The 144,179-nt window shown below is 35.8% G+C and overlaps 8 protein-coding genes, 4 long non-coding RNA genes and 1 pseudogene across 13 annotated transcripts; 8 read left to right on the top strand and 5 right to left on the bottom strand.

Moving 5' to 3' along the window:
* Positions 1-10,508: 10,508 nt before the first annotated feature.
* Positions 10,509-15,729, bottom strand: LOC139432349 (uncharacterized). The gene is made up of 4 exons (XM_071200830.1): positions 15,165-15,729; positions 12,856-15,057; positions 11,442-12,491; positions 10,509-11,317 (listed from the first exon to the last, which is right to left on the bottom strand). The coding sequence occupies exons 1-4, from the start codon at positions 15,727-15,729 to the stop codon at positions 10,509-10,511; spliced, it is 4,626 nt and encodes a 1,541-aa protein (XP_071056931.1).
* Positions 15,730-47,447: 31,718 nt separating this feature from the next.
* On the bottom strand, positions 47,448-48,959 carry LOC111418752 (RNA-binding protein 45-like; annotated as a pseudogene).
* Positions 48,960-78,543: 29,584 nt separating this feature from the next.
* Positions 78,544-79,896, top strand: LOC111419516 (uncharacterized). Its single transcript, XR_002706960.2, has 4 exons — positions 78,544-79,168; positions 79,228-79,382; positions 79,450-79,573; positions 79,623-79,896. It is a non-coding gene; the product is annotated as an uncharacterized lncRNA (long non-coding RNA).
* Positions 79,897-83,119: 3,223 nt separating this feature from the next.
* Positions 83,120-84,583, top strand: LOC139432348 (uncharacterized). The gene has a single exon (XM_071200829.1). The coding sequence runs from the start codon at positions 83,120-83,122 to the stop codon at positions 84,581-84,583; it is 1,464 nt and encodes a 487-aa protein (XP_071056930.1).
* On the top strand, positions 84,583-85,563 carry LOC139432347 (uncharacterized). The gene has a single exon (XM_071200828.1). The coding sequence runs from the start codon at positions 84,583-84,585 to the stop codon at positions 85,561-85,563; it is 981 nt and encodes a 326-aa protein (XP_071056929.1).
* Positions 85,564-87,100: 1,537 nt separating this feature from the next.
* LOC139432346 (uncharacterized) lies at positions 87,101-92,272 on the bottom strand. The gene has a single exon (XM_071200827.1). It carries the CDS (start codon positions 92,270-92,272, stop codon positions 87,101-87,103), a length of 5,172 nt encoding a protein of 1,723 aa, XP_071056928.1.
* Positions 92,273-93,057: 785 nt separating this feature from the next.
* Positions 93,058-94,056, top strand: LOC111420153 (uncharacterized). Its single transcript, XM_071200826.1, has one exon. The coding sequence runs from the start codon at positions 93,058-93,060 to the stop codon at positions 94,054-94,056; it is 999 nt and encodes a 332-aa protein (XP_071056927.1).
* Positions 94,057-95,419: 1,363 nt separating this feature from the next.
* LOC139432345 (uncharacterized) lies at positions 95,420-96,028 on the bottom strand. The gene has a single exon (XM_071200825.1). It carries the CDS (start codon positions 96,026-96,028, stop codon positions 95,420-95,422), a length of 609 nt encoding a protein of 202 aa, XP_071056926.1.
* Positions 96,029-112,352: 16,324 nt separating this feature from the next.
* LOC139432367 (uncharacterized) lies at positions 112,353-113,852 on the top strand. Its single transcript, XR_011642176.1, has 2 exons — positions 112,353-112,765; positions 112,832-113,852. It is a non-coding gene; the product is annotated as an uncharacterized lncRNA (long non-coding RNA).
* A 4,807-nt stretch (positions 113,853-118,659) lies between these two features.
* LOC139432344 (uncharacterized) lies at positions 118,660-119,181 on the top strand. Its single transcript, XM_071200824.1, has one exon. It carries the CDS (start codon positions 118,660-118,662, stop codon positions 119,179-119,181), a length of 522 nt encoding a protein of 173 aa, XP_071056925.1.
* A 1,780-nt stretch (positions 119,182-120,961) lies between these two features.
* On the top strand, positions 120,962-123,067 carry LOC139432393 (uncharacterized). The gene is made up of 6 exons (XR_011642205.1): positions 120,962-121,390; positions 121,453-121,484; positions 121,539-121,604; positions 121,664-121,967; positions 122,639-122,736; positions 122,791-123,067. It is a non-coding gene; the product is annotated as an uncharacterized lncRNA (long non-coding RNA).
* A 3,509-nt stretch (positions 123,068-126,576) lies between these two features.
* Positions 126,577-129,841, bottom strand: LOC139432343 (uncharacterized). Its single transcript, XM_071200823.1, has 2 exons — positions 129,814-129,841; positions 126,577-129,749 (listed from the first exon to the last, which is right to left on the bottom strand). The coding sequence occupies exons 1-2, from the start codon at positions 129,839-129,841 to the stop codon at positions 126,577-126,579; spliced, it is 3,201 nt and encodes a 1,066-aa protein (XP_071056924.1).
* Positions 129,842-131,214: 1,373 nt separating this feature from the next.
* Positions 131,215-132,560, top strand: LOC139432368 (uncharacterized). 2 transcript variants are annotated; one of them, XR_011642178.1, is made up of 5 exons: positions 131,215-131,305; positions 131,389-131,666; positions 131,756-131,973; positions 132,046-132,294; positions 132,423-132,560. It is a non-coding gene; the product is annotated as an uncharacterized lncRNA (long non-coding RNA). The 2 variants fall into 2 exon arrangements; XR_011642177.1 differs by having other exon boundaries at positions 132,046-132,560.
* The last annotated feature ends 11,619 nt before the right edge of the window (positions 132,561-144,179 follow it).

Here is a 144,179-nt window from a genome sequence, read left to right as displayed (position 1 = left end):
ATCGCGGTTTAGTAGGATGCGGTTATTTCGAAAACGACCTCGCGGATTTCAACTCCGCTATTAGTTTTTCAAAATTAAAGCTGCCTAATTTTTTTAAGAGCGATTTATAGCTTATTTCTGTTTCTCTTTAATTTGTAATTGCATTAAATCGCTCTTAAAAAATTAGGGAGCCCTAATTTTGAAAAACTGATAACGGAATCTGACAACTGACATTATTTGATATATTTTGGTAAAAACCGCGTTGAAATCCGTGAGGTTGTTTTCGAAATAACCGCATCCTACTAAACCGCGATTTTCCGCGAAGCTATATGGAATATCGAAAAAATAAAATATGTCCCACATTAAGAACACATCGGTTTACCACCAGTTCAAATTTGAAATTTTTTTTTGCACGGATAAGTAATCTGAATTTTCTGCCAGCGCCAAGCGAATAAATTTTTGCGAAACGTGCGGACGGCAAAGTGTTAAGTAGTTAAATGCATACATTTTCTTTAATTTGCATTTTTTTATTATGGCAATAAATTTATTATTATTATTATTGGAATTTCACAGCATTATTTTTAGTTGATGCTTTTTAAACATTTTGATTTCTTTTTTGAACCGCTCCTTGGTTTTGAACGGCAAGCATATTAATTTACGGTAAGATTCGCTCACTTGAAGAAGGAAGATTCCAAAGAATGTAATTTTGCTGTTATTATTATTAATTAATCCTTTGAACAAAAAATAAACAATTTGTATCCCAAGAACTGATTGAGATATCAAAATAAGATTAATAGTAAATTTAATCTATTTTTTATGTGTTATATATGTTTGGGATTCATGTTGCAAGTTTTAAATTTTAAATTGAAACTATATAAAAAAACTTCTTACTTGCTTAATATCAATTTATTCGGAACCGGTTTCGAGCTTAGCCCATCATCAGCCGAATCTACGTAAAAATAATTACATTACGATCAATTAAATATAATGAGGAACATAATAAAAATATTACAATCATAAACTTACTGTCAAATAGTTAAAAAGAAACCCACGACATCATTAAAACAAAAATTATGAAAAGAATACATATTGAAATATATCAAACAATAATGATGTATATTATTGTGAACAATTAAAGTTAAAAACACAATGTATAAATAAAATTGTATAGATAAAATATTGTAAAACACTTTAAAAAGAACGAAACGCACGAACAAAACTTGACATGAGCACGAGAAAAACGACTATGAAACAGAAAAATAAAACCGAATACAAGAGCCTAAACGAAAAACGATATGAATTTTTAAGAAAAATTACAGACAATAAAAAATATAACCAATAAATAACATAATTCGTATCACACTATATAGGAGAATCTTTTAAATATTTAAATAAAGGGTTATATTCAATGTCGATTTGATCATTCAATAATGTGTATTCTTTTTTTCTCTTGAATATAAATTTATAAATTTCATATTGTTCTAGTAAGTTTATTTTTGAGCCTTTACTACATTGATGAATGATTTTAACATTATTATAATTTATTATGTGTCCAGTGTCAGAGTGATATATGTAGACATTTGAATTACATTTATTCTTGTGTTCTTGTATTCGTATGCCTAATCTTCTTCCTGTTTGTCCTATGTATATTCCATCACAGTTAGAACATTCTATAGAATAAACACCGCATTTGTCAACAGTGTCTATCTTCTCCATATGACAATTTGAGAGTAATTTCAGAATAGAGTTATTATTGGAAAAAGCCAATTATTAATTTAATTCAATTATTGGTTATATTTTTATTGTCTGTAATTTTTCTTAAAAATGTATATCGTTTTTCGTTTAGGCTCTTGTATTCGGTTGTATTTTTCTGTTTCATAGTCGTTTCTTTCGAGCTCATGTCAAGTTTTGTTCTTGCGTTTCGTTCTTTTTAAAGTGTTTTACAATATTTTATCTATACAATTTTATTTATACATTGTGTTTTTAACTTTAATTGTTCACAATAATATACATCATTATTGTTTGATATATTTCAATATGTATTCTTTTCATAATTTTTGTTTTAATGATGTCGTGGGTTTCTTTTTAACTATTTGACAGTAAGTTTATGATTGTAATATTTTTATTATGTTCCTCATTATATTTAATTGATCGTAATGTAATTATTTTTACGTAGATTCGGCTAATGATGGGCTAAGTTCGAAACCGGTTCCAAATAAATTGATGTTAAGCAAGTAAGAAGCTTTTTTATATAGTTTAAATTTTAATCTATTTTTACTTTTGCAATGTAGTAATTTTTTTGATTGCACTCTGTTAATTAATGGTTATACGTATATTAAATTTCTTTTTATTTCAAATCATTAAAGTGTACCTCATAAAAATCGATGTAAAAACGATATAATTGTTCTTAATTTCTCATTTGCCATCATCAAATTACATTTCATTACGGATAATTTCTTTAAAAACAACTCGATCGATTTTATGCTAGTTGATTCACATTCATTTTGCTTTTAAGCAAAGTTTAAACAAGATGTGGGTTAAAACCTTAGGTTTTTTAAAGATAGAGCATTTTTTTGATCAAATCCACGCATCACTACTTCAACCAGTTTATAAAAACAGGATCATATTAAGTGTTATTTTCACTTTAATCTGGATTATTTATCCCATCATACAAAAAGTTACGGGTAAGTCTACAATAAAAAAATCTAGACTTAAATGTAATAATATTTTTTGTAGATACTCAAACAGATCTTTATTCATGTTTGTTCGACATCCTCGTCTTTATAATGTACACAAATTTAATAGTGACAGCTTTATTAATAAGTGACGAAAGAGACAAAATGATAAACGTAATGAATAACTTAAGCGATTTTAATCGTTTTGGAGTTCCAACCGAGCTTCGTTTTATCGATAATTTCGTTAAATACGGATTCAAATATCTTTATTATCTCACACCGTACTCATTTACAATTTTATGGAATGTAATGTTGTTAAGGAAGAAATGTTTTAATAACACTCCAAACACCTGTTATTTATATTTGGGTTATTATATGCCGTATAAACTCCAACCGTGGTTTGAAGGATTTTTGGTTGTACGCGAAATCTTTTTCTTTGTTGCACTTTCGAATTTGATTATAGGGGCGATAGCTTCGTTTGCGTACACGTTTGAATTGATTATAATTCGTTTAAGACATATTACTTTGTTAATAAATCAAATTAAGTTTAAAATTGGGGATAAAGAAAACGTACAACTTCGCCGAGTTATGCGGTATCATCAAGACATTTTTGGATTGTTTAATTGTGTTTATAAGGTTTATGGAAAACTAATTGTGCTACAACGACTTTGTAGTGTTGGGTCCATTATTTTACTTGCTTCAACTTGTGCTTTGGTTAGTATTTAATTGTGTTATTTAAAACTTTTATCATTTGTGTCATATTTTTAAGCGATTCGATATATTTGTTTGGTTTCTCTTGGTCTCATGCTTATTATCTTTGATGATATTTAATTCAATTGGACAACGTATTATTGATGCGGTAATTAAATAAATATACTATAAGATAAGAAATTAATCTTTTTAATTTTAGAACGTTTCTTTAACTGATGCTATTTATGATATGAATTGGTACGATGCGGATGTTAAACTTAAAAAGGACGTTTTGATTTTCTTGTGTTTAAGTCAACACACTTTTAACATTAAATTCGGGATGTTGGGTGTTCTGTCTTACCGTTCAATGACTGGGGTAAAATAATATAAAAAATATTTGGAGAAAAATTAACACAATTTTTTTGCAGGATCTTAGAAAATGTTATGCTTGGTTTAGAACAATTTCAACTTTGATTTCAAAAAAAAATTTTTAATCATGATTTAAAATAGTAATAATAAAAGAATTGTTGGCTATAAACTTAAATTAATAAATGTTTAACTTAAAACTCATCTTCTTCTTCTCCTTCATTGGCGCTACAGCTCAAATCGAGCCTTCAATGTCTCCTCAATGTTGTTTAATATAAGATCAAATGCTGTAGGTGCTGATGGTATTGCTATTCAATTTATAAAAATGGCTTGTCCTGTAATCTTACCTCATATAACAAATATTATTAATACTTGTCTATTAGAAGGTGTTTTCCCTTCAATATGGAAACAGTCCATTGTGATACCGGTACCGAAGGTACCAAGTCCAAACGAATACTCATGCCTAAGACCCATAAGCATTTTGTGTTCCTTATCAAAAGTATTGGAAAAGATAGTTAACAGACAATTGACGGAGTTTCTGAAGGCTGAACGCATTCTTCCAGTGCGCAGTCAGTGTGGTTTCAGGGAGGACATAGCTGTGAAACTGCTCTGAAGAATATAGTGGATGATATTGTTACTGCAACTGACTCCAATAAATTGACTCTTCTGGGGAAGTTGCATTTCTCCAAAGCATTCGATACTCTAGGTCAAGATTTGTTAATATCAATTCTTGACCATATCGGGCTTGATTCTGTCTCATTAGCTTTTTTCAAAAATTACCTTAAAGGCAGGATTCAATCAGTATTGATCAGATGAAGTCGAGTACTTTGGAGATGTCTGGCGTTCCGCAGGGATCGATTCTCGGCTCTACACTATTTAAAATGTACACGATAAATTTCAATAGCTTCGTTAATTTCTGTAGCATCCATTATTATGCTGATGGACACTTTGATGAAAGCTTCAGTAAGTTCAAGCGTGACTTGCATGGCATTATCGATGGGGCTCGGGAGTATTGCTTAAAGATAAACACTAATAAGACCAAAATCATTCTGTTGGGCCCCCGAGGTTAAAAGAGAAATTTATTAATGGGTTTTATCACCTGTCGATAGGAGACACTCCTATTCCATTGAGTAAGTCTGTCAAAAACTTCGGACTGGTCATGGATGAGGCGTTGAGCTTAAGGGAACACACTAATCAGTTGATTGGTCGAGCTTATGGCTTGTTAAAATTTATTTACTCTAATCGTTATAGTCTCGACTGGCACAAAAAACTTTTATGCAACTCTCTGGTATTGTCACACTTCAATTACTGTGACAGTATATGCAGGGCTTTCTTGGATTCCAGGCATCAGGGAAAAATTCAAAAGCTTCAAAACTCGTGCATCCGTTTAATTTTCGGTCTGAGGAAATATGATCATGTGTCCTTTGGGTTTAAGCAGTTAAAATGGCTGAACATGAAATCTCGCTGATACATTCAAAAGGCTTGCTTGTATTACAGGGTCATCACTGATGGTACCCGTCCATACCTGCACGATAGGATTAAATTCAGAACGGACGTACATAATGTTAATGTTCGCTTCAGGGGTAGACTAACACCTCCTTCCCACCGGACAGAATTTTTCAAACGGTGTTTTTCTAATCAGATATACACCATATACAATAATTTACCTCGCCACCTGATTGGACTGCTCCTGAAGCGATTTAAAAGAGCATTGAAATGTTGGGTGATGGGTGGGTGACGGAGGGCTTCTGTATGTAGCTAGCTGTCTATGTGTGCCTTTAACTTTTATCTCTCATTCTTCAATGAGTTTTCATTATTTCCTTGCAATTGGTATTGGGATCCTTTTTTCCTTTTTTTTTCTAGTTTTTTTTTTATGAACTCCGCCTATATGTTCGGGATTTTTTCTCAATAACTAAATTAAATTTCTTGTATAATATTTTGTCTTATTTTTTGTATTTTTATTATTTCTTTTTTTTTGAAAATCCTACGATCACTACCCAAAGTAGGCTTTTGCACACTCAAATCTAACCGCAAAGTTGATGTTTTCCGTGATCTGTTATAATTTGACATTATTTCCGCTCTAGAGCGTACTTTTCCGCTCGCCTGTTTTCATTTACAATAAACTAAAGAAAAGTAGTAAATAATAGGTATATTAAAACAAAATGTAGGGCAGTCTGAATATTTTAGTTGAAATATTAATATTTGAAGATATTTCGAACGAAATTAAACCTTACTTTATAAAATTTACCTAGTAAAAATATAACAGTCAGAAGGTAGGCAATACATTATACACCTAGATGTAATAGTGTTTGCATATTTAAGTACCTACCCAAGGTTTATATATAAAAGGTTGTCTAGGTACGCAACCATACTGCGCATTACATCACATGTGGAAAATAATACCGCCAAGCAATTCAAATTAAACAAATGCATGGAGCACCACATGGCCATGAAACACTCCTGCTCTTGCCCCTCGCCCACAAACTAAAATCAAAGTATTGCAGCATAGGAACCTAGACAACCTTTAATATATAAACCTTGGTACCTACCTACTATTTTGTGCACATAGTAGACTTTGAAATTAATGAAACGTCATTATTTCATTTTTAGTTTATAAAAAAGTTGTCTGTTTATAAATAGCTATTTGAAAAATGAATAGTGACAGTGAATATTCAAGCACACCTCCAAATATAGCAGATTTTGCTAAAAATATTACTCTTAATCTTCTGCCAACTAAATCCAGAGGTAAATACGAAAAACAATACAATATTTTTCGTGTTTTTTTTTTAATTATTTGTCTAAAAATAATGTAATCGTAGAAAAAATCTTGTGTGCAATTCGAGCAGAAAGTGCGTTACCGCTTTAGGCAGATTGCCCGCGCGACGGCAAAGTACCACTTTCCGCTCTTAATACACAAATAGCTATTATATATTATATTACTTCACAAGATTGTAATTATAAAATTGCCCGAATAAAGTAATTATTATTATATTGCTTGGATATCTGAAATACAGTCGCCACCAGGCGAAGACTTTAAAAAAGCAGGATGTAACTGCTTATTAATATAAGCTTATTAGCTAACGTTATCAAAGATATTTGAGAAGATTTATTAAAAATTATTAAAGGAAATTGACGATTTAAGGATTATTCCACATACGTTTGAGGTTATTAATTCGTGCTCTCTTTCTGGTTACGTTTTGGACTTTCCGGAGAACCGGTTTGATTAGACAGCTTTTGGTGGTGTTGTGAAGGTGTTGAAAGGTGTATTTGTTGAAATTGGAAATGATTCTAAAGACCATAGGAGACTGCGTAACGATGTTTCCAATATCTGTTCCATCTTAAATGTGTATCTACAAATGGCTCTACAAAGTGACGTTTAAGTAGTATGCGGGTTTCCTGATATGTTGCGATACTTCATTCTGAATATCTCCAAAACTTGATCGTTCAACTCTTCCTTATGAAGAAGTTTTTGTTCGTGAGTACTTCTAAATTTCTTCTTACACTGCAGCTAACCCAAGAGCTTTGTATAGTCTCTTAAAACCTTAATATGAAACCATTGTATAATAATGATATTACTTTCTTTAGTGCAACCTCGTTAAGGTCTATCGATTAGAAAGACCGTCTTTCAAAAAATCAATAATCTAAATTAAATTAGACAGATTAGTAACGTTTTTACGTTCGAAAATTGTTTAATTTTTGCAATAATTAATGTAAAGGCTTAAAATTCTCTACCAACGACTTCAGATGACGTTTTAAGTAAGAAGAAAGAAATCACAGACGTAATGTTCTCGTTTTCTTCTGTTTTCTTCTAGCGAATAAGATTCGTAGCATTGTCTCTCTCCAGGAATTTTATTGATTTTTATACGCTCCAATCGTACGCTCAAATCTGAGCGACGTACTTTGGAGTTCGCGCCCTGTAGTTTCAAACTTTATTATTATTTTTTTTTTTAAACTAAGCCTAAGAATCAAAAATTTTAAAAATATAGGGTCCATCAATTTTAAAAAGCTTTCGAATAAGCCAATAAAAAAAAAACTTAACGGTCCTATTGTATAGACCCACATTGGTTTAATGTCCTATATTTTACTTCTAGTTTTGTCTTCTTTTTCTCATTCCATCGTCATTTAGTATCCAAGGTCATGCCTAAATGCTTGGCATAATTTATTTTTTTGGTCCATAAGTTTATTTGATCTAACGCGATCTAAAGATTATTGTAGATTAATATTGAAAAGTTGATGGTAAAGTAGAGGATTTGGACGCCTTGGATTTTTGAATGTGGGAGGAGAAGGTTAATCTTTGGTATTGGATGACGCCTGAGTATTTAATTTCTGCTTTAAGTGATATTGTAGAATTGGAGATTTTTAGATGGACTGGGATTCTGATGGGGCAACAGTTCTTCAGGATCAACAGTTCTCCAAGGATGAGGATTTTGTTACAGGAAGTTAACATGTTTTTTAGATCATTGTTGGTTATGTGGTTTTGAGACTGCTATAGAGACTGGAGATGTAGAGGTTACCCCAATAAGGTTTTTAGGGTAATGATATTGAGATGACTCAGGATGGAAAATTTTAACATGGGAGATATTCTTTTTGATTGCTATAGTGTTACATTCCGAAATTTTTATGTTATGTGTGGGTGACTTGTTTATGTGTAATGGGTTATGAGTTGCATACATTTGGAAACTAATTATTTTTATTTATATTATTCCTTTTTTTAAATCCCTTTTAACTCCTATTATATAAAACATTATTATATAAAAATTCTTTCGTTTTTGAGAACTGCTATCTTGCACAGACGCAATATTTTGGATATTATCGATTTTTGGTATAAAAGACCATTCAAATTTCCAAATTTCGGACTCTCTTCCTTATTATATTAGCAGAGGTAATACGTGTTTTCGGGTGATAAAGAAATGTTTGGTTGGTTCGCCATTTTTGATTTTGGCGTAAAATTTTTCTAATCCATTTTTGTGGCATTCATCACTCGAAATAAAATTTTGGAAAAGTGTTTTCCTTTTACCAAATTGTACGGAGATTGCGGATTGCAACGTATTTTATAAAAATGTCTTCTATCTTCTGGTTAAACATCGAACATCAGAGGTAAGCATTTTTGTAAGGTCTTTATTAAATATTTTTGGCATTTTCTTCCACCCTTTCATACTTTTCTTTCAATTTTAAAACAAACAATCTAGTAAATCTATTTTTTCAAAAAAAAAAATTAAATACTTTTAAAAAAGAAATTTCTACTTAAAAAAAAAATTTCTAACTAAGTACTTCAAAAAAAAACTATCCTTAGAAAAAAATTCTTAAATCTAATATTTCCACGTTTCATTATTTTTTTAGTTTCAAAAAAATTTTGTTACTGATTTTTCAAACTTATCTCAGCATAAATAATGCGTCGGATATGTTCAAACTACTAAATCGCATGAATTTTATACTCTAACCATAAAAGTTAACTTAATTATTCCAATTTTTATGTAAATATTGAACTTTTTTCTAATTTAAAAATTTTTCAAGTTCTATTTATGATATGTAACCATAGAAACCATAAAAGTTACAACTTATGTTGGTGAGATTAAGTCTTTTCATGTGATGTTAACCGTGAAAGAGAGAATTTATTTAGTACTGTGCTATGGTACTAGTGAATCATGTTTTCGCGTAGTTATACAAAAATTCCAACAAAAATGTCTCATGATGGGGCTCGCAATCTTATGAAAAAATTTTTGGATACGGGTTCTGTATTATCCATAAAGAGGCAGACAAAGAGACTAAATGAGGAAGACGCTGCTTTTCAGATAGCTTTTCAACAAATGACATTGTTTCTTCCCAGCATTGTCGTTATTGTAAATCCAATTACCCTTAAATTTTATACGGTCAATGTACTTTCAGCAAGACAGTTGCCCAGCTTACCATTCACACATTATGTCAAATGGTTAAATTTACAATTTCGTCAAAAATGGATTGAACGAAATGGTCCTATTTGATGGCCAGCACGTAGTCCAGATCTTACAATTATGGATTTTTATTTTTGGGGACGATTGAAACAAATTGTTTACAGTGAACCATTACAAGATGATGCAGAACTATTAAAACTAAGAATAAGTAAAGCGATAGAATCTCTACCACTGGCGGAAATTCGTACTTCTTATAAAGAATTTAGAACTCGTCTTCAAATGTGTGCCGAATTGGGGGGGAATTTGTTTGAATGAGGATTTGTTCACTTACAAATAAATAATATTTATTACTTAAATAGTGTGTGTTAAGAAATAGTCGAGATCGGCGCGGGAAAAATCTGAGACGCTTATAGAAAGTTACTTAAAAACGCGGGTGTTAGAAAAAAACTGTCAAAAAGGAAAAATCTTACTGTTCTTGTAGAATAAGTAGAAGTATCTCTTCGAATAGCAAATAAAAGCCGAAGTGCTTCTATCGAACGTGTGTATTAACACGATTGAAACTACTTTCTAACGAAAATTACACGGAACGATTTATTACGCTTTTTGATGTCAACTACAACAACTCGTGAGAACAACTGAATAACAATAACGAATAAAATACGGAACGGCCGACTAATATATAAATTATAAAAACTTTGAACATTACCGCCCGCCTTGCCGAATGGCAACAGAAAATTAAAAAAAAATATACAATAATTTGAAAATTGACCCTAACTGAAATAAAGACTGAAACAAACTTTTACATTAAATAAAGTAATGAAATAATTAGAAAGAAATTAACAATAAAAGACTGAATTAAATGAAACTGAATGAAATGTGAAAAAATAACTAGAATTGAATATCATTACTAATTTGTACAATCTGGCAAAATGCTTAACTTAGCGAACGGACGAACAAGCGTTGAATTTGCGGTTTTGAGCGTTGCGACGCGAGCGTGGCCATCGGCACCGGAATGAATTTGAAGAATTCTTGCTAGAGACCATTTCGCCGGAGGTAATCTTTCATCTCGAATGAGTACAAGCTGTCCAATTTGAGGAAGATTTTGTTGATTGAACCATTTCGTAGCGTTCTGCATGGATTGTAAGTAAAACTTTTCCCAAATCTTCCAGAAATCTTCGACCATACGACGAAGAAGCTGCCATCGAGAGCGTCTCGATATCTTTTCATCGAAGACGGACGGCTCCGGAACAACGGTGAGAGCGTTACCGATGAAAAAGTGAGCCGGAGTCAGAACATCAAAATTGTTCGGATCGTCAGATATTGAACATAGAGGTCTTGAATTTATCACGGCCTCAATTTGAATCAAAACGGTGTTGAATTCTTCATACGTAAGAAGTGTCGATCCGACAATTTTTCGAAGATGGCCTTTAACGGATTTTACTCCGGCCTCCCACTTTCCACCGAAATGTGGTGCTCCGGGAGGATTGAACTTCCATCTGGTGCCGTCGCCGCTCAAGAGACTAGCCATTTCTTTCCATTCTTTGGACGCTGCAGAAAACATGGAACGCAGCTCACGATCAGCTCCAACAAGATTCGTGCCACAGTCGCTGTAGAGGCATTCACTGATACCTCTTCTTCCGGAAAATCGCTTGTACGCAGCAAGAAATCCTGAAGTTGAATAATCTGTGGCCACTTCTAAATGGACGGCTGAAGTGGCTAAACAAACAAACAGAATAAGATAACCCTTATACGTCTTACTACCACGTCCTCGAAGATGCTTCAGATGAAAAGGTCCGGCGTAATCAACACCGGTGTGTAGAAACGGGCGGGATGATATGACTCTTGAAGGCGGAAGTTGGCCCATCAACTGCTGGCTGATGACTGCTCGTTGTTTCGCACAAATCATACATCGATGAATGAACGAACGGACAGGTACTCGCCCTCCAACGATCCAGAAATGGCGTCGGATTGAAGATAAAGTTAGTTGAGTTCCTCCATGCAACGTAGCTCGATGATGTTTGTCGATCAGAAGAATCGTAATTGGCGAATCTTTTGGAAGGATGCTTCTCATTCCAATCCAAATTTGAAAATCGAAGGCGCCCGGTCACTCGTAGAAAACCTTTATCGTCTATGAACGGAGAAAGTCGGAAAAGAGAACTTGAACGCGGCACTACACGGCCGTCCGTTAGAATTTGAATTTCGTCCGAGAAATGAAGTTGTTGACACTCGCGCACCCAGAACATTAAAGAGTCGTTCAGTTCATCAGGAGAAAGTATGTCTGAAAACTTTGAATTAGTCTTTACTTTATGAAAAAATCTCTTATACCAAGCAGTGACTCGCAGAAGCTTGTTCAACGACGAATATTTCAACTTTAAATCCCATCCTTTTTTCATAGCAGTTGTGGTGTTGGATGTATGAATAGAACGTGCTTCTGGAATTTCTTTGGCATCCGAATTGGGCCGAAGAGATGGCCATTCTGATGGTGGTGAGCGAAGCCAAGACGGTCCATTCCACCATAACGTTTCGGCTTCAAGTTTCGTCACTGAAACTCCACGGGAAGACAAATCGGCCGGGTTTTCTTTCGTCGGAACGTAGCACCAATGAACATGAGAAAGCTCCTGAATTTCTGTTACTCTATTCCGGACGAAATCTTTCCATCTTGAAGGATGACTGCCGATCCAAGAAAGTGCCACCGTAGAATCACTCCATAGAAAAATTGGAACTTCGTTGAAATCCAGTGTTGCTCGAACGCGTTTTATCACCCGAACTAACAACACGGCGGCGCACAATTCAAGTCGCGGAATGGTTACGCGTTTAAGAGGTGCCACTTTCGTTTTAGAAAAAAGAAGAGAAACGCGAACATCATCAGCTTTTGAAACGCGAAGATATACTACCGCACCAAAGGCACTAGTCGGAGACATCCGCGAACCCGTGCAATTCAATCGAAGAACAATCGCGAGTAATTCCAAGCCATCTCGGAATGCGAATTACCGGACACGTTTGAAATGAGTTAGTGTATTCGTTCCATTGAAGAGAAAGGTCATGCGGAAGGATTTCGTCCCATTCGAGATTGCAAGTCCACAAATTTTGCATAAAAATCTTCGCAGTTACAATGATTGGAGAAAGCCACCCGAGGGGGTCGAATAAACGCGCAATGAATGATAGAACTTTACGCTTAGTAAGTTCTCGGAAGTCAAAATCGTCATTATTGAAACAAAATAGAAAGTCATCGGTCGAATTGTTCCAAAGAATACCCAATGGGCGAGGGGAATTGTCATCTTGAACACGCAACGTTTCTGTATCGGATAGAAGGTCTGAAGGAACATATGCGAGCGCTTTTGAAACATTTGAAATCCACTTTCGCGCAAGGAAACCGCCCGCCGTTAAAACTCGATTTAATTGAAAGATCAATTCTTGAACTTCATGAATGTCATTAGCACCGGAAATGATATCGTCCACGTAAGTGTCGCGAAAAAGAGCAGAAGAACCGAGAGGCTGCTCTTCAACATGTTCTTCCGCTAACTGTCGAATACAACGAATTGCGAGATACGGCGCGCATGAAAGTCCGTACGTTACCGTTGTCAGGTCGTAACTTTGAAGAGGTTCCGAAGGATTTTCACGCCAGACGATTCGTTGAAACTGCCAATCATCTTGATGAACGTCAATCTGACGATACATTTTCTCTAAGTCACACGCGAACGCGACGGGATGGCGTCTCCACCTTAGAAGAACATCAACAAGTTCACTTTGAAGTTTCGGACCAGTATGAAGACAATCGTTTAACGATAATCCAGATGATGTTTTTTGTGATCCGTTGAACACGACACGAAGCTTAGTAGTCGTACTAGATTCGCGAATCACCCCGTGATGCGGAAGATAGAAGTTGGGTGATTCGACTGGCACTGTAACGGGACGCATATGATCTAAATCGAGATATTCGCGCATAAATTTGCTATACGCGGTCTTGAAGCTTTCATCCCGCGCGAATCTTAACTCGGAACGAGAAAAAGTCTTAACAGCGATCATATAAGAATTTCCCAATTCACGCGGAGACTTTCGAAATGGTAAACGAACAATAAAACGTCCAGAGCTGTCACGCGAATGTGAATTGACGAAATGTTTCTCACAATCAATTTCGTCGGTAGATAAACACGGCTTAGAACTTGATTCTTCTTCTATCGTCCAGAACTTTTGCATTAAATCTGCGAATTCACGATCTATCGAACACTGAAAACCATACGGGTTGAAGTTTGATTGTGATTGATTCGACAGTACGCCGGAAAGAATCCATCCAAACGCGGTTTGCTGAGCAATCAAAGAACCATCACTGCTTCGTTTAACACCATTTTGAAGAATTTTAGAATATAAACTCACACCAAGAATCAAATCAATTCTTTTTGATGATGAGATATCTGAATCGGCTAACGGTAAATTCAGTAGCTCAATCGGTAACTGAGCAGAATATTTTTGAGGTAAATAAGCGGTTAATTTCGGCAATATTAACGCTTCTTCGTTGAATGAAAGAAATGGATTGAATTGCGAACTTAATTGAACTGTAACAATTCCGTTTGAAATACTTGTACGTTGCGAACCAATTCCTGAAATAGGAATACTTGCTGGTTTTCGCGGAAGTTGAAGCTGTTGTACAAGTGACTCGGTGATGAAAGAAACTTCGGATCCTTGATCAATAAGGGCTCGAACGATGACGGAATGTCCACGCGATGATTCAATCCGTACTAAAGCTGTAGCCAACAGTACCGGAGCATGAATGTGGTGCGAATGTAAAAGATGATTCGATACGGTTAAGTCATTAGCGGTGATGCTCGGTTGTTCTTGTATGGGCGCGAAAACTGTTCCTGACTTTGAAGGTTCAACTGAAGATTGTATTCTAGTTGAAGTTGAGCGTCGTGGCGCGTCGTGTAGAGACGTATGGTGAGATTTGCGACAAACGCGACATCGTTTAGAAACGCGACATTTGTTGACGGTATGTGAACCAAGACAATTGAAGCATAATTTTCGGGATATCACAAAATCCTGCCGTTCTGCCGGGCTTTTTGAAAGGTAAGCCGGACATGAAGAAATGTAATGCGCTGAGTTGCACATAACACAACCATTTACAGGAGAATAAGCATTATGAGCTTTCACACTAGAGACCTTTGAACCCGTTGAAATGGAATACACTTTACGGCTAGATTGAAGATTTTCGACAGCTTCCAAGGTGTGAATACGGTTCATCAGAAAGTCCTCAAGCTCATCGAACGTTGACGGATCGCGATGATTTCCAATCGATCTCTCCCATTCTTTAACGGCGTCTGTATCTAATTTTCGTACGATTACATATACGAGAATATAGTCCCAATGCTGAATCGGACATTTCAATACTTTTAAGGCACCGAAAGCTTCTTTAATTTCCCCGGCAAGACGTTTAAGTTCGCTAGACTTAAACGGACTTCGTTCTTTACGGCACGCGCGGAAAATAAAATCGATAATTGAGTCTCAATTAATAACCGTCGATTTTCATACCGGTCAATCAATATTTGCCACGATCTTGAAAAGTTATCACCGGTAACAGAAATGTTTTTTAATAACTGAGAGGGTTCACCGGTTAAACTCACTTTTAAATATTGAAGACGTTCGACATCGGTAAGGTCTTCATTGTCATTGACCATCGTAGAAAACAAGTCCTGGAATTGAGCCCAATTGGCGTATTTACCGTCGAAAGTTGGAAGATCAATTTTCGGTAAATGACGCGAACGCGATGACGAATAACTGACGTTTGAAACTGGTTTTGTATCAACTTCCGGGGTCGGAGACAGCGGAAGAGGATTTAACAAATCAAGCAATGTCCCCTTAGCATCGAAATAAGCTTCCTCACATTCAGAAAAAATGTCCTCGGTGAAATATATCGTATCCGAATACTTGTCGCGATACTGAATTAATTGTTTATGAGCATTGTTAAACTCATCCCAATTAATCTCAAGTCGTTCCAAACGACTTTGAAAGTTCCCGCGAGTACGTTTAGCGATCGCGAGCTTTTTCAAATTATCTATTGTCCGAGAAATTAACCCGTGAATGTCATTTTGCCGTTCGAAAATCGGGTTTAAGTCAATTTCACGAGCGGTCGCCATGGTAACGTAAACACACAATAACGAAAATGAAAAATCGAAAAATACTCAAAACGTCTCAAAAAAATCTCGGCCTTCTCTCCGCACTTCCGGTTATATCCGGCTCGAAGGACCAAAAAATGTTAAGAAATAGTCGAGACCGGCGCGGGAAAAATCTGAGACGCTTATAGAAAGTTACTTAAAAACGCGGGTGTTAGAAAAAAACTGTCAAAAAGGAAAAATCTTACTGTTCTTGTAGAATAAGTAGAAGTATCTCTTCGAATAGCAAATAAAAGCCGAAGTGCTTCTATCGAACGTGTGTATTAACACAATTGAAACTACTTTTTAACGAAAATTACACGGAACTATTTATTACGCTTTTTGATGTCAACTACAACAATTCGTGAGAACAACTGAATAACAATAACGAATAAAATACGGAACGGCCGACTAATATATAAATTATAAAAACTTTGAACAGTGTGTTATTACAAAAATTTACATTTAAAATATTTTATTCAATTAGCCATATTTTAATTTGATTTGTCCGTATATTTTTCACTAACATAAGTTGTAGCTTTTATTTTATTTTATTGGTTTCTATGGTTACATATCGTAAATTAAACTTGAAAAATTTTTAATTTAGGAAAAGTATAATTTTTACATAAAAATGGGAATGATTAGTTAACTTCTATAGTTAGAATATAAAGTTCTTGCTTATTCCGACGCATTATTTATGCTGAGATAAGTTAGAAAAATCAGTAATAAATATTTTTTTCCTCTTTGTAACTCGATCCGGGGACATACTGTATAAAAATGAATGGTTGTCTGTATGTCCTTTATAGAATCGTAAACTATGCATGTGATCATGTGATGATCTTTAGCAAAATTGTTGTGCATGAGCCCACGAAGGTTGCCAAGTTGGTACGACTAATTTTCGACAATTCTCGAATGCTGATTTTTAAAATGACTCAAAATGAATTGAATATTTGCGTAATGTCTTTCCTTCAAATTTATTTTAGTTGTTGGCGTAGCAACGCGCGCGGGGTACAGCTAGTAGGTTATAAAACCTTGTCATCAAATAACTTTATAACCTATTTGTTAAGTTTGACGTACAATTTCATAGCCGACTGAAATTTCGCCTATTTTAAGTAACATTACGAAATACGTGTCTTTAGTTATTTAAGTATTTTATGAAAACGACAAAGTTTTTAAAAAAATAATAAGAGTAAGAAAAGTTTTAGAATTAAATTCCACATGAAATTAAGTAAAAATGTATTAAATCCGCCAAAAGGTTAAAAAATCTGTCAAAATTTATGGTACCATCACCCTTAATCAACCCTTTGAAATGCCTCAATAGAATTCAATTTGCTACCAATTAATACCCTTGGTATACTCGTAAGGTATACCAAATTTAGTTTTTCTAGCTTAATGTATTACGAAGATATTTAGGTTTTTAAAAATTTAAGAGTCAATTTTGAAGGCCTATAACTTCTCAGGTGTACAACTTAGTATACAGGTAAGTTACGTTAAATCATCTTAATTGTTGGGAATGAGTGGGCTGATGGTCTGGCGGCGGGGGAGACTGGTCCATGGTATCAGATACGCAAAGACGTTGGTGACATTGTCTACGAACTGAAGAGGGATGTATTGGATTTATTGTAGCGGGATTGGGATGATAGTAGCAGATTCAAGGGCAGAGCCTTATGGTTGATTAAGAGAGATGTCAGAGAAGGAGCATGATATAAGCTACTGCCTTCAGAATCTAAACACATGATATCTACAATTAATCGCATGAGAGTGGGACATGGCATATTTCCTGCGCATCTGTATAGGATTGGCATGGCGGATTCTCCAAGCTGCAGTTGCGGAGAATTTTGTGATCTTAACCACATTATTTTGGCCTGTGAAACGTATGAGTTGGATAGAAGTAGAATGTTTGTTAAGTTGAGAAGGGAGGGTATTTTTCCTCCATATAATGTTAGTTTACTTTTGGCGACCAATAACGCTTTTTGAAAAAGATTCAAGCTTTCAAGTGGTGCATTTAGTTTTTCGCTATCTCTAATAATAAGGAAGATATCAGCTAAGAAAGTAAATAGGAAATTACGGGTAAAAGTTTGTTGCTGGGAGGTTTGTTGCTATCGTCGCACGGGTTATTACGTACAAAGGTGTTGATATAAAAAGTGTGTGACATTGAATTCGGATGGTTAAATGACTTAAATTTAAAAATTTTGTTTTTAAAAACTTTCTATAAATTGGTGTTGGGTTTGTGATGAGTTGTGATGGGAAGTTTGGGAGTTTTGTGGATAGATGCTGCAGAGAAATAAAATGGAAGATGAATGGAGAAGAAAGAATAAGAAACTGGAACAACTGCGGAAAGAGAAAAAGAAAAGAGAAGACTGAGATGAAGAATCGAAATATAAAATACATCATATTTTCCATGACAGACTGACCAACTTATCAAAGGTACATTTCAACGAAAATGAAATGAAAATTCTCAACAAAAGTAACAAATATGCCCCCAAAAAAGAACCAAGCTTACGAAGAACTGCATTGGAAATTGAGGCCACAATTAAAGGTAAACCTAATGAAAGAGACATTTCAAGAGAAATACAACAGTTATTGATCGGGGAAGAAATTAAAAGAGATAGAGAAAAACTCCAGAACGGGAACAAGAACAAGAGAAGATTAAAAGAAGAGCAGAAGAAAGAAACAACAACAATACAAAACATAAAGAAAAAAGTAAAGAACAACCAACTGATAATCACCAAGGGAGACAAAAATGCAGGTTTGGTTATACTTGATAAAAACGAATATAATGTTAAAACTGAAACTTTCCTTAACGAAAATACACTGTCACTTTTAATAATAAGGTTAGGAGATATATTAACAAAATGAAAGAAACCCTATCTAAATATGAAAAATACCCCAATAAGTTACTTCCGATGAACCCAAAAATACCACGACTATACTCCCTCATTAAACTGCATAAAGAAAATCATCCCATACGACAAATCATTACCTCAATAGATTCTAGCACTTATAAAATAGCAAAATTCCTTATAACCTTCATGAAAAATGTCATTCAATTTCAACCAAATCACACAGTTAAAAATAGAAACGATTTACTAACAGAACTTAACAGCTTAACGTTAAAGGAAACTTACCTTCTAATTTCATATGACATAACCAATCTATATACTAACATACCTACTGGAGAATCATTGAAAATTATCAGAACCATATTGGAAACTAAACTAAAGGATAAAGGAGAAATAGACACAATATATAATTTGTTCAAACTATGCATCGAACAAAACTTTTGCCTGTTTAATGATAAAATGTATATGTATAACGAAGGTCTACCAATGGGTTCACCTCTCAGTGGACTAATAGCTGACATTTTCCTCAATAAACTAGAAAACGACCATATAATAAATAATATCAACCCTTTTAGGAACAAGATCATAACATGGAAACGATATGTAACGACATTTTAGTAATATTTGATACCCAAACCATTCCATAGCTGAAAATATGCACTCATACCTTAATAAACTACACCCCAACATAAAATTCACCACAGAAATTGAAAATAATAATAAAATAAACTTTCTTGATGTCGAAATATATAAAATAGACAATGACATACATTACAACATTTACAGAAAACCCACACAAACAGACTCAATTATTCCCTATAACTCATTTCACTCAAACACTCATAAAATGGCAGCAATTAGAACATACTTACATAGAGCCTTTACTACATATTTAAAACCGGAAAGTTTAAAGAAGGAATTGAACATTATCAAACAGATAACAAGAAACAATAATTTCCCAGAAAACTTAATTGACAAAATGATTGACAAACAAAAACAAAAGTGCACCTGCAAAACACTACATCATTGATACCCTGTAATCAAAGAAATAAACCTACATATTGTTCTTCAATACAATACCCAGGACATTTAACTACTAAAATAAAGAAAATTTTTACAAAATATGATCTTAATATAACTTTCAAAACGAACAACACTTTAACTAATTCCTTGATAAATAATAAACAATCGTTCAATACACTCGACAAAAATGGAGTATATAAATTGGAATGCACAACTTGCAACGCAACATACATAGGTGAGACAGGTAGAGCACTAAAAACACGAATAAAAGAACATAAAACTAGAGACAATTCTAACTTTGGTAAACACCTAATATTTAATCATGACCACGAATTCAATGAAAACAATGATGCACACATACTCCACAATATTAATAAGGGACATTTAATGGAATTACTGGAAGGATACGAGATTAAAAGATTTATATTTAACAATCCCAATACCGTATGCCTTAACGAACAAGTACAAACTTTCCATAGACCAATTTATTCATTCCTAAAACAACCATTCACACCTACTAAACACCAAAATAAACGAGAGTATCAAGATAAAGTAGCGACTTGTTTCTGCAATATTTTGGTTCCTTGGCTACTTTTCCCATCCTATCCACAAAACTCCCAAACTTCCCATCACAACTCATCACAAACCCAACACCAATTTATAGAAAGTTTTTAAAAACAAAATTTTTAAATTTAAGTCATTTAACCATCCGAATTCAATGTCGCCAATTGTATTTGATTTTAATCTTAATTTAAGTTTGATTTTGTTATATATAGCATAGCGATAATACGTCATCCAAAACTGGTTCCATAATACACGCCGATGAATTCTAGAATCTTCCTGTTGTGTATGTACTCGTAATCGTAAGTAAATTCTCGTAATTGAACTCGTTAATACATTTTATTCATTCCTTGTAACGTATCTAATCACAATGTAAAAAGTGGCAATGACAATTCATTTTCTTATTCTACTAAATGCATGAATAATTTCTACCCAATGAATGTATACTTTCTACTAAATGAATTCCCCTGCTTTCTTTACCAATTCCTAGATGGCGTATCTGACACTTTTCCCCTCTTTATAAATCCAATTTCTGTGGTGGTTTTCTTATTCGTGTCGAACGTCGTAAATATTCTGTTGCGGTTGATTCCTCACCTGTTTTTTTGGTTTCTTTCTTTGGTATAGTTTTTTGGTGCCCTGACTCTTCCTTGATCTCTTCTGGTTCCTTTTCTCTTTCTTCTGTTCTTATGGTTTCAGGTGTAGTGGTTTTATCGCTATCATCTGCTTCTTTGTCCCCTTCAGGTATTTCTATTATTTCAGGAATCTTTTCATTTGGTCCTCTGAATTTAGTACTCATCAATTGATCAATATGTCTTCTGTGTATAGCTCCCTCTACTTCTACTTCGTAATGCAAATTTCCCTCTCTATTTATGATTCTTCCCGTCTTCCACTTTGTTTCTGGGTTGTTATAAAATCTCGCAAGGACTTGGTCTCCCTGTTGAAAGTCTCTTATTTTTAAGTTTTCTTGTTTTTTGTTTTCTGTTCCTATTTCTCTTCTCACCAGATCGATACGTGTTCTGAAATTCCCTTTTAACAGCAACTCCGCCGGACTCTGGTTCGTGGCTGCACTTGGTGTTTTCCTAAACTGCATTAAGAGTTTGCATAATTTGAGATGGATATTTCCTGGCTCCGATGCCATTGCTTTTAGTTTTTTCTTGACCGTTTGGACGTATCTCTCCGCTTGGCCGTTTGTTGAAGGGTGGTACGGCGCGGAGAATCGATGTATAATTCCATTTGTTTGTGTAAATTCCTTGAAATCTTGGCTTTTAAAATTGGTAGCATTATCACTTACCAAAGTGATTGGTAGACCAAATCTACTGAATGTTTCTCTTAGTTTTTTTATTGTTATCTCCGTTGTCATTGATTTTGTAGGGAAAACTTCAAGATATTTTGTATAAGCATCGACTATTATCAGGAAGTAATGTTCCTGGAATGGTCCAGCGTAATCAATATGTACTCTCTGCCACGGTGATTTTGGGTATTCCCAGGTATGGTATTTGGTGATTGCTTTTGGGTTGTTCTTAGTAAGACAGCATTGCCGGCATTCCTTTGTTAAAGTTTCAATATCTTCATCTATCTTTTTCCACCATACATAACTTCGAGCAAGTGCCTTCATTTTGACAATTCCAGTATGTGCTGTGTGCAATTCTTCCAGTATTCTTTTTTGTAATGTTTTTGGTATGACCACTCTCATTCCGTTAAACAGGCATCCATCTTCCAATGTAAATTTCGTCAAATTTTGGTCTTCGTCTCCATTTTCAAGTGATATAATCAATTTAGTAATTTCTGGATCTTTTCTAGTTTCTCGTCTAATTTCCTCTCTGGTTACGGGTAACATTTGAAGTTGGTTTATATAAAATACGCTTTCTTCTGACAGTTTCGTTATCTCGGTTTCATCCGTTGTAGAAAATCGTGATAAAAAATCTGCATTTCCGTGGTCTTTGGTGTTTCGATAGATGATGTCATATTTAAATCCTGCCATGTAACTTGCGTAATGTAGTAATCTAATTGCCGATGTAGCTGGTAGTATTTTTTCGGGATGGAGGATCCTTGTTAGCGGTTTATGGTCCGTCACAAGTGTTATTTTCCTTCCATAGCAATATTGAAAAATTTTTTTTAATCCCCAGACGATAGCTGTCGCTTCTTTGTCAATCTGGCTGTAGTTTCTTTCAGCTTTTGAAAGCGATCGTGACGCAAAAGCTACTGGTTTCTCTTCGCCTGTTGGTAAGATATGTGAAATTACTGCTCCCAATCCCGTAGGAGATGCATCCGTAGCTAATACCAATTTAAGTTTCGGTTTATATGGTATAAGTACTTTTGGACTAGTTATTTCTTCCTTTAGCGTTCTGAAACTTTCCTCACACTTTTTTGACCATATGAATTCTGATTGCTTCCTTAAAAGATTATTTATCGGATTTAATTTTGAAGCTAAATTTGGAATGAATTTTTGGTAGTAGTTTATGAGGCCTAAAAATACTCTCACCTCATCTACATTATTTGGTCTTGGACAATTTACTATTGCCTTTATCTTGTCTTCCAATGGGTGTAGTCCGTTCTCGTCTATTTTGTGTCCTAAATATGTAATTGATTTTAGTAAAAACTGGCATTTGTTTCTTTTGAGATGTAAATCATTCTTTTCCAATCTTGAGAACACATTTTCTAGTCGCTGTAATAATTCTGAATAAGTCGCTCCCTGGACCACAATGTCGTCGAAGAAGCAAGATACTCCTTCCAACTCAATTAACACCTGGTCCATAAAACGTTGCCAAACATTTGGTGCAATTTTAGTTCCAAACATTAATCTTTTCACTAGATAATTTCCTTTATGTGTTGTGATCGTTTGAATTTTTGAACTTTCTTCTGTAACCTCCATATGTAAATATGCTTGATTTATGTCCAATGTACAAAAATATTTTCCACCACCTAATTTCGAGAATAAGTCATCGATTCTTGGTATTGGATAATTGTCATCTTCTAAATTTTTATTAATCGTAGCTTTGTAATCGGCACATAATCTAATTTCACCGCTAGGTTTTACCACGGGTACTATGGGACTTCCCCATTCTGAGTAAGTTGTTTTTTCAATGATTTCCAGTTTCTCGAGACGATCAATTTCGGCTTCTATTCTCTCTTTTAAGGCGTATGGCACTGGTCTTGGGCGTATGAATGTTGGTTTTGTCTCCTTTTTCAAGTTCAGATTGCATTTTGTATTGGGTATCTTCCCCAAAGTCGGTTCGAATAATTTATTATACTTCTTCAATAGTTTTTCTAATTTTTCTTTGTATGTCGTATCTTGATCCAAACTGATTTTGTATATTTCATTCCAATTTATTTTTATTTTATTTATCCAATCTCGACCCATTATTGTATCGACATCTTCTTGTAAAACGTATAAGGTCCCAATTGTATTTTGGTCCTTGTATGTAATTTTTACATCACATTTTCCGATTGGTTTTATTTTTTCCCCTGTATAGGTTTTTAATTGAATTTTTGTATTTTCCAGTTTCTTTCCTGGACAAGTATTTTTGAATTGTTTCTGCGACATAATTGATAATGCTGCTCCTGTATCAAGTTCCATGTAACAACTCTTGCTCTCGATTTGTAATTGAACCATGTATTTGTTGCAATGAGTGGTATCCAGTTTCTTAATGCTATTTATTGTATATTCTTCCAGTTCATTTTTCTCTTCATTTTCTTCCTCCTCTTCTTCTTCATCCTCCTCTTTCAATTGTTTTATCTTCTTCGCTTGTTGGAAGCATACGATGGCTACATGTCCCTTTCTTCCACAATGCTTGCATTTTAGGTTTTCGGCTTTGCAATCCTTAGCGATATGATTTTCTTTTCCACATCTAAAACATTTCTTTTCTTTTAAATTTCCTGTATTCTTTTGATTTCCTGATTTATTTGTAAACTTTTTCTTTTTTTTTTTTGTTTCTTTACTTTTTTCCTTCTTCTACCTTTATCCTCGCTCTACTTTTATCCTCGTCGCCACTTGTTGTGTATGTACTCGTAATCGTAAGTAAATTCTCGTAATTGAACTCGTTAATACATTTTATTCATTCCTTGTAACGTATCTAATCACAATGTAAAAAGTGACAATGACAATTCATTTTCTTATTCTACTAAATGCATGAATAATTTCTACCCAATGAATGTATACTTTCTACTAAATGAATTCCCCTGCTTTCTTTACCAATTCCTAGATGGCGTATCTGACACTTCCGATTCAACTTTAATAGTTTATTTCTGTTTTAATTGTTTAGTCGTAAGAATTTTGAATTGTAATCCGAGGGATATGGTTATCTTTTATTCAAAAATTGACGTAAGTAGAAATAAGGACACAATAATTTTTAATTTTTCTTTAAGATTGACATAACCTAAAAATAATTTTAATTTTCTTTTCTTTTACACACTGTTTTGAATTTCAAACTTAATTTTGATTTGATTATCTTGTATTCATGTACAGGAATTTTCCTGAAGATGAGCACTGGATCCTCGAAACATGTTATGACGCCAAATGCGTTAAAAGATTTTAAATCAAAACAAAAAAAATTAACGAAATTTTCAACAAGGACAAAACTAGTTTTATCACCCTGAGATGTACGCGAGTCCTTGACCGGCTCAGTGAAGAAGGGAGGGGTATTTATATGGCGCCACACAGTTAACCCCGCGTACAACACGAACTGTGACGTGAGATGATGGAGTATGGTGATATAAACAAATAACACAAAAAAACATAAACGCTCAACAAAATAAGTTTGAGTTGCAGACAAAATTTATTAAAACTCCCGTAAATAACAGGTAAGTAAAATAAGAAAAAATAAACTAATAACAAAATTATAAAACCGTAAACTTTTAGGTTCAAACAACAAAAAAAACTATATTGATGTTTGCGAGCTTTAAAAAAATGAAAGTTAAAACTGAAAGGAAATTTAAATCAAAATATCAAAAAAATGAAAATGAAAAATTAACCCGCGTCTGACTCCGTATGGTTGAGCTCAACGTGAAATCAAAAATTATAAAAAAAAATCATCGCCAAAAATAAAATTAAAAAAAAATCTCGCCAAACAAGAATTTACAAAAAAAGTGAAATATTATAAAAAAAAATTGAAAAGGTTTAATGTTCCAAAGATTAATTAATTTAAAGATTTTCTTAAGGAAAATCAAATAAAAAAAAATATATAAGATACAAATTCTTCAATGACCAAGATAATAGTATGTTGTTCTATCTGACCTTTACTCCAAGTCTTGATCACCGGCCCGATTCGAAATAAATCCTCAGCAACAAATTCTGGTAACTCAGGAAAGGTAAGGTAATACTTTGTTTTGTTCCAAAAAAAATAATTAGAATCCTTAGGATGTAATGGAAATTATACCCTTGAACAATGGTTCCAAAATAATAATAAAAAAAAGTTGTTCCAATAAGAGATGCCAAAAGTTGCTCCCCTCAACAAACACCTGGATATAGAAATTAAAAAATGAAACGTGGAAATATTAGATTTAAGAATTTTTGTTTATAGGATAGTTTTTCTTTTTAAGTAGTTAGTAATTTTTTTTAAGTAGTTAGAAATTTTTTTTTTTTTAAAGTAGTTAGAAAATTTTTTTTTTAAGTAGATAGATTTTTTTTTTTGAAAGATAGATTTAGTAGATTGTTAGTTTAAGAATCAAAAGAAAAATATAAAAGAGTGAACGAATATGCCAAAAACTAATTAATAAAGACCTTACAAAAATGCTTACCTCTGATGTTCGAGGTTTAACCAGAGGACAGAAGAAAATGTAATGAAGTACGTTGAAATCCGGAATCTCCGTACAATTTGGTAAAAGAAAAACACTTTTTCAAAACTTTATTTCGAGTGATGAATCCCACAAATATGGATTAGAAACAAAATTTTACGCCAAAACCAAAAATGGCAAACCAACCAAAATTTTTTTAACACTCGAGAACACGTATTGCTCTGGTAATATAGTAAGAAAGAGAGGCTCAAGAAGAAACTTGAACGGTCTTTTATACAAAGATCGAAAATATCAAAAAAAATTACGTCTGCGCAAGATAACATCATGAATTTACGACACCCTCTCAAAAGCAAAAAGGAGAATTTTAAAGTGATAGGAGTTAACAGGGGAAAAAAAAGGAATACTCAGAATATGTTGCTGAAAGAAAAAAACAATAAAATGTTATAAACAAATAAAATGTAAACAAAATAAATAAAAATAAATAATAAGTTTCCGAATGTATGCAACTCATAACCCATTACACATAAACAAGTCACCCACACATAACATAAAAATTTCGGAATGTAACATTCCCCTCTTTCCTACCAAAAGAAATTTTTCTAAAATTTCTTTCATAAAAAAAAACTTAAGAATCCCGAGGAAGAAAGAAAAACATTAACAAAGAAAGACACAGATAAAAAGAAAACTGTAAGGGTTGGTAAAGGTACAAGTAGGTTATCTACATAAGTATACTCGTTCCCGACGCAATAACTGGTTATAACAGTTATAACCTAACCTAGCTCTGAATTCGTCGGATTAGATTCACGAACGTACGGCTTCAGATGTGTGACATGCCAATGGCCTATCAATGGATTCCCGTCCATATCCTCCAACGAATAAATTTCAGGTGAGATCTTTTCCCTTATTTTGTACGGTCCTACAAATTTGTTCAACATTTTAGCCGCGATCCCTCGCGATGCATCAGACAATGCGAAATTACGACGCCAAACTTCATTACCAATTTCGTATTCTAACGTTCTGTGACGTAGATTATATCGTCCGACCGCTTTTAACGTCGCTTGTCTTACACGCTCATGTATTTCCTTAAACAATGAAGGAAACGCTTGTTCCCTCTTTTGAACATCAAAATCAACGTTCCCCACTCGATCCGCATAAGAATCTCCTCTCAAAACCATCTCCCGTCCGTAATTGATGAAATATGGCGTATAACGCGTTACTTCGCTTTTTGCCGTTCGAAGCGCGCAAACAATTTTATTTAAATACAGATCCCATTTGCGATGATTATCGTTTACGTATGCTATCAGCATGGTTTTAAGTGTTCGATTTAACCTTTCGGTAGGGTTCGCTTGAGGATGATAGAACGGTGTAAATTGACTGATCACGTTGTACATTTTTAAAAGTTTACAATATAATTCCGATCTGAATTGTACACCATTGTCGGAAATGATTTCACGGGGAACTCCATAAGTTAAAAAGACATCCTCCTCAAGACATCTAACCACAGACGCCGCCGTAGCTTGTCTTAACGGAAAACAAACGGGGAATTTCGAGAACAAATCATACGCTACGAGAATATACACGAAACCACGAGTACTTTTCGGTAAAGGCCCTATCAAATCCACGCTTATTTCTTCCCAAGGCAACGTTGCCGTGACATTACTTCGCATTTTCCCAGGAGCGGCCTTTTGTTCCGGCTTAATTCTTTGGCAAGTTGGACAACCGCGAATATAACGCATAATATCGTGACGCAATTTAGGCCAATAATATTTATCAATAACACGCGATACGGTCTTAGTGACACCCAAATGTCCACCAGTTTCCGCTGTATCGTGAAGTCTTTTCAAAATACCCAAACGTTCACATTTCGGAACCACCAAACGCCAATCGTTAATACCGAACGATAAATTTCTCTGATTAGTCCGTATTCTCTTAAATAACTTTCCTTCCTCGACACGATATAAAGGATATTTCTCCGGTTTCAATTTAACATTTTCCCTTAACCGATCGTACCTCGCATCTTTAACCCTATCCTTGTTTTAGCCGATTATCTCATCTACTGCCGGTACAGAACGCGACAAACCGTCTGGTATCACATGATCCTTACCATTACGATGTCTAATGGTGAAATTATATTGTTGCAGACGAATTGACCAACGCGCCAAACGTCCCGACGGAGTCTTTAAGTTATTCAACCATACAAGGCAATAGTGGTCCGTAATAACCGTAAAATGACCACCCTCTATATACGGTCGGAGCTTTTCAATAGACCACAACACGGCCAGACATTTTTCGGTGGTTGAAAACTTGCGTTCTTGCGGAGTTAAAGAACGACTCAAATAACTAATAACCTGCTCGCCCTGATATGTTTCCTGCGTCAATACCGCGCCTATACCATAGTCTGACGCGTCGGTTTGTATAATGAACTCTTTATTGAAATCCGGACGCGTTAATATAGGAGCCGTAACCAAACATTCTTTAACTTTTGCCCATGCCTCCGTACACTGTTCCGTCCACGTAAAATTTTTACAATTTCTAAGTCAACTCCTCGCACATTGTCAATAAATCGTTGCCAAGTTGCTGGCGCATTTGATAGCCCAAATGGCATTCGAGTGAATTGATACAAACCTCTATTTGGGACTGTAAAGGCGGTAAAAGCTTTGCTATTTTCTGACATGGCTATTTGCCAATAGGCAGACTTGATATCAATGGATGATAAGTATTGGGCATCTCTTAATCGATCTAAAATCCACGATACCTTAGGTAACGGGTAAGCATCAGGACATGTAACTTTGTTTAATTGTCTAAAATCGACACAAAATCGATGTGTACCATCTGGTTTAGGTACTAGTATAATGGGTGAAGCCCAAGGACTATTCGATTTTTCGATTACTCCTAATTTAATCATTTCTTCTAATTCCCTATCAATTATTTTCTGTACTGCTGGTGAAACAGGATAATATCTCTGTTTAATTGGTGCGATATCTGACATAATCTTAATCTGATGTTCAACTAAATTAGCTTTTCCCAATTGTCCATCCCCTGAGTAATCAAAAACATTTTCTAATAATGTTGCTAATCTAACCTTTTCAGAAACACTAAGTTCAGATTCTGATTGAATAGCATTAACTACAATCTTGGATGTGTTACTACAAAAATTCCAATCTCCATTTCTCAAATCAGGTATTATTCCCATCTCCTTCCAAAAATCTATTCCTAATATTATTTTATATTTTATTTCCGGAACTAACAATACTTTTATTATTCTACTACGATTCTCTACAGTTAGAGGCACATTCATATTTCCTTGTACTTCACATTTACCATTATTAGCCACAGTACAATTAGTTTTCTCTTTATTAACAGGCAATCCTAATCCCTTTAACAAATCTATTCCCTCCTTTCCTGCTATAGTACAATTAGCCCCTGAATCTAATAAAGCTGCTAACTTTATTCCTAAAATATTAATATTCAAATATGAACGCTCATCATTCTTAACGCATGCAAAAACATAATCTAAAATTACTCCGATCGGCTTTTCTTTAACTATGTCCCGACACCGATCTAACATCGTACCTCTTTTCCGTTTCCCGAACATTTTAAACAATTCTTGGTAATCACTCCGGGTGTACCACATTTATAACAATAAATTCGTTTTCGTGCCTTACAATTAATTGCTTTGTGTCCAGAATTTCCACAATTCCAGCAATTATTATTAAAACTACTGGTACTAGGTCTACGGTGACTTTCAAGTTCACAGACTTTAGTCCCTACTTCTACTCCTACATAGGCTAAATCTGGCTCTAAAGTTTTGTTACCTCTACTAGGTGGTATATAATCACTAACCGAACTCTTAGTTGCTTCTAGCTTTCTACCCAGTTGTAACAAATGTTCTAATGAGGTTATCTCCATCAAAGCTAACTGTTTCTGAAAAGACGGAGTCAAATTCTTTACTATGATCTTTAACTGCAAGCTATCTGACATTTTGGAGTTCATTCTAGAGAACAAATTACGCATTACCGAAATATAGATTCCTATGCTTTCTGTTGGCCCTTGTGTTCTTTGTTTTATTTCGCTAAGCAATTTATCATCGTAATCGATTGGTTGAAATTCTAACTTTAACCCGTTTACTAGGTCTTCCCAACTAGAAAAATTTTCTCTGTTGGCCCTATACCACACTAAAGCTTTATCTGTAAATAGGTCTACAGCTGACATAAATAAAGTTTGTTTATCTACACTTCTAGCTATTCTTAATTCATTTACTCGTTCTAAGAACGCCCCAAGTGAAATTTGATTATCCCCAGAAAATGTTATTCCCCATTTCATTACAGGTACTGACTTTACGCTAACTACTACGTCATCATCTTCAAACATACTATCTGACTCTAAACTAGATTCATCTGATGACTTATTATTTTCAGTTAAATTCGTGACTTTAGGAGTTGATGTGCTTCTAGTTTTCATTTCTAATTTAGTCACTAAGGTAACTATTTCAGCTATGTATTTTGTCATAACTTCTTGTTCGTCATCTGAACTTATAATTGCCCTATTTCCTCTACCTACTAAATGGTTACGTGTCACACGGGGGATGTTGATGACAATAAGTCGACGAGTAAAGGCGTTGTTTGTTGTGAAAAAATATATTTTAATTATTATACAAATATTTACAAACTTAATAACTCGATGTTAAGGTGACGGTCTGAATGTCGGCTTGTTCTCAGCGTGCCCTTTTTATACTCCCTTGGCCGGAAGTAAACAAAGGGCAGCCAATAAGGGATTTCCGACCCTTCGGAACCATGCGCCGAGCAGCGCCAGGAGTCTGCGCGTTGCTAACACCCCCTCCCTTAAGGCGCTGGGTCGGCGTGCTGGCGGCGTGGCGGTACCGGGCGGAGGTCGTTGACGTGGACTTTGACCGGCGTGGCAGAGTTTCCTCGGCGTATCCAGTAGGTGGTTGGCCCGACCTCCTCGATAACCATGTGAGCTCCAGTCCATCGGTGTCCGAAGGGGGCTGGTTTTCCCGTGCTTCGACCATAAGCACGCTCGAGGACCCGCTGTCCCGCCGTAAACCTTATAGGGGGCACGTCCCTTCCCGCATAACGTTGGCGGTACCGGTGCTCATTCAAATGAGCACGTCGATTTCTTTCCGGCCTCTCTTGCTGTGGTTCTGGGCCTTCTTGCGGCAAATCCCATTCACCCGGACGTCGCAGCTTATATCGTAATAGAAGAGCGGCAGGCGTTTCTCTGGTGGCGGCGTTGCGTCGACTTCGTACGTTGAAGAGGGCCGTATGGAGATGTCGGTCCCAGGTGGCGGGGTTATGTCCTTGTATTTGCAACCGGATGCACTTTTTAATTTCTTCTATTCGCCTTTCGGCGGGGTTTGCTTGGGGATGATAGATTGGCGTCGACCACTGAAGACAACCCCATCGTCGGAGTGCGCTATCCCAATCGATTCCCGTAAACTGCGGCCCGTTGTCTGTGAGGATTGCTCGGGGGTACCCGTACCGTGAGAACACTTGTTCCTCTATAAGCCGTATGATGCGCGGGGCATCGCTGTCGGGCATTGCGAAGGCTTCCACCCACCGGCTAAACGGGTCGGTGAGCACCAGGGCGAATCGGTTGTTCTCCCGCGACTTTGTGTACGGTCCCATTATGTCGACACTATATATCGTTAAAAGATAAATTAATAAAAATTGGAATCTTAACGTGCTCCACCAAAAGGTACTACACCTATACATTTACCATTAATAAACTTCATTCAATTAAAATTCAATCTAAATGATTAATTGATAAATTCAATTTACCAACGACTTTCTCTACCTCCCTTTTCCCTCCCATAAGCGTTGATTTTAAAGCAATTAAAATACGCAAAATAAATTATTTAACTATGCAACGCTTTAAATACTCTAAAAATCAATTGGCAAACTAATAGATTAATATTTTGTATTTTAATATTTTTATATATATTTTTTTTTTTTTATTATTTTTTTTTTTATTATGTCGACAGCCACGATTTCCCATGGGGCGACGGGGTCACGTGGTCTTAACGGCGCCTTGTCCTGGAGGGGTCCTCTCTTGAATTTTGGCGATGGTGGATTCTATGTTCATCGTTCAATATGAATATTAATAAAACTCTGGGTTAACGATGAAAATGGTTTATTTTATTTTAAATTCGGTGCTACATGTTTCGGAATTATCTTATTCCTTCATCGGGCACGACTGGAAGTATCGAAATGTTGTTAGTTATAGATTTTTTAGAGATAAAGAAAGTTATAATTACCGTCAATGTTGAGGAGTTAAAATTAATTGTTTCGTTAAATGAATCAAGGACATATCAACAGAATAAAGTTTCAAGAAAACTTTTCTTTAAAGAATATCTCTCTCCAAAAAAGTATCGATCTACACGTGTTTTATAGTTAAGAAAATACTTTTCTATCAAAATTAACATAACACACTATTCCATTTTTTAAAAAACTGCTAAAAGAGAGAATGGGTTAAAAAAAGGGGGGTGCGAGAAGCTTTCGAAACTTACAAAATTATTAAAATTAAACTCAGTCAGAGTCCATGTGTTGAGCACAAGTGGAAAAATTGAACTGAGGGGACATGAAATTTGGTTGGGTAAACGATAGCGCATGCGTTACAATTATTTAAGAGATGTGGAAAATTAGAAGTCATCTTATAAATTTAATGAAATGTCTGAAACTATTAAGATCTTCAACATCGTTCATAAGTTGATTATTGTGATTATTAATATGAATGTAGTATTCCTCTAAAAGATCTAATTCTTTAGATTTATGGAAGTTCTTGATAAGTTTCAGATTACTAATATCTATCTTATGGTTAAATTTGTGGATGTGTTTGTAAATTGAGTGTTACTGAGGTTGGTGTAACGTGGTGCAAAAGATATATGGTCAAGATTAGTTATGTCAACAAGCAAGTTTGGGTTATTTTTATCCATTCTCTTAAATTTGAATTTAACTGGCAATTCAGCAGTCCTTGAAAGATTGTTTTTATTTATTATAGATTTTTTGGTGTTAATTTTTTTTTTTTTTTGACTTTTTGATTTTGATCATTAAACTTATTCTTAATTAGTCTATCTAGCTTAAGTTTTTTATTTTTCTTACTGTCTAATGTCTTGAAGTATATTTCTGTGTTGAATTTATCGTACAGCTCTTCTATTTCCAGGTAGTGTAGGTCGGTTTGTAGAGTTCTATGCAGATATTTAAGGATTGTGTCTAGATCTGCAAGTTTCTTGTATAGTTGTTTGATTGTATCCTTTATTAGTTTGTTCTCCAGTTTCTGTTTCATTCCATTAAAATGTCCTGGGACTTTCAACTTAAACGCGTTAGGTATGACATCAACTTGAATGGCTTTATGTAAGAAATTGATATTATCGGTGGTTCTTTCTTTTTTGAATTTCATACTCCTGAGTGTGTGAATCCTAACGGATAACTCCGCATTCTAAAGTTTGGCGATGGTGGATTCTATGTTCATCGTTCAATATGAATATTAATAAAACTCTGGGTTAACGATGAAAATGGTTTATTTTATTTTAAATTCGGTGCTACATGTTTCGGAATTATCTTATTCCTTCATCGGGCACGACTGGAAGTATCGAAATGTAATATTTTATTTATAAATAAATTATTTTAAATAAAATGTTCCGAGTGTGATATGTTTTACATTGGACAAACAGGACGTAATATGCTTACCAGATTTAAAGAACACCTAACAAAAGAAAGTTCTGCGATTTACAAACACATCCACAAATTTAACCATAAGATAGATATTAGTAATCTTATCAAGAACTTCCATAAATCTAAAGAATTAGATCTTTTAGAGGAATACTACATTCATATTAATAATCACAATAATCAACTTATGAACGATGTTGAAGATCTTAATAGTTTCAGACATTTCATTAAATTTATAAGATGACTTCTAATTTTCCACATCTCTTAAATAATTGTAACGCATGCGCTATCGTTTACCCAACCAAATTTCATGTCCCCTCAGTTCAATTTTTCCACTTGTGCTCAACACATGGACTCTGACTGAGTTTAATTTTAATAATTTTGTAAGTTTCGAAAGCTTCTCGCACCCCCCTTTTTTTAACCCATTCTCTCTTTTAGCAGTTTTTTAAAAAATGGAATAGTGTGTTATGTTAATTTTGATAGAAAAGTATTTTCTTAACTATAAAACACGTGTAGATCGATACTTTTTTGGAGAGAGATATTCTTTAAAGAAAAGTTTTCTTGAAACTTTATTCTGTTGATATGTCCTTGATTCATTTAACGAAACAATTAATTTTAACTCCTCAACATTGACGGTAATTATAACTTTCTTTATCTCTAGAAAATCTATAACTAACAACATTTCGATACTTCCAGTCGTGCCCGATGAAGGAATAAGATAATTCCGAAACATGTAGCACCGAATTTAAAATAAAATAAACCATTTTCATCGTTAACCCAGAGTTTTATTAATATTCCTCTCTTGAAGGCAGTGCAAGCCCAACATCCTCGGACGTACTCCCGGACGTCTGTCTCCATTCCGAGCCAACTGTAATGCCGTTGTATAGCCCTTAGAGTCTCTTCGGCTCCTGGGTGCCCGGCCATGGGTTCGGCGTGGTAGACGTGAAGTATGGCTTCGATGGTGTCTTTGGGTGCCACCAGTCTATTACCAAGCGGGTGGCTTTTCCAGAGGAGACCCTCTTGCACCAGGTACTGTTGTAGTATCCGCTCTTCTGCGGGACATGTGGGCCCATTGTCTTGGTAGGTGCTCCACGATCGAATAAGGTTTTGCGCGTATGGATTAACGACTTGTTGTCTGTTCTTAATAAGAACCGGCGGTACTCGAGATAAGGGCGGAAGTGGCGGACGGCCCACACCACGGCGAGACACTCTTGTTCGTTAGCATGGTACTTCTCCTCGGTCTTAGTTAGCTTAGCGCTGGCGAACGATATAATCTTCCGACCCGGGTCTTGATATATCACCGCCGCTATCCCCTTCTTACTAGCATCCGTCTGAAGGACGTAAGGTTGGTCGGTTTGCGGGCGATAAAGCTGCAGAGGTTGACTTAGTTCCCTTTTTATGTTGCGGGAGGCTTCCTGAGCTTCGGGGGTCCATCGAAACCGGCTCTTTCCCCGCAATAGGTTGGTCAGTGGTGATAACTTTTCGGCGCACCGAGGGATAAATGTGCGCAACCAGTTGCATAAGCCGAGGAACGAACGTAGCTGTTTTCTATTTTCTGGTACAGGGGCGCTTTGTAGGTCCCTGAGGTGCCCTTGCTGGGGGCGATGCCATCGGGTGTGATCTTATACCCCAGGTAGTCCAGGGATGTAGCTCCGAATACGCACTTGTCGGCAGAGAGTCGCAGGTTGTAAGTGCGCAACCGTTCGAACACTTGATGAAGGTGGTCCAAGTGTTGTTCCCAGCTGGCACTGTAGATGATGATATCATCGAGGTATGCTAGGGCGAAGCGGCGGAGATATCCTGGAAGCACCTCCTGGGTCATCACTCTCTGGAACGTCGCGGGGGCGTTCTTTAACCCAAACGGCATCACCTTAAACTGATAGCAGGACCAGTCCGGTGTGGTAAAGGCCGTAAGGTGCTTCGCCGTCTCAGCCATGGGGATCTGCCAGTATCCCGAGCGGAGGTCCAGGGTGGAGAGGATCTTTGCTTGTCCCAGGTCTCGAAGCGCCTCCTGAATAATGGGTAAAGCCGAGGACTCATCTTCAATTTGACTGTTCAGCCTACGATAATCCACGCGGAACCTCTTCTCCCCTTCTTTCTTCTTATCCACGATGAGTATGGGAGATGAATACGCTGAACGGCTAGGTTCGATGATGCCGTTGGCTAGCATGTGCTCCACTTCGCGTGCAATCAATTGCTTTTTGTTGGCCGAATAACGATATGGTGGCACTTGTATGGGCTTAGCACCGGGTTTGAGATGCATCTCGTGTTGCGTCGTGCAGCTAGCCCCAGCGATGATGGGAGAGAAGAGCTCTCCAAAGAGGAAAGCCGTCTGCTCGAAGGAGGCGGCGTACTGGTTTGGAAACAGGTTTTTTAATTTCTTTAAGTCGAGGGGTTCGATCTTCTTAGTTGGACTCTCTCGCTTCCAATAAACGGTAGTTCTCAATTTATTGCCGAAGTGAAGACATCCTCTTTGATAATCGAGGACGACCCCGTGCTGAGTAAACGAAGGGTCTCCCAGTATTATTGGGTGGCTCAAACGTGGCGCGACCAAGAAGTCCTCGGTAGAGACCAGATTTTGTATTTTCATTTCTTGTCGAGCATCTCCTATTATTAGAAGTTGGGCCTGAGGGTCAGCTTGCGTAGCTACATGTGGGCGGCGTTCATAACTTCCGGCTATTCTAGCGATCATATGCTAGATCATATGGGTTGAGGCGGAATCAACGAGGGCCGGGTATGTTTTGCAGTCCAACTGGATGTCTATTATTGCTCGCAGGGGTTTTGAGTGCGTGTGGATTGACGCGGTAGAGATAGGGGCCGCCTTGGTTAATCCTGGTTGCTCCCAGCAGCCCCGATGGCGTTCCCCGACGGTTTTCTGTTTGTGGGGCAATCTCTGTGCCAGTGGTTGCCTTGGCAGTTACCGCAGGGGTATGGCGGTGGTTTCTTTAAGGGCTCCTTCGTAGGATCCGCCTTGGTGGCCCCCGGCGTTGCCTTTTTTAACATTCCCGAGCTGCGAAGGCGATTTTCCACTAGCATGGCTCTCTTTCTGAATTCGCAGGGATCGTCCGGGGCGTCCAGCAAATGCAATTCGATTTGTGGAAGCAGTAAGCTTAACAGAATTTGACGGTCAGCTTCCGGGTCGCGTTCGAGTCTCTTCGCTTGGCGATTCTTCCTGCGGAGAAAGACGTCTACGGGCTCGTCCAGACGCTGGTGTTGCCCAAAGTATTGGCTATTCAGGCGCGCCAAGATTTTTGGATTGTTGTACTCCGCTATCAGGAGCGCCTCGAATTTTTTTAGGTCGACCTCAAGGTCGTCGAAGGATATCCACCAGCGTGCAGCGTTGTCACGAAGCCCCGCCACAGCGATTGGCAGCTTTTCTTCGGCGGGGGTGACTTCTTTTTCAAAATACTTCTTTAGTGACTCAACGTATTCCGTTGGATTCTCTAGATCGTCGCCACTAAACGTCGGTGGTTGGGTTACCCCGATGCAGAAATGCTTCTCTATGAACTTGGTTAGGAGACAAGTTGCATCTGGATTCGTGGAGTTGCCGGCGTCCATCTTCCCGTGGTCTTCCAGCCTTTCTTCGTCGAATTTCGTGGATTCCTCTTCTTCCCTTGAAGAGTCTGAATCTTCCTCTGCGAAGCGGTACGGGGCCTTGGTTCGAAGTCTTAAGCTCCTTCTTAATTGAGGTTCCTTCGGCATACTAGGCCCCACGTTGGGCGCCAATTGTCACACATCCCCCGTGTGATGACAATAAGTCGACGAGTAAAGGCGTTGTTTGTTGTGAAAAAATATATTTTAATTATTATACAAATATTTACAAACTTAATAACTCGATGTTAAGGTGACGGTCTGAATGTCGGCTTGTTCTCAGCGTGCCCTTTTTATACTCCCTTGGCCGGAAGTAAACAAAGGGCAGCCAATAAGGGATTTCCGACCCTTCGGAACCATGCGCCGAGCAGCGCCAGGAGTCTGCGCGTTGTTAACATACGAATCTTTTTAAATTCCGCATTAGTTTTATTAATGACCTCTAAAGCATCTATTCTACCCTTAATATTATCGATATCATCTTTGATAGCTTTGCTATCTTCTGCAAAAGTATAGGGATTTTTTGGTAATTTAAAACTCATATCTTTCTCCATTTTTAATAATTTTCTAAGAGTGCAGCGCATTTCATCGTGACCTTTAATTTCTGTTACTCCTCGAACTTTTAATTCATATCTAAGTACAGCTGCTGATAATCGACCTACTTCTAAGTTTCCCTCCATACTTATAATTCGCTACTTTGAACAATCTAACTATCTTTTTTTTTCTCTTTTAGCAAGACACGGGTTCAATAATGGCTCACAATCATTCAGGCCCCACGTTGGGCGCCAAAAATTTGTTGCCGCTGTATCAGAAAAATATATACTATACCTATACTCAACTTATCCCACCCAATTTTCCTAACTTTAATTTTGAAAAGTGAATTTCATCGCGGTACCACGACCAGCTCAATGGAGAAGGGGTGATTCATTTATACAGCGCCACGCCATTGAATAAACCACGATAACACAATAATGGCGAAAAGAAGATATTAAAAATTTCAAAATTTTCAGTTACACAGGATGAGACAAACACAACAGTAAATAATTGAAATTCAAGAATAGCAAACAAAATAATACGAAAAATATTGGAGAAAAAAATATATATATAAAAGTTTGTAATACACAAACCAAATTGATAAATGAAAATTAAAATTAAATATAAAAAAACTGATGATTGAAATTGGAAAATGTGAATATGAAAATTAAATTATTCCAAATCAGAAAACCAAAGCAAAAAAAATATATAGATTTCCGTATTCGTCTGATAAAATTAAATTTAATTTAGAACGAATTTTTATGAATCGAAAAGAAAAAAAAAATTCCAATTAAAATTTTACAAAAGAAGATAATGAAGAGATTAATGAATTTAATAATAATAAAAAAAAATGAAACAAAGATAATTTAAATTAAATTTCCAAAATAGTAAATTGCTTCTTGAATGTTTTATAACAAGACTTAACGTCTGACCTTTTCCTTGAATAAGATTACCATAAAGAATCTCCAGATGACCATCCAGGAAGAACTTAAGGTAGGATATTTCTGATAACGCCTTCTTCCTTCAGGATACTTATTTTGGGGATTTTTAGGTGACTGAATGACCTCGTGATTTTATTCCCCACGAGGTGGATGAAGAAAATTTTCTTAAAATGCTCCCTCCAAAAACCTAAGCAATTAAAATTAATTAAGAAAAAAAATCCAATAGTTTTAAGATAGTTTTAAGTATAGTTTTAAGATAGTTTTAAGTTTTTTTTTTATTTATTTATTTTTTTTTTAAATAGCATGAAAGGTTTTGAATGAAATCTAATGTATGAATGAATGAATGAATGAAAATTAGGATAAGAAAATTAATTTTAACGTACCTCGTGGATGTTCTGAGGCTATCAAACAATTCTTTTTCTTTGCAGTACAACTAAATCCAGAATAAACTTCTGTTACCAAAATCACAAACGATCAATTATGATTTAATATTATAACATGCGTGATTCTCCCAAAAATTATGGATTAATAATCTCGACTAAACTTCTCAAAACTCAACTTTTCAAAATGTCGACGACTAATTTTTCCACGATGTTACACGTTATACCGCTGAATGACGAAAGAGAGTTATTTTGTCGTGTTTTCGTTTTATAACTTTAAAAAAAACTCATATTACCAAAAAAGTGGTACATTATACTTTTCCCTAAAATCTCCTTCTATTTTTGTTCTTTATTCTGATATTACTTAAAAAAAAAGTTTTAACTAAGTTAACCGAATTCCTATTTTATTCCCAATTGATCCTCAAAAAAAAATTCTTTAAAATTTTAACAATTAAATTCCTAAATTAATCAACCCCATCTACCTTTTAAAATCTTAAAAATGTTTAGAAAATAAGAAGGAAAGGTGGTAAAGGAAAGTTCTTCCTAGATGGTTCTGTAAAAAAAAACAAAACAAATCCCGAAACAAAGGTTTGCCATTCAATTCAATTCGCTTTTGAATGTTTGAAAACTATTCCACCAACAAGTGTGGAATCGGAACGGTGCTTCTCTTCAACATAAAATTTTGATCTTGTTTAGGAAATAAAATAATAGATAAATTGACTGTTCTGCGACATATCTTTAAAACAGTGCTATCGATGGTTGATTTTTTTGGTTGAAACTTCTTATATTATGGTTAGAATAAGCTGAAATGTAAGAAACACCTTGAACACTTTTTATTTATGATTACATATGTAGCCCAGAAATCCCGGGTAATCCCGGGATAGAGAATTCTGATCCCGAAATCCCGGGATTGTAAAAACCCTTCTTGATTACAATCTCTAGTATATATAAATGTATCTCTGTGTGGGTGGGCACAGAGATATTTAGTTTTTAGTACATAATGTGTAATACAAATAGTGTATTTTTGTTTGCAGATCGAATAGTTGGATTATTAATTTGTTAATTTATTATTTTTCTTATTAGGTCTGCATTTTGCTGTATTTTTAAGAAGATATGATTTTGCAAAATTAATGTCCGTGTAACCAGAAAAACCTTTTTTTCCCTAGTTTAAACGTAAAATACATCTAGAACAATTTGAATCACCAAAGTTTGAGTTATTTTAGATTGTTGTATGTGTATTAATTCTTATTGTGTAATTTAAAACCACTAACGCAAGAATTACTGACTGAAACTTCCAAAAACTTTAATTTTCAAAGCCCCTCATTTTTTGAAATTTTTTTCAAAATCACATTTTTTTTGTTGTTGCTCTAAATTGTTCTGGTTGTTCTAGGTACTTAAAATGTTTATTTAATCACTTCTTCAGTTCTTTTAAAGTTTCATATTAAAAATTAGTACTTACAACAATTAAAACAATTCAGAACACCTGCTATTTACACTAGAAAAACTTTAAATTTGAGTTGTGACATCGGACAGGTTTTGTTGAATCAGTGAACCCAACCTTTAATATAATAATAGTTTTAAAAAATTAAAAAATATGGAATAATCTGACCATGTAATTTCCCAAAAATCACCTTTCTTTGGGGTGCTTGTTCAGCAAGAAAAAACATTATCATAAAATGTATAGAAAACTAAATCTAGAAATACTAAATCACAGTTTCACCGTCAAATGTGTCAAACATATGTCGCTACTGTGGAGACAGATGTAAATACCGATCCAGAGAAGTTTTGGTGGTTACAAACGGACGAATTAAGGAGTTTGATTGCGATTTAAGTCTTTCGTTGCTTCTGAAATCGTACCTATCAAATCGAACGCAATATGTCGAGATGTCCGGAATCAGGTCGAAGCAAATAATGGTCATGAGCGGTGTGCCACAGGTCATGTTTAGGACCTTTACTGTTTACGATGTTTGTGAATGAATTGCCAAATTTGTTCAAAAGTTCATCATTAATGTATGCCGATGATCTGAAGCTTTTTAGAACAATTGAATCGGACAACGATTGTACCAGCTTGCAGAAGGACTTGACCAAGTTGTGTTCGTGGTGCCAATCAAATGGGTTGTTGTTGAACGTTGCAAAATGTCAAATCATGGCTTATACAAATAAAAGGTTCGACAATAAACTGCTGTTCAGCGGCCACATAAGTAAGTTGTCTTCTGATGCCCTGAAAGTCCTCGGGTTTATCACTCGTACAGCTGCGAGTTTGCCAGGTTGAGCTCAGTATCCACTCTCTATAAAGCGTTCGTGAGAAGTAAATTAGAGTATTGTGCAATTGTCTGGCCACCAACAACTCAGAATAACATCTCCGCAATAGAAAGGGTCCAGAGGAAATATGTTAAATATATACATTTCCTAGAATTCGGGCATTATCCTCCTAGAGGAAGTGATTACTATCATGCGTTACTTCAGCGATATGATCTCAGTTCACTCGTATCAAGACGACAGTAGCTGTGCGCTTCGTTTGTAAACAACTTACTGCTTGGCCGTGTGACAGCACCTGAAGTCCTATGTCGATTAAATTTCCGAATTCCAAGAATGGAGTCCAGGAGCACTAAGGCTTTCTTACCGCATAGGGGTAACACCAATTGGGGCCTATATTCGCCTATCAATAGAATCATGCGCGCTGCCGATTTAATTTAATTAGTAAACATGTTTCGAAACTAATGTTTCATCTTCAGTACCTACCTAATATAGTAAAAAAGAAAAAATTAACAATAACGCTAAAGGGAACGACAATAAACGGTAGAAACAGGTATCCGGGTTGAAAAGGTAAACTTACTTAAATTAATTTACAAATTGATGGAAACATTTTAAGGTATGTTGGGATTAGGTATAAGTAATTCTTAAACAAAATATTTTAAAAATTTACAAATATCAAAAAATTAAATAAAAATTCTTTAAAAATTTTTGGGAATATAACCAATGTTAAGGGTGTGAACGTAGAACATTATATTAACATTAAGACGTACCGAAAAACGGAAAAACAAAAGCTAAAATTTGACGAGCAATCATTTGAATTTGTGGTATAAACGAATATATTGATTATCTAAAACTTCGTTTAATAAATTATCAGCGTTATTTTTCGATTGTTTACAGATTTCAAATTCCTCCAGCAAGTCTAGCTTCAACGATTTAGGTTGGTGATGTATCAGTTCCATGTTATTAACGCTTATTTTATGATTGGTTTCTGAAATGTGTTTAAAAATAGCAGAATTTTTGTCTTTACTATGTTCTTTAAAACGTGTTATTAGATTTCTCTACCTACCTGTTTGACCAATATACAGGTGATTCAAAAAACCGCTGACAGACTTCTAGAACAGGTAACACATCAAAAATTAAGATGAAAAGTCTTAATATACATGGGGTCGCAAATGCCTCCTTAACGAGATATAGCGGGTCAAAGTTTCTTTAAAATTAAACATTATCTGCAATAAAAAGCCCTTTTTTAAAAATATTTTCAACTCCATTGCTAATTTTGTCAAACGGGCAGTATTTTCGTGTAAAGTGATCAATTATCTATCAATTGATCTCTTACAAAACTTTGATTAAAGCAACAGTTTTTGATTGAATTAACAAATTTTCTAGAAAAGTGTTTTTCTTAAAAACTATTGCTTTGATCAAAGTTGTGTAAGAGACCAATTGATAGATAATTGATCACTTTACACGCGAGCAATGAGAGCAATGGCGTAGACAATATTTTTAAAAAAGTGCTTTTTATTGCAGATAATGTTTCTTTAAAATTTTAAAGAAACTTTAATCCGCTGTATCTCGCCAACGAGGCATTTTCGACCCCATGTATATTAAGACTGTTCATCTTAATTTTTCTTGTATTATCTACTCTAGAAGTCTGTCAGCGGTTTTTTGAATCAGCCTGTATATTATATTGCAATCATTACAGGATATTTTGTAAACACCATTAAGTAAATGACAATTATGCTTGTTATTAGTGAGCGAATTAGAAATTTTGGTCGTGTTTTGGTGGCTATACTTATGTTATGTTTTTTGGTTAAAGGATGTAGTTGGTTGATTATAGGGTTGTAATTCGAAAGAGAAATATATTCGGGTGGGAGTTTAAAGTGTGGATAAATGATTTTATTGTTATGAACTTTATAGAATATGTTTTGTAAGTCTTTAATAGTATATCCGTTTTTCAGGCCTATTTTTATAATATTCAGAATTTCGGAGTTGAAATGTTCCGTGTTAAGAGGTGTGTTGATGGCTCTGTGGAAAAAGAATCTGAAAGCGGCAGCCTTATATTTGAATGGAGTGAAAGAATTTTTGGGTATTATTGTGTCAGTAGTGGTGTGTTTTTAGAAAATATTGAAGGTGAGAGAAGAATTAAATAGATTTTTAAAGATTGTTAGGTCAAGAAAATTGATTTTATTATTAACCTCTTTTGCAAGGGTAAATTCAAGGTTACTGAAATTGTTTATTAAATTATGAGGATATCATCAACATACCTACAGTAGAATTGAATATGTTTAGTGGAGAAATGATTAGTTAAGGAAAATAATTGAGATTTTAAATTGGAAACGTAAAAATCCGCCAGAAGGCCAGAAAGGGGTGAGCCCATGGGTAAACCATAGGACATTTCATAAAAATGGTCATTAAATATGAAAAAATTTTGATTAGTTATGATTTTTAGGATATTTATTAAATTATTTACATCACTGTTAGTTATGTTTATTGAAAAATTATTATTGATTTCAGTTCTGTTAGAAATGAGAAAATTTTTTATAATTTTTAGTTTCTTTAAAAGGGACATTAGTGTATAAATTTTTTATGTCTAGGTAGATAAGTTTTAGATTTACTGTAGACGAGTTTATTCAGGGAGTTTCGAGTTGTTCCGTCGCGGCATTGCCGCCCTTCCAAGTGGAACATTCCGTCGCTATGGAGACCGAAGTGGATGGAAAATACCGGTCGTTTTTAGTGTGGTGTGAGGGACCACATTGTTATCGTACTCTGTGCGCAATGGATGGACGATCGCGTTACTTAAGCGAGTTTGAGTAAGGACTGTTTGTGGGTATGCATATTGAGGGTGTATCGTTCTGTGAAATTGCGCGTCGTCTCGAGCGGTCCTTATCGGTAGTGCAACGGGCATGGCGAGAATGGTTTGAGGTAGGACATAGGTACCTACAGCCGCGACCGGGACGGCCCTGCGCGTCCCCAGCACTCGAGGATCACGTTCTTGTACTCAGCGCCTTAGCGTCGTGTGTGTCCTCCTCAAGGCAACTTGGAGCTGTTTGGCCACTGGCAGGGGAAGGCGCACTCACTACGCGAACTGTACGGCGGCGTTTGGTAGATAGTGGACTGGCGCGTGCGTCGTACGATACAGTGGATTCCAGTAACACCCGAGCACCGCAGCATACGTCACGAGTGGGTCGACGCTAGGCATTAGTAGGTTGCCGAGTAGAGGGACATTTTGTTTTCCGACGAATCAAGATTCGAATTGAGCACCGGTGATGCGCGAATTTTAGTTCGTCGGAGCCGTGATGATCGTCTACTCGAGCAGTGTCTGCAAGAACGCCTTATCCATCGACAACCGAGCATTATGGTATGGGGTGCGATTACATATTGTGGACGTACACGTCTGCTGCGTGTATAGCAGACCATGACGGGTCAACGATACGTAGATAAGGTGCTACGGTCCGTTGTGCTTCCCTACGTTCGGCGGCTCCCAGGTCTGCTATACATGCACGACAAAGTACGACAGCACATCGGGCGTGTTGTACAGACCTTTGTGGAAGAGCACCGTATACGGATGCTTCCATGGCTAGCTCGGATTCCGCATCTGAATCCGATCGAACATGTTTGGGACATGACTGGTCGGAGACTTCTACGTTGTCCGGCTTCCTCGGCTAACGTTGAGGAGCTATGGAAGCGAGTTGAGGTGACATGGTTGGCCATCCCTCTCGCTACAATATAGCGACTTATAGACTCCATGCCACGTCGTGTAGCGATGGTACGCGAAGCTCATGGGGGATACTCTTGCTATTGATGTTTCTCCTCCCAGCAGAGTTGTGCCGTTCTCCATGTGAGAGTAAGTTACACTACTTTAGTACTACTTCTATACCAAATTTTATTGCGTTAGACACACGCGTTCAGATTATACAGGGTGTGCTCGTGAATTATTTCCAACAGTGTATTTAGATGTGAAAGGAAAATGAGGTTGATTATTATTATAGGTAATTTCGTAATTATTATTATTGATCTTTAATCATTTAATATTAAAATTATTGTTGGAATCATCAGAGCTAGAATTACCGGACCAAATGTTGTTCTTCAATAAACCTAACTTATATTTTTAATATCTGCTAAAGATTTGTCACGTAGTTGTTCTGTAAAATTATCATACAATTCATCAAATTCTAGAAGGTGAATGAAATTGCTTAAATTTTTAGTTTCATATTTTGAATCTCACGATCTTTGTAATGTTGTCTGATAATACATTTGATAAGTTTTCTTTCCAATGTTTTCATGTAAAGTTGAAACTGTTGTGGTAGTTTTATATCGAAGGCTTTAGGTGAAATGTTGTATTTTAACGTTTTAAAGAACATATTAAAGACAAAAATTCTGCTATTTTTAAACACATTTCAGAAACCAATCATAAAATAAGCCTTAATAACATGGAACTGATATATCACCTACATCTTTGAAGCTAGACTTGCTGGAGGAATTTGAAATCTCTAAACAATCGAAAAATAACGCTGATAATTTATTAATCGAAGTTTTAGATAATCAATATATTCGTTTATACCACAAATTCAAATGATTGCCCGTCAAATTTTAGCTTTTGTTTTTCCGTTTTTCGGTACGTGTTAATGTTAATATAATGTTCTACGTTCACACCCTTAACATAGGTTATATTCCCAAAAATTTTTAAAGAATTTTTATTTAATTTTTGTAAATCTTTAAAATATTTTATGTTTAAGAAGAATTACTTATACCTAATCCCAACATACCTTAACATTTTTCCATCAATTTTAAATTAATTTAAGTAAGTTTACCTTTTCAACTCCGATACCTTTTTCTACCGTTTTTTGTCGTTCCGTTTAACGTTTTTGTTAATTTTTTCTTTTTTCCTATGTTAGGTACTGAAGATAAAATATTAGTTTCGAAACATGTTTACTAATTCTATTAAATATTTTAGTATTTCTCATAAAAAGTTTTTACTTTTTCTTATATATTTTTTTAATTATTTGAGAAATATAGAGAATTTCATCCCTTTTTTAGATCGTGTTAATTTTGTTTATACGCACTGTTTGGCGCGAGGAGAATTTGAAGAATATTTTCATATTTTGAAAATCAACTCGGCATTGATAGTGAAGCAAAAACTATTTTGAGTTCAGGTAAAGTAAGCTTTTTGTTCATGATGCGCCAAAATATCATTAAGAAAAGTTGTTCAGAATGAGAAATTATGGCAGTATGCAAAATTTCAGAAAGATCTACCTACATTGATTAAACCACCATATTTTAGATTAGATCAGAGTAAAGAAATGAAAAATACCATGAAAAAAAAATGACTTAAGTAGCCGTAAATATTGACAAATAAATTGTATTATCCCTCAGTTTTAGTTCACATTTCAATTACTATACAATATTTATGTTATTTAAACTAAAATGTGGTGGTTCAACCAAAGTAGATAGATCCTTCTGAAATTTTGTATAGGACCATAATTTCTCATTTTGAAAAACTTTTCTTAATAAACTTTTTCCGTGTCACGAATAAAAAGATTACTTTACCTAAACTAAAAATAGTTTTCGATTCACTGTCAAGGCCGCCTTTGTTTTCAAAATATGAAAATATTCTTAAAATTCTCCTCACACCAAGCAGGATTTAATTCCTTAGCCTTAAAATAAAATTCAAAAATTTTTAAGTCATTATACCTTTCGTAACATCTATCCTGAAACACACTGTATAATACTTATTAAATTAATTCATGTATTGTCACCTTCTTCAAATAATGTTTGTAATTATTATAATATTACCTTTGTTATGGGACTTATGTCTGTTGGGGTAATAAATATTATTATTATCTATCCTAACAAGTTTTTCATTACCTTGGAGGTGTATCTTTTTAATTTTTTTGTAGAAGTTTTAAAATTTAATTTGTAAGGAAACTTTATTGAGGTAGTGTATTTAGAAATCTCCCTGTTATACTATATCCAACTATATTTGCGACATATTTCATTTTGAACCGGAAAATAAAAAATTTAAGAAAACTACTTCGACCTTGACATGACATTGATTTGACTGAACATAGTCAAAGTCTGTCATTCGTCAAATCAAAATTAGATGGCGTTAGTAACGTTTGGTTTCCTAATAACAAAAATAAAATGTATTAAAAGTTTAAAACATACTCTACAAATCTACAAAAAAGATCTCGAAGTGTTGGCAATGGCCGGGGCTGTCGGCATACAAACTATAAAACATCTGCAAACAAAAACTAAGTACATTTATGAATTTCTTTTTTTTAGATGTAATCACCTTGCTGCAACCGGATCATCAACATGTAAAAGAGGTTGCGGATTCGGCAAATCTAAAGCGTAATCATCTTCTTCAATGAGATTATTTCTCATTAAAAGTTTAGCTTGTATTGCATCTAAAATTAACGAAAAATAAATTTAAAAATAATAATATAGTACAAAAAATGTTATAATTGCACCTAGTGATAACCCCGAATTATGTATTAAAGCTGTTGCATGTATAATAGCTTCTTGGAGTTGTTTAACATCCCCAGGTTTTTGATAACCAAATCCTCCTCTATCAGGAAATTGTCGGCCACAATCAATTTCGTATTTAACTATTAACCTAGATCCAGGGGGATATTCAAGCCCATGTAGCTTTTCTTTAGCAAAAGCAGCCCATAATGGATGAGAATAAACTACTGTTCCAACTCCTCTTACAGGATACGGCCTTCCTTCCATTTTTAATTGACAATAATCCATGCCTATATAAAAAAAACTAAATTGAAATCATTGAAATTAAATGTTTGGATTTAGGTTCAGCAAATACTGCTTTGTACTTTCTATCGCAATTTTCATAAGCTATAGCTGCATGGGAGAATCTAAAAATTATTAATTTTAATAAAAATAATAATAAAAAAGTTGAAATTTATGAGTTTTTCATAAATTTCAACTTTTAATAACTTGTAATATTTTACATAAGCAAATCCCTTGTTATCTTTAGTTTTTCTATCACGAATTATACTTATATTATCAATATCACCAAATTGTTTAAAATGTTCTTCCAGTTCCTCCTCCGTTATGGGCTTAGGAACTAAAATAAATAACCTTTGTGCTTTTTCGTCTTCATTATCTTCCAGTTTTGACCCTTGATCCCTTCTAAATATGGATCAAAATCATTTGAATTATTTGAATCAAAATAAATTACCTTGAAGCTATAACAACTTTGACATGTCTTCCGGTATTTCCAATAATCTTCCCATTCATAGCCTCCAAAGCTTTGGCTGCCTCAGAAGTTTTAGAAAATTTTATGTAAGTGTACCCTAAAAGCAATATATACCCTTAAAATAAACAACTATAAAAAAGTTATTTACCTTTTCTTTCGCCTGTTTGTCGATCTTTAACCACCCAAATCTCTTCTATCTCACCAAATATATTGAAGGCTTCTTTGAAATCGTCTTCGGTAAGTTGTCTTGAGGAGATTACAAATAGCCTTGAATTTGGGGGATTGTCAATGGCTTGTGAGCCCCTATGCTCACCATACGAGGCTCTTCTATCGCCCATACTTGATAAGAATATGTTATTAACAGTCGTGAACTGTTGACATTTGAATGGCCATTCACCGGAAACGTTTATAACCCAATGTTGCTTAGCTCCGTGTCTTACTGATATAAAATATAAATAAGATAAATAAGAAGTGATTAAAAGCGTGGAAACGTACCTTTTTATTAGTTTTTCATGTAATTGGAATGATTAACGCAAGATGGCGTTAGAAACCAAGGCGGAAACTTTAAATTTTTTAACATGATTATGAAATGTGTTAAAATCTTATTTAACCCTAGGATGCATAAACCGGGCCTCTTAGGCCCGGCGAGATTTTAGTTACACATAATTTTCTTAAAATAATTTCAATCGGCTTGAGCATTTGAAGAGCGTGGTGTAAGAATGGGAGCCTGAGGCAAAAAACTTTTTTAATTTCATGTTTGTATTCAAAGTGATGATTTTGATTTGTATAAATAAGAATGAAAATGTTATGTGAGCAAACGTCAGTTTTTCCATATATTGTGAAATCATAGTAAAAAAAACAAATTGTGGTGCAAGAAGGAGATATGTGAATGCATATTTCATTTTTTTTTGAGAGAGGTTGGAGAAAGGATCAAGTAACATTCAAAACTTTTTATTATTTAAAAGAAGGTGAGGAAACACTTTTATCAAACAAAATAAACAAAACAATTTTTAACAACACGTAAAAGAAATAACAAAAATCTTCCTCAGAAGAGCTATCGACAGCTCTGAAGAAGCCACTGAATCGGGATGTGAGTTTTTTGAAGCATAATAGTTCAACTTCTTCATTTTCTATTGCTTCTAAAGACTTTCTTAAAATCGCTATAAACAACTCAGCTTTTTGGAGGTGTATTTGATGCAGCGCAGCGCTTCAACGTTTTTTTTTCTTCTTCTGTATCTGCATTCTCTATCTTATTATTTAAGATATCACATGTTTTGCAAGTGTCTTTGCGCGCCATTCCAAACTTTATGTTAAAATTTTCTCGGAAATCTACAGAAATCATACGATATTAAATTTGTGGTTTGTATGGACGATTATCTTGTTTTAGTCGGTGCATCCGGTTCGTATTTTTGAAGGTATATTGTACATTATTGATATGTTTAAATCGCTGGATAGGTAATATTTTGTGGTTCTGATGCGGGTATAGTGAAAACATTTTGGGAAACTGTTGATATGCGCATGCACATGTTCTTTTAAATCATCCGTAATAATATAAGGTCTGTTGGAGTCTCGACCCCGTGTATCTTGAACGTGTATTGCGTTGGTACAAAGATGTTTTCCTATGCGTTCTAAGTTTCTTAAGAATACCATGAAGAACGCATACAACAGTTTTGCAAACCTCGATATCGTTACTGGTTTAATCCCAATGTTTAATTCACGTGGCGTAAAGACATTGAAATTTATTGTACAAAGCACAGTTTAGATAAATCATGTAAACTGCATATCATCGTTGATGTTAGACAACCTCCTATATGAATTCGTATCTTAATACAAACATGTATATATGACGTCTGATCATAATACAGTTTAATCTGTCAAAATGGAATAAAAAATTATAAATTTAGTAATACCTACCTTGTATTTGTAAGTATGGTTTTCTTATTAATATTTTTATTTCTTTTTTTTACTGTCTAACAACCGCTTTTACGGTTATTAAACTGGATAAATATGAATCTTTTTTTTCTCTCTCTTTGTCCGTGTATCTGTTTGTCCTGGTCTGCCAGGTTATTGAAAGCCGTTATAATTTTTAGTTTTTCCTCTTCCGAAAAATTTCTAACGCATCGTTTTCTGCACTTGCAGTCATCCCTTGCTCTCTTTCTGGCACAAGCTTCACCGTTGATGTGGACTTGTAACATTCTCCTTTAGCCCTTTTACTTTTTTGTATATTTCGTTTCCGTATTTATTTTACGACCGAGCTTCTGTTTCACCTTTTCTTCCTCTTCAGACCTATCACTATCCATTTTAGTAAAGTTACTTTCACTGGAAGAGCTAATCACTGCGTAATGGCGTAACTATAGTATGTTCATATATTATACAACAAGACGATCGAAAATACTCGATAATACGAGACGGATTGCCTGAAACAACACGACACCGAAGGTCGAGTGGTGTTTTTTAAGGCAATACGTCGAGATTCGAGTATTTTCGATTGTCGTGTTGTATATGGCTAGACTATTTCATGAATAAAAAATATACATATTTTTAGAATTTTTATATTTTTTTAATAAATTACATTGATTGTTATGGAAACATTCATGGATGTCTCGAAATTAATTAAATGTCAAACAAGTGATAATACAAAAGTTCGTATTATCGTTCTTCATCAAGGACAGTAGAATCTAACAGGATTGCTACATCCATTGTATTTTTGTAGGTCCATATAGGTTGGTTGCCCGCACTCTAAGTCACACTATTTGCCACGCCTGGTAACTGTCTGTGTTTTTAGAGGTTATGTGATAGACATTAATACGTATAAAAACATAAAACTTCAAAAATAATACGAATTACGTCTACGATATAACCTCTAAAAATAAACAGCAAACGCATAGACCATAACAACAGCTGGTCGTGGAAAATGGTGTGACGTAGTTTGCGGGCAGGTTGTCACAACAATGGATGTAGTAGTCCTGTTAGATTCTACTGTCCTTGGTTCTTCATGGTTACGGCCAAATAACCGCTGAAATAATCGCAATTGACGGATAAAGTAAATACCCTCACGTAAATTTAACTAATCAACAACTTTATTGAAACTTCAAACAAAATAACAATGTAATTCAGTTCAGCGTTTATACTTCTCAAAACACACCCGTTTGTCCGTCTTTTCTCGCGATACCCGTCTTTTTACCTCTGCCACGCACCAAGTCTCAAGTTCGACTCTCTCTCAATCTTGTTCAAACCTGTATTTATCTAACGTCTCGGAACCTTTTTGAGCGCGGGAATCACTCCATTGCCACCCTACGCTCCGCACTACCAACCCAAAATCTCCCGCACACAAAATATCCCTAACACGGAAAACCCCGAATTCTTATTGGCTGTTAACGTAATGAATGAAATAGTCAATTAAAAATCTGTTAAATCTAAGCTACAAAACATTGCGAGTGACATTATAAAATATCAATCAAACACCACCAAAATAAAAAATTTCAGTACTGTCCTCACGGTACAAAAAAGTCATTATTTATGCGTGGGAGCAAATAATAGTATTGGATTGTTTGGTGCATTAACGGTATAAACGCCACGTAACTTATCCCATTATTGCACCCGTCTACAACACGGGATAAGTGATTTTCTCTCCAAATCTGATTTAATTGGCAGAACATAATGCGTATTTATGTTAAATGATAAATACGAATTTCTTGAACAGTTTTTAACAAAAATACCATTTTCTTAAAATTTGGCGTGTATCCCCTTCTTGCACCAGGCTCTTCATTTAGATATGCTCTAAACACGTCTTTATTCAATACACACTTGATTCAAAAACATTCAAGTGTAATTAGCAATCGAAAAAAAAATCGTTTCCATTAGCACCCCGTATTTGCATAAACCGGGTCTCCGAAGCCCGTGTACTACTAGTTACTATAGAACAAGTTTCAACTTGTTCATTACAGGTTGAGGGTTGTTATAATTTGTCAAACACTGCTGCGCGGAATTGTGCGTGTCTGTGCAAGTTAAAACGTGCATTACTGTTTCATGTATAAAAGTAGGTGCAACTGTTTTTCATTCAGTTGGAAAAGAAGTTGGATTGAGTGAACTTGTGAGATACATATGATAATGGCGTCAAAAAGGAATGTGAAAAGCTTCCTTTTTGACGCCAACCAAGATTTGGTGACTCCGGTTATGAAGAAATATTAGTGCAGTGTGCAGCTGAATGTGATGATCTCCCTTCTGAAGAAAGTGGTATGTCAGAAGCAGAAAATGATGACACAGAAGATAGAAATTTCGAATTGGTTCCTGACGAGTATTCTGGATCCAGTTCTGATCATGGTGACGATAATTCAGAAGATGATGTTGATGTTATTGGTAATCCTTCAACGAGCGGTTACATTGCTCCAAGTGGTCTGGTATGGAGTTTGGAACCTCCATCAAAAAATAAAAGTCAACCACACAACATTATTCGGCGTGCGCCAGGACTAGCAACGAAACATATGGCTGCAACACCAAAAGAAGCGTTTCAGTTATTTGTAACTCCAGTTATTGTACAAGAAACTGTGAACTATACTAATTTAGAGGGCAAACGTGTTTATGGAGCAAAAGGAAAACCGTGGAAAGATGTATCTAACTGTTGATGAATTTCTTGCATTCTGTGGTTTACTTATTCATGCGGGAGTTGACAGAAGCTGGGATGTTCCTGCGAGAGAATATACAACAATATAATAAAATATAATACTCCTATATAACAAAAAATATAATATATTATTATACATATAACATATAATAAATATTATACTAATCTAATTGGGAAGAATTTTATAAGGTCTATTATACCATCAAATATTATCAGTATTTTGTATAATACCCATTATTCTCTATGCAACATTGCAATCAGGTGGACATCGAATTTACTACTCTTTCGCATACATCCTTGCCGTGAAACAATTCCCACACAACTGTAATGTTGCGGCGCAGATTATCCACGTTGCGAATCGCAAAGTTGGCATTTTTGAACTGTTTTTCCACCAAAGCCCATAGATTTTCGATTGGGTTAAGATCAGGTGACCGCGCTGGCCAGGGTATTCACCTAACCTCATTATGATCCTCAAACCAATCATGAACAATTCTTGAAGAATGCACGGGTGAATTGTCTTGGATAATCGTGATGATTCCTTCTGGATTACTGATGGTATCAAAACATCCTTCAGCACTCGAATGTATTCAATCTAATTAAATCCTTGATAATTGTGGACGTTGTAAATGGATTGGCGGTGACGTATTCAGCAATTTCCCTTCGTTGAGCATTATTAAGAATAAGCCTTCGGCCTGATCTAGATGTTGTAAGGCCAACTTTCCCATTTTCTTCAAATCTTACTGATCTGATAAGCCTACACGTTCGGCAATTTCCCGTTTATCTATTCCTTCTTGATGAAGTGCAATAATTGCTCGCCTCGTAGTCAAACCTGACTCTCGTTGACCAGGACACGATGCATGCTGTATTTAAGAAAACGGACAAATTTGAATGCACGTAATTTTGATATTGAATAATTCTATTTAAAATTTGAAGGAGGGTTTCATAAAGCTTTATTTATAAGAAAAAAATTTCAAAAACAGATAAAAATTTCTAACTTGCTTTATTGTAATATACAGGGTGTATCTGAATGACTGCAACAAACTTCAAGGGGTGATTCTTTAGTGGATTTTAAGGGTATTTTGATATATGAACTATGGGCGACGTCGGTTCCCCTAAGCAGCTACACCCCTCCAAAAATAGCGGAAAATTTTGGTTTAATTTCTTTTTCTCAAAAACCGTAAACGCTTGGAAAATGAAATTTGGGGAATATGTTTAACTCATAATAGGGCACGTTTTGACCCTATTTGTACTTTCAATCTACCCTTCTAAACTACTAAACGTAACCACCCCCGTTCAATTTATGCCTAGATTTTTTTTATCAAGATGATAAATACATTGGAAAAGTTTCAGTTAGATAGATAAAACTATTCTAAAACTTTTTTGTCTCTCTGATGTTCTTCTAAAAATTAATAATTTCTGAGAAAAAAAATAATTAAGCAAACACTAACTGTTAAGCTGTAGGGTTGTTAATCGAAAGTTGGAATGAATTTTTAATGAAAAAATCTTAGTAGGCTTTGCAATCTTTGTCAGAAATATTTTTGACGTTTAAATATCAGTGGTTTTCTTACTTTATTATTGTTTTATTTAAAATTTTGAAACGTCGAGTGAACGAGCGTAAATGCGATAGAACTTTATGCAAAAATTAATTTGAAAAACAATAATAATAGTAAGAAAAACTGACATTTAAACGTCAAAAATATTTCTGACAAAGATTGCAACGCCTACTAACATTTTTTCATTCAAAATTCATTCCAACTTTTGATCGACAACCCCGTTGTTTAACGGGCAGTGTTTGCTTTACTATTTTTTTTCTCAAAAATTAGTCGTTTTTGGAAAAATTTCAGAGAGACAAAAAAGTTTTAGAATACTTTCATCTATCTATGTAAAATTTTTCTAATGTATTTATCATCTGCATAAAAAAAATTTTAGCAAAAATGCAAAGGGGGTGGTTGCGTTTAGTAGTTTAGAAGGGTAGGTTGAAAGTACAAATAGGGTCAAAACGTGTCCTATTATGAGTTAAACATATTCCCCAAATTTAATTTTCCTAGCGTTTCTGGTTTTTGAGAAAAAAAAATTAAACCAAAATTTTCGGCCATTTTTGAAGGGGTGTAGCTCCTTAGGGGAGCCGAAGTCGCCCATGGTTCATGTATCAAAGTACCCTTAAAATTCACTAAAGAATCACCCCGTGAAGTTTGTTGCTGTCATTCAGATACACCCTGTATAAATCGGAACCGGTTTCGGAATCAACGCTCCGAATGTATTCGGTGTTAACACCGAATACATTAAATAGATTTCTGATTTTTCTCCAATTTTTGATGACCATCAGTCTCTAAATGTAAGTTTTTCTAAGCTTTTTCATATCATTTTATATTAATTTATATATATTTTTAGTGTTTCACAATTTTATAACAATCCACGTTTCGCACTTTTGTAATTTAACTAAGATTTTAATTTCCATCGTTCAATTTAATTTAACTAAACTTTTATAACAACTTAAATTTTATTTTTGCGATTCGACTTTAAAAAAATATTTTTCTTTAACAACAAATGTCATCATTAAATAAATCTCTTCTCGCCTATTAGTTTCTCTGACAGTAAGTTGTTGTCCTATTTTAATATTAGTTTTTGTTTTTAATTATTTTTTTAATTCTTATTAGCTTTCGGCTGATGATGGAACGGTGATTCCGAAACCGGTTCCGATTTATATATTACAATAAAGCAAGTTAGAAGTTTTTATCTGTTTTAGAAATTTTTTATATTTTTCACTTGCAACATGGATAATTGGTTAAATTTTTATTTATAAGGTTTATATTATAATAATTATATTACTGAGATTTGTTTTATTTATAGAAATACTCTAAAATCATTTATTAGTGGAACATATAAAAAATCGTGTATTTGTTGTTCTTAAAACTGGGACGGTTTTACCTGGGTTAAGGAGGAGCCTAACTTCGTTTAGTTTTAGAAATCGAATTGAATAGAACCAAAAGACATCTCCGTCTTCTTCCAGTAACAGCGTCATGTCGGAGCTAACAGCGGACGATTCGCATTAAATCTGAACAAAGCTGTACATAACTACGTGATAACAACCCATGGGCTGTTTTCAGTATAATGTTGTTCCGATTGGTTCTCTTCAATCAAATGATCTAAAATTAATTAATATCATTGGACTTCTACATAAGCACAAAATTATCACGAAAACTGGATAGCAGTTGAAGTCGCGGTTCATCGTTAACAGTTACGTGCCATTCAATCTTCTCAATTTCGATAGTGGCTTTTCTATCACCGTCAACATTTATGTAGCAGTTATCATTCGTTCTGCTGCGCACTAAAATAAGTTCTTGACTGACGTTTATCAAGATCTTTTGATAGTCTTCGGCGAAACCCATTAAAAACGGAATGCTTGCGTTAAATGTAGTATCTTTGGATGTTGGTTGTCCTCGATTTAAGGGGTTCCATCCAGCGGTGATTAGAGCCTTTGAATCGTTTTCATTGTATGAAAGTAATCCTTTCATAGTTGTCGTTATACCGGGTTTACTACATCGATCTATTTCCACTCCATTGATTTCGTAGCGAATCACCTCCAACAGTAATAAATTTACCCTCGATGTAGATTTCACTTTTACCGAGCAACGTGTAAATGTCCTGATGTGCAATTGATATACGTATTTCATCATTTAAATTGAAATTATTGTTTCTCGGATAGTAAGTGTGAAATTCCTGTTTGGTTATAACTTCATCAAAGTTAGGATTGTCGAATATTTCCAATTTTTCCATTGTTATTAACCTTTAAACCGAGAGATTGAAGAAATGCAATGTTTTCAGACGTTAACTGCGGGCGAGATGGACGATTAATGCGAGAATTACATCCACTCCCCTCTTTTATAGGAATTGGGTCAGAAGTGCTACGTTTTTTTTCATTGCTATTTTTTGTTGATTTAAATACCAAACCCATTATTTACTACTATTATTGCAGTACTTTTGTATGCTCGAGTCTCACAACAATTGTTTCTCCTCGAAAATCTACCGGATCACCGTCCTGATCCAATATAGTAAGTGTTATATTATCGATTTTATTTGTATTGATAGGTAGGAAAATGACGTGTTGAGGTTCAATGTTAATAGTATAACCCGGTTCGACTTGTGGAGCAAATTCGTAGAGCGTATGCACCAGACGTGTATTGTAGTAGGCTGCTGTTGTAATATTACACTCTATATGTATAGTTACAACTTTTATAATCTGCACCGGTAAATCTGAAGCGTGTTCTCGACCGGCCTCCAAAGTTTTACTACTGAATCCCAACATTTTTCCTATAGAATTCAACTTTTTGAAATTGATTCGGTATTTACTGTTTATAATACATCTCAATGTATTATTATTGGGTTTAATAGAAATAGATCCTTTATCTAAGAAACTCTTCAAATGGTCCTCAATGTCGCTTATCTCATACGATCCTACGGGGATCTCAATAACTTTATCATCATCATCGTAGTAAAACTTATTCGCACCCTCAACAACGTTCGGTATTGAATTGTACGTGTGCAACCCAATTAACTCCAAAGCGTAATTATCTTTGGAATTTAATTCTATGGGTGGAAAAAAATCGGCAGACAGTATAGGACCTGTACCAGTTAACGTAAACGTGTGTGACATGTTTCTCTAACAGCAGGTTGAATGAAACTAATCGTTTAAGGTGTTCTTAAGTATTATTTATTAAAAATTCTAAACATAAATGACCACAAATGATTTGATCGTAAGTTTGTAACGCTTCGTGGTTATAAAAAATGCATACATTCTCATTAACATTTAAATAATTTATCAATTCAATAGGTGGTTTCAAATTTCCAAATGAATCAAAGTAGTCCACTCGATTTCCACGTTTTACATAGGCTACCCAGTGCGTACCCGATCCTAACTTGGAATCTAAATTAACGACTGCGCACTCGTTCTTTCTGGGAGAATTCGGTAAAGTGTCTCTTAAGAATACACCCCTAAAACCATGTATATTTTTAGCTATCTCGGAAATGCCATAATTAGAAAGTGGTCGGAGAGCCAATTAGTTTTTTCTCTATTGTCTGTTCAATCCCGTTCCTTGTTTGTACGGTTTAAGGTAGAGGCCGTTACCGTCTTTGTTGTTTTTGCCTACCAAATGGGTTATTGCTTCCTCGACAATTTTATTGTGACGTTTTGATTCGTTCAATTGATGCCGAGAGGCTTTTATCTTGTTGACAGCGGTTGCTATACCGGCCGCACCACCTGCTAAACTGCCAACAGCGCTCAAGCCGGCGAATAGTGGAATTAAGGGTAAAAAACCGCCGGTAGTTTTAGGAATTGGAAGTGTTCTGGTAGCTGCCTTGACCACATCTAATGCTAATTTCATCTTCTTCTTATTACTCTCCTTACTCTTCTTCTTCTTATTTTTCTTCTTATCAATACTTCCTTTTACATTTTTTATAGAGGTTTCCCGAAATAGTTCCAATCTATTTCCACCATGTTTCTTATTTTTTCTATCATTGCATTTCTTCTTGAGACCCATGCCCAATTTACGTTTGATTTTCATAGCATTGGTGACGACCATGACGGCCGCATTTTCACCGAAACTCGCGTCGTTCGATTTAACTCGATCCCAAGCTCGCTCCTCTAGCGCTCGGTCCGCTTCGTGTCTACTCGATAGATCTTTGTTCTATGCGTAAAATATGTCGTGAGACTTGCAAGCTGAATCGAGGGGATTAATGCCAGGATCGACTCGTGCCAATCGTTTTGCCAACTTCGTACCCGGTCCGCAATACGAATACGATGGAATGTGTAGTTCTACAGGTAATTTGTTGATCAGAGAATTAAGAATACCTCCACTTCGTTTGAGTGATGGCATTGAAATGATATATATTATAGTTTGTACTTATATAAATATTTACGTAAACGCGTAAAGTAAACTAGTTGACATGCGTCTCGTGAAACAGAAACATACTGTCCAGATTATAGAGAAGACACGGCGATAATTTTCCCGATAGCATTCGTTGTTTAATATGCGGACCATCGTATTGTGGTAAAACCAACCTAATCCTTACACTGCTCTTCGATGAAAAGGGTCTCAGATACGAAAACGTGTATGTCTACTCGAAATCCTTATACCAACCGAAATATGAACTTTTGGAAAATGTTATGCGCACCGTACCAACCGTCAATTATTCGTAATATTCCGTTAGTATGGAGCGAAAGTTCAAAAAATTCCCTGAATTCGGAAAACAATATAAAGAATTTATGCAAGAATATCGGCAGTTAGGTCACATGCATAAGATAGTTAATCCAACAATAGCGAGCCCTTGTTATTACTTACCACATCATGGCGTTATTAACGAGAATAGCACAACAACTAGATTACGGGTGGTGTTTCACGCTTCTTGTCCAACTACCACGGGATACTCGTTTAATGATATCCAAATGGTTGGACCCACAATACAGCTCGACCTATTCAGCGCGCTCATAAGATATCGAAAGTACACGTACGTAATAGCCGCGGACATCAGAAAAATGTATCGTGCATGCTTAATAAATTCGGAGCAAACATCACTGCAACGTATTTTATGGCGTGATTCTGAAGAATTGCCTATTGACACTTACGAACTGTTAACCGTAACGTACGGCACGGCATCCGCGAGCTACCTAGCAACACGGTGCCTAAAGCAACTGAGCATTGAATGCTCAGATCCGGTAATATCAGAAGTAATCGGGAACCACTTCTATGTAGACGATTTACTTACAGGGGCGGATTCAATAACAAAGCTTTCTCATATTATTGGTAAGGTTAAATCTAAATTACTTGAAGGCGGTTTTGAATTAGCTAAATGGACGTCAAATAACCTCCAAATTATTCGCGAGCTTACTTTAACATCTACGATAGACCGGGTCGATTTAGGCAAATACGAAAACACTCGAACTTTGGGATTATTGCGGGGTCCTACAAGCGATGAATTTAGATATCAAATAAGTGAAGGTACCAAATATAATAAGATCAATAAACGTACAATTCTGTAAGATATTGCACAAGTGTTCGATCCACTTGGGTTATTATGTCCGGTAACAATAAATGCAAAAATTATTTTACAAGAAATTTGGCAAGCAGGGTTGAATTGGGATGAAGCGCTACCAAATCATATCCATACAAGCTGGGTTAAATTTCGACAACAATTACCTTATCTAAATTCAATTCGTGTTCCGCGTTACATATCACTTCAATACTCAAGGTCATTAGAATTACACGGATTTTCGGACGCTTCAACGAAAGCGTACGAAGCGTGCATTTACCTTCGTTCTTGTGGGGTCGACGGAGACGTTATAAGTCGTTTGATTTGTGCAAAATCCAGAGTTGCACCATTTATTAAGACTCTTTTTCTCGTCGATGTTAATTATTAGAAAATTGTACGACTTCTTCAATATGATAATGTTTATTAACAATTTTATTAATTACAATCTTATATTGACTTTTTCATATTATTTATATTTTTCGTTAATCATTTGTTTTTTTATAAAAATACAGTACTCGTAGCCCACTTTTTATAATTAGTTTCTTTTTTTAATATTTTGATTCACAACAACTTGCCCCCGGTGAAATCAGCCTTTTGATGGTAGAAATCTACTTTTCTGACATCCAATAGGCTGATTCTCATCACAAGTAAGCATTTGCCCAACTCAAGGTTTTATGGTCTCTTAATTAAAACATTGGGCAAATAATAACATGATAAATTCGTCTAATATTTAAGTCACAAAACAATAACTCTTACATCTCAACATTATAACGAGATAACGAATCGACGTTGCCACACATTTTTCCAGGCTTATAAACTACCGTAAAATCTAACGTTTGTAAAGTAAGCGCCCATCTTAATAGTCTAGCGTTTTTATTACTCATTTGTTTTAACCAAGTCAGAGGACAATGATCTGTTTCAATAATAAAATGAGTTAAATATAGGTACGGTTTTAATTTATTCACTGCCCAAACTAATGCAGCACATTCTAACTCACTTGCACTGTAAGCTTGTTCTCTCTCAGTTAGCTTTTTGCTTAAGTACAGTATAGGGTATTCTTTATTGTCGTCATCACGTTGGGATAAAGTAACTCCCATTCCTCGTTTTGAACAATCAGTTTGTACTATAAATTTTCTTTTATAATCGGGAGCTTTTAACACTTTACTACTAGTTAATTCTTGTTTTAAATTATTAAATGCGTTTTCCTTCTGTTCATCCCATTCAACCTTGTTTTTGGCTCCTTTTCGTAAAGCGTCTGTTAAAGCACTAACAATTTCTGCATAATTTGGTATGTAATGGTTATAATATCCAGTTATCCCTAAAAAGATTCTAATATCTTTTTTTGTTACCGGTCGTCGAAATTCTTTTATTACAGCTACTTTTGCTTCAGATGGAGTTCTATAACCTTGTCCTATTTTATGTCCCAGATAAACAACTTGAGCTTTTCCCCACTCACATTTCTTTGCCTTTATTGTAAGATCTGCCTTATGCATAGCTGTAAACACAAGTCGCAAATGTTTCAAATGATCTTTCCATGTCATTGAATGTATTGCTATATCATCTAAATAATGTTCGGCAAATTCGTTATAACCTTCCAAAATTTTATCCATTAATCTTTGAAAAGAAAATGGAACGGATTGAAGTCCGAATGGCAAAGTTACTGGTTCAAATACTCCTCGATGAGTTATAAAAGCTGCATATTTACTTGCACGCTCAGTCATTCCAATTTGCCAGTAAGCTCGTACAACATCTATAAGACTTAAATATTTTGCGTTACTACACCGTTCCACACAAGCTTCTATGTTAGGTATTGGGTGTTGTTGAGGTATGGAAATAGCATTTAAAGCCCGATAATCTATTACTGGTCTTGGTTCTTTACCTTCTATTTCTATTATAATCATCGGCGACGAATATGGACTGTCACTTGGTTTAATTACGCCTAAGTTAAGCATTTTATCTATTTCTTCATCTATGATTTCTCGTACTCTCGGAGATTGTGAATACGGTTTGGTTCTGATAATCCTTTCTTCTTTCAAAGCAATATCATGTTGAACCAAATTGGTTCTACCAGGGCGATTTGAAAATAACCCAGGAAATTCTCCAATTAAATTCTCCAAATCCATTCTTTGCTCTTCTGTAAATTCTCCAATTCCCTTTGATTGTTGTAAAACTTCTGTAGCCAGTAAAGTTGCTTCCTCTTTCTTTTCCAATTCATATATATTCATTTCTGTTTCTTCTTCCCCCGAAGATGTTACGTACATCGCAACTATTTCAGGTTTTTCATAATAAGGTTTCAATAAATTTACATGTATAAGGGTTTGCTTTCTTCTTCCAGTTAGTTCTTCTAATATGTAATTGGTATCTGATATTTTCCTTACTACTTTCTTTGGACCTTCCCATTGCATTTGTAATTTATTCGTTCTAGCTGGCTGATATATCATCACTTTATCCCCTTCTTTGTAAATAATTTCCTTTGTTTTTTTATCATAATATTTCTTTGATTTATTCTGTGCTTCTTTCATACTAATTTCTACAATTTCTTGCATGTTTTTCAATCGTTCAAGTAATTTCAATACGTAACTAACTACTGGTTCATTAGTATCTCTGCCATTCCATAAGGCTTTTAACATACTTAATGGAGATCTAATTTGCCTTCCATAACATAACTCCGCAGGACTGAAACCATGTGCCGCATGTGGCGCACTTCTTACGGCAAATAATGCTTGATCAATGTACTCGTCCCACTCTTTTCCATGTTCGTAACTCAAAGCTCTGAGTATTCTTTTAAACACTCCATGAAATCTCTCTACTGCATTTGACTGAGGATGGTATGCAGAGCTGTGGATTATTTTAATACCGCTTTGTTCCAAAAATTCCGTAGTTAGGTTGCTAACAAACACTCTCCCCAAATCTGTCTGTATCTTAACTTCTTTTATCTCCTTTCCTTTCGCTTTCTGTTTCCATATTGGAAGGATTATTCTGATTCGTTTCCCTTTGTGTTGATGTTTTATGTTCCTGCTTAAATTTATTATATCCATTTCTATCATTAATAGGACCCCTCTTCGAAATGTAAACATCTGCTTGTTCCGCTGCTTCTTCAATTGATTTTGTTTTATTGTGATCTTCAACCCAAAATCTTATTTCAGATGGTATTGAACTGTAAAACTTTTCTAAACATATTAATTGTATTAATTTATTTATATCACTGCATATCCCTTCGCATTTAATCCATTCTTTAAAATTATTCTTCAATTGATAAGCAAATTCAGCATAACTCTGATCAAATTTCTTTTTACTATATCTAAATTTGGCCCTAAAGACCTCAGAAGTTAACTGATATTTTTTTAATAAACTGGCTCTAACTTTATCATAATCCTTCGCATCTTCTTCGCTTAATCTAGCCACAACTTCATTTGCGGCCGTTGACAATACACTGGTCAATCTCAGTGGCCATGTTTCTTTCCCGCAGTTTAATTGAATACAAACCCGTTCAAAGTTGATCAGGAATAAACTCATATCACCGTTATCTTTAAATGGTTGTAAATACTTATTCATATTAAAACTATTGATATTAGAATTACTAAAATTAGAATTCTCAGAAATACCTTGCACCCTAAACTGTGCAAGTTTTACTTCAGTATCTAACTTAGCAATCTCTAATCTTTCAATTCTCTCTTTTTCTTCTTTTTCTTTTTTTTCTATTTCAATCTTTTCTAATCTACCCTTTTGAGGATTTTCAGTCCAAGTCATTATTTCTATTTTAACCTCATCTACAGTGTAGTTAGAATTTATTATTTCTTTAATTATTTCTAATTTTCTTTTCTTTTCAGGTAATTCAAATAACTGTGCAATATATTTTAACTCATGCACCGTGAAAATACTAAATTCAGCCTCAGAACTCATTTTATTTTTGATATAGACTAATAACGTAACCTTTTATTTCAATTAATAGTAAAATTAATACAATTTCTTTACAATTAGATTAAACTGATCCAACTTACAAAATAATAGCAATTGGTTGTTTATTTGTTATAAAAACTCTTTCAATGAGACCACAAAATCTCAAGTGAAAACAAATACTACTTACTATTTGTAATTCCTGTTGAATTTCTATCTTTTCTAATTTGAACTACGTTTCTGCTTTCGGTTGCTGTTGCTCCGTGAGCACCGCTTCTCCGTCCAGTCGCTGTTCTGCAAATTTCGCTTTCCTTTCCGGTCGTTGTTGCCCTTTGAGCTTCGCTTCTCCTTCCGGTTGCTGTCGTCACGTGATCTTTGCTTCTCCTTCCGGTTGCTGCCGCTTCTTGAGCTTCGCTTTCTTCAAATCAACATCGAAACAAGGATACAATTTCTCTTGTTGTGGAATTCGTGCTGATCGGACTATCCCACCGCTGCCACCAGTTATTAAGACTCTTTTTCTCGTCGATGTTAATTATCAGAAAATTGTACGACTTCTTCAATATGATAATGTTTATTAACAATTTTATTAATTACAATCTTATATTGACTTTTTCATATTATTTATATTTTTCGTTAATCATTTTTTTTTTATAAAAATACAGTAGTCGTAGCCCACTTTTTATAATTAGTTTCTTTTTTTAATACTTTGATTCACAACACATTAAAGCAAATTACCGTGCCGCGATTAGAGTTGATGGGAGCATTGCTGCTTGCGGACTTAATGAGTAAGGTTACAAATGCCTTAAAAGTAGATATATTAAAAACAACTTACTGGACAGACTCTAGTGTGGTTTTGGGTTGGTTATCAATAGAGCTATCACAGTTGCAAATATTCGTAGGTAATCGTGTCACAAAAATATTGGAGAGAACAAATTCAAATGAATGGAGATACGTCTCTACAAAAGACAACCCGGCCGATCCTATTTCGCGCGGGGTTAATGTTCGGGAATTATCAAATTTAGAAAAGTATTGGTTGGGACCGGCTTGGTTAATACAAAACGAAAACATGTGGCCTGTTCGGAAATTTCAGACAGAAAATCTTCCTGAAAAAAGAGTTGTATTAAATTTAACCACTAATATCAATCAGTTAATTCCATTTTGAAAGTTTTCGTCTTTAATAAAGTTACAAAGAATTGTTGCCTTCGTATTCAGATTCAAAAATAATTGTAAAGGAAAATTAAGACTTAAAGGTCCTCTAAATGCTGATGAGTTAAGAGTTGCTTTGGAATATTTAGTTAGATGTAGTCAAAGGGAAACATTTCCTGAAGAATTACAATTATTAGAGCGATAAATGTTTACCAAAGAAAAACAGATTAACAAATTTGAGTGCATTTTTAGATGAAAACGGGATAATTCGAGTAGGCGAACGATTAAGTAACTCGGATTATGCATTTGACAAGAAATTTCCAATAATAATATCAGGCAAACATACATTAACCCGTTCAATTTTCGAAGCAGAACATAAATTTCTTTTTCACGCCGGGCTCCAACAATTATTAGCATCAATACGGGAACGGTTTTGGCCAATCGGTGGACGAAGCATCGCAAAGCACATTGCGCGTAAATGTATAACTTGTTGTCGAGTAAACCCAAAATTCACACAACCCCGTATGGGTAACTTACCTAAAAATCGAATAACACCAGCACCTCCCTTTCATACCACAGGAGTGGACTACGCAAGTCCATTTCTTCTAAAAAATAAAAGGGGTAGAGGGGCAAAGACAAGCAAATGCTACATTTGTTTATTCGTATGTTTTGTGACACGTGCAATTCATTTAGAATTGGTATCTGAATTAACTTTTGAGGCATTTTTATCCGCACTCCGTCGTTTCGCAGCAAGAAGGGGTAAACCGCAGAAAATGTACTCTGACAACGGCACTAATTTTGTGGGCGCTAATAGAGAGTTAGAGGAATTAAGCAAATTCCTAATTAATAATTCCAACGAACTGACAGACATGATTAATGCCTGTAATATAAATTGGTCGTTTATTCCTCCCAATTCTCCCCATTTTGGAGGAATCTGGGAGGCGGGGGTTAAATCCGTAAAGTTTCATTTAAGGCGGGTAGCTAGTAATGCCTCGTTTACATTCGAAGATTTTTATACCTTGCTGGTTCAGATTGAAGCAATTCTTAATTCACGACCCCTTACACCGTTATCATCCGATCCCAATGACTTTGCTCCTTTAACCCCGGTCCATTTCTTGATTGGAAAACAACTCATCTCATCACCAGATCCAGATTTAAGTCACGTGGGTGAAAATAGACTATCGCATTTTCAACACATTCAACGGGTTCAACAGCATTTTTGGGCTCGATGGTCCCGAGAATACCTCGCAGAATTAGAGCGTCGACAGAAACGGACGAAGAGCGACTCTGACCTAAAAATTGGACAATTACTTCTGATTAGGGAAGATAACTTACCTACCTTGTTTTGGAAGACTGGAAGAATTGTTGAACTCCATAAAGGAACTGACAACATTGCAAGAGTAGCATCGGTTCGAACTTCCAGCGGAATTATAAAAAGAGCCGTTGTGAAACTTTGCTATTTACCGGTGGTTTGAAATTCGAGATTAAAAAAAAAAATGTAATCCATATTTTTTCCTTATTTATCTTTTGTTTTCATTGAAGGAACCCTTTCAAGGCGGGGGGCATGTTAATTATTTGTTATTTTATTAATTATATATTTTTTATTATATGTATTTACCCTCACGTTATCAAATTATCCGTTGCACGTCGTAAAAATTGATTCGTCGTCAACGCGACATTCGTCGTCAACGCGATAACAAACAAAAACAAGAACACATAAAAATAATTATTCACAACTCGAACGCACGTCTTTTAATGTTTGGCTGTTGCAAACAAATAAAAATAAGGTATTTTTCACCGAAAGAAGTTTTTTAACCAGTGCAACCTAGAGAAACCCAGATATTATTTAAACACAGATCGACCGCGAGGTATATTGTGTATATTCTCTAACGGATAATTGGACTTGTCAAAAAATTCAATATTTTCTTTTATATCCTCATATACATCGGGAGTAGTAATTTCTAGGATTAGGGAATCAGTATCGGTGTATAAAAGTGTTATGTTATTTCCATATTTAACTTTTAAGTAATCATAGAAGAAGCTGTACATTACGGTTTTCGAAAGCTCTAATATACTGAAACCTACATACAGCGGTTTGCAATAACGAATTTCCGCGACGTTCAATTGAACAGCTATCAAATTATCGCAAAATATTTTTGAATATTTCTGACTTGAAGATTTAAAATTTGGTTTAGCTATTAGGGCTATTCCACACCCGGTTTCTTATGACGACATTCCCAGTGGGTAACTAGTCTTATATCCACTCGCGTTTCCACATTTTCCATTGTCTTACCGTATACGATGTTATTCATTGCTTTGTAATGATTTTTTTCAAATTCATTCTTAGCTTTCGCACGTTTATCGGAATTGAAATCGATGTAGCTCCGCATCCAGTTGGATTGTTTAAATTCTAATACTCTGTAAATTTTCGTTAGTTTCAATCCGAACTTGAGACACTGCTTTAGATTCACGTAATGAATGATGTATTTTGTTTTATTTTCCAAATTTGCTATTAACTTTGTATTTTTTGAACCTGGGGGTACAATCCGTTCTGGACAAAATGGTAAATCGTTGTGTTCATCATGTATTGCTTCTGGATACTCTAAATCTACTTCAAACACGTAACCCTTTTCTTAATCGTCTTCTGTATTGTAAATATTTAACTTCGAATCTCCCCATCTGATAGCCATCGAAATCCTCCCGTCGGTAATATTCGTCTCATTGCGTGTCCATACAAATTCGTAGCGTCGAGATACAAAATATAAGATGGGTCTTTGGTTTCATCAAATTCCATCATTAATTTATTGTTAGCCTTCGCACTGCGTTTAGTGCACATACTTAATCCACCGCGAATACCATTTTTAAAGAAGTGTAACGTGTCTATGTCCGTTAATAATTCTAATTTTACCCCCGTCATTCGTAATAACGCATCCCAACCGAAGCCCGGCGCTGTGAAGTAATGACATGGATCCAAAGAGTAATACTTCATCGAGATGGTTCGGAAATTCTCAAACACGTCCGCCAAAAGTAAAACGTCAGACGTTAAATAAATATCGCTATATTCCACACCGTTTGTGCACGACAATAATTTTCTTCGGTTATACTATCGTCGCATAAAGGATTGTAAAAACTATTTCGATCTGGCAGAGCGGTAAGATTCAGCTTTTCGAATGAATCTATAAAGGAATACGGAAAAACTTCTTTCTGTCGTATAAGTCGAAACTGTTCTTCGTTCCTAAAATATTTTCTGATTTGAACGCATTGGTTGTCTTCCAAAAATGAACCCAACTTCTCTAGCGATAAAGCCATAAACCTAAATGAATCCACATATCTCAATTTCATATGAACCTGCCTTAGCCCTTGCTGTCAATGTTTTCTCCTACGATAATTTTTTTCGAAAATGATATGTACTTTTCTTTATTCTGTGCTATAACGTCCAGGTCTTCTTCTTTTAATGCCATATCTTCCACAAACATATGACAATCGTAGTTCGAAATATTGTGAAAAAATATCGGTATGAACTTTGGTAATTGATAATTAAGTTCTCTATACAACCCAGTTAGGTGATCATGATCGCATACTTTATTACCTTATTTTATTTTGTGCGAACAAATGTGACAGATATCCTGCATCTCATGTATTAATCTATCTATAGGTGGTAATGGGAGCATTTCTTTTGATTGACTTAAATAATTTTTGTATGTATTCAGAACGTCATGTTCCAACTTGCTCATGAAAATTTGAGCAGCATTACGTCCGCGATATATTTCAAACTTCGACAATGATTCATCATAAAAACATTTTATATAATATGCAAATGCATAAGGTTCGTGTTTGAAACATTTGACGGAGTATGAATTATCATCGTTAAGTTCAGTTGCTTCCGCATCGGCGATCGGTTTTTGTAATGCTTCAAAATCTGCATACACTACAAACGGTATTTTTAATTGTCGTTCAAAATTTTCGAACTGTAATATATTTTCCTTTTCTTCATTTCCATATTTATTTATTTTCAAATTTGTTGTTGGTAAAATTGCCCTTACCTTGCTGCAATCGTCACTTTGATGACGAATACGTTTATTTTCTGACGTAAAGAAAACCAAGCATCCATCGCAAATATACTTTTCATGACCATTCTGCGATGCTTGCGATGATAGTAATCGAGACAGATTTTTTATCCAACAATTGTGACTATTTCCGGAATCATTTGTAACCAATAATAAATTTATATGTCTTACTTCTTTTTGCCGACATATATACATTGTAATTATGTCATAATTCATAATACCGTCTTTAAAATGCTCATTCATTCCATATACATTAATAGATAGTTTGTTCTGCTTTTCAAATACAGGTATATCACGTAATTTAACTGGAAAAACAATATTTGAATAGTCTAAGCCGCAGTCCAGGTAATTCGGATACGAAGATGTCCTCTGTGGTAAACCGTTCGGTTCATGTAGTGCGGATGTTACAGCCCATGCAAAACATGCATCATCCGCGTTTTGTATATTTATCACAGCATGCTTTGTTTTTATTTGCAACGGTAAATCGATGTAATTGGATGCTCTTATAGGATTATATTTGTTTAAATTTAACTCCATATAGAGGATTTGCATTAAAGTCCATCATAAATAAAAGATTGAAACATTTATTTTTTAATGCATATGTTATGTTGCTTACCTGAATCTCGTTCCTAGAATTCTGACATTTTTGATGAAATTTCATCAATAAATTCCTTATATATATTATACAGATACGACACTAATTATACTACCTTATTTTTCGTATTGAATGATTTTATGTCACAGTCTTCCTTTGATTGTAAAAAATACAAACCAAAACATTCCATATTTAATTTTACATTTCGGTGAATATCGATTGCGCTTAGTATCAGATTTAGTACTTTTTCTCGAATTCTATGTGAAAATTCATCCCAATCCACAAAAAAACCTTCAGCACTTATTCGATAACTGACGATTTTATCGCCGAATGCTCCAGCTATTCTCTCCACTCCGTCATCGATTATAACAAAAGCGTTACGCTTATGTGCGTTGCTTCGTAAATGTGCAGGGTAACATTGTCTATTTACATAATCATCGCAAGCCTCACATTTTACTGCTTTTGGAATTTGCGGTGCGTCAAGCTTGATTCTCTTGCCAATACAATATAATCGTTGATGCCTTTTTAAATTGTCAACTCGAGTAAAACTTTTTCCACAGTCCTCACACACGACCATTTTACAATTTAATGTTGTACACTTCTACTAGTTATGAAAGTACTACGTCAATACCACATTTCGCAGGCGTTTATAAACCCTCACCGCTCCTGAAACTTATTGGGAGGAGGAGGATGCATCGAGTGCGTTTGTATCCATGTATATTTTTAAACTCCGTATACCTTTGCATAATAAATTAAAAAAATATATATCTCGCAAGTAGATCATGACTCACTTACTAGTATCAAGTTAATTGACCTCCTCCTCGAACGTGCCCCCCCAAAAAAAATTTGCCGATTTAAGAACCTCCTCGCATATTTTAAAGCCCCATAATATCCCGCAGGTAGGTCATGACTCACTTATTTGTATACCTACATGTCTCAAAACCGTATACCTTTCTGTGTATAATAAGTTAAAAGATATATTGAAGACATGTTCTAACAGTTAGAACAATTAGATTTTTTTAAATAAAACAACTTTTTTAATATGTTATCTGGCCCTTATTTTAGTAGTATAGTTATCTTCTCCGCCTTCAAATCATATGTTTTGTTTAAACGTTTCTTTTGTGCATCAACGTTTCCCAAGTATTTTACGATAAGCATTCTCAGTAAATAAGTAAGTAAGTTCCAAGGGGTTATGAGACTAGTTCTTGTGGTATTAGTGATGGTGGTGAAAATGAAGATAATAAAGAATGAGCAATTGAATCTTTACCACAGAATTAACTAAAATCTTGTTTGTGATAGTAGTTATTGTTGTCATTATGGCTGTTGAATCAAGTTTATTTTTAATTCAATGTGATTTTTATAGAGAGTTGGAGCATATTTACTTTCATCATTTGAAAAGGTTTATAAGAGAAGACAATCTTGCTGCAGTCCAGACCATTTTTGACAAAATAATGCTTCCTGATCGATTATTATCATATGCAAATTTACCATTAATCTCTGTTAAGAAATAATCGAGACCGGCGCGGGAAAAATCTGAGACGCTTATAGAAAGTTACTTAAAAACCCGGGTGTTAAAAAAACTGTCAAAAAAAGGAAAAGTCTTACTGTTCTTGTAGAATAAGTAGAAGTATCTCTTCGAATAGAAAATAAAAGCCGAAGTGCTTCTATCGAACGTGTGTATCTATTAACACGATTGAAACTACTTTTTAACGAAAATTACACGGAACGATTTATTACACTTTTTTGATGTCAACAACAACAACTCGATAGAACAACTGAATAACAATAACTAAAAAAATACGGAACGGCCGACTAATCATAAATTATAAAAACTTTGAACATTACCACCTTGCCGAATGGAAACAGAAAATTAAAAAAAAAAAATATACAATAATTTGAAAATTGACCCTAACTGAAATGATTACAAACTAAATAAGAAAAAATGGCTGCAGGAAAACAAACTTTTACATAAATAAAATAATGAAATAATTAGAAAGAAATTAACAATAAAAGACTGAATTAAATGAAACTGAATGAATAACTAGAAAAAATAACTAGAATTGAATAACATTACTAATTTGTACAATCTGGCAAAATGCATAACTTAGTGAACGGACGAACAAGCGTTGAATTTGCGGTTTTGAGCGTTGCGACGCGAGCGTGACCATCGGCACCGGAATGAATTTCAAGAATTCTTGCTAGAGACCATTTCGCCGGAGGTAATCTTTCATCTCGGATGAGTACAAGCTGTCCAATTTGAGGAAGATTTCGTTGACTGAACCACTTCGTAGCGTTCTGAATAGATTGTAGATAAAACCTTTCCCAAATCTTCCAGAAATCTTCGACCATACGACGAAGAAGCTGCCATCGAGAGAGTTTCGATATCTTTTCATCGAAGACGGACGGCTCCGGAACAACGGTGAGAGCGTTACCGATGAGAAAGTGAGCCGGAGTCAGAACATCAAAATTGTTCGGATCGTCAGATATTGAACAAAGAGGTCTTGAATTTAGCACGGCCTCAATTTGAATCAAAACGGTGTTGACTTCTTCATACGTAAGAAGTGTCGATCTGACAATTTTTCGAAGATGGCCTTTAACGGATTTTACTCCGGCCTCCCACTTTCCACCGAAATGTGGTGGTCCGGGAGGATTGAACTTCCATCGGGTGCCGTCGCCGCTCAAGAGACTAGCCATTTCTTTCCATTCTTTGGACGCTGCAGAAAACATGGAACGCAGCTCACGGTCAGCTCCAACAAGATTCGTGCCACAGTCGCTGTAGAGGCATTCACTGATACCTCTGCTTCCGGAAAATCGCTTGTACGCAGCAAGAAATCCTGAAGTTGAATAATCTGTGGCCACTTCTAAATGGACGGCTGAAGTGGCTAAACAAACAAACAGAATAAGATAACCTTTATGCGTCTTACTACCACGTCCTCGAAGATGTTTCAAATGAAAAGGTCCGGCGTAATCAACACCGGTGTGTAGAAACGGGCGGGATGATATGACTCTTGAAGGCGGAAGTTGGCCCATGAACTGCTGGCTGATGACTGCTCGTTGTTTCGCACAAATCATACATCGATGAATGAACGAACGGACAGGTACTCGCTCTCCAACGATCCAGACATGGCGTCGGATTGAAGATAAAGTTAGTTGAGTTCCTCCATGCAACGTAGCTCGATGATGTTTGTCGATCAGAAGAATCGTAATTGGCGAATCTTTTGGAAGAATGATTGGATGCTTCTCATTTCAATCCAAATTTGAAAATCGAAGGCGCCCGGTCACTCGTAGAAAACCTTTACCGTCTATGAACGGAGAAAGTCGGAAAAGAGAACTTGAACGCGGCACTACACGGCCGTCCGTTAGAATTTGAATTTCGTCCAAGAAATGAAGTTGTTGACACTCGCGCACCCAGAACATTAAAGAGTCGTTCAGTTCATCAGGAGAAAGTATGTCTGAAAACTTTGAATTAGTCTTTACTTTATGAAAAAATCTCTTACACCAAGCTATGACTCGCAGAAGCTTGTTCAACGACGAATATTTCAACTTTAAATTCGAATTCTGCCGAAGATCCTTTTGCATCCGAATTGGGCCGAAGAGATGGCCATTCTGAGGGTGGTGAGCGAAGCCAAGACGGTCCATTCCACCATAACGTTTCGGCTTCAAGTTTCGTCACTGAAACTCCACGGGAAGACAAATCGGCCGGGTTTTCTTTCGTCGGAACGTAGCGCCAATGAACATGAGAAAGCTCCTGAATTTCTCTTACTCTATTCCGGACGAAATCTTTCCATCTTGAAGGATGACTGCAGATCCAAGAAAGTGCCACCGTAGAATCGCTCCATAGAAAAATTGGAACTTCGTTGAAATCTAGTGTTGCCCGAACGCGTTTTATCAACCGAACTAACAACACGGCGGCGCACCATTCAAGTCGCGGAATCGTTACGCGTTTAAGAGGTGCCACTTTCGTTTTAGAAAAAAGAAGAGAAACGCGAACATCATCAGCTCTTGAAACGCGAAGATACACTACCACACCAAAGGCACTAGTCGAAGCATCCGCGGACCCGTGCAATTCAATCGAAGAACAATCGCGAGTAATTCCAAGCCATCTCGGAATGCGAATTACCGGACACGTTTGAAAAGAGTTAGTGTATTCGTTCCATTGAAGAGAAAGGTCATGCGGAAGGATTTGGTCCCATTCGAGATTGCAAGTCCACAAATTTTACATAAAAATCTTCGCAGTTACAATGATCGGAAAAAGCCACCCGAGGGGGTCGAATAAACGCGCAATGAATGATAGAACATTACGCTTAGTAAGTTCTCGGAAGTCAAAATCGTCATTATTGAAACAAAATAAAAAGTCATCGGTCGAATTGTTCCAAAGAATACCCAATGCGCGAGGGGAATTGTCATCTTGAACACGCAACGTTTCTGTATCGGATAGAAGGTCTGAAGGAACATATGCGAGCGCTTCTGAAACATTTGAAATCCACTTTCGCGCTAGGAAACCGCCCGCCGTTAAAACTCGATTTAATTGAAAGATTAATTCTTGAACTTCATCAATGTCATTAGCACCGGAAATGATATCGTCCACGTAAGCGTCGCGAAAAAGAGCAGAGGAACCGAGAGGCTGCTCTTCAACATGTTCTTCCGCTAACAGTCGAATACAACGAATTGCGAGATACGGCGCGCATGAAAGTCCGTACGTTACCGTTGTCAGGTCGTAACTTTGAAGAGGTTTCGAAGGATTTTCACGCCAGCCGATTCGTTGAAACTGCCAATCATCTTGATGAACGTCAATCTGACAATACATTTTCTCTAAGTCACACGCGAACGCGACGGGATGGCGTCTCCACCTTAGAATAACATCAACAAGTTCACTTTGAAGTTTCGGGCCTAAATGGTATTCGCGCATAAATTTGCTATACGCGGTCTTGAAGCTTTCATACCGCGCGAATCTTAACTCGGAACGAGAAAAAGTCTTAACAGCGATCATATAAGAATTTCCCAATTCACGCGGAGACTTTCGAAATGGTAAACGAACAATAAAACGTCCAGAGCTGTCACGCGAATGTGAATTGACGAAATGTTTTTCACAATCAATTTCGTCGGTTGATAAACACGGCTTAGAACTTGATTCTTCTTCTATCGTCCAGAACTTTTGCATTAAATCCGCGAATTCACGATCTATCGAACACTGAAAACCATACGGGTTGAAGTTCGATTGTGATTGATTCGACAGTACGCCGGAAAGAATCCATCCAAACGCGGTTTGCTGGGCAATCAAAGAACCATCACTACTTCGTTTAACACCATTTTGAAGAATTTTAGAATATAAACTCACACCAAGAATCAATTCAATTCTTTTTGATGATGACATATCCGAATCGGCTAACGGTAAATTCAGTAGCTCAATCGGTAACTGAGCAGAATATTTTTGAGGTAAATAAGCGGTTAATTTCGGCAATATTAACGCTTCTTCGTTGAATGAAAGAAATGGTTTGAATTGCGAACTTAATTGAACTGTAACAATTCCGTTTAAAATACTTGTACGTTGCGAACCAATTCCGGAAATAGGAATACTTGCTGATTTTCGCTGAAGTTGGAGCTGTTGTACAAGTGACTCGGTGATGAAAGAAACTTCGGATCCTTGATCAATAAGGGCTCGAACGATGATGGAATGTCCACGCGGTGATTCAATCCGTACTAAAGCTGTAGCCAACAGTACTGGAGCATGAATGTGGTGCGAATGTAAAAGATGATTCGATACGGTTAAGTCATTAGCGGTGATGCTCGGTTGTTCTTGTATGGGCGCGAAAACTGTTCCTGACTTTTAAGGTTGAACTAAAGATTGTATTCTAGTTGAAGTTGAGCGTCGTGGCGCGTCGTGAAGAGACGTATGGTGAGATTTGCGACAAACGCGACATCGTTTAGTGTTCGCGCGATATAGGATCGCGCGAACATTGTGGGGAGTGTTAAGTCAGGAATATAGGCAACCCCCTTTGCACCCCCGATAACTTGTCACTTTAAATATCACGATCGATATTGATCGATCTCTCTTCTCGGCCGTCCGTCGTGCGATATCGATCTATTCTTGACCTTCCGTTGTGCGATCGACATAAAAGGGATTAAAACCGGCGCTGAATCGTAATTCAAATAATATTTAATCAATTAAGGAATCAAGAGAAGTGATAATGAAATAAAAGATTGTAATTAATTTTAATTGTCTTACTCTAATTCTCCTTCTTTTACACACTTTTACACCCTTTTATGTCGATCGCACAACGGAAGGTGAAGAATAGATCGATATCGCACGACGGACTGCCGAGAAGAGAGATCGATCGATCAATATCGATCGTGATATTTAAAGTGACAAGTTATCGGGGGTACAAAGGGGGTTGCCTATATTCCTGACTTAACACTCCCCACAAAAAAAAATACAAAAATAATAATAATAGATAAAATTTTACAAAATTCCGAGAGAAACAATATTGTTTCTCTTTTATTATTAGGAAAGTATAAATTTTATAAGTTAAATATAACATTTTAAGATTTCAATTTTAGGTTGGCACCAATGGTAACGGACAAAGTTTCACCAGTGGTCGTTGGAATTGCCCGGTACTTGTTTTGATTTTTGCTACTCGTGGAATGCCGTCAGCCCCGGGAAATAGCTCTTCGATTCTGGCCAGGGTCCAAGAAAGCGGTGGTTTCTTATCATCCTTCACTATTACGAGATCCCCACATGAAGGAATTTTTGAAGGTGAATTCCATTTGTACCTCTTTTGTAAGGTAACCAAATATTCCGATTTCCACCGTTCCCAAAAATGTTGAACCATTTTTTGTAGGAGAGTCCACCGAGTTAATCGATTACTACCTGCGTGAAATCGGGATCTAAAACAGATGAATTTATAGGTTCCAAACACAAAAAATGTGCAGGGGTTAATGACTGTAAATCGTTGGGATCGTTCGATAATGCTGCAAGGGGCCTGGAATTGAGAACGGCTTCCATCTGTGTTAACACGGTGTAAACCTCCTCAAACGTAAGTTTCTGATCTCCAACCACTCGCAATAAATGATGTTTAACAGATTTAACCCCTGCTTCTGCGAAACCGTTAAAATGTGGAGCACCAGGTGGGTTAAATTTCCATTCCAACTTCAATTGAGCACCAGCCGCTTCTGCCATTTTCTGTAGATAATTGGACGCTCCGATAAAGTTTGTGCCCTGGTCGGAAATGATCAAATGGTCGGAATGAACACTTGCCTCGTCTGGAAGTGAACCGTCGCAGGGCTGCTAAGAAAGCTTCCGTGGTGAGAGCTGAAACTAATTCTAAATGCATAGCCTTAGTAGCTAAACATATAAAAATACAAAAGTCTGATTTCACCGATCTAGCTCCGCGAGTTCGACTAATGATGGTGTAAATTAGACCTGCAAAATCCACTGCTACTTGGGAAAACGCTCGAAGTTGAGAAACCCTCATCGACGGTAGATCAGCCATCATGGGAGCATACGATTGGGGCTTGCAGCGGAAACATCTCACACATCGTGACAGAACGCGAAATATAACACTCCTAGAGTTGATGATCCAAAATTGTTGTGATACCAACGTTTGTAATGTTCTCTGGCCGGGATGTAAGTAACGTTTGTGTATGTCCTCCACCACGATTTCACTTAAACGACTATTTTTTGGTAATAACACCGGATGACGATGATCGAATGGTATTATCGTGTTTTTCAACCGACCGCCTACCCTTATCAATCCTTCACTGTCTAGGAAAGGAGCTAGAAAGCTAGCTCCAAAAGGGTTTTCAGGAAGTTTATTTGTTTGGATTTGACGGATCAGTTGAGCAAAGTTTTGTTTTTGAACATGATAAACAATTGAGTTCAATGCTTGCTGAAGATCAAATGGTGATAATGACGTAGTTGAACGTTTTTTCTTTCGACAGTGTGCTATGAAACGTTGAACATAAGCAACTATTCTTTGGATTTTCACTATTGTGGAAAAATGATTCAGAAGAGTATCAATAAAATTCACTTCGAGTTCTGTATGATTAATGATGTAAATCTTTGATTAACATTAATGGTTTCTTGTGTTTCAGAATTTTGATTAAAAGGAGCAGGCCATTTATCTGGAGAGTTGATGAGCCAAGAAGGACCCATCCACCAGATAGAACACTGAATAAGTTGATGTGGGAAATGCCCACGGGAACCGGCATCTGCAAGGTTGCTTGATGAAGGAACATATCTCCAACAATTAGACGGTAATATATTCTGTCTGTAAGTTACCCGATTGGCAACAAATGTCTTCCACCGAGAAGGTGGAGCGTAAATCCAAGATAAGGTGACTTGGGAGTCGGACCATGCTGTTATAGAATCTAATTTGATTATGGGACCTATTGCCTTCTTTATGTTTTGAAGGAGATTCACTAATAGGACGGCACTACACAGTTCCAAGCGCGGAATCGATAATGATTTCAGCGGGGCTACCCGAGCTTTTGCGCAAATAAAAGATGATGTAATTAAATGGTTGTCATTCTGACATCGTAAATATGCCACAGCACAAAATCCCGCTTGGGAAGCATCACAGAAGAGGTGAAGCTGAATTGTTTTTGGGTTTTCAGTGATTATTTTTCGAGGTAAGTTCCAACGAGACAAGTGAACCAAGACTAATTTAAATTTTTTCCAGTGATTTAGTAACGAGGAGGGGGGCTTTTCATCCCATTTATTTTTCAATTACCAAAGCTGCTGCATAAATCTCTTTGCCTGAAGAGTGCATGGAGTTAAAAATCCAAGGGGATCATAAATCCTGGCGATTTGAGATAAAATGGCACGTTTTGTACAAGAATCAGGACCAGGAGCATAGGAATAGTGGAATTCGTCGGAAGTGGGATTCCATTGCAGTCCGAGAACCTTGATGTAGTTGTCCTGATCATAATCCAACGAAATTGGCAACGAGAGATCAGCGCTGGATACGGCTTGTAGAATCGGCTTACAATTACTCGCCCACTTCCCTAGTTCAAACGCTCCTTCTTTAAGTAAGGATATTAATTCTTGTTGTAAACTGACGGTTTCGGTGATTGATTGAGCTCTAGCGAGAATATCGTCGACATAGATATGATTACCTATTATCGCGACTGCCTTTGGATATTTAGATTGATATAGATTTGCCAATTCCAACAAAGTGCGCAAAGCCAAAAATGGAGACGAGGCCACCCCGTATGTTACTGTGTTTAAATAGTATTCCTTAAGTGGTTCTTCAGGATGAAAACGCCATAAAATTTTTTGATATATGCCGATACATCTGCTTTATATCGCAAGTGATTACGTAGTTAAAGCTTCTGAATGACAATAATATTTTTGTAATGTCTTGTTGTAGCTTTGGACCTATCAGGAGCTCTTGATTTAACGAAACACCGTTTGACGTTACAGAAGATGCATCGAAAACCACTCTCAACTTCGAAGAACGATTATCTGTGCGAAACACACAATGATGTGGTATATAATATGGATTTTTTGTTGGACAGCTGATTGGTAAGTCGACTGACATATGACCAGATTGTAAATAATCTCGCATGAACTTAATGTACTTTGATTGCAGGATAGGATCTCTTAACAAACGATGCTCCAATGACATGAAACGTTTTACAGCAGCATTATAGGAATCTCCCAGAATAGGGTTTCTATGTTTGAATGGCAATGAAACCATAAATCGACCATTCAAGGTACGCTTATAATTATTTTTAAAATGAATTTCGCATTTTTCTTCTTCAGGGTTTAGTTCAGATTCGTTGAAGACCTCCCAAAATCGTTGAATTGATTTATCCAATGCTGCATTGGTCGTCGATAAGCAGGCAAAATTAGAAGCGTAGGCATAAATTAATGATTTCCCCATTGTGATCCAACCAAAGACTGAATTGATTGCAACAGGTTCGTGAGGATGGCCAATGATACGGCCTTCAGTAAATATTTGGGGTACTAATTCAGCTCCCAATAATAGGTCAACGGATTGTAGGCCGGAAAATTCTTTTTTAGGTATGTTTAAGTGGTGTAAATGGGAGTATCGTGAAATGATAGATGAAAGTGATGGTTGATCGGAACATATGCTTTGAGTAATGATAGCTTGGAAGTTGAATGATGGAATGGATGAATGTATTGGTTGTACAGAACAGGTGACTGGCCCTTTTGTGCATAGTGACGTTATTGAATTTATTCCTTGAATCTCCAAATGAGATGTGGATCTTCGGGGAAGATGCAATTTCTTAAATAGAGGCGTGATGGCTCAGCGTGTTAGCTCTCGGGTTAACACGCAGACGTCCCGGGTTCAAACCCCGGTGAAAGGACGTTGAGTCGCCCCCCGTCCTTCGGAGGGGACGTTAAGCCGTCGGTCCCGGCAACCAGTCGTCAATCTCTGGTTGTCGTTAGCAGCACGCATGTGTGTGAGGCTTGACCTTATAGGGACGAATGCGCGTGAGCGCTCTCTGACCCCACGCCCACGCTGATCGGACCTGCGCCAGGCCGTTGAGCGAGTCGTGCGCTCCGCCAGGTCGTTGAGTGAGCCGTGCGCTCCTCCGCCAGGACGTTGAGCTAGCCGTGCGCTCCGTCAGGCTGCGGCCGAGATGAAGTGTGGGTCGGGGGGTTGGGGCGGCGGTAACTCGTCATTGGCAACGAGTAAGCGGTATCGTCACCTAACGAGATACCTTCTCATACCACCTCAAGCCTCCAAGGGAGAATGCACAAGGGGCCCACTGGCGCCTAAGTGCGAGCGTAAAAATTACGCACTCCACGCTTACATACATACATGCAATTTCTTGGATAAGCGTTCCGAGATGAAATTAGACATGCTTCCGGAATCGATAGTGCTTTGACGGGATGTAACCTTCCAAATTGATCTTTAATGTGAACCATTGAGATGGGTAAAATGACATTGATATCGGTTTCTAATGTTGCGTCAGATTGTTTATGAAGTGACGTGCCGACGTGCACCGAAGAAGATGGTTGCTCTTTTAAATGGAGGAGAGTGTGATGTTTTTGACGACAGATACTACATCGATGAGTGGAGGCACAATTGTGGGTGTTATGATTTTTGTTCAAACAATTGCGGCATAAATTGTTCTCTTGAACTATTGATAATCTTTCAGATGCTGCCTTCGATTGAAAAGTAATACATCGATAAATAGGATGAGTTTCCGAACATAGTGGACATGGACGGGTTTCATTACCAGATGAGGAGCTTTCCGTTTTTAATGTAACTAATTTTTCTCGAGCTTGGGGTTTAAAACGCCCAAAGGAAGGCTTCTCTGTAGCGTTGTTTAACAACACAGCCTCTAAAGCTTTGGCTTTCTTTTCCAGAAAAGACGTCTACTGTATATATGTGGGAATTTCGATGGAAGCATGTTCGTCTTCAAAAGAAGCTCGGAGAGAGTCAGTTAATTTTTGAAGGAGTAAATTTAATAATAAGAAATCCCATTCTTCAACTGGAAATCCTAATTGACAGAATCCCTCTACATTTTCGTTAAAGAAATCTGTTAAATGTCTCACACTTTTAGCTGATTCATCTTTTAAGGATTTCAGATGAATAATTTCGTGGAAATATAAGGTGGCGAGGTATCGTTTATTCTGGTACCTTCCCTTTAACGTATTGTATGCGACAATATAATTTGCAGTTGTCATTGGAAGACCTTTCAGAAGGCTAAACGCTTCGCCTTTTAACGAAGTAAGTAGATACTGAAATTTGACTATAGGCGTCATCGCTAGATTATCATGTATCAATGAATTAAATAAATCGAAATAGGTGGGCCATTCCTTGTAATTTCCAGAAAAGGTAGGCAATGTTATTTCATGCAGTTTAGGTGACGACTGGGCAGAAGATGATTTCCAAGCGCGGATTAAGGCCTTTATAGAAAAGTACGCTGTATCAGCCTCTTTGCGGACTTTATCCTGATCCTCATAATCAGTCTCCTCAATTAAACCAATGATTTGATTGTGTAAAGTTTGAAATTGGGAATATATGCCTTCAATTTCTTCGGCTCTTGCCAGAAGAATGCTCCTCTGATCCTCATCTTCGATAGTTTTGCCAAGTTTGCGGGTTTCGAGGAGTCGGGTGTGAGGAAGATTACGTTTTAGGATAGTTTTCGAGAGTTTATCGCTCATTATAAAAGGTAAGAAACAAACGATAAATATAATTTCTTGATATAAAAATGTATGACAATAGGTATAGAACTCAATAAACTTCTTGATACAATGAACAACAAAAATGAAATACTTAAAGAAAGGTATAAGAGTATAAACCCAAATGGAAGAATAAAAGAAAATTTGAGTATAGACCCAAAATATTCGAACCAAAAAACACGGTTCTTTTAGGTGAAACCAGTTCTCGACCAGATGTGTTCGACTTGTGCGACTCGGATAAAAATACCATAAAAATGGCGTGCGGAAAAATCAAATTATTAATAATGCAAAATAAAAATTAATCGATAATCCCAGCATAGGAGCTCCAAAGGGATCGAGAGGATTGAAGAGATCCGGCTCGAAAGACCAAAATGTTCGCGCGATATAGGATCGGGATTAAAACCGGTTGTTCAAAGTTTTTATAATTTATATATTAGTCGGCCGTTCCGTATTTTATTCGTTATTGTTATTCAGTTGTTCTAACGAGTTGTTGTAGTTGACATCAAAAAGCGTAACAAATCGTTCCGTGTAATTTTCGTTAAAAAGTGGTTTCAATCGTGTTAATACACACGTTCGATAGAAGCACTTCGGCTTTTATTTGCTATTCGAAGAGATACTTCTACTTATTCTACAGGAACAGTAAGATTTTTCCTTTTTGACAGTTTTTTTCTAACCCCCGCGTTTTTAAGTAACTTTCTATAAGCGTCTCAGATTCGAGCCGGATATAACCGGAAGTGCGGAGAGAAGGCCGAGATTTTTTGAGCCGTTTTGAGTATTTTTCGATTTTTCATTTTCGTTATTGGGATGAGTTTAATAATGCTCATAAACAATTAATTCAGTATCGCGACAAGTATTCGGATACGATATATTTCACCGAGGACATTTTTTCTGAATGTGAGGAAGCTTATTTCGATGCTAAGGGGACATTGCTTGATTTGTTAAAGCCTCTTCCGCTGTCTCCGACCCCGGAAGTTGATACAAAACTAGTTTCAAACGTCAGTCATTCGTCATCGCGTTCGCGTCATTTACCGAAAATTGATCTTCCAACCTTCGACGGTAAATACGCCAATTGGGCTCAATTCCAGGACTTGTTTTCTACGATGGTTAATGACAATGAAGACCTTACCGATGTCGAACGTCTTCAATATTTAAAAATGAGTTTGACCGGTGAACCCGCTCAGTTATTAAAAAACATTTCTGTTACCGGTGATAACTTTTCAAGATCGTGGCAAATATTGATTGACCGGTATGAAAATCGACGGTTATTAATTGAGACTCAATTATCGATTTTATTTTCCGCGCGTACCGTAAAGAGTGATTCTTCTAGCGAACTTAAACGTCTTGTCGGGGAAACTAAAGAAGCTTTCGGTGCCTTAAAAGTATTGAAATGTCCGATTCAGCATTGGGACTATATTCTCGTATATTTAATCGTACGAAAATTAGATATAGACGCCGTTAAAGAATGGGAGAGATCGATTGGAAATCATCGCGATCCGTCAACGTTCGATGAGCTTGAGGACTTTCTGATGAACCGTATTCACACCTTGGAAGCTGTCGAAAATCTTCAATCTAGCCGTAAAGTATATTCCATTTCAACGGGTTCAAAGGTCTCTAGTGTGAAAGCTCATCATGCTTATTCTCCTGTAAATGGTTGTGTTATGTGCAACTCAGCGCATTACATTTCTTCATGTCCGGCTTACTTTTCAAAAAGCCCGGCAGAACGGCAAGATTTTGTGATATCCCGGAGATTATGTTACAATTGTCTTGGTTCACATACCGTCAACAAATGTCGCGTTTCTAAACGATGTCGCGTTTGTCGCAAATCTCACCATACGTCTCTTCACGACGCGCCACGACGCTCAACTTCAACTAGAATACAATCTTCAGTTGAACCTTCAAAGTCAGGAACAGTTTTCGCGCCCATACAAGAACAGCCGAGCATCACCGCTAATGACTTAACCGTATCGAATCATCTTTTACATTCGCACCACATTCATGCTCCGGTACTGTTGGCTACAGCTTTAGTACGGATTGAATCATCGCGTGGACATTCCGTCATCGTTCGAGCCCTTATTGATCAAGGATCCGAAGTTTCTTTCATCACCGAGTCACTTGTACAACAGCTTCAACTTCCGCGAAAACCAGCAAGTATTCCTATTTCAGGAATTGGTTCGCAACGTACAAGTATTTCAAACGGAATTGTTACAGTTCAATTAAGTTCGCAATTCAATCCATTTCTTTCATTCAACGAAGAAGCGTTAATATTGCCGAAATTAACCGCTTATTTACCTCAAAAATATTCTGCTCAGTTACCGATTGAGCTACTGAATTTACCGTTAGCCGATTCAGATATCTCATCATCAAAAAGAATTGATTTGATTCTTGGTGTGAGTTTATATTCTAAAATTCTTCAAAATGGTGTTAAACGAAGTAGTGAAGGTTCTTTGATTGCCCAGCAAACCGCGTTTGGATGGATTCTTTCCGGCGTACTGTCGAATCAATCACAATCAAACTTCAACCCGTATGGATTTCAGTGTTCGATAGTCGTGAATTCGCGGATTTAATGCAAAAGTTCTGGACGATAGAAGAAGAATCAAGTTCTAAGCCGTATTTATCTACCGACGAAATTGATTGTGAAAAACATTTCGTCAATTCACATTCGCGTGACAGCTCTGGACGTTTTATTGTTCGTTTACCATTTCGAAAGTCTCCGCGTGAATTGGGAAATTCTTATATGATCGCTGTTAAGACTTTTTCTCGTTCCGAGTTAAGATTCGCACGGGATGAAAGCTTCAAGACCGCGTATAGCAAATTTATGCGCGAATATCTCGATTTAAATCATATGCGTCCCGTTACAGTGCCAGTCGAATCACCCAACTTCTATCTTCCGCATCACGGGGTGATTCGCGAATCTAGTACGACTACTAAGCTTCGTGTCGTGTTCAACGGATCACAAACAACATCATCTGGATTATCGTTAAACGATTGTCTTCATACTGGTCCGAAACTTCAAAGTGAACTTGTTGATGTTCTTCTAAGGTGGAGACGCCATCCCGTCGCGTTCGCGTGTGACTTAGAGAAAATGTATCGTCAAATTGACGTTCATCAAGATGATTGGCAGTTTCAACGAATCGTCTGGCGTGAAAATCACACTTACGTGGACGATATCATTTCCGGTGCTAATGACATTGATGAAGTTCAAGAATTAATCTTTCAATTAAATCGAGTTTTAACGGCGGGCGGTTTCCTAGCGCGAAAGTGGATTTCAAATGTTTCAAAAGCGCTCGCATATGTTCCTTCAGACCTTCTATCCGATACAGAAACGTTGCGTGTTCAAGATGACAATTCCCCTCGCGCATTGGGTATTCTTTGGAACAATTCGACCGATGACTTTCTATTTTGTTTCAATAATGACGATTTTGACTTCCGAGAACTTACTAAGCGGAAAGTTCTATCAGTCATTGCGCGTTCATTCGACCCCCTCGGGTGGCTTTCTCCGATCATTGTAACTGCGAAGATTTTTATGCAAAATTTGTGGACTTGAAATCTCGAATGGGACGAAATCCTTCCGCATGACCTTTCTCTTCAATGGAACGAATACACTAACTCTTTTCAAACGTGTCCGATAATTCGCATTCCGAGATGGCTTGGAATTACTCGCGATTGTTCTTCGATTGAATTGCACGGGTTCGCGGATGCTTCGACTAGTGCCTTTGGTGCGGTAGTGTATCTTCGCGTTTCAAGAGCTGATGATGTTCGCGTTTCAGTAACAGAAATTCAGGAGCTTTCTCATGTTCATTGGCGCTACGTTCCGACGAAAGAAAACCCAGCCGATTTGTCTTCCCGTGGAGTTTCAGTGACGAAACTTGAAGCCGAAACGTTATGGTGGAATGGACCCTCTTGGCTTCGCTCACCACCCTCAGAATGGCCATCTCTTCGGCCCAATTCGGATGCCAAAGAAATTCCAGAAGCACGTTCTATTCATACATCCAACACCGCAACTGCTATGAAAAAAGGATGGGATTTAAAGTTGAAATATTCGTCGTTGAACAAGCTTCTGCGAGTCACTGCTTGGTGTAAGAGATTTTTTCATAAACTAAAGACTAATTCAAAGTTTTCAGACATACTTTCTCCTGATGAACTGAACGACTCTTTAATGTTCTGGGTGCGGAGTGTCAACAACTTCATTTCTCGGACGAAATTCAAATTCTAACGGACGGCCGTGTAGTGCCGCGTTCAAGTTCTCTTTTCCGACTTTCTCCGTTCATAGACGGTAAAGGTTTTCTACGAGTGACCGGTCGCCTTCGATTTTCAAATTTGGATTGGAATGAGAAGCATCCAATCATCCTTCCAAAAGATTCGCCAATTACGATTCTTCTGATCGACAAACATCATCGAGCTACGTTGCATGGAGGAACTCAACTAACTTTATCTTCAATCCGACGCCATTTCTGGATCGTTGGAGGGCGAGTACCTGTCCGTTCGTTCATTCATCGATGTATGTGTTAAGATTATGAAAGTTTCACGACAATCGGAAAATAGTTTCCCGAAAAATTCAACGAAAACTAAAGTGAAATTGGAATGAACGCTTGGAACAGGTTTTTGAAATGACACGCACGAAATTTCGACGACAAAAGAGACACATTTATTTTAGAACAAGACTTTTATACATCCCAAACAGGAACGAGAAAAACGACACGAAAAAAAAATAAAACTAAACGTGGAAATAAAATTAATTGTAAAAAAAATAATAATGAACTTTTTTAACATTCCGCCCGCCTTGCCGTAACGGCAATGAACACTAACAACGACGGGACGAAATAAACAGAAATTTCAATATGAACGAAAAAAAAAGTATAATAATTGAAAATAAAATAAAATAAAACGGAATATCTGAACGTATCCTAAAGCATGACAACGCTAAACAGGCTAAACAGCTAACTTCACGAAGACGCTCAAGATGTCAACACAAAAAAAAAAAGAAACAATATTTTGTATGTAAATGCATTAAATACAATGAAATTAAACACAGTAATAATTGGAAGAAGAAGAAAAAAAAAAAAATGAATTCGGAAATTATCTTAGCCAGGTAATGAACATAATTTTACTATTGGTCGAACTAGAGTAGTAGTCGGTGTCTTTATTGTAGCCACTCTAACACGATTATCAGCCCCAGGGTGAAGTTCCAAGACACGTGCAGTGGTCCACTTGGACGGGGGAAGCCGTTCGTCCTTGATAAGAACGAGACTACCAACTTTAGGTAAGTTCCTTTCTTGATGCCACTTGTTTCGGTTTTGGAGAGATTGGAGATAAAATACTTTCCAATGCTTCCAGAATTCTTCTATCAAACGTCGGAGGAACTGGTAACGGTTGAGACGTGAGATGGTTTCATCCAATAGAGATGGTTCTGGAACCACAGATAACGACGACCCAATCAAGAAATGAGCTGGACATAAAAATTCAAAATTAGTAGGGTCATTGGAAACAGGACAGAGAGGACGGGAGTTTAGGACGGCTTCTATTTGTATGAGGACAGTGGTGAATTCCTCGTAAGTGAGAACGGTGGAACCCATAATTTTCCGAAGATGTGTTTTTACGGAGCGAACTCCAGCTTCCCACTTCCCTCCAAAATGGGGTGCTGAAGGGGGGTTGAATCTCCAACGGGTTCCATCGTTGCTGAGGACGTTGATTAAATGATTCCACTCCTTGGAGGCGGAGCTGAAGAGGGATCGTAGTTCCCTATCTGCCCCAATAAGGTTGGTACCACAATCCGAATACAAACACTGGCAAAGACCACGACGTCCGGTGAATCGTTTGTATGCGGCAATGAATCCATTCGTCGTGTAGTCAGTGGAAATCTCTAAATGTATTGCTGATGAAACTAGACATACAAATAGAATTAAATAAGATTTATATGTTTTGTGACCTCGTCCTTTGTGTGTTTTCAGAATAAATGGCCCAGCATAGTCGACCCCAGAGTGGAGAAACGGTCTCGATGGGGTTACTCGTGACGGAGGTAGTTGACCCATCATCTGTTGACTGGTTTTTGCACGTTGACGAGCACAAACGATGCATTGATGTATGAAGGATCTGACTGGAGATCTTCCACCAACAATCCAAAATCGTCGACGAATGGAAGATAATGTAAGCTGAGTTCCACCATGAAGAACTCGACGATGATGAGCATCAATGATTAGTTTTGTGAAGGGATCGTCCTTGGGAAGAATCATAGGATGTTTCTCGTCCCAATTCAAAACGGAAAATTGTAGACGTCCTGTAATTCGTAGAAGTCCATGGCCGTCTATGAAAGGGGTAAGTCGATAGATCGAACTACTTTTTGAAATAGATTTTCCGGTTAATAGAATTTGAATTTCTTCTCTAAAACTGGTTTTTTGAACCTCTTTAACCCAAAACAACAAAGATTTTTCGAGTTCTTCTGGAGTTAAATTGCCTGAAACATTTGAATTTTTTGATTTATTTATAAAACGGAAACACCATGAAGTGACCCGAATAAGCTTGTTTAATGTAGAATATTTTTCTTTTAAATTCCAGGTTTGAATCGCAATGTGATGAGAAGAAGATGTCCTTTTAATTTCACGATCGGCTTCGACTGAGTCAGCAATTTTTAACGAAGGCCAATCTGATGAGGGAAGTTGAAGCCATGATGGACCGGACCACCATATCGATTGCTGTTGAAGTTTATTTATTGGCACACCACGGGAAGCTAAGTCAGCTGGATTATCGGAACCAGGCACGTAAGACCACTTTGCTTGTGATAGTTCTTGAATCTCTATGACACGGTTACGCACGAAATCTTTCCATCTGTTGGGATGGCTGCGTATCCATGACAAAGCGACAGTGGAATCAGTCCACAGATAAGTTGAAAAGTTTTCGAATTCTAGCGTAGATCGAATCCGATGTACCAACCGAGATAGAACTACCGCCGCGCACAGTTCTAAGCGCGGAATCGAAACAACTTTTAACGGAGCCACTTTTGTTTTAGAACTTATCAACACAACCCGCACCTCCGCTAAGGTTTCAACCCGAATATACGCAACCGCCGCGTATGCGTTTGTTGATGCATCAGAAAAACCGTGGATTTGAATGTTGGATTTATTGTTATCGATGCCAAACCATCGAGGAATGCTGATGGTAGTAACGTTTAGAAGGTCTTTTTGAAAATTTTGCCACCGTTTCGCGAGATCTTCCGGTAATTCATCGTCCCAATCAAGACCAAGCACCCACAATTCTTGCATGAAGATTTTTGCCGTTATTATGAACGGAGAAAGAAGACCGAGGGGATCGAAAAGTTTCGCGATGAATGAAAGAACAGATCGCTTGGTAAGATTTTCATCGGTATGAGTAACACTTAAATTAAATAAAAACTCGTCTTTTTTATTATTCCACAGAAGTCCCAATGCGCGGGGAAATTCGGATTCGTCTTCAAATTTTATGGTATCGTTCATGGAAACGTCATCGCGCGGTAGATTTTCAAGCGTAGAAGCTTGATTCGAAATCCATTTCCGCGCGTGGAAACCGCCCGCCGTAAGTATACTGTTTGTTTGATTAATGAGAGTTTTAACTTCTTCAATGGTCTCTGCGCCCGACAAAATATCATCTACGTACGTGTCTTTTTTCAGAGCCACTGATCCGGAAGGTTGAATTGTGGAGTGCTGATCAGCCAAATGGTGCAGGCACCGGATAGCCAAGAACGGAGCACACGATAACCCATAAGTAACAGTGTTAAGTTCATAATTTTCTATTACTTTATCCGAACTATCGCGCCAAACAATTCTTTGAAAAGATCGATCATTCGGATGAACGTTTATTTGACGGTACATCTTTTCAATGTCGCACGAAAACACGATTTTATGACGTCTCCATCGGAGGAGAACGTCAACTAGCTCGGCTTGCAGTTTTGGCCCGACGTGTAAGCAGTCATTAAGGGAAAGGCCCGATGACGTAACAGCTGAACCGTTGAAAACTACGCGGAGTTTTGTCGTGGAACTTGATTCGCGTACTACACCGTGATGCGGAAGGTAATAATTCGTATTGTTTGGGTTTAACGACACCAAACTCATGTGCCCTAGTGTCAAATACTCGTGCATAAAATCACGGTAGGCTAGAAAAAGTTTTTCGTTAACGGCGAAACGTTGCTCCATACGACCGAAAGAACGAACCGCGACGTGACGCGATGAACCGAGATCCGATGAAGGTCGTCTAAACGGAAGCCGCACTACAAAACGTCCGTTTACGTCTCGCGAATGAGTGTTTATAAAATGGTTCTCGCACTCAAGATCGTCTGAGGCAAGTTTTTGAGTTGAATTAGTGTCGTCCTCGATTTTCCAAAATTTTTGAATTGCGGTTAACAACTCCCGATCAACGGAACATTGGAAACCGAACCGTTCCGAATTTGCACTTGGAAAAGAAACGTGACCGAAAAGAATCCATCCGAAAAGAGTCTCTTGAGCTACCAAAAAACCGTTGTTAAATTTCCGAATATTATTCAAAATAATTCGCGAATAAAACTTCACCCCGAGAATCAAATCAATTCGACGATTCGAATAGAATTCTGGATCGGCTAAATCCAAAGAATTTACTTCAACCGGAATGGTTTTTGGTTCTTGTTTTGGTATGTAGGAAGTCAATTTTGGTAATATGAGAGTCTCTTCGACGATGGAAACGTTGTTGTCACTTTTGGAAATGATATTAACCGACGTTGTACCGTTTGAAACGCACGTTTGTGTTGATCCAACGCCGTTTATTGGTACGCATGTGGCTTTGCGCGGTAACGACAGACGCTGCACAAGAGCCTCGCTCACGAAAGAAACTTCCGACCCTTGATCGATCAAGGCGCGAACCAAAAGGGAATCACCTCGAACCGATTTTACCCGCACCAAAGCTGTAGCTAGGAGAACCGAGGAACTGAGATGAAATGTGTTGACCTGGTGACTCGTTGAGGTACCAGGGACGCTTACTTTACTTTCGACAAATTCGTTGTTTTTGTTAGAATTTGAGTTGCAACTTTTATTTAATTTTTCAGGAGGAAATTCGTGCAAAATGGTGTGATGACGTTTTGAACAAGTTTTGCATCGAGTTGCTACACGACAGTCAGGAAGATAGTGATTCCCGAGACAATTAAAACACCGCTTATTTTGAATTACGAATTCGCTCCTTTGTTTCGGAGATTTTGTAAGAAAATTATCGCATCGAAATATTGAATGGTCACCATTACAAATAAAACATTTCTGTACCGCCACCGACACGTTATGGGATTTAAACGAGCTGGGTTTTTGAGCAGACCCAGACGAAACTGAAAAGCTTTTCTTTTTGGTGGAAAGTCTTTCGATCGCTTCAAGTGTCAATACGCGGTTGTTAAGAAAATCCATAAACTCTTTAAATGTCGATGAAATTTTTCGATTGTTTATCGATCGTTCCCACTCTTTACTCGTCTCGCTGTCGAGTTTACGAACGAGGATGTGTATGAGGACAAGATCCCAATGTTCGACCGGACATTGCAGAGCTTCCAACGCGCCGATGGATTCGTTAATTTCGCCGATGAAGCTGTTCAACTCTTCAGACGAATCCGTGCGAAGAGATTTCGAAGACAATAAAATGGTAAGTTGCGCTTCAACTATCACCCGTAAATTATCATACCGATCCTCCAAAATTTGCCATGCAACATCGAAGTTGTCATGTGTTACCGATAAATTTTTAATTAATCTAGCCGGTTCTTTTTCCAGACTCATTTTCAAGTACTGGAACTTCTCGACGTCAGTTAATGAAGTGTCGTTTTTTATCATGGTAACGAATAAATCGCGGAACTGGGTCCAATCAACACAACGACCGCTAAATTTAGGTAAGTTGATACGCGGAAGCTGTCGCTGATGAGGAATCACGACCTCTGGTGCTGCCTGAACTGGTTCCGAACGAGTTGCCGCTTTACTGATGTCGCTCAGCATGTCCAACATTAGACCTTTCGCGTTGGTGTAATTTTCCTCGCACGAACTGAATAAATCATCCGAAAAATAGATGGTTTCCGAATAATCCGATCGGTGTTGATTTAGTAATAAATGGTTCTGTTTGAACTCATTCCAATTATCGATGATACGCTCAACTCGCGTATTAATTGAACCGACCGTACGACGCGCATGCGGCAATTTTCGAAGATTATCCTCGGACTTTGCAATGAAACTGAAAAGTTCATTTTGTCGTTCGAAAATGTATTCTAAGTCTTTACTTGGTTGAGCCATTTTAACAAAAAAATAAACGAACGAAAATGTCAATCAAAGAAATTGTAAAGGTATTTTTTTTTTTAAAAAATTAATTTTTAACACTCCGACGCGAAATGAAATTAAATAAATTGAAAATTGTCACCGTTTTTTTTGTCAATCCGTAGAACCTAGAGGATCCACTCGACGTATGCACGGCGATGCTCCTGGTGCTGACGAAGACACCAACCAGGACGCTGGACGGATGTAATCTCCTTGAAGACTCGGCGTGAAGGGGCTCTTCGGGGGCCTTGGAGCGCCGAGGAATGAAGAATAAAAAAATATACGAAGTTGAATTCAATTTAATTTTTTCTTTCTTTCTCCCCTTTTTTCCAATTTGAAATGAAGAGACGAAGTTCCAATTTAAGTTCACCGTATGAAGAACACTTAAATTTGAAGAAACACGTTTCCGAAATGAAAGATGGTGAACACTCGCGTAACACTATTCGAAAATTATTTTACCGATCGTAAACTGAATCCGGCTCGAAGGACCAGAAAATGTTAAGATTATGAAAGTTTCACGACAATCGGAAAATAGTTTCCCGAAAAATTCAACGAAAACTAAAGTGAAATTGGAATGAACGCTTGGAACAGGTTTTTGAAATGACACGCACGAAATTTCGACGACAAAAGAGACACATTTATTTTAGAACAAGACTTTTATACATCCCAAACAGGAACGAGAAAAACGACACGAAAAAAAAATAAAACTAAACGTGGAAATAAAATTAATTGTAAAAAAAATAATAATGAACTTTTTTAACAGTATGATTTGTGCGAAACAACGAGCAGTCATCAGCCAGCAGTTGATGGGCCAACTTCCGCCTTCAAGAGTCATATCATCCCGCCCGTTTCTACACACCGGTGTTGATTACGCCGGACCTTTTCATCTGAAGCATCTTCGAGGACGTGGTAGTAAGACGTATAAAGGTTATCTTATTCTGTTTGTTTGTTTAGCCACTTCAGCCGTCCATTTAGAAGTGGCCACAGATTATTCAACTTCAGGATTTCTTGCTGCGTACAAGCGATTTTTCGGAGGAAGAGGTATCAGTGAATGCCTCTACAGCGACTGTGGCACGAATCTTGTTGGAGCTGACCGTGAGCTGCGTTCCATGTTTTCCGCAACGTCCAAAGAATGGAAAGAAATGGCTAGTCTCTTGAGCAGCGACGGCACCCGATGGAAGTTCAATCCTCCCGGAGCACCACATTTCGGTGGAAAGTGGGAGGCCGGAGTAAAATCCGTTAAAGGCCATCTTCGAAAAATTGTCGGATCGACACTTCTTACGTATGAAGAATTCAACACCGTTTTGATTCAAATTGAGGCCGTGCTAAATTCAAGACCTCTATGTTCAATATCTGACGATCCGAACAATTTTGATGTTCTGACTCCGGCTCACTTTCTCATCGGTAACACTCTCACCGTTGTTCCGGAGCCGTCCGTCTTCGATGAAAAGATATCGAGACTCTCTCGATGGCAGCTTCTTCGTCGTATGGTCGAAGATTTCTGGAAGATTTGGGAAAAGTTTTACTTACAATCCATGCAGAACGCTACGAAATGGTTCAATCAACAAAATCTTCCTCAAATTGGACAGCTTGTACTCATTCGAGATGAAAGATTACCTCCGGCGAAATGGTCTCTAGCAAGAATTCTTCAAATTCATTCCGGTGCCGATGGCCACGCTCGTGTCGCAACGCTCAAAACCGCAAATTCAACGCTTGTTCGTCCGTTCGCTAAGTTAAGCATTTTGCCATATTGTACAAATTAGTTAAATGTTATTCAATTCTAGTTATTTTTTCACATTTCATTCCGTTTCATTTAATTCAGTCATTTATTGTTAATTTCTTTCTAATTATTTCATTACTTTATTTAATGTAAAACTTTGTTTTCCTGCCGCCATTTTTTTCTTATTTAGTTTGTAATCATTTCAGTTAGGGTCAATTTTCAAATTATTGTATTTTTTTTTTTAATTTTCTGTTGCCATTCGGCAAGGCGGGCGGTAATGTTCAAAGTTTTTATAATTTATATATTAGTCAGCCGTTCCGTATTTTATTCGTTATTGTTATTCAGTTGTTCTAACGAGTTGTTGTAGTTGACATCAAAAAGCGTAATAAATCGTTCCGTGTAATTTTCGTTAAAAAGTGGTTTCAATCGTGTTAATACACACGTTCGATAGAAGCACTTCGGCTTTTATTTGCTATTCGAAGAGATACTTCTACTTATTCTACAGGAACAGTAAGATTTTTCCTTTTTGACAGTTTTTTTCTAACCCCCGCGTTTTTAAGTAACTTTCTATAAGCGTCTCAGATTTTTCCCGCGCCGGTCTCGACTATTTCTTAACACCGGTGCTGAATCGTAATTCAAATAATATTTACTCAATTAAGGAATCAAGAGAAGTGATAAGGAAATAAAAGATTGTAATTAATTTTAATTGTCTTACTCTAATTCTCCTTCTTTTACACCCTTTTATGTCGATCGCACAACGGAAGGTCAAGAATAGATCGATATCGCACGACGGACGGCCGAGAAGAGAGATCGATCGATCAATATCGATCGTGATATTTAAAGTGACAAGTTAACGGGGGTGCAAAGGGGGTTGCCTATATTCCTGATTTAACATTTAGAAACGCGACATTTATTGACGGTGTGTGAACCAAAACAATTGAAGCATAATTTCCGGGATATCACAAAATCCTGCCGTTCTGCCGGGCTTTTTGAAAGGTAAGCCAGACATGATGAAATGTAATGCGCTGAGTTGCACATAACACAATCATTTACAGGAGAAGAAGCATTATGAGCTTTTACACTAGAGACTTTAGAACCCATTGAAATGGAATGCACTTTACGGCTAGATTGAAGATTTTCGTCAGCTTCCAAGGTGTGAATACGGTTCATCAGAAAGTCCTCAAGCTCATCGAACGTTGACGGATCGCGATGATTTCCAATCGATCTCTCCCATTCTTTAACGGCGTCTGTATCTGAATCGGACATTTCAATACTTTTAAGGCACCGAAAGCTTCTTTAATTTCCCCGACAAGACGTTTAAGTTCGCTAGAAGAATCACTCTTTACGGCACGCGCGGAAAATAAAATCAATAATTGAGTCTCAATTAATAACCGTCGATTTTCATATCAGTCAATCAATATTTGCCACGATCTTGAAAAGTTATCAACGGTAACAGAAATATTTTTTAATAATTGAGCGGGTTCACCGGTCAAACTCATTTTTAAATATTGAAGACGTTCGACATCGGTATGGTCTTCATTGTCATTGACCATCGTAGAAAACAAGTCCTGGAATTGAGCCCAATTGGCGTATTTACCGTCGAAAGTTGGAAGATCAATTTTCGGTAAATGACGCGAACGCGATGACGAATAACTGACGTTTGAAACTGGTTTTGTATCAACTTCCGGGGTCGGAGACAGCGGAAGAGGATTTAACAAATCAAGCAATGTCCCCTTAGCATCGAAATAAGCTTCCTCACATTCAGGAAAAATGTCCTCGGTGAAATATATCGTATCCGAATACTTGTCGCGATACTGAATTAATTGTTTATGAGCATTATTAAACTCATCCCAATTAGTCTCAAGCCGTTCCAAACGACTTTGAAACTCGTTCCCGCGAGTACGTTTAGCGATCGCTAGCTTTTTCAAATTATCTATTGTCCGAGAAATAAACCCGTGAATGTCATTTTGCCGTTCGAAAATCGGGTTTAAGACAATTTCACGAGCGGTCGCCATGGTAACGTAAACACAATAACGAAAATGAAAAATCGAAAAATATTCAAAACGCCTCAAAAAATCTCGGCCTTCTCTCCGCACTTCCGGTTATATCCGGCTCGAAGGACCAAAAAATGTTAAGAAATAATCGGAACCAGCGCGGAAAAAATCTGAGACGCTTATAGAAAGTTACTTAAAAATCCGGGTGTTAAAAAAAACTGTCAAAAAAAGGAAAAGTCTTACTATTCTTGTAGAATAAGTAGAAGTATCTCTTCGAATAGAAAATAAAAGAGAAAATAAATAAAATAACACGATTGAAACTACTTTTTAACGAAAATTACACGGAACGATTTATTACACTTTTTTGATGTCAACAACAACAACTCGATAGAACAACTGAATAACAATAACTAAAAAAATACGGAACGGCCGATTAATCATAAATTATAAAAACTTTGAGCAATCTCTATTAACCTTTTAGAAGAAATTTTAAAAGAGAAACTTAATCTCGATCACTTTTTTAAACACTCTATAAATCTTCTAACTGAAAACGACAATCAAAATGATTTAAATCTTAAAGATTTCGATTTGATTGCTGATAAACTTGATAGTAAAATTGTCGATAAAATGTATAGAAAGTATTTACTATTAAAAGTATTTAAAAATAAAGACACTATTTCAATTTCTAATATAGCATGTAAATATAACAACTTTTCCTACTATTACAATAAACTTATTTGTGATGCTTTGTATTGTGCAGATAATGAATTTGTAAAGAAATGTTTAGATCTATCATCAGACTTCAACTGTGAATTTCAATTGCAACCATTCTCACGTATATCACATCAAAACGTATTAAATTGGTTAACAAACAATGTAAGAAACGCAAATAGAGGGGATCCAGTTGGATGGTTATCTGGACCTGATTCATTAATTTGACCGTCAAAGAATCCTCAGGATTACACTGACGCTTTGAATTTAATTCAACCATATATAAAATTTAATTTATAAGCACGTTTTATACAATAGGTTTTATACAACTGTATATTAAAACTAAAGTAATTAATACAATATATTTTATTATGTTTTATTACATTTGTAACAATTTTTCACGCAATATTTTATCAAGAATTCGTTCAATCTCTTTAATACGTCTTTGAAATCGTTGTCTATCAATTACCGCCTCTAACCATTCCCGTCCACTTCTTGCTCTTTTATGTACATCATCACATTCTACTTCATAAATCTCAATCTCTTCCTTAAATCGAACCGATTTCATATTTATTCCAGTTAAAACACGTCATACATTGACTTATTATTTATTCTAGATTTATTATAGTTAACTTTATTTTATTGCATTTTAAATTTCTATTTTCATTTGCATTTCTATTTGCATACACTGTCAATAAATCAAGGTGCGGCGTAGATTCGAGAAAATAAAATGCATAATATATTATTTGCATTGTATAACAACTTTATATTCGTCTAATTCCGTATAAACGTTTGAGTTGTTGTTGATGCGCAACACTCATTCTAACATTTTTCAAGGTTTTTCCCGATGGTATAAACGGTTAAAATTTTCATATAGAAGTCAGTTGTTACCTTCTACTACTGCTCACATCGCTCGCTCACGTTTTAAAGCAACTCAAGCTAGTATGTCACGCTTAAATCAGTTATTAAATCAGTTGAAGAACATATCTGAATTAGAAGTGAATAAATTATTATGTGATTTAAGTCTGTGAAGCGGATTACATCATCTACATGGTCATCAGTTGTTGATTTGTAGGATGGTTTCTTCGTGAGTTTTACCAAAACGTATCGCGGAGGTTTATTAATCTTACTGTATTATTAAATTTATGTTTTAATTACTAAATTAATATTTATTTTTGTTTTTTTATTTTTTGTTCTGTTCAACTGCTAAGCTTTTAATACTACTGAAAAGGTTTCGGTAGTTCGGTGGTTTATTGACTTTAAAGTTTCTAGATTTCCCCTTGCAGCTATCAGTTCAATTTGTATAAAAAGTAAGTATTCCGTTAAGTTACACCACCGAAACCTTTTTTATATATTAATTGTATCTTTATTCTCTTTTACCACCACCTCCAGATGGCGTCACATAAATTTTAAATTTACTCGTAAATGGCACCTAGCGCGCGCCATTTATCGCTCAACGCTTTGTGTCCGCATATATCGACGATGACGTCATCGTGATAAGGCCCGTCGATCTAGATAGCCTCATTCAAATTTCCCTCCAAAAGGAGGGTTCTTGGAGAATGCTGCGCTCTGATTGGTTGAATTTAAAATGTGGGCGTGGCCAAAAGGAGGTAGTGGTGGGGATAAAATGTGATTTGGAACCCCGCTATGTTAAATCGGCATTAATACATTACTCTTAACCTTCAATAGGTTATGGGCCCAGACGGCCCAGACCCAGATAGTTCAAGGTATGGCTCTATTGGTTGTTAATATGTGACAACAGTTTTATTCGATTGCGGTAATAGTAATGACGGCGAATTACTTATCAAGCATACCGAGATTAAACGGTAGGGAAAATTACGATGAGTGGGTTTTCGCGGTTGAAAATTTCTTTATTCTCGAGGGACTGTCTGACTGTATCGAGGAAAAAGAAAAGTCGGAAGAGCAGGTATCAAAAGCCAAGGCGAAATTAGTTTTAACGCTCGATCCTAGTTTATATGTTAATGTACGAGAAACAAAAACGGCACATGACATGTGGATAACGTTGCACAAACTATACGCAGAAACGGGATTTACAAGAAGAATTGGTTTATTAAAGAAGCTTATTTCGTTAAGATTGGAAAATAGTGAATTAATGGAACATTATGTGAATCAAGTTATTGAAACCTCGCAGAGACTCCGAAGAACAGGGTTCAATATTGATGATGAATGGGTCGGATCATTATTATTGGCGGGTTTACCCGAGAAGTTTTCTCCAATGTTAATGGCGATCGAACATTCCGGAATATCGATAAAAACGGAAACAATAAAAGCGAAGTTATTGGATATGAATGCAGATGGTGCTCAAAGCGGAAAGGCGGGCGAGGCGTTTGGAGCGAAAGAGAAAGCGAAAGAAACACTGAAAGAAACAAAACAAAAGGTGATATAATTTGTTATAAATGTAAAGAACCAGGACATTATAAAAATAAGTGCCCATTGTTGAAAGAAACAAAACAGAAGAATGCCTTTAGTGCTGTTTTTATGAGTAGAAAATTTAATTCGTTGGATTAGATATTGATTGAGGAGCAAGCGTTCATTTGACAACTAAGAAAGACTGGTTGAGAAATGAAAATAATTCTGCAGTAGAAAAAATAATGGTAGCGAATACAAATAAACTTTCTGTAGTGAGTACTGGAGATATGAAAATCACGACAGTTGTTAAAGAAAAAACTTTTGATATAACTGTAAACAAAGTTCACTTTGTTCCGGGATTAACCACAAATCTGTTATCAATTGGTGAGCCAATTAGTTAAACAAGGCAATGAAGTACGATTTAATGAAAAAGGTTGTTGCATATACAATAAACTAGGAGTTCTGATAGCAACAGCAAGCTTAGTTGATAATGTGTATAAGTTAAATCTTAATAAATCAGTAGGTAGTTCATTCGTCGCAGTAACGGGAGAGATATGGCATCGTAAATTTGGTCATCACAACTACAAGGACCTAAAGCTAATAAGCAGCGGGATAGTTGATGGTATGGATTGTAAAGGTGCAATAGAGCAAATATCAAACTGTCAAGTATGTTGTGAAGGGAAACAAAAAAGATTGCCATTTAAGAACAAAGGTAATCGAGCTACAGAAGAATTAGAGGTTATACATGGTGATCTATGTGGACCGATGGAGGTAGTATCTTTGGGAGGTTCGAAATACTATTTACTATTGGAGGATGATTATAGTCGAATGGTGTTCGTTTATTTCTTGAAAACAAAAGATGAAGCCTTAGAAAAGTTTAAAGAGTTTAAGAATTTTGTTGAAAATCAAAAAGAAAAGAAGATAAAAGTTTTCCGAACCGATAATGGAAAAGAGTTTTGCAATAATGAGTTTGATAATTTTGAAGAAATATGGTATATTACATCAAAAAACAAACACATACACTCCTGAACAAAATGGAATGGTGGAGCGTATGAACAGAAAGATTGTTGAAAAAGCTAGTTGTCTTCTATTTGATGCAAAATTAGAAACAAAACTTTGGGCTGAAGCAGTGAATACTGCGGTCTACCTTAGAAACAGGACTTTGGTGGCTGGTTTAAACAGTCAAACTCCTTTTGAAGTGTGGATGAGAAAGAAACCAGATGTGAGTAAATTAAGAATATTTGGTAGTTCGGTAATGGTACACATACCAAAAGAAAAACGTCACAAATGGGACAAAAAGTTAAAAAAGGTTTCTAGGTTATTCAGAAAATGTTAAGGGTTATAGATTATATGATAAAGAAAATAATTGTATTATCATTAGCCGAGATGTAAAGATAATTGAAGATCTGAGTACGAAACTGGATATTTTTATGAACAATGATGAATCAGAAGAAGAAACTACGAATTCAGTGGGGGATAAAAATCCAGAAGAAAAAGAAAAAACCAGGAAGACGGAAGAACAGTTGGCAAACATCGAAAATGTGACAGATGAAAACGAAAAGAAAACAGAAAAAGTGAGATCTTCTAGAGTCCCGAAACCGAAAAATTATGAAGATTATGTCACTTATTTATGTACAGCGGGAAAAGAAATTAGTGAGGATCCTGAAACGATAAGTGAAGCCAAGAATCGACCTGATTGGGAAAGCTGGAAAGAAGCCATAGAAGAGGAACTACAGTGCTTGGAAGAGAATCAAGCATGGGAAGTAGTTGATGGGTCTCATAGAGGAAGTGTAGTGGATTGTAAGTGGGTATTTAAAACAAAATCAGATAGTGATGGGCAAATTAAATATCGTGCGCGACTGGTGGCAAGGGGTTTCACGCAAAAGTATGGAATAGACTACAATGAAACTTTTTCTCCTGTGGTGCGGCATACTACATTATGATTACTTATTGGACTTTTAGTACAGTTTAACTTAAATGTTTGTCATTTAGATGTTAAAACAGCTTTTTTAAATGGTCAGTTAAATGAGGAAATATTCATGAAATTGCCAGAGGGTTTTAATTGTGATACAAAGGGAAAAGTTTTAAAACTTAAAAAGGTAATATACGGACTTAAACAATCGTCCAAAGCTTGGAATGACAAAGTAAATGAGGTATTAGAAAATTTGGGATCTGAAAGATCAAAAATTGAGCCTTGTGTTTATTTTAAAAAGGGTAATGGGTTAATTACTATAATAGCTTTGTATGTAGACGATGTATGTATGTATGTAGAGGGGTGCGTAATTTTTACGCGCACTTAGGCCCCAGTAGGCCCCTTGTGCATACTCCCTTGGAGGCTCGAGATGGTAGAGAAGATCTAGTTAGGTGACGATACCGCTTACTCGTTTCCAATGACGAGGTACATTGGTCCCTATAAGTCGAGCCTCACACACATGCGTGCTAACGACAACCAGAGATGTTAGACTAGTTGCCGGGACCGACGGCTTAACGTCCCCTCCGAAGGACGGGGGGCGACTCAACGTGAATTCACCGGGGTTCGAACTCGGGACGTCTACGTGTTAACCCGAGAGCTAACACGCTGAGCCACTGATAAATATTTCTTATTTTCTTCCACTGATAAGTATTTGTGGTACTAATTCAGCTCCTAAGAGCAAATCTATTTCTTTCATTTGATATTGATTTGAATCAATATCTTGTTGCAAATTTAGTTTTTTTAAATGAGGATAAGAATCAATTATTAATTTTAATGATGCTTGATTGGAACAAATGTTTGGAGTTATAACGGCCTTAAATTCAAAGGAGGGTGTCAAATCTTCACAAGGTTGGACAGAACAATTAACGGTACCTCTGTTACAGATTGACTTCATACTGTTAAGACTTTGAATAGTAATTGATGATCCATGATCTCTGGGTAATCATAAACGTTTTGATAGTTTGTCAATTATGAAATTGGACATGCTTCCAGAATCGATAAGAGCACGAACTAGATGACATCTCCCGAAGATATCTTTGACTTTAAGAAAAACGGTGGGTAATAAAACATTAGTAGTTTTATTTTGCTTTGAGTGTTCTTTCCCGCACGAAGTAATTTCTACATGAACTGAGTTGTTTACAGACAACACTTGTTGGTAGAAGTTGGCTCCGGTGTTGCACAGTGAAGACGGGGGGGTTCAGATTTTAAAAAGGGCGCCACGAACTTAATTTCTTCTACCAACGAGCTCCTATCAATAACAATCAAAATATCATTTTTTTTTAATACAAATGCAATTAGTTAATTGCATGACGTTATGGCGACTCAATGGGATGGCTAACCAAGTGTTCGACGTAATTTCAGCAAAAGTTGACCCAGTGACTCGAAAATGGATTGCGATGACCAGAATCGTGTCGATGAGATCGGTAAAGGCACCGTCAATGCAATGGACGCAAATGAATAAACAATGTAAACGATGACGTCGCTTACGTCAACGACGTCAACGATTCAACGACGACAACGATAACGACGACAAAGACGACAACGGCAAAGAGCCTGTAAAAAAATGATTTCCAACGTTACTCTTTCTCTAAATTGAGCATATCAAAGAAACAAAAGAATCAAACCATAATTATCTTCCGATATCAATCGGCTCCAAGAAAGAACGCCACGGATCCCAGAAAATCCGGAAACATCCGACTCGAGAAAACTTTAAAAAGAAGTTTCTCCGAAAAGTATGGTATGGGATGCAAATCCGGCCAAGCCGCGAAGAAGATTTTCAATCCAATTCCAAAAACTAACACTTCTTCAAACAATCCCAAACCTCGCGGGTTCCTACGAACTTTTACAAAATTTTACGATGTGTAACTTACAACGTCTTGATAACAAAAGAGGAAGAGTCAACGTGAACAACGCTCAAAAGTGGTTAGCCCACCCCTAACAACAATAAAATAAATTATAGGAATCGATACGATCTGTAAACGACAATAAATGGTAATAGATGACGCCAATTATCTTAAAAAGAAAGATAAACCGTTACAAATTCCCCCCTAACCTAAAGTTTAGTTTCCCCGAAACTTTACCAAAACTTCAACGAATGTGCAGAAAAACCAAAGATGAAAATCAAACCAGTTTGACTTCCCAAACCCCGAAGACAAACCGGATTCATAAAAAACTACAACAATATACCAGTAGCATCCATAACAATCATTCACTCTCAACAAAACCCCCACCCCAACAAAATCATACCAAAAATAAAACAAAACAAAACAAACCCCACGAAACCAATACCTTGTCCACCACGTACCCAAAGCCACCAGGTCTTCGGCAAATCGGTCGGAAGGATAATAATGAAATAATAAAAAAATAATAAACAAAAGATAAAAGGAGATTAATATGGATTTGGCTACGTATGTGCAACAATCACTCGAATCTCTTGCGTCCGTAAACAAAAAAAATGAAAAACATAAGATAGCATAAAAAGAGAGAATTAGAAAAAGAACAATTAACAGGCCTACCCGGATTTACAATTGGCCGCAGTCTTCAAGACCGGTAAAGGCGAAGATACCTAAAGAAGGTAGAAAGGAAAAGGAAAATTATACAAAACAATACTGCTTACAAGAGATCGAGCCACGGTCACACAACGCTCCAAACCACACATCGCTCAACCTAAAATCCATTAAACAGAGTTCTTCGTGAAGCGAAGAAACTCCGGAAACAAAAAAAAATAAAACAACTCTATCGGGATTACAACAAAAAAGGGTTATTACTAAATTTATGGGATACAAAGGGGAAAGGATGAGGAAATCAAAAGAAGGGTGGTTTCGTACCCAACCCCAAAATAAACACAAACCCCTAAGATTTGAAAAGATCTTCAATAACGCCGCAAAGGTGGAAAATGACGAACACAGCGGGTCTTCTGGCGTACTCTGAGGCTCCGACCAGGTGAGCCAGAACTAACAATTGTCGTTAAGATAAGGCTTAAGGTCTTTAGCGTGTCAAGATCCAACAAAATGACCCTTCTCGTCTACCAATCAATATACCCAAGGAGATAACACTTTGTCCACAACGTATGGACCAACGAATTTAGGAGCTAACTTACTAGAATAATACTTAGAAGCATCCGATAATACAAAATTACGTTTGTAAAGTCTTTGCCCATTGATCAGCCCTGTGTCTTTGCCCATAGATCAGCCTCCACCCGGTGCGACCTTCCTTCTATCATTTCCTCATACTTCACTGCTCTTCTACCAGCCTCCACCCTTACTGCATCCACCTTAACCTCCTCACTCACTACATACCCTGGAGTCTCCCTTGCCAACCCTAGTACCCATCTCCAATACCATGTTTGTATATCCTCCAGCAATCGTTGTTCTCTCCATTCCCATACTTCTGCTCCGTACATCATTGCGCTCCTTACCAAGCCATCAAACATAACCTTTCTATTTCTCATGTCCTTCCCAAAAGTTCTTTCCCCCCATCCCCAAACCTGTCCCATCACCCTGTTCGCTCTTTTTGTAATTAGGAGAGAGGGAATAGGTACTAATTATCGATTAACTAATAATTAACTAACGAGAAGAAATAGGACGATGTGGAGAGGATTGGGATACGCTGGGACACATGCTGAGAGAGTGTAGTGAGCTAAGGGAGGAGGCACTGGACAGGAAGCAGAGTTTGGGAGAGGGGGGGCGAGGGCAAAAGATGGGTGAGGGAGGTGATGGGGCGAGGAAGCGAAGGTGTGGAGAGGGGGAAGAGGGTAGAAGATCTGAAGGTATACATATATTGTATTGATAACAATTGTCAATGAAATATATATAAATTAAAAGTTCTTTCTCAGGGCTCACTTGTGTGAGTTCAGTTCAAAAGACAAATTTAATTAAAGTTAAAAAAAAAAAAACAAATTAATAAATTATTTAATTATTAATAAGGATTTAATTTTATATCATGTGATGTTGCGTTAAATCGGACTGAATATACTAAATATTGAACTGTCGAAGAGACAAAAAAAAATTAAATTAAATTTTCAAATTCAAATTGGTAATGAACGAAAAAAAAATCAAAGACTTATCTTAAATTAATTTCTTTTGTCTCTATCAAAACAATGGCTTCAATATCCGCCTTTTCTACCTCAACTTAAATTGTCGGTGTTTCCTAACTCTCACGCTAGATGTCCAAATCCAAATCAACCATTTAATTTTTATTCATCCTTCTTATACTCTAGTTATTGTCTCAGATAATATTTTAAAGGTTCACTTCGATTTTTTTATTTAATAAACAATTTAATTCACTTGGTTAATTTTATTAGTTTTTTTTTAGAGAAAGTTTTTTATTCAAACTCGCTTAGATCATTTCTTCTTCGTCACTATGACCCCGATCATAGTGACTAGTGATGTAAAAAAAGTAACAATTCGTTATACGAGTACTCGTTACTCCGCGAGATCCGAAGTAATTGTTACCGTATCACATCGGTACCAGTTACTTTGGATCTAACAGTTACTTTTTCCAAAGGCCAAGTATTGTTGGATAGGCGAAATCGACTTAAAAGTCGAAATGCGCAACAAAATTTATTTTTACATTGCAATAATAAGCTGTTATATCTTTTATTGTTGTTTTAATATTTTTATTTTATTTTATTATTGCTTGTTTTATAGAAGAGTTTTGTTTTCCATTGTTAATGTGTTACTACTTTCAAATATTTTTGTTATATAATAAGTGAAACGTAAGTTATTAATAATTAAATAATAATAATTAAGAAAAATTCTCCGTTATAATATGCAGTGAAAAAGTAAATCCCATAACCTACACTCTATTTTTTGATATTAGTGCACAGTGCATAATAGCATAACAAACACAATATAATATACGTACAGTATTTGTTTTCAAAAATAAGTGTAATATAAAATAAATTCATATAAGTATGTAGTCCAACTAAAACGAGTAATCGAACCTCGAGCGCAAACGATTACTTGTAACGAGTAACGAGTAAAGTAACGAATACTTTTTCTGAAAGTTACGGATAGTTACAAATACTAAAAAGTAACTAAACTTTACATCACTAATAGTGACGAATGTATGTTTTTTTTAGTCGCTTTTCATTGTCGAACGCGTTCACAGCAAAACGATGCATCTCCTTCTACGATTCAACTCTGATTGTTATTGTTATTTTTTAGCGTCGGTTCTTCAATTTTTTCATCAAATGCATAACGGCTAAGTTACTGGCAATCTTGGAGTATTTTAAAAATAGTTAAAATTTAAGTTATACAAGGTAAGTCAAAATATGATTTATGTAGAATTCTGGAACGATATACAATTGTCGATCATAATATTTTAAATAGATTTTTCATTTTTCCAAATATATTATGATTATCAATGATATTGTATCGATTTTTTGGTTTATTTTTTCAATTTCAGGAACAATATGGTTTTAAATAAGTCTATCATTATCGGTGACTTTTGAAGATAAGTTCAGGACTCGATATGGAAATTTTATTACTTTCCAGTGATATTACGGCATAAATTATTATTGATTAAGTGAAGGATTACATTAATAAGTCTTTGAAAGAAGTTATATCGATAATTACATGAACAACAAAAATAAATTCTGAACTGACACGTAAAAACGTAGTCATGTTTTTCATTGACAATGGAAACTTTTAAAGTTTAACGATTCCTATCCGATACTCGTATCAGCCTGAATTACTACATTATATATACAGGGTGTCCCGTTAAGTGTACGGAGCGGCTGTATCTTAATAACGGTAAGGCCTAGAGGTTTGGGAAAGAAATCCTTATAAGCAAAGTAGGCAAGAGAAATACCTGGAAATTATTTTGAAAATTCCCGCTATCTCAGAAAGTTAGACGATGAGCTATAACTTTGACAACATCATTTAGTAGCTTGGATAATACCGCATCGCTTTTGTTTTGCGATATTTCTCATATCTGTCATAATAAGGAAGGGAGAGGCCAATGCGTTTTCAAATGTTTACATTTTAATATCTTCTGGACCATTCAACCGATTTGAATATTTTTGTTTGAAAGAGCATTTTATGCTAATAAGAGAGAACAAAAATTTTATTATCTAGAACCTTCCTTCACACTTTATCCAAGCTTAGAACTGCTTCAAAACTACTTTTGAGGCGTGTTGAAAAGCCAACGGATCAATGAAACATCAACAATAATAATAAAACAAAATAAACCAAAACAGTTAGAATAACTTAAATTTTTGGCAAAAATAACTCACTAATGTGCGAAATACCTTCCATAAACCTCGATGCATTTATTTAATCTAGTTTCGACGAAAAAAAAGCGCTGCTTAAGTTTCGGCCCTGGACACGTTTCTACTGGTATTTAGTGTTTTGTCATATTTTCCCTGGTTATCGGTTTTTCTTGAAAAGTCAGGTCGTTTAGTCTACCCAATAGATAAAGGGGTGAAAGCAATGTGGGTTTTGCTCGAACCAAGAATGCATATTATGCAAGTTTACATCAGCTTGTGGACAGATGCTTCATGCATCCATAGCATTTGTGATAAAAGGTTTAGATTTGCCCAAATCATATTTAAAAGTCAATGGTAATAGTTCACTCTGTTATCATAATCGGTATCTGTTAAGGCCTGATGTAAAACAACGTGGTGGAGATATTATTCTCTGGAGAAATCTTGTGGACAATTGTTTTCGGAGTTCCCCGAATTCATAGAGATGTCTGAATGGGCTACACGTTGCCAGTTTTCCGTAATCGCTAAGTCAATCTTAAAAACACTTCTAGAGAAAAATGTCTTTCTTTGTCGTAATTGCATTGCACATTTTTGCCATGCAGTTGCATCGTATTCAAAACATTGAAAATAAATCATCATACGCTCTATCATACGCTTCTGCGTTAGTAAATGACATGTTTACAGTTACCATGGTTATGTGATTTGTTTTTGTCGATGAGGTAACTGAATCCGATTGATGGCACTCGAAGTAGTAGTATAGATTCGCCGATTCAAGAACCTCCTCCTCGAACCTGCGTTCTAGGAGGAGGTTCTTGAATCGGCAAATTTTTTGGGGGTCAGAGGAGCTTCGATGAGGAGAGGAGGTTCTTGAATCGGCGATTCTTCTGAGGGTCGGAGGAGATTCGATGAAGAGAGGAGGAGGTCAATTAACTTGAGAAGGTCATGTTATTTTGACGAAATTATTAAAAATTTATCTTTATTAAAAATGTATCTTTATTTAGGTTATGTTATTAAAAATTTATCTTTGTATGTAACCTGTTTACCTAGATGAAAACAATTACTATGTTTATCCTTCGACGCTTCTCAATGAACTGTTAATGTTTTCGATATATCCCTTAATTTATTATTATACACAAAGGTATACGGTTTTGAGACATGCAGGTATACAAATAAGTGAGTCATAACTTACCTGCGAGATATTTTTTATTTTATTATGTAAAGGTGTACGGGTATTTAAGAATATGCGAGGAGGTTCTTGAATCGGCAAATTTTTTGGGAGGACAGGTTTGAGGAGGAGGTCAACTAACTTGTTAGTAGTAGATGAGTCATGATCCACCTGCGAGATATTTTTTAAGAGCTTCTTAATAAATTTGTCATGCGTTTTGTCTGACGTCTCACGATATAATGACGTGTTAGAACATGTATAATAGATATATTCGGTAATGATGTGAAATATTACTCCCCCCACCAGCAACCTTATGTATTGCTATAAATACAAACGTTGGTCAAAGTTGTACCGCAGAGTGTTGTGCTTCAGAGTAAGGTTTTTGTGTATTTAGTACATATTAAAAATATCGTGTAGATTTTTGGTGCATTTAGTACAGAGGATTTTTAACGTAACGAGTAAGTAATTCAAATGTAATACAAGTAGATAATGTACTAATGTAAACAATAATATTGATGTTTAGTGGCAACCAGACCGAACCCCAAATGTCCAACTAAGAGAGCTGCTGTAAATTCATTTGAAAAGGGTGAAAATAAAAAACCTGCCCGAAACATCAAAATGGAGGGTAATTGTAATGAGACAACTGCAACAAATGTGTCGCTAGGAAGTGATAATCAAAGAAAAAAGGATGTGGTATTCGATGGAATTAATTTGTTGGCTTCCGACTTAGCGGAGTACGTATTTCCTAGCAATCAACAACATTATGTAGAAAATTGTGGAAAGTTACCTTTCACAAGTAACGTAGTATTAAATGAAGCAGTGAAAAATAATCTCCAAAAAGGTAATCAAGCGCCATTATTCTCCGAGAGTACATATTATTTAAATAAAAGTCGAACGAAATGGATATCGGTTGGCATGTCTGCCAATCTACATTTTGATCCGGTTATAAGATTAATGGATAAAGGGCAATGCATAACTTTTACCGAAGACGAATGGAAAAATGTGATTAATAGCAGACAATTGATTATGAATAGTTTTGTTGGTGATTTATCGACACCACCACATTTCGTTGTAAGCGGCGTGACCTGCAGCAGCCAATGGATAGAAAATGTACGAAAAGTGTTGAAAATGGAAAGGGGGTCAGAAATATTTTACCTGGCTTACGACTCGTTACACGAATTGTGGAAACTTAGCGATTTAGTTTCGAGTAGGGTAGAAGTATTAAAGTGTATGGAATATAAAAATTATTACGATAGCGTGATCGATGTGGTATCAACAATGTAAGGTGATATAAAATCGAATATATTGGTTGCTTCAAACGGTGCACCAAGTGAACATTTGTGCGTAACTAAAGAACTGCTCGTATACGGTATGGATAAGGTATTACTGGATTTAGATTAGCACGCATTAATGAAGATGTGAAGTGAATAAAATGGAAAAAAAAAGTGACGTTTTGCGAATCGAAAAATAGAGTGTACCGAATGCACACTTGGACGTTTGCTTACAGACAATCAAGGATAAGTGACTGGGAAGAAAAGATGTTGGACGGAATTAGATTTAAGACTAGGATAAGAAACGTAAATAAGTTATTAGAAAAATATTTAGATGTAGATTATAGATTAAATATATATCAAGAACGTTTTAGCATTGTAGAGTAATCGAAATGTTTTTAACTGAGTAACAATTAATTTTTAGGATATTAGTAGATTTAAGTGTAGCTGAATAATAATAATATTAATAGATTTAAGTATAAATTAAGAGCAAAACTGTTTTTGTAAAATATTTAAAAGGAATAAAAGCTTAAAGCACAACAGCAGAGCTTCATTTCTAGTTTTTAACTGTGAAGAAAAGGAAGAAGGAGTGAAATTATAAAATGAATTTGTTAGAACCTAATCGTAACAGTTATCGTTTGACAGGCAAACGAATTGGTCGAGGATTTTTTAACAAGTTGATAGATAAACTTTCGATAGAACTTCATTTGCCAGGATATAATTTTTGTGGACCGGGTACCAAGTTGGAAAAGAGATTATCGAGAGGAGATCGAGGCGTGAATCCATTAAACGAAGCGTGTAAGAAACACGATATAGCATATACGGTCAGTTCAAATTTAAAATTTAGACACGACGCAGACAGAGCATTATATAAAGCAGCGAAAGAACGAATACGAAATAAAGAGTCTACTCTTGGAGAAAAAGTGGCATCGTCCGCAGTTGCTGCCTTAATGAAAGCAAAAGTAGCGGTCGGTATGGGCGTAGGTAGAAAAAGAAATCGTACGGGTCGACGACCTTTAAAAAAAGTCCGAACGCGTGTAAAGCGTGGTGGAGCTATATCTTTTGTAGATGCACTTCGATTCGCTCGCAACGCAATATCGAGATCAGGTGCTAAGAATTTGTTGACAAACGTTAAAGCGGCGTACGGAGCTTTGAAAAAGATAAGAAAAACAATTTCCGGACCTAGAGGTCGAGTTATTCGAATTCCGAAAACGGGAGGATTTTTACCTTTAATTCCCCTGTTCGCAGCTTTAGGTGCCCTAGGTAGTATCGGCGGTGGTGCTGCCGCTATTGCAAGAACTATAAACAACGCGAAAACAGCTAGAGAGCAATTAGATGAAGAACGAAGACATAACAAGGCTATGGAAGCAAAGGCCGTAGGTAGCGGAATTTATATAAAACCATATAAGAAAGGTTGCGGTTTGTTTATTGAAGGAAAGGGGAATAATGTTGGCGGCACAGGTGACTTCAATAAACCCTATAAGAAAGGTTGCGGTATAACCACTAGTTCAAAAAACTAGTTCGAATACCTCGTCGTGCGTTAACTAACGTCGAGTTGGAAAAGTTTGCGAAAGTACTAAAAATTCCACATTTCCGGGGTATATTTATGAGAGACAATCTCCCGAGTAAGATTAAAAAGAAGGAAAGAGGTATTGTTAACTTGGACAACTTGAAAGGACGAGGGACGCATTGGGTCGCCTATAAGAAAGACGACAAGGACATATACTATTTCGACAGTTACGGTGATTTAAGGCCGCCATTAGAAATTGAACAATATTTGCTGTCAGACGGTAGGGGTGGTCAAGTAAAGTATAATTTCTGTCGATATCAAAGAGAAATAGATCAAAATTGCGGACAGTTGTATCTGAAGTTTCTAAGTAATAAAAGGATCTATTAGAGTCTAGAGACGTTTAGACGTTCAGAAGTAATGGAGAAAGAAGCAATACACACGACATATACATTTACGTTGACTGGAAAGTCATCTGAATTGACTTGTAATTTTAATCCTCCGATCTATTTGAACGAATTTGGTAGTTACGAGTTGGCTCTTTTGAATTTCGAAACGTTTAATAGTTTAGCAAACGTTAATAAAAACAACAACGTAATCCAATACGAAGATAAGACAGGACATTTTAAAAACAATATAATAGTACCTGTTGGAACGTATGATATTGATGATATTGCCGAGTTCGTGAATGAACAGCTAGACAAAAGACACGCTAAAGGAGTCGTAATAAGGATTAAGGGGAATAATAACACACAACATTCTTTAATAAAAAGTACCCGTCGAATTAATTTTGCATGCGATAATTCTATAGGGCCGTTACTTGGCTTCAAGCCTCAAATATTACCTAGAGATACGGAAGTGGAATCCGATTTCGTAGTAAACATAAATAAAACGAACGCCTTACAAATTTATTGTAATTTAGTGACGGGATCGTATAATAACGGAGTTCCCGTGCACGTTTTATATCATTTTTTCCCAAACGTTCCGGCAGGTTTTAAAATAATCGAATCACCACAACTGCCTATTTATTTACCGGTTTTAACGAACGTGATTAGTAGCTTAACAGTACGTATACTTGATCAGGACGGATACTTGGTAGACTTCAGAGAAGAAGAAATAACAGTGAGAGTTCACATGAGATCGATAAATTGAATTATTTAAATTTGACTAACGTTATGACAGTGTTATATCAAAACAAAAGAATGCGGTGGTCAAGAAGAGACAGAGCGAGAAAATTGTTTAATGGAGAAAACTATAAAGCGCGCGTCATCAGTCAACGTAGCGGCCATACCCCTGGCACTTAATAGGAGCTAGGTTAACCATTGTGAACATAGTCACGAACGTTATTGTTAGTGTAGAACCGACGCGTTGATGGCGCTAGTGTTCGTTATATCGTTACCAACTTCAGGGGTGACTTAGGAAAGCTTTGTTTTGTTGACAATGACAGTTTGTTGGTGTAAGTTGATTAAGAATTTTGTAAGTTTTCGGTGTTTTTTAAGTAATTTGTTACTATGTATTTTATTAAGGATGTTATTTTCCGAAGTTTTACTTATGGTAAGTACATTTAATTTAAGAGTTTTCTTTTTTTATAAATGTAATTTAAAAATGACAAATATGTAGGTACATCTTTTTTAATAGAAAATTAGTGGAAGGAATTACGCTACGGATGAATGCAGAGAACGGTGTGGAACTTTTTACCGATTTCCAAACCCAAAACTATCCACAAATATTTCAAAGATCAATTGAACTAAGTGGATGGGAAGAATTGTGGCAATATGAAGACATGAGAATTTACAGAAATGTTCATGGTGGAAAGCATTTCTCTAAGGAACATGTTGGATGGAATAGTAATAAGGAATAATAGTATGTTCTAGTTTTGCCGATGGTATGATAAGAGATTATGAGTTTATATATATATTTTATATATTATAAACATTATACATAGGTCTGTACCTACAGGCTTATACATGCATGTTATATATTATATATAATGAAATAAATGTTATAATATAATAATATACCATAATTATAATACTTATTATACTTATAACTTTTTATTTATTTAATTTCTGTGTTAGTTAAAATACCATAGTAACATATTGTAAGCAATTTTGTTGGATCTTTATATATACAGCAATTAACCTTTGTGTAACATCAAATCAATGTTAAAATTTTAATATGACTTGTAACAATTGTACTTATACATTAAATTTTTATTTTATGAACGTTTTAGGATGAACCGATAGTCAGAATGTGACAAAGGTTTCAAATTGGAAACGAATTAGGAAAAATAACAAAAAAATAACATAAGAGTATTTAATACTGTTAATACTAATAATAAACGTCTTTATTCAACATAAATTATAATGCAAAATAGAACATAAAGTGTTTATTCCAAATTACAGTGCACATATCTGAATTAATGTGAATTTTTCTGATATTGTTAACATTTCCAACTATTGTAATTGTAAATTTCAATTATTTTATTTATTATTATTTCTGTTTAAAACTTTATAACTAGAAAACTTTTTCTTTATTATCTAAGATTGATTTATTGTCTAAGTTTTAAGTTTTTTACTGTTCAAAACTGTACTTTTGTTTTACAACATTCAATATTTAAATAAAATTTTTAAGTATACAACATACACTTCTTAATTGCCCCAAAATCAAAAAATTATTTGAAAAGTTTTTTTAGAATAAAAAATATGCCACAATTGAAATTGGCGGTATTTGATATTAGTATGGAATCAAGCATTTGGTGGCGCTAGTGCTGAGCGACAAAAATTCAACGCTAATGTCACATCTATACATTATCTATGGTAGCGGCAGTAGAAGACGATCCATTCATCGATTATCACCAGTCAATCGAAGGTATTTAGTTCAGTTAGGATACGAAGTGTTAAAGTAATGGACATTTTAAAAGTAACGGATAAGATAAAAACAGATCACTCTATCGTAAGTTATGAATTCCATTCGCATCAACCGTGTGGATCGACCACGTTCGATAACAATGACGAAATTAGAATTTCAATTCCGGAAATAGATAATTATACTTTACCGAGCGAGAGTTATTTATACGTCGAGGGTAGCGTTTGTCATAAAGATGTACGACAAGTTGCATAAGAATTGCATGACAAGCAACTCGTGTGTGTAGCTATAAAAGATCTGTAGAGTTAATATTTAATAAAGATATATTTATAATTGTGCGACTCATTATTATAACATGGCGCAGTCAAGGAAGAACTAATTTCCAGTTAGAAGATAGGAAATAAAAAAAAAAAGTAAAAAATAACCGAACAAAAGTAAAAAATACAAAGTGAGGTTAGGAAAAATGGAAAGTGTGGGAAGATTACCCGACCCTATGAAATTTGAAGGGAATCTCAATGAAAACTTCAAAAGATTTCTCCAAAAGCTGGAAATGTATTTAATAGCATCCGAAAGAGACATGAAACCAGATAAGATAAAAATAGCAATACTATTAAACACAATAGGTAATGAAGGAATAGAAATATATAACACATTTAAATTCACTGATGCAGAAAAAGATAAATACGATGTTGTGGTGGATAAATTCAAAAAGTATTGTGCTCCACGAAAAAATAGAACATATGAAAGATTTGTGTTTAATAATCAAGTTCAAGATCCAGATGAGCCGTTTGATAGTTTTCTGGGAGATTTAAAGAAATTGGTTCAGTCCTGTGAATATGAAGATCAGGAAGAATCAATAATTGTTGATAGAATCATTCTTGGAACCAAAGATGTCCGATTACAGGAAAAATTATTAAATTACCAAATGCCGAAATTAGAAGATGTAATTGAAATGTGTCGAAATGCTGAGATAACAAGAAAACATATGGAAAATGTTAGAAATAAAGATGAGGCACACATAGATGCTATCAAAAAGAGGAGTATAGGAAAAGAAAGGAAAGAAGAAAAGAAAAATCAAGTAAGAAAATGCCATAAATGTAATAAATCACATAATTATGGAGAGTGCCCAGCCTATGGACAGAAATGTTTTAAGTGCGGAAAGCAAAATCATTTTACGGCTGTATGCAAAACAAATATAAAGAAAGTTCGAGAGGTAACCGAAAACGAATATGAAATCACGAAAGATGAAGATGAGAAGATGTTAGTTAGTAGTCTGGCAATGGTAGGTGAAATTACTATTGGAAATAAGTCAACTTGGATGGAAAAAATAAATATTGAGGGTAAATGGGTGCAATTCAAAGTGGATACAGGATCAGAAGTAAACATCATCCCAATGCAAATAATTCCAAATAAGCCGTTACAAGAGACAAAGGTTATTCTTGAAGCATATGGTGGGACGAGATTAAAGCCGGAAGGTAAAATTAAATTAAACTGTGCTCATAAATCGGAAAAAATAGATTTGGAATTCTTGGTTATAAATAGAGATGTAAAACCATTGTTAGGTTTGCCTAGTTGTTATAAGTTGGGATTTATTAAAGATACTAATGAAATAGTAAAAAATACAAAAGAAAAGTTTATTCAAGAAAATATAGATGTATTTGAAGGATTGGGAACTTTCAATGATTTATGTAAAATAAATTTAAAAGCAAATAGTGTACCCGTTGCTAAACCATGTAGACGTGTTCCGTTAATTATAAAGAAAAAGTTATATGAAAAACTGCAAAACTTAGAAAGACAAAAAATAATTGCTAAAGTAACTGAAGCTAGTGAGTGGGTTAATCCTCTTGTAATAGTTGAAAAACCTAATAAATCGTTAAGATTATGTTTAGATCCACACGAATTAAATAAATGTATAGAACGAGAGTTTTTTGAAATCCCGAGCTTAGAAGATATTAGTAGTAAACTGAATGGTAAAAAGTATTTTTCAGTATTAGATTTTAAAGATGGTTATTACCAAATCAAATTATGTAATGAATCTAATAAACTTACGACCTTTTCCACCCCATTTGGCTCCTACAAGTTTCTGAGATTGCCTTTTGGTCTAAAAATAGCACCTGAATATTTTCAAAAAATAAATAACAAAAATTTTGGTGATATTGAGAATACAATCATTTATTTTGATGATTTGTTGATTGCAACAAATACGTTACAAGAACATGATGAAACTTTAAGAAAGGTTATACAGAGGGCAAGAGAAAAAGGTGTAAAATTCAATAAAGAAAAAGTCCAGTTTAGAAAAGGTAGTGTAAAATACATGGGACATATTTTCAGTGCAGAGGGAATGAGACTAGATAGTGAGAAAGTGAAAGCTATAAATGATTTAAAACCACCTAATTCTAAAAAAGAGTTGCAAAAGCTGTTAGGCTTAATCAATTATGTAAGAAAATTTATTCCCAGATTAGGAGAAATAGCTAGTTCATTGTGTCAACTACTTAAAAAGGATGTAGAATACCAATGGTTGCATGTACATGATAAAGCATTACAAAAAATTAAAGATGAGATTAATAAAAACACTACTTTAATGAACTTTGATGATAAGAAACAAATTGTTATTCAAACAGATGCATCTCAAAATGGTATTGGGTGTTGCTTGATGCAGGATGAGAAGCCGGTGGCTTATGCATCTAGAGGACTTAATGATGTTGAAAAGAAATATGCAGTGATAGAAAAAGTGTTATTGGCAATTTATTTTGCAACACAAAAATTTCACAATTACATTTACGGGAGGACAATCAAAGTAATCACTGATCATAAACCTAACGTTAGTGTAATGAATAAGGAGATTTGTAAAATAAACTCGCCTCGTTTACAACGAATACGATTAAAGTTGTTAAAATATGACATTGATATCGATTATCTGTCGATGATCTGTCGGAAATGGTTCATACAGTTGAAAGATATATAAGAATGAGCGAATCGAGAAAAATCGAATTTAGACATGAAACAATGAAGGATGATACTTTAAAGGAAGTGATCAGAAGTTATTACCATGGTTGGAATAAAACTTATAATGGAGAAATGAAGGTATATTTTCAAATACAAAGTGACATAGACGTGCATAATGGAATGGTTTTTGTGGGAGATAGAGTGGTCGTACCTAAATCATTTAGACAGGAAATGTTAAAAATTTTACATGAAGGACATTTTGGTATAAACAGGACGACTGCGAGAGCTCGTCAAGTCTTATTTTGGCCTGGTATGGCTAGTGACATTAAACAAATGATCGAACGTTGCGCAGTTTGTGAGAAATACAGATACGCAAACATGCGAGAACCTCTTATACCACACGAAATCCCAAACTTGCCTTTTCAAAAGATTGGATCTGACATACTTCAGTATGGTAATAAGTCATTTTTAGTTATGGTTGATTATCTGACAAAGTGGTTAGAAATTATACCTCTCAAGTCAAAACAGAGTTCGGACATAATAAATGCTTTTAAGAATGTGTTTGCAACTCATGGTGTGCCGGACATTGTTGTGTCGGATAACATGCCCTACTCGTCCTTTGAATGTAGAAAATTCGCAAAAGAATATGATTTTGAATTTAAAACCAGCAGCCCGAGATATCCAAGATCGAATGGTTTGGCAGAACGCTTTGTTCAGACAGCTAAAAATATACTTCGTAAAACTAAAGATCTAGATGCTGCTTTGATGGAATATCGAAACACACCAATTACAGCGTTAATGAGATCTCCTGCTGAACTTTTGTTTTCTCGAAAGATTAAAACGAAGTTACCCATAGTACAAAAAATAAATGAGGAAATCAAGAGTTTTAAAAATGATTTAAGCAAGAAACAAGAAATAATGAAAAAATACTATGACAAGGGAACAAAACCATTAAAAAACTTTAATGTGGGAGAAAGCATAGTTTATAGAAAGAACAAGGAGTGGCAGCCAGCCGTAGTTATAGGTAAACATGAAAGTCCAAGATCATACTTAATAAATACAGGACTGAATGTACTAAGAAGAAATAGTCAAGTCTTGAGAAAATCAGTAACTGACAGACAACTACCTACAAATATAGAAGAGAGTACGATTCCTCCTGCTCTTCCAAAAGACATTGATTCTAATCATGATAATAATAAGTTAGGTGATAAGGTAGAAAATGCTATTGTACCTTTAATTGCAAATAATGAACAACCAATTGTTAATCTAAACACTAAGCCGTCCCGAATAATGCGAAAGCCGACTAAATTTAATGATTATGTGATGTATTAACTTGATAGGGGAGGTGTCATAAAGATGTACGACAAGTTGAATAAGAATTGCATGACAAGCAACTCGTGTGTGTAGCTATAAAGATCTGTAGAGTTAATATTTAATAAAGATATATTTATAATTGTGCGACTCATTATTATAACAGCGTTCGTAAGTTAGCCGCGGACGGAAGTATAACAAAAGATGCCAGTGCAACGGGGCAATTGGTTAACAATCCCGTTGCATTTATGTTTAGCGATATTCGATATCTTATTAACGGAGTACATGTTGATGGTGTGCGGAACGTCGGTATAAGCTCATGCATGAAGGGTTATTTCTCATCTACACAGAACGAGGTGGTGAAATTAGAGAACGCCGGTTGGCACATAAAACCTTGGAAAGATGATATAGCGGGTGTTTCAAAGGCTTTAGATAAAAATGGAAATTTCGGTCTTAGCGTTCCGCTAAAAACGTTGCTAGGATTCGCAGAAGATTTCAGAAAGATTATGATGAACGTTCGACAGGAACTTGTGCTAATTCGCGGACACGATGATACGGACGTCATCTTTCAACCAGCAGCCGCTCCGAACGACGAAAAATTGAAATTGATCATTAATAAAATTATATGGAGAGTTCCTCACGTGGCGGTGGGATTACGCGAACAGTTGGCATTAACAAAACTATCAGAAAGAAACGTAGACATTCACGTTCCTTTTCGATCGTGGGAAATACACGAGTACCCTCAATTACCTCAAACTACGAAGCAATCTTGGGCCGTCAAAACTACTCCACAATTGGAAACGCCTAGATTTATAATCATCGGATTTCAAACAAATCGAAAGTAACTTAACGAACGTAACCGTTTTCTTGAATGGAGAACGTTTTCCGTACGATAATTTGAATGTGGATTTTGATAACAATCACTATGCGATTTTGTATGATATGTATTCAAGATTTCAGCAAGCATACTACTATCAAGAAAGCGAACCTTTGTTTTCACCGGAAGAATTTAAAACTTACGCGCCGTTAATTGGAATCGATTGCACGTATCAACAGGAAGCAATACATAAAAGCGGAGTAGAAATAAAAATCGAGTATTCAACGAAAAATCCAATTCCGGAGGGTACGACAGTTTACGCATTAATTCTGCATGACAGAGCATTTGTGTATTCGCCTCTTACTAAAATGGTTAAGCAATTAATATAGTGGTACTGTTGAAGCAACGTCATTTAGTGTATCTCTAAACATCGAAGGAAACGTTTGCATATAGTGGTATATTATGGATATTATGGTTTTTCAAAGGGATTTTATTATTTTGGACATTCAAGGTTTCACGATAAACGATGAAGAATTTATCCCAAAGGAACTGGCTTCTTACGACAGTAATCATTGTATAAGTCATTACGTGTTTCAACCTAGTCGAAGCTTTTCTTCACTATCTACCAAATTTCGCAATACGGCGAATTGGTTAATGAGTCATCATCATTGTATTGATTGGAACGACGGGTTTGTTCCTGCGTCTCGTTTCGATGAGATCGTTTGTTATTTGTGTCGTTCGACAAAAGTAGCGTACGTAAAAGGACGTGAGATAGCTACATTTTTAAGAAGAATTTTAACAATACCGGTAAAAGAATTGCCGGAAAATGAATGCAAATTGGAGGTTGGTGCGCCGATGTGTCCCTATCATAAAAAGAGACCAAGTATGTGCTCCTTATCGAATGTTTTTTATTTATTTTCATACGTATTCAGACATCTATAACTATATGTAAACGAATTGAGAAAGGCAGACGGGTAGTAGCGGTAGAGCAGTTCAAGATGGAACGTCTTTGGCGGTTAGTTACCAGATTGGGACTTTCAACTTTTATAATTAATAAAGTGTGGGATATTATGGAAAGATACGAATCTGATTTATCTTTTGCGACTATTAAAAACTACGAATTATGTTATTTACCAATCGATTATTATATCAATAAAGTAAAGCCATTAGATTTGGCGGCGGTTTGGTTTAAATTACCGTTGAAGTATAGAAACGATGAGCGATTACAAAGCAAGCTGCCCTGTTTTGAACATTATAATTTGCCTCATTGGGAAACGCATATTGATGGTCCACCATCGGCAAGAAAGGATTGTTCTTTATGTATGGTTTAGTATATAAACATTGTCAGTTATAGATTGTAAATTAATAATAATAATAAAAGATTGTAAAAAGTGTAAAAAGTTGTTTTAATTTAAAAGAAAAAATAGTTAATCTAAATGAATACATGGTACATTGGGTTGGTATGACTTGGGTTGTACATTGAAAAAGTATTAAATTGGAAGAAAAAAAGGAAGAAAGAAAGGGGAAAAAAGGAAGAAAAAAAAAAAAAAAAAAGAGAAAAGAAAAAGGGAAAAGGATTGTTTATTGAAGCTCCTCCTATGCTCCTCCCATGCTCCTCCTCAGGCTCCTCCCAAAGTGGAGATGGAAGAGTGGGGATGGGAGTGGGGGAAATCTAAAATTCCCCCCCCCCAGTTGCCAGGAAAGTTGAGCCAGAAAAAAAGTACCCCCACTCTAACTCCGCCCATTCCCCACTCCTCCCCCTTGCCACGCCCCACCCCACGCCCCCCTTCATTACGTGTTTTTGTTCTTCAGTTTTTTGGTAAGTACAACCTTCTTTATTATCAAGTTTATATAACGTTCATTTTCTCTCCATCACTACAGCTCTTTCTACAACTTTCTCTTTTTTGGTGAGTAAAACTATATTTGTTTTGCATGTTTATACAATATTTAAAATTGTTTTTTTCCACTCCTAGACATCCTTGCTCATTCAGCTTTCTCTTTTTTTGCTGACGTGTTTTATTTGGTAAGTAACCTTTTCTACTTCCATGTTTATATAATATATTCTTGCTTTATTTCATCATGACAGCTCGTTCTACTTTGTTTTTGTGAGTACAACTTGTTTATTTGTTTGTTATGTTAAATTGATATTTTTTCCCAATTCCTACAGGAGCTTACTGCTGATCAGTTCGATTAAACCGATCAGTTTTTAACATCGTAATTTCAGCAACTTTTTTCTGGTAAGTATAGTCTCCTTTCTTGGCATATATTGTTTTTAATCTTGTGTTTTTCATTCCTATAGCTCCTTCTATTTTTTCAAGTTAACTTTTATTGGTAAGAATAACTTTATTTTTTCGAACGTTTTATCATTCATATCCTATCATTCAGCACTTTGTTGACAAGCACCCTCTGCAGTTAGATTTTAACGTGCAACTGTATTTTTCATCAAGCGATGTAAGTATACATGTTTTTTTTATTAAAATAAAATTAATTAATTTTCTTTTCTTATCAAGATGTCTCAAGACGGTTTTAGTCAAATTGATTTAACTGCTCCGGGTTTCGCCAGCCAGGAATCCTTTCTGTTAAACAGTTTTGACATAAACCTGTTGAACATGTCGACTGTTGAGAAGGCTCTGGATCCAAACGTGCAGCCTAATGAGCAGCCGATGGATCCAAACGTTGAATCTAATGTGCAGCAAGCTACGGCGCTTCCAAACATCGCAGGTTCCTCGAAAGTCGACGATAAGAATGTGAAACACCTTTCACTTTCACTTCGTCGAAAGTCGGGGAACCGTGAACACCGGAAGAAGGGTGCAGGTGTGTGGTTACCGCCAGATAAGTGTAGAGAGCTTCGACGGGAGACCCGTGCTCGTTCGCGAAGTACCAAGCACAAGCGTGTGTCAGTTGAACCTGCGACTCTGTCAAAGGTTGAAGTGACACACTCGGAAGTGGCTAGCGGTGATGAGTCCAACGACTCTCTTTCTTTAATGGCGGTACAACACTGCACCGAAAACCGGACATACCTTAAAGCTATTAATGCAGCTTTTGTTTCTAAGGCTTCTTCTTCTAAAGCTTCGTCGATTCCCACTCCCCCTACTAACATAAACATTCCTACCATAGAAATTCCCTCATTAAGCCCGAAAGTACAAATCTTAAGGATGGACACAATTCCCGCTACTTCAGTCATTTCCGATGTACCTGCCAGCCTTTTTTCAAATGCAATGTGTGCAGCAGTAGAAACAACCAAAGAGGAGATTTTGACCGAAATTAATATTTTGTATCAAAATTTTTATAAAGACCTTCATGCAAAGGTACTTCAATTGCAGACCTCTTTGAGAGAACTTGCACAGTTTAGGGAAGGGCTGGCGTCGAGTTCTAACCACTCTTTAACAACGTCACTCGACATTACCGTTGCAACATTAACCGTTGAAATGAAAAAAGCAGAATTCATTTTGTCTTCTTTACATACTAATAACTTCCCTTCCTAGCTAAAAAGATGTCCGGTAGCAACAACTTCGGGAGGGTGCTCACGTTGGAGCGAAGAGTTGCGTCATTGGAGGTCAAAGTAGATACCCTGTTTCAGCTGGTAGGCTATATCTATAATCTTTTTTGCACGTTTTTAATTTCATAATCTTCTTAGGTAAACAGTATTGTCTCAGAGTCGGCAGTGGTGAGAGGGCAGGTGCATGTTCAAAACATGCACATACACCATTGTTCGACTGGGATAGAACCTCCGACACCGACACCTGCAGCGCCTCCGCCCCCGTATGAAGTGCGGGGTGAGCAGGAAGAGGAGGAGGAGTGGTAACCATTTTTCCTCCTCTTCCTTAGGTTAGGTTAGGTTATGTTAGGTTAAATGGTTAAGGTATTATACTTATTATTATTATTATTATTCTTAAATATATGTATATATAGTTTCTTTTGCTATATTTTCATTCAGTCTTATCCTGTTAATGTTATAATTCATTTAGTACGAGAATCATGATCGACGAGAAATTAAAATGTTTACCGCAACTTCTAACACTGCCTATAGTAAATTTTAGTAATGGTTCGGTCGAAGAACACTTTACAAGACACAGCAATTTATTTGGTGGAAAATGTAAGCGAGGTTTAATTGTAGGACCCTCAGGTGTCGGAAAAACAAATGCTATGTTATCGCTTTTAGTTGCACGTAATGGGTTGCGCTTCCTAAACTTGTACTTATGCTCTAATTCGTTATACCAAAATAAGTACGATTTTTTAAGACGTTTAATTGAACCTATAAAAGATTGCGGTTACTATGAATTTTCTAATATAGACGAGTTCATTCGACCGGAAGATACGAAAGAATATTCGGTAGTCGTATTTGACGATGTTTCCTGTACAGGTCAAAATGTCATTAAGGAATTTTTTTCGTATAGTCGGCATAAAAACATTGATTGTTTTCTAATTTGTCAAAGTTATAGTGCAATTCCAAAACAATTAGTTCGCGATAATTGTAACTTTTTGGTGTTATTTAAACAAGACTTAACAAATTTAAAACACGTATTTGAAGATCACATAATGAGCAATATGGAGTTTCATCGGCTAAAGGAAATTAGCGATGCTTGTTGGGAGAATAGACACGCCTAGTTATTGATTTAGATTGTAGTGTATCTAAGGGACGTTACCGTAAGGGTTTTGATAAATTCATTGAAGTTTATAACTAACGACTTCAGCTGTACAGTTCGTAGTAACTTCACATACATCATACAATGAACAAGACGATAGCAGCAGAACTTATCGCGGCACGAGAAGTCGTGAGAGACAAAATTCGTTCTTTAAAAGAAGACTTAGAGGAGTCAAGGATTCGGTCGGAAACCGCATATGCACCCATCGCAAGGCCCTTACAGGATATTGTCGCAAAACTTGACACTGCGCCTTTACTATCCATTCCAAAACGAAGTTTATCTCCAAAAGAAGAAAAATTGATATCTAAGATACAACGCTACTCGCCGGATATTTCTGACGTACCAGCTAAAACCGAGACCGAATATTTTATTCGAAAACCGAAAGTTCCATTAAAAGAACAACGACGAAAATTTGCTACATCGACTCCTGAAAAAAGGTTGGTATCTTCTCCCACGTCTTCTCCTCTTGGTCCATTAGCTCATGCAGAAGAAGAAGTATATGAAGTTTCGCCGGGCGAAGAAGAAGAACTCCTCGATTCTAGCGAGGATACCGGAGCTCTTATTTCGGACGCACATAATCGAATAGAACGACTTAAAGATGAAATAGAAGAAAGATTGGAGTCTCCAGAGGTACAAGCCGCTTTGACTCAGTTTCATCCTTTGCCCAGAACGTATATTGTTGGTTTAACAACTGATTTAAAAGATGATTATGATCGTTTATACGGTGTTCGCGAAACTTCCGAAGGTTTCTACATTGGAGTCAGTCCTGTTCACTTTGAGGATCAGGATATTCACGTTGGAAACTTCAAATATACGGGAACCGTTGGTTTATATGATTTACTATTTAAAAACGAACCGGGCAAATTTACAATTCAGGACATGCGCAACTACAAAGATATCTTACTACGTTCAAATGCTCCGTACATTAATTACATTCCAGAGGCAGGTATGACTACTGAGGACGACAGTGAGAAATTTCAGAATATTATCAAGCCTATCGTTGAAGGTAACAAACCCAAGGTGCATTGGGCTAAATACTGGCCGAATCCGAAGAAAAAAGTCGGTGGTGCATTACAAAAACAAGTCGTTCCTGGGGCTCTTATCGAATACGAGTATTGGGACGATCCCAACGAACTTGTCGACAGACTGCGTTTGTTGATAGCCTCGCAAACTGCAGGTCATTCTGCACATGTCAATGAAATATCATCAATAATATCGGAGCTAACAGAGGCCGAGATTATACGTTAAAATATTATCATAAATATACGACTCTCACATTTTTTGTTTTAAAACACCGACGTTTGTGAACTAGAGCAGATGAGTTTAAGCAAGTTCGGAAAACATTCGTCTAGTATGACGATCGATAAGTTTGGTAAACACGTACACGGACACAACATTGCTGCTCATTTTAATAAACGTGAAAACTTACAACTATATTTCAAACAACCAACAATACTTACGTTTAGCGGAGATGGAACTACGGATACAACGGATAATTATTAGATTATTCAAAATTTAGGTTACGTAAGTAAGTATATAAACTTTTTATATATTGGTGAAATAGTGAAATACCGATTTGAAGGAGACGTTGAAATGATTATTAACGGGAGTATCTTCGATCCAAATAAAAAGTTAAATGTTCTCTCCTTTGGAGATAAAATAGTTTGCAAGCCCACAACGAAGACCACTTTACTCAAGAAACCATTTATGGTAGAACTGCTCATTGAAATATCCATAAAATGAGCGATATTGAAAGGTCCGTCGTAAACGAGTTGCACGCGTCCGCGAGGAAAAAGTATAAACGCAGACGTGTTATTATAAAAGGTTTAACGGACTTATTTCAAGCTGATTTAGTGGAGATGATACCTTATTCAAAAGCAAATGGTAATTTTAAATATATTCTAACAGTTATTAATGCTTTCTCAAAGTATGGATGGGCTGTACCACTAAAAAACAAAACTGGCAAAGAAGTTACGCGAGCTATGGAAACAATTCTATCGGAAAAGCGGAAAAACATACCGAAGAATCTGCAAACGGATAACGGAAAAGAATTTTACAATGAGGATTTTAAAAAGCTCATGTCACGATATCACATCAATCACTACAGTTCATTTTCCAATTTAAAGAGTTCTATTGTTGAACGGTTTAATAGAACAATAAAAGAAAAAATGTGGAAAGAATTTAGTATGCAAGGTAACTATCGTTGGTTGGAATTGCTTCCCAAATTAATTCTGGATTATAACAACCAAGTTCACAGGACGATAGGAATGAAACCTAGCGAGGTAAAAAACAGAAACGCACCGACACTGTTAAAAACTGTTTATAATTACATAAAAATTGCCGATCCTTATACCTAAAAATTTAATGTCGGTGATCACGTCAGAGTGAGCAAGCATCGACACACCTTCACCAAAAACTATACTCCCAATTGGTCTAACGAAGTGTTTACAATACATTCTGTTCGTAATACTTTCCCAACAACATATCTGCTCAAAGATGCATCCAATGAAAAAATTATGGGTGGTTTTTATCGAGAGGAATTACAAAAAGTTAAATATCCTGACGTCTACTTGGTGGAAAAAGTGCTACGGCGAAAAGGAAATCAAGTGTTTGTGAAACGGTTAGGATTAGGTCCGTCTCATAATTCTTGGATCTCAAAAACTAACGTTCTTTAAAACGTATAAAGACCTATTTAAAAGTTTACAAGACTTTATTAACAATCGAACATTACAAATACATTATTATTATTATTCTTTACAATTTTTTTTAAATTAAATTCATTTATTCGCATTCAATCTTTTTATCAACCAATGACCCCACGCCAAAGTATTACATCCGTTCGGTAATATGTATCGTTTATCATCGCACGATGAAAGAGCAATTTTATTCTTTAATTCGGTATACATAGTATGAAATTCTGACTTAAAAATGTACATTTTTTTATGAACCGATCCGCCACATTCAACCACACGTTTATAATCGGTCACGCTTAAATGTTTATCTATAACATATTTCTTTACTCCTTTAGCCTTTTTTACATTATCATTCAACAAGGTGATGCAGTACGCCTTAGCTCCTGTTCCAACAAATGACGTTATGCACCTGTTTGGATATTCATCTTTCATTCCTCCCAACACAGATCGACCGCGAGGTATATTGTGTATATTCTCTAACGGATAATTGGACGTGTCAAAAAATTCAATATTTTCTTTTATATCCTCATATACATTGGGAGTAGTAATTTCTAGGATTAGGGAATCAGTATCGGTGTATAAAAGTGTTATGTTATTTCCATATTTAACTTTTAAGTAATCATAGAAGAAGCTGTACATTACGGTTTTCGAAAGCTCTAATATACTGAAACCCACATACAGCGGTTTGCAATAACGAACTTCCGCGACGTTCAATTGAACGGCTATCAAATTATCGCAAAATATTTTCGAAGATTTAAAATTTGGTTTAGCTATTAGGGCTTCCACGCCCGGTTTCTTATGACGACATTCCCAGTGGGTAACTAGTCTTATATCCACTCGCTTTTCCACATTTTCCATTGTCTTACCGTATACGATGTTATTCATTGCTTTGTAATGTTTTTTTGCAAATTCATTCTTAGCTTTCGCACGTTTATCGGAATTGAAATCGATGTAGCTCCGCATCCAGTTGGATTGTTTAAATTCTAATACTCTGTAAATCGTCATTAGTTTCAATCCGAACTTGATACACTGCTTTAGATTCACGTAATGAATGATGTATTTTGTTTTATTTTCCAAATTTGCTATTAACTTTGCATTTTTTGAACCTGGGGGTACAATCCGTTCTGGACAAAATGGCAAATCGTTGTGTTCATCATGTATTGCTTCCGGATACTCTAAATCTACCTCGAACACGTAACCCTTTTCGGAATCGTCTTCCGTATTGTAAATATCTAACTTTTGAATCTCTTCACCTGATAGCCATCGAAATCCCCCCGTCGGTAATTTTCGTCTCATTGCGTGTCCATACAAATTCGTAGCGTCGAGATACAAAATATAAGATGGGTCTTTGGTTTCATCAAATTCCATCATTAATTTATTGTTAGCCTTCGCACTGCGTTTAGTGCACATACTTAATCCACCGCGAATACCATTTTTAAAGAAGTGTAACATGTCTATGTCCGTTAATAATTCTAATTTTACCCCTGTCATTCGTAATAATGCATCCCAACCGAAGCCCGGCGCTGTGAAGTAATGACATGGATCTAAAGAGTAATACTTCATCGAGATGGTTCGGAAATTCTCAAATACGTCCGCCAAAAGTAAAACGTCAGACGTTAAATAAATGTCGCTATATTCGCCTAAAGTGCGACAGTTAAATAAGTTCCACACCGTTTGTGCACGACAATAATTTTCTTCGGTTATACTATCGTCGCATAAAGTATTGTAAAAACTACTTCGATCTGGCAGAGCGGTAAGATTCAGCTTTTCGAATGAATCCACAAAGGAATACGGAAAAACTCCTTTCTGACGTATAAGTCGAAACTGTTCTTTGTTCCTAAAATATTTTCTGATTTGAACGCATTGGTTGTCTTCCAAAAATGAACCCAACTTCTCTAGCGATAAAGCCATAAACCTAAATGAATCCACAAATCTCAATTTCATATGAACCCGCCTTAGCTTTCCCTTGCTGTCAATGTTTTCTCCTACGATAATTTTTTTCGAAAATGATATATACTTTTCTTTATTCTGTGCTATAACGTCCACATCTTCTTCTTTTAATGCCATATCTTTCACAAACATATGACAATCGTAGTTCGAAAGATTGTGAAAGAATATCGGTATGAACTTTGGTAATTGATAATTGATGTTACATACAGCATGTGCGGGTCCTCTATACAACCCAGTTAGGTGATCATGATCGCACACTTTATAACCTTCTTTTATTTTGTGCGAACAAATGTGACAGATATCCTGCATCTCATGTATTAATCTATCTATAGGTGGTAATGGGAGCATTTCTTTTGGTTGGCTTAAATAATTTTTGTATATATTCAGAACGTCATGTTCCAACTTGCTCATGAAAATTTGAGCAGCATTACATCCGCGATATATTTCAAACTTCGACAATGATTCGTCATATGAACATTTTATATAATATGCAAATGCATAAGGTTCGTGTGTGAAACATTTGACGGAGTATGAATTATCATCGTTAAGTTCTGTTGCTTCCGCATCGGCGATCGGTTTCTGTAATGCTTCAAAATCTGCATACACCACGAACGGTATTTTTAATTGTCGTTCAAAATTTTCGAACTGTAGTATATTTTCCTTTTCTTCATTTCCATATTTATTTATTTTCAAATTTGTTGTTGGTAAAATTGCCCTTACCTTGCTGCAATCGTCACTTTGATGACGGATAAGTTTATTTTCTGACGTAAAGAATACCAAGCATCCGTCGCAAATATACTTTTCATGACCATTCTGCGATGCTTGCGATGATAGTAATCGAGACAGATTTTTTATCCAACAATAGTGACTATTCCCGGAATCATTTGTAACCAATAATAAATTTATATGTCTTTCTTCTTTTTGTCGACATATATACATTGTAATTATGTCATAATTCATAACACCGTCTTTAAAATACTCATTTATTCCATATACATTAATAGATAGTTTGTTCTGCTTTTCAAATACAGGTATATCTCGTAATTTAACTGGAAAAACAATATTTGAATAGTCTAAGCCGCAGTCTAGGTAATTCGGATACGAAGATGTCCTCTGTGGTAAACCGTTCGGTTCATGTAGTGCGGATGTTACAGCCCCTGCAAAACATTTATCATCCACGTTTTGTATATTTATCACAGCACGCTTTGCTTTTATTTGCGATGGTAGATCGATGTAATTAGATGCTCTGATAGGATTATATTTGTTTAAATTTAACTCCATATAGAGAATTTGCATTAAAGTCCATCCTAAATAAAATATTGAAACATTTATTTTTTAATATATAGGTATATTATGTCACATTACGCTTACCTGAATCTCGTTCCTGGAATTCTGACATTTTTGATGAAATTTCATCTGTACGCGCAGCAATAAGCTGGGTAATTAACGAGGTGCTGATTTCTGTTTTGTTAATAAATATGAAAATAAAAAGATAAAATTGTCTTACGTATATATATATGTATATTGTCACTCACTACCTTTTCTTTACATTTAAATTCGACTGGTGCGCGCGAACGATTTATCGATAATGATAAAGGTGAGGATAACGTTTGAGGGCGCACGCCCCCGAGTGGATCATGCGCGTTCGAGGTTCGACAATGCGTTCTTGCATGAACATTCCACCCACCAAAATTAATATAATTTTAACAACAATTAAAGTGACTAGTGAACAAAATAATGAAACGAAGAGTACAACGAATAGATTAAGTATAAATTAATTACAATTATCACGATTCTTTTTTGGTAACAAACAAATCTTTGAAACAGGTCGAACCAAAACGCCATTGGTGGTGTTAACAGATACGACGCGAACGAGTCCATCTTGGCCAGGGTGGATGTCGCATACGCGCCCAAATGTCCATTGAAGTGGCGGTTTTTGGTCGTGTTTTATAACAACAAGGTCTCCAACGTTATTTCCTGGAGAATTTTCCGACCATTTGTGTCTCTGTTGTAGTGTGTGCAAATACTCGTCACGCCAGCGCCCCCAGAAATCTTGGACCATCCTTTGGATTAGGTTCCAACGGTCAAGACGATTTAACGGTCGTTTTGTAAGGTTAGGTTCCGGTAATTCGGAATTAAGTGGACCTAAAACTAAAAAATGCGCGGGGGTTAAGGGTTGTAAGTCATTTGCATCACCTGACATCGGATACAACGGCCTTGAATTTAATACTGCTTCCACTTGTGTTAAGACGGTGTACATTTCTTCGAATGTAAGTATCTGCTCTCCGATAACTCTTGTGAGATGGTTTTTCACCGATTTTACTCCCGCCTCAGATAATCCATTGAAATGGGGGCCTCCGGGAGGATTAAAGTGCCAGTTGATCCCAAAGGAGGTACCAGTTGCTGCGGCCAATTCACGAAGTTTGTTGTCAGCTCCCACAAAGTTTGTTCCTTGGTCGCTAAATAACATCGAGCAATGTCCTCTACGAGATAGAAAGCGTCGGAGAGCAGCGATAAAGGCGTCTGTCGATAAGTCTGAAACTAACTCTAAGTGTACGGCTTTAGTGGACGCACAAACAAAAACGCAAATGTACGACTTTACAGACCGTACGCCACGAGAGCGATGCATTGTAGTAAATATTGGGCCGGCAAAGTCCACCCCAGATACGTAAAAGGCTTTCAGTTCAGAGAATCGGTAACTGGGAAGATTAGCCATCAATGGAATCTGCGTCTTGGGATCAGCTCGAACACATTTCATACATCCGGAAATGACTCGATGAATAGCTCGTCGCGGTGACAGAATCCAGAACTGCTGAGCCAGAAGTGCGTGCAGAGTACGATGTCCAGGATGCAAAAACTCGCGGTGAGTATCTTCAATAACTAATTCACTCAACCGAGAATCACGCGGCAATAATAACGGATGTTTTTGTTCGTATGACACTTCAGAATGTTTTAACCGTCCACCCACCCTGAGCAACCCATCCCGATCAAGAAAAGGAACGAGTTTACGAATGGGTTTTGGAAGTTTTTTAGATTTGAGAATAGCAGTAAAGATCTCAGAAAAATGTTCACGCTGAACATGTTTAACAAGAACGTGTAGAGCCTTTTGGAGCTCAAATTGAGACAATGAAACGGAGAATAAGGACTTCTGTTTTCTAGTTCTAAGTATAAATCGCAGCACATAAGCTACAATTCTTTTAATCTTTGATAAAGAAGAAATGTTAGTAAGTAAATTATCGATAAAGTTTGTAGAATTTTCTATTAAGTTAACTACGATAGGTTTTTGTTCATTGATCAATTCTTGATCATTTAGATTACACATGATCTGAGATGGCCAAGAGTAAGAATCAGAGATTAGCCAAGTGGGGCCGTTCCACCATAAATTAAATGAGGACAGCTGGTCCGGAAACAGACCACGGGAACCACAATCAGCTGGATTGTCCGACGATGGGACATATTTCCATGAGGTTGAAGGTAATATTTCCTGAATGTGGCTCACCCGATTAGATACAAATACTTTCCATTTGTGAGGTAAAGAAGTTACCCAATTTAAAACAACCTGGGAATCTGACCAGGCGGTAACAGAGGTTATTTTAATTTCAGGAGATAGATTTTCCTGAATAATTTTTAAAAGATCGGCGAGCAATACCGCTGCACAAAGCTCAAGTCGAGGGACTGAGAGAGTTTTAAGAGGAGCTACGCGGGATTTACCGCAGATAAAAGAAGTCGTCACAGATTGAGGTGTAACACATCGAAAATATGCTACCGCACAGTAGCCACTTTGCGAAGCGTCGCAAAACAAATGAAGTTGGATTGAGTTTGAGTCATCGGGAATTATTAAGCGTGGTACACGTAAGTTAGATAATAATTTTAATTTAACTCTAAAATCTTGCCAATTTTGAGCAATGTGATATGGAGGAATTTCATCCCACTCAAGATTCAGTTGCCAAAGTTGCTGAATAAAACATTTTGCTTTAAAGGTACAGGGGGTTAAAAAGCCCAAAGGGTCATAGATGCGAGAAATGTCAGACAAAATAGATCGTTTTGTGGAAAGTGAGGGACGAGGAGAATAGGAATAGTGAAACATATCGCTATTGGGGTCCCATTGTAGTCCCAGAACCTTGGTACGTAAGATTTCGTTGCAGTTACTGGCCCACTTCCTCAGCTCAAAACCTCCTTTTTTTAAAAGTGTGATTAATTCCTTTTGTAAGGTAAGACCTTCTTTGATGGAATTTGTCCCAGTGACGATATCATCAACGTAGATATTATTTTTTAAGATATTTGCAGCTAAAGGATATTCATTAATATATAGATTAGCCAGTTCCAACAGAGTGCGCAGGGCTAAGAACGGAGCCGATGATACGCCATACGTAACTGTATTAAGAATGAATTCTTGTAATGGCTCTTGAGGAGAGAATCGCCAAAGGATTCGTTGATAATTCCTATCTTTAGGGGAAATCAAAATTTGGCGGTACATCTGCTTTATGTCGCACGTGAAGGCAAATTTGTAACATCGAAAATTAAGCAAAACCTTGACGATGTCCTGTTGTAACTTGGGACCAATCAGTAAGTTATCGTTTAACGATTTCCCATTCGAAGATATCGCCGAGGCGTCGAAGACGACACGAAGCTTGGTGGATGCGCTTTCTGCGCGCATTACACAATGATGAGGAATGTAGTATGTGGCAGAGGAAAGAGGTGAGCTGACGGTATTTAAAGACATGTGACCGGAGGAAAGATAATCAGACATAAAGGATATGTAATCATCATGTAAAGAAGGATTTTTGAGCAAACGGTTTTCTAAGGATTTAAATCTTTTGAGAGCAGTTTGATAGGATTCTCCCAGTGTAGGTTTATTGGACTTGAAGGGTAAGGAAACGATGAATCTACCACCAGTCGTACGTGTATAATTATCTCGGAAATGGTTTTCACAGGCTTCTTCTTCCGGGGTGAATACAGATTTCACGGGAATCGACTCAATTTCCCAAAACTTTTGTATCGTATGATCAAGTGAACATGAAGAAGCTATCGTTGACAAACAAGTTGATGTTGGTGTCGATGAAGATAATGAAGAACGTCCCATAAGCAACCAACCGAAAACGGATTCAACTGCGACTGGATCGTTGGGACCTCCTCGTATACGACCACTAGTAAGGATTTGAGGTACTAATTCCGCACCCAGAAGTAAATCAACTTCTTTAAGATTCGATTTAAATTCCTTTTGAAAATTTAAGTTTTTTAGATGTTCATAAGCCATTTGAATGTCTTGATAAGTGGGTTGATCAGAGCATATGTTGGGTGTAATTATAGCATCAAAATCAAAAGACGGTTGTGACGTGTGGCATGGTTGAACATAACATTTAACTTTTCCCTTGTTGCATACAGAAGTCATAGAATTAAGGCCTCTGATTTCCAATGAAGTATTTCGAGTCCGAGGCAAACGAAGTTTTTTAGCAAGTTTTGCTGTAATGAAGTTGGACATACTTCCTGAGTCTATTAAGGCTCGAACGAGATGTAAGGTACCAAATCGATCTTTGATTTGCAAAAAGGCGATCGGTAAAATAATCTGTTGATTTGTAGGGTCGGAGGTTTGACTGACATCACAGGCTGTAGTTCCAACGTGAACCAATGACGATTTAGAATTATCGAAGTGTAAAGAGCTGTGGTGTTTTTGATGGCAAACTCTACAGCGATGAGTAGATGAACAGCTATTTGTTTGATGCGAGTTATTAAGGCAATTGCGACATAAGTTGTTGTCTCTGGCAAATGATAATCTATCGGCTGCAGATTTTGCGTGAAATGTTGAACATCGATATAATGGATGTGATTGGGAACACAACACACATTTAATTTTTGTGGCCTCTTCAACCTTCAGATTGATGGATGGCTTGTTACGAATATTTTGAGACGATTTTGATTGATTCAGGTGAGTTTTTTCATTTGACGTGAGTGAAACTGAATTCAAAGCTTTTGCCTGCTTTTCCAGGAAATCAATTAATTGAGTGTACGTTGGAATTTCAACTGACGCGTGTTCGGATTCAAATTTCGTCTTTGTTGCGGTGTTGATCTTCAGAAGAAGAAGATTGAATAAGAGAAAATCCCAATATTGAACGGGAAACTTAAGCGATCGAAACCCTTCAACATTCTCTTTGAAGGTATCAATAAAATGTCGGAAAGACTTGGACGATTCATCATGAACAGGTTTTAAATTTATAATCTCGTTAAAATAAAGCGTAGCCAAATGACGCTTGTTCTGATATCTTCCTTTTAAAGTGGTATAGGCAATGGAATAGTTTTCATTTGTGACGGGAAGGCCCTTTAACAAATTAAACGCTTCTCCTTTCAAGAAATAAGCAAATATTGATACTTTGCCACTGGTGACAAGGAATCGTTTTCATGAATTAACGTTCTAAATAAATCAAAAAATGTCGGCCAGTTTTTATAATTTCCATCGAAAGTAGGAATGACAATTTTATTTAATTTAGGCGTAGACGGAGCTGGAACAGAATCGGAAGCATCGGGTTGTTGCATTTTGTGAAAGAGAGCCTTTATAGTAAAATAGGCCGTATCAACATCTTTGCGAATTTTATCTTGATCATCAAAGTCTGTTTCTTCAATAAGTCCTATAATTTGATTGTGAATGGTTGTAAATTCGTCGTAAGCTTTATCAGCACGTTTGGCTTTTTCAAGAAAGATGAGTTGTAGAGAGGAATCATCGGAAGCAGTTTGACCACTGTCTCGAGCCTCGGTAAGACGATTTTGGAAAACACTTCGTCGTAACTTTAATTTTGTAAGCTTGTCCATCTCAAGGGAGACTTAGGAAAGTTAATATGAATGGGGATAATTAAGGTAGCCAAGGGGAAACACCATAAAGGGAAAATCAAAATGAAAATTATAATATATTCTATTGTAAGAATATTGAGGTAAGAATTTAAGTTGCAAGGGCAATAAATTCCCAGAAGAAAAAAAAAAATAATAATAATGAAATTCCAGGGGGAATGAATTCTCAAAGGAGAATGAAGCAAAACTAAAAGAAAGATATTCCAGAAATGTGCAAAGTAAGAAAAATCAAAATTATTCCAAGGGGAATAGATTCTCAAAGGAGAATTAAGAAGAAAAAAAAATTAAAAGAAAAATGTTCCAAAAAACTTGGAGGTAAAAGAAATCCAAATTATTCCAAGGGGAATAGATTCTCAAGGGAGAATTAAGAAAAAAAATGAAAAGAAAAATATTCCAGAAAATGTGGAAGTAAAAGAAATCAAAATTATTCCAAGGGGAATAGATTCTCAAGGGAGAATTTAAAAACTGATAAAGAATAAAGTAGATATTCTCAAAGAAGGATTACGCCCCCTAGCGGTCGAATTACGAACTTCAAAATAATTTCCAGCTATTTCTCTTGGTCACTTTGCTTATAAGGATTTTTTTCCCAAACCTCTAGGCCTTAACGTTCTAGAGATACAGCCGCTCCGTACGCTTAACGGGCACCCTACATCCTGTATACGATGTATATGAATGACTGCAACAAACTTCAAGGGGTGATTCTTTAGTGAATTTTAAGGGTACTTTGCGGGTACTAGCGTATACGGTTTTTGAGAAAAAAAATTAAACCAAAATTTTTCGCCATTTTTGGAGGGGTGTAGCTTCTTAGGGGAGCCGAAGTCGCCCAGAATCACCCCTTGAAGTTTGTTGCAGTCATTCAGATACATCCTGTATATATATGTATATTGTATTATATTATATTTTGTTATATTAGTAAAGGGAAAATTGTAAATCTAAGAAACAATAAAACGCAATTCTCTACAAATTATCTATAAACATTCCTATACCTATTTATTGTAGTTTCTCTCATATTGGGAAATTTATTAAAGTGTTTAACCTCACTTTGTTTTACCTTTATTTACGTATTGTATCTAAGTACATTTTTATGTATTTTTCTTCATAGATTTTAATTTTGGGGTTAAAATGGTGGAAAGAATAAAGCTAAAAAGAAAGAGAAATAAATTACGCACCCTAACCCTTATACCCCCCCTCCATATGGTCTAGATAATTTTTCTCGATTATCGTACTCGTCGCGTAAAAACAAGTAGATACGTAAAATTTCGTGTTTTTAACCCTAACGGTTTTTGAAATAATGAGGAATAACCACATGTTGAATGTTATCTTCAAAGTATCTTAGCTCCCTTGAAGCATTTAAGGACACACCTTTACATGAATTTTTCTTAATACTTTTTATGTAGAATCACCCATTTAAATATACTTAAACGCAATTTCCTGTATATAAAAAATATTTTCGATACTTATTATATTTATCGATACTATCGACAAATATTGTTACTTTGCCCAGCACTAGTATAAAGGTACTAGGGATGTTTCTAAACCGAAGCCTGCTCATATAATTGAATTTGTAAAAAAAGTACCATAAATTTAGGGTTTATTTGCGTATAAACATTTAACATGTTGACTGAATTTAATTATTTTTACTATATGTAATTATATCTATTTGTATGATTTATTTTAAAATATTTCAATATATTTAAATTGCGGATGAGCAGTAGCAGGGGGATAAGGGGATTAACTTCCACTCTAGAACCGAGTCAGTAAAGAAAATATCTTTAATAGTTTGTTCAAAATTTAATTTATCAATTATTAATTTGTTGAAAAATATGATTTTTCGAATTTATCATTTTAGCAATTTTAGGTGTTTAAGCAACATATACGTACAGGATTGTCTTTAAAACTTTTTGAGGAAATCTCTTTCAAATTGCAGCAGCGAGTTATATGTTTTCTTAAAGAGGCTTTAATTTGGTATAAAAGTCATTTTAAAATTTCAAAAAAATCGACTTCCACGATTTATTTTTATTATTTTTTTGCAATCCTCCTAAAATTTTGCTTCTCAACACTTCTTTTAATTAAAATTTTTTTTAGAAAATCTTTTTAATGCTTGATCGTGACCACATTAAAAATTGAAAATACCATTGAGATAAATCAATTTTCTTTCTTTCTTTTCTCGATTGAATTATTAATACTAATATCATACTATAGACCTAGTTTTCTTATTTTTCCACTCACATTTCGTCGATACAGTTCAATCGGGTCGGTTGCATTCAAAATGACAAAAACACTCGGTTTTTATCTTTTAGAACAATATTTTCGGAAATTGCGGTGTTGGCCCACATCCCGAGGACTTCGAGGTGTTTCACCAATTATTTTGATAAGTATTAATGCGCTTTGGGGAATATACCCGTTTCTATTAGAAATTAAAAGTTTGTATTATTTAATGCTGCCCAGGAGAATTGCGTGGTTGCTTTCTTTTTAATAATTTTTAGATTATAAGACGAATATTAGAACAGGTTTGTTGCATATGGAGTATCAATCGATTGATATGTTAAGTGATTTCAATCAATATGGTGTTTCCGAAAGATTTATGTTTATTGAAAAGAGTATGAAATTTATATTAAAAAGCATTCGATGCGGAGCACTTCTTAACACGTATTATATGACGTACGTTATTATTTTGGAGGATAACTGTGCAACTTTTAAGAACACGAAGTATTGCTCAATATTTGGATACTACACTACATTTAATTTGCATAAATGGGTGATGACGTTGTTAATATTATTTCAAATATATACAATAAATATTGCGTTGAACATTTTCTTTCACCTAATATTATTATATTGGTATTGGTTGGAATTACTAATTATACGAATCGAACATCTTAATGAGTCGATTAATAAAATAAACTTGACAAGAAATAAAAAGGAAAACTTTAAAATGTTACGACCTCTAATCTTACAATACCAAGAAATATTTAGGTATTGAAAATTATTTTTTTATGGAATTTTATGATATATTATTTGCTTGTAGATTATTTCAAGTTGTTAAACATTTGATTGCTAGCTTTCTTGTGCCAACAAAAATTCTTCTTTTGCTGTGTTTGGCTATTTCAGCAGCCTCATTTGTTCTAGTTTGTATCTTAAAGTATGGTGCCATTTAATTCATTTATTACATGTAATACTTTTAGGCAAAGGACTTGAAAAACTTTTCCATGGCCGCATTCTGTTTCATAAATTCATTTGTATGCTATATAATCGGACAAAGATTTACTACAGCGGTATGAACAACTCAATCTTATTATTATTCGACAATTGAAATGTATTTTGTCTTTGATGATAGGTTAACAGTGTGTCAAATGCTGTTTATGTCATGAATTGGTATGAAGCAGATGTATCAACAAGAAAAGATGTGTTAATTTTTCTTACGATGTGTCAGAAGCCCCTTATGGTGGAAGTACCTTTGTTTGGGGAAATATCTCGTGAAGCAGCGCTAAAAGTAAATAATTTATAATATTTGGGTAATTTGAAAATGATAAAACGAATGTTTATTTAAGGAATACAAGAAAGTTTATGCTTTTATCAATTGGTTAGTACAAGTTGCAAAGATAAAAAAGTTTTAAAACTTATTTACAATTAAATTATACGGATAATTATTTAAGCTTAAATTTTGTTTTCAAAAATTCCTATAAAGACAACATAATTCTATGGTTGATGATATTGTATTCATCAATACAAAAGACAACAACACAATCAGCAATCTATACACATACATAAACACACTACACAAAGATATAAAATTCACAATAGAAACGGAACAAAATGACAAAATAAATTTTCTTGGCATAACAATAGAAAAAGCAATTAACAATCTCCAATATAAGCTATACAGAAAACAAATACAAACAGACATACTAATACCTCAAGAATTACATCACGAATATACTCACAAACTGGCATACATAAACAGAGCCCTCAACACAAAACTAGAATGGAATGAATTAGATAGGGAAATAATAATAATAAAACAAATAGGCAAAAATAAAGGTTACAAACCGGAAGTCATTGACAAAATAATTGAAAGTGAAATATATAGAAATAATCTTCATAACGTAACCACACTAAACAGTCGACAACAAAATGATAACAAAACATACATAGAACAACCATAGAATACCAAGGAAACATTAATAATAAATTAAAAAAAGATATTTAAAAACTACAACATAAAACTTACATCAAAGAGTAGCAACACTATAGGTCAAATATTGATTAATTACAAGGATAAAATAAGCAAATTGGACAATAACGGAGTTTGTAGATTGGTCACCTGCCACGCCACATACATATGGGAAACGGGAAGATCATTGGAAACGCGGATAAAAGAACACTATAATCAATGTAAATCCAACTTTGGTAGACATTTAAATTTCAACAACGACTACCAATTTGATGAAAATGAGTATTCTCGAATACTACATTATAGAAATAAAAGTAATCTACTTGAAACATTAGAAAACTTCAAAATTAATAAATTTAAACATAACAAACCAGATAAAATATGCTTAAACGATCATATCACAACACATATTAGACCATTATACAGGGTGTGTCAAATGTCTGGAATATAGCCAATAACTTCGCCATTTGTTTCGGTTTTAAAGAAAAAAATTTAAATTCCATTAAATTTTATTTTAAATTCCAATAGTTATAGCAAAATTACATTTAACCCTTTAGACAGAATAATTAGGAAAACTAGAGAGATTATAAATAATTGTAAAGCAACCTTGGCCGAGTACAAGTTATTAACTTTATGTGCAATATTGTTAAACAAATACAGTTCAAACCTGAACAAACAGATAACTCTAATCATTTCATAAATTTAACTAATAACATTAATGTTGATAATTGTATTTTAATCTCCTTTGATGTCACTAATTTTTATCCCAACGTATCTCTAGATTACACACTTGAGATTGGTTCCAATTTGTTTGCTTCACATTTCAATAACGTTAATAATGTCCAGGATTTTAATACAATTATCAAACATATAGTTTCACAAAATTATTGCTGTTTCAATGATGTCTTCTTTGTTCTTTTGGGTGGTCTTCCTATCTCAACTAGCAATCCTGACAATGGCATCCCCCATTGTCAGGATTGCTAGTTGAGATATTTTTGGATGATATTGAAAATAAACATATTATGAATCCTATCAATCCGTTTTCGGAAAATATTATAGCTTGGTATAGATATGTGGATGATATTTTTTGTATTTGGAGAGGTGATATCAACACTCTTAACAATTTTCATGATTACATTAATAATCTACATGTTAAACTTAAATTTACTCTGGAAATAGAAAAATACAAATTGATTAACTTCTTGGATTTACCTTTAACTAGAAACCTTGCTGGCCTAATTGAATATAATATCTATAGGAAACCCTCCACAATTTCTACTAAAAATTCCTTACGATTCATTACATCCACATCAACATAAATTTGCTAATTTTCGCTTTTTGATTAACAGAGTTTTTGATTATCCTCTATCTGAACTTAATAAAATTAAGGAAATTAACTTCATTTACAGGCCGGCTCATGACAATGGCTTCCCTATACTTCAAATTAATCAACTCTTCAATAAAATTCGTATTCAGAAAGACCCTTTATTCACTAAAAATAAATCTAACAATATAATAATTTATAAACCTTTTATCATTTTAACTGCTAAATTTTATAATATTTTTAAAAAGTACAATATTGATATTGCTTTTTCTAACCGTGATACTATCCTCAATTTATTATCTAATCACACTAAAAAAGTTTTTAATATACTAGATTAGAAAGTGGTGTGTACTCGGTGGGTTGCTGTAACTGTAAAAGTAAATGCATTGGTCAGACGGGTAGGAAATTGGAAACTAGAATTCCAGAACACAAAACCAAAGTTCACTCTAATATATTTAAACATCATATAGAAACAGGACATAACATAAATTATAAAGAGGTTGAGCTCCTTCATTCACGTAATAAAGGTTCAAAACTTATAGGTACGAAGGCTTTCACGGCCGGTGTGAATTAAACTAAAATTAGAACTAAAACTAGAACTAACACTAGAAACTTTCGGGTTTTGCCGTGCGTCTTTTAATAAAAGGTTTGACGTTTCGGATGCCATGTTGCAACCTTGTCACCATGTCACTTCGAACCAGTTTCTGAAGAAGCGTTCTTACTACGCGTCCACTTTACATGCTGTCAAGTGACAGGCGTGACAGGCTCTTCTTCTCTCTCCGCCAGAATGGTCGTTTTGTAACACCGAACGCATTTAATTAATCTGATTTTTCTCCAATTTATGATGACCATCAGTCTCTACATGTAAGTTTTTTGAACTTATATACATATAATTATATTATATACATACATTTTTAGTGTTTAGCTCATTTCATACTTTTATAAGAAACCACGTTTCATTAAAACAAATTTGTAACATTAATTGGGATTTTGAATTTCATCGCTTAGATTAATCTAACTTTTGTAACAAATTTAAACTTAAGACTTTCAAATTTCATTTTTCATAATAAAGTACTTATAAGTACGAAGGCTTTCACGGCCTGTGTTAATTAAACTAAAACTAGAACTAACACTAGCATTATTACTAGAACTAACACTAGACCTAGAACTAGAAACTTTCTGGTTAAGCCGTGCGTTTTTTGAAAAAATGTTTGACGTTTCGGATGCCATGTTGCAACCTTCTTCAGAAACAAGTTACTTCGAAGTGTTAGATATAGTTTTAGTTTAATTAATTTTTCATATTTCACTTTTTCAAAATTTATCAATTTTAACGTGCGGCTTCTTTAACAACAAATGTCTCCATTAATTACAACGCTTCTCGCCTATTAGTTTCTCTGACAGTAAGTAGTTGTTGTCTTAATTTTTTTTCTGTACACTTTTTGACATTTAAAGTTGTCAACGGCGTTATTTCAGCACCTACTTTGATTGTAATTTGCTGATTTAATATTTCAGAAAACGCGTCTTTTCTCAATTTTTTTCTTATACAACCATATGATTTGATATGTTCATCGCATAGAGAGATTTATCCTCTATCATAGTGTGCAAAGAAAATATATGTATCCCATTTAAAATAACAGTGTTGGTTGTCATAGCAACGAAACAAAACCAATACAAACTAGCAAATATCAGAATATACAGAATTAATTATTTGAAACATTTTTCTTTAAAACCAGAAATGTCGAAGTTATTGGCTATATTCCAGACATTTGACACACCCTGTATACATATCTATGAGTACCATACACCCCTCCTAGAAAACCCCTAGACGATCCAGGAACTCAAAGCTTGGTACTAGCCTGAGTGTTGCAACATCCTCGGTCCTTTGGCTACCAACAATCATTTCACCCGATAAAACTCCTACCTCAATTCCATAATCCTAAAATTACCTAACCTTTTCACATTACTCACTTAACGTGAACCTGAAAGTACATAAAATAATTAATTTCACAGTGTTGAACATAACTTCAAAAAAGTTTATAAATATCATCTTGTCAAAACAACGGATATTGTATTGAAAGAAAATATGACTTTACCTATTCGTAAAGTAACTTGATATTATCAATGAAAGGATTTGTAGGACGCCACAATGACTATAATTATTGAAAAAATAAAAACATAATATATATATTATAACACTAAAATGTTTTATAATGGATTCAAAACTTTAAATTCATTTTAACGTAAGTTTTAGAGATTAGTGACATCACCATAAAAATAACAACATGTTTTTGTAACTTTGTAATTATGTTTAAATCAATTAAATAGTATTATTGATTTGAATGTATTAGGCGATAGAAATAAATCGATCTATCAAAAAAAAAATCGAATTTTAATTAATTTACACGATGGCAAGTAGCAATAAATAATATTAAATATTGTAATATTTATATTATAATAGTCACTATAATTGTTAAATTTCAACATTTTAATAAATTATTCTAAATACTATAATTTATAACTTTTATTACCATCAATTTTCTAACCAATTAGGATTACCGATTGGGCTGAGCTAAAAAGATTAATCGGTTCATCGTTAATTATCAAACAGAAATTCGATTATACAGGACGGTCCGTTACTAATGGGACACAGAGCAACAGTGAATTACTTACATTAAATTATTACGATTTAACCCCATTTATGTTAGTCCACTTGTTAATAATAACGAAGATACAGATAGTTAAAGTTAATACTTTATTTTCGTTTTTCTTTGATAATTTCGTTTTCTTATACATTTCTTATAATAATTTGGTATTAGTTTTGATTTATCTTTCAGATGGCGCTGTCTGCCTTAAAAACTCCCTTAAAGTAGTCATATCTTTTTGATCGTTAAAATTTTTATAGCTCACACTACTTGAAACAGTTTCTCAGACATTTTTACATATATTTGGTATACCTAATCTTCTCTACAGTTCTCCGTTTCCAAGATAATCACTGTTTAAGGGCACATTGCAAAATTTGACTATGCTCAGTAAACATTAGTTGGCGTTGAAAATGATTTTATTTGGTCAAACACTACACTAACATTGTTAATTGGCGTTAATACTAGAGTGCTAGGAAGGAGGATATTAATTTATTCTTGAACGAAATACAGCTCAAACCCATAAAGTTCACTGGTAGATAATTGTACGTTTTGGCTATCTGGTAGGAAAACGATCGGTGCGAGGCGCGGCGTGGTATCGTCAATTCATCTTTTCTTCTTACATTAATATTATGGACATCGCTTCTGAAAGATACGCGTTGCAGCAAGTAAGGAGGCCGTTGACTTTTAATAATTTTATAATAAACGCAAGTTCCATGCAGTTCAACCACCCAGTCTCTGCCAACTTATGACTAATATG

This window comes from Onthophagus taurus, unplaced genomic scaffold, assembly GCF_036711975.1.
Source record: "Onthophagus taurus isolate NC unplaced genomic scaffold, IU_Otau_3.0 ScKx7SY_15, whole genome shotgun sequence".
NCBI lineage: Eukaryota > Metazoa > Arthropoda > Insecta > Coleoptera > Scarabaeidae > Onthophagus > Onthophagus taurus.
Note: the sequence above shows the minus strand (reverse complement) of the source record. Positions and strands in the feature narration are given on the sequence as shown.

What these genes read in the sequence shown, in the direction of transcription:
- LOC111420153 (XM_071200826.1), top strand. Translation starts at nt 93,058, where the DNA reads ATGATTTGTGCGAAACAACGAGCAGTCATCAGCCAGCAGTTGATGGGC.
- LOC139432345 (XM_071200825.1), bottom strand. Translation starts at nt 96,028, where the DNA reads ATGGCGACCGCTCGTGAAATTGTCTTAAACCCGATTTTCGAACGGCAA.
- LOC139432344 (XM_071200824.1), top strand. Translation starts at nt 118,660, where the DNA reads ATGAAGGGTTATTTCTCATCTACACAGAACGAGGTGGTGAAATTAGAG.
- LOC139432349 (XM_071200830.1), bottom strand. Translation starts at nt 15,729, where the DNA reads ATGGCGACCGCTCGTGAAATTGACTTAAACCCGATTTTCGAACGGCAA. An exon ending in AAAAAACATTTCTGTTACCG is followed by an intron (nt 15,058 to 15,164) that starts GTGATAACTTTT and finishes CGTGCCGTAAAG; the next exon opens with AACGAAGTCCGTTTAAGTCT. An exon ending in CAATTCCCCTCGCCCATTGG is followed by an intron (nt 12,492 to 12,855) that starts GTATTCTTTGGA and finishes TTGGTGCGGTAG; the next exon opens with TATATCTTCGCGTTTCAAAA.
- LOC139432343 (XM_071200823.1), bottom strand. Translation starts at nt 129,841, where the DNA reads ATGTCAGAATTCCAGGAACGAGATTCAG. An exon ending in ATTCCAGGAACGAGATTCAG is followed by an intron (nt 129,750 to 129,813) that starts GTAAGCGTAATG and finishes TATTTTATTTAG; the next exon opens with GATGGACTTTAATGCAAATT.
- LOC139432347 (XM_071200828.1), top strand. Translation starts at nt 84,583, where the DNA reads ATGCAAAAGTTCTGGACGATAGAAGAAGAATCAAGTTCTAAGCCGTAT.
- LOC139432348 (XM_071200829.1), top strand. Translation starts at nt 83,120, where the DNA reads ATGGTTAATGACAATGAAGACCTTACCGATGTCGAACGTCTTCAATAT.
- LOC139432346 (XM_071200827.1), bottom strand. Translation starts at nt 92,272, where the DNA reads ATGGCTCAACCAAGTAAAGACTTAGAATACATTTTCGAACGACAAAAT.